At 46.8% G+C, this 121,896-nt stretch overlaps 1 protein-coding gene across 2 annotated transcripts; it reads left to right on the top strand.

The window, feature by feature from the left end:
* The first annotated feature begins 1,254 nt into the window (after positions 1-1,254).
* SRCAP (Snf2 related CREBBP activator protein) lies at positions 1,255-52,860 on the top strand. Of its 2 annotated transcripts, none has more exons than XM_073649046.1 (33): positions 1,255-1,497; positions 22,056-22,212; positions 22,544-22,744; positions 22,832-23,017; positions 23,614-23,754; positions 23,999-24,218; positions 24,514-24,725; positions 25,707-25,797; positions 28,754-28,843; positions 33,606-33,710; positions 33,789-33,976; positions 34,091-34,268; positions 34,341-34,477; positions 34,581-34,750; positions 34,879-35,071; positions 35,148-35,284; positions 35,371-35,557; positions 35,653-35,822; positions 35,899-36,062; positions 36,135-36,287; positions 36,367-36,531; positions 36,906-37,139; positions 37,228-37,398; positions 39,036-41,956; positions 42,037-42,251; positions 42,324-42,526; positions 42,649-42,818; positions 42,904-43,100; positions 43,177-43,291; positions 49,495-49,620; positions 49,958-50,119; positions 50,204-50,287; positions 50,379-52,860. In XM_073649046.1, the coding sequence occupies exons 2-33, from the start codon at positions 22,183-22,185 to the stop codon at positions 52,440-52,442; spliced, it is 9,780 nt and encodes a 3,259-aa protein (XP_073505147.1). In that variant the 5' UTR covers positions 1,255-1,497; positions 22,056-22,182; the 3' UTR covers positions 52,443-52,860. The 2 variants fall into 2 exon arrangements, with proteins under 2 accessions (XP_073505147.1, XP_073505146.1); XM_073649045.1 differs by having other exon boundaries at positions 24,511-24,725.
* Positions 52,861-121,896: the final 69,036 nt, after the last annotated feature.

The following is a 121,896-nucleotide window of genomic DNA, read 5'->3' as shown; positions in this document are numbered from 1 at the left end:
CACACGGAGGGAGCAGGGTGGAGGGTGTTATACACGGGTCACACACGGAGGGAGCGGGGTGGAGGGTGTTATACACGGTCACACACGGAGGGAGCAGGGTGGAGGGTGTTATACACGGTCACACACGGAGGGAGCAGGGTGGGGGTGTTATACACGGTCACACACGGAGGGAGCAGGGTGGAGGGTGTTATACACGGTCACACACGGAGGGAGCGGGGTGGAGGGTGTTATACACGGTCACACACGGAGGGAGCAGGGTGGGGGTGTTATACACGGTCACACACGGAGGGAGCGGGGTGGAGGGTGTTATACACGGTCACACACGGAGGGAGCGGGGTGGAGGGTGTTATACACGGTCACACACGGAGGGAGCAGGGTGGAGGGTGTTATATACGGGTCACACACGGAGGGAGCGGGGTGGAGGGTGTTATACACGGGTCACACACGGAGGGAGCGGGGTGGAGGGTGTTATACACGGGTCACACACGGAGGGAGCAGGGTGGGGGTGTTATACACGGTCACACACGGAGGGAGCAGGGTGGAGGGTGTTATACACGGGTCACACACGGAGGGAGCAGGGTGGGGGTGTTATACACGGTCACACACGGAGGGAGCAGGGTGGAGGGTGTTATACACGGTCACACACGGAGGGAGCGGGGTGGAGGGTGTTATACACGGTCACACACGGAGGGAGCAGGGTGGGGGTGTTATACACGGTCACACACGGAGGGAGCGGGGTGGAGGGTGTTATACACGGTCACACACGGAGGGAGCGGGGTGGAGGGTGTTATACACGGTCACACACGGAGGGAGCGGGGTGGAGGGTGTTATACACGGTCACACACGGAGGGAGCAGGGTGGAGGGTGTTATACACGGGTCACACACGGAGGGTGTTATACACGGGTCACACACGGAGGGTGTTATACACGGGTCACACACGGAGGGTGTTATACACGGGTCACACACGGAGGGTGTTATACACGGGTCACACACGGAGGATGTTATACACGGGTCACACACAGAGGGAGCGGGGTGGAGGGTGTTATACACGGGTCACACACGGAGGGGGTGGGGGGTGTTATACACGGGTCACACACGGAGGGAGAGGGGTGGGGTCCGTGTTACACATGGGGGCGCGCGCAGTACATTGCCTGTTTCTCTTGTATTCTCCCGCTCTTTTCCTCACGGAAGAAGCAGTGGAAACCACGCCCACGTTTCCCATCGTGCTCTACGGTTCGTGACGTTCCAATCCCCGCCCTACCTGAAAAGCCGAGAGTCTCCGCCCACGTCGCCATTTTGCGCACTGAGCGCCGGCTCAGTCCCGTTGACAAGAAAGTCGTTTGTCGGCCGAGGACAGCGGCCACATCCGGGTGATCACCCGCTCCAGAGCCGCCCGCACCCCGCCCACCTATCGCAGCGCACAGTCACCCCCGGCCCACGCGGATGGAGACGGATTGTGCCCGCTGAGCGGAACCGGGAGACAGCAGAAAGCGCAGGTGAGGAGCGGACAAGATGGCGGCCGAGGGAGAGAGGCCGCGGTGTGTGAGGGGAAGAGACACTGAGGACGAGTGTGTGTGCACTGTGCAGAGGTGTGATAGATATATATACATACATACATGGAGCACACAGTGTGTGACATAGAGTGTGAGGACGTGTGTGTATATGTATACAGAGGATAATGGGTATATATAGATGGAGGATGTGTGTATATATGTATACAGAGGATAATGGGTATATATAGATGGAGGATATGTGTGTATATATGTATACAGAGGATAATGGGTATATATAGATGGAGGATGTGTGTGTATATATATATGTAGTATGCAGAGGATAATGGGTATATATAGATGGAGGATGTGTGTGTATATATGTATGCAGAGGATAATGGGTATATATAGATGGAGGGTGTGTGTATATATATATATATATATGTAGTATACAGAGGATAATGGGTATATATAGATGGAGGATGTGTGTGTATATATATATATATGTAGTATGCAGAGGATAATGGGTATATATAGATGGAGGATGTGTGTGTATATATAGATGGAAGATGTGTGTGTATATATGTAGTATACAGAGGATAATGGGTATATATAGATGGAGGAGGTGTGTGTTTATATGTAGTATACAGAGGATAATGGGTATATATAGATGGAGGATGTGTGTGTATATATGTAGTATACAGAGGATAATGGGTATATATAGATGGAGGATGTGTGTGTATATATGTAGTATACAGAGGATAATGGGTATATATAGATGGAGGAGGTGTGTGTTTATATGTAGTATACAGAGGATAATGGGTATATATAGATGGAGGATGTGTGTGTATATATGTAGTATACAGAGGATAATGGGTATATATAGATGGAGGATATGTGTGTATATATGTAGTATGCAGAGGACAATGGGTATATATAGTGGAGGATATGTGTGTATATATGTAGTATGCAGAGGATAATGGATATATATAGATGGAGGATATGTGTGTGTATATATGTAGTATGCAGAGGATAATGGGTATATATAGATGGAGGATGTGTGTGTATATATGTATACAGAGGATAATGGGTATATATAGATGGAGGATGTGTGTATATATGTATACAGAGGATAATGGGTATATATAGATGGAGGATATGTGTGTATATATGTAGTATACAGAGGATAATGGGTATATATAGATGGAGTATGTGTGTGTGTGTATATATGTAGTATACAGAGGATAATGGATATATATAGATGGAGGATGTGTGTGTATATATGTAGTATGCAGAGGATAATGGGTATATAGATGGAGGATTTGTGTGTGTATATATGTAGTATACAGAGGATAATGGGTATATATAGATGGAGGATGTGTGTATATATATGTAGTATACAGAGGATAATGGGTATATATAGATGGAGGATGTGTGTGTATATACAGTGGTGGCCAAAAGTATTGGCAACCCTGCAATTCTGTCAGATAATACTCCGTTAATTTCTGAAAATGATTGCAATCACAAATTCTTTGGTATTATTATCTTCATTTAATTTTCTTGCAAGGAAAAACACAAAAGAGAATGAAGCAAAAATCAAATCATTGATCATTTCACACAAAACTCCAAAAAAGGGCCGGACAAAAGTATTGGCACCCTCAGCCTAATACTTGGTTGCACAACCTTTAGCCAAAATAACTGCGAACAACCGCTTCCGGTAACCGTCATTGAGTTTCTTACAATGCTCTGCTGGAATTGTAGACCATTCTTCTTTGGCAAACTGCTCCAGGTCCCTGATATTTGAAGGGCGCCTTCTCCAAACTGCCATTTTGAGATCTCTCCACAGGTGTTCTATGGGATTCAGGTCTGGACTCATTGCTGGCCACCTTAGAAGTCTCCAGTGCTTTCTCTAAAACCATTTTATAGTGCTTTTGGAAGTGTGTTTTGGGTCATTGTCCTGCTGGAAGACCCATGACCTCTGAGGGAGACCCAGCTTTCTCACACTAGGCCCTACATTATGCTGCAAAATTTGTTGGTAGTCTTCAGACTTCATAATGCCATGCACACGGTCAAGCAGTCCAGTGCCAGAGGCAGCAAAGCAACCCCAAAAGATCAGGGAACCTCCGCCATGTTTGACTGTAGGGACCGTGTTCTTTTCTTTGAATGCCTCTTTTTTTTTTCCTGTACACTCTATGTTGATGCTTTTTCCCAAAAAGCTCTACTTTTGTCTCATCTGACCAGAGAACATTCTTCCAAAACTTTTTAGGCTTTCTCAGGTAAGTTTTGGCAAACTCCAGCCTGGCTTTTTTATGTCTCGGGGTAAGAAGTGGGGTCTTCCTGGGTATGTTACCATACAGTCCCTTTTCATTCAGACACCGACGGATAGTACGGGTTGACACTGTTGTACCCTCGGACTGCAGGGCAGCTTGAACTTGTTTGGATGTTAGTCGAGGTTCTTTATCCACCATCCGCACAATCTTGCGTTGAAATCTCTCGTCAATTTTTCTTTTCCGTCCACATCTAGGGAGGTTAGCCACAGTGCCATGGGCTTTAAACTTCTTGATGACACTGCTGACGGAAGACACAGGAACATTCAGGTCTTTGGAGATGGACTTGTAGCCTTGAGATTGCTCATGCTTCCTCACAATTTGGTTTCTCAAGTCCTCAGACAGTTCTTTGGTCTTTCTTTTCTCCATGCTCAATGTGGTATACACAAGGACACAGGACACAGGACAGAGGTTGAGTCAACTTTAATCCATGCTAACTGGCTGCAAGTGTGAATTAGTTATTGCCAACACCTGTTAGGTGCCACAGGTAAGTTACAGGTGCTGTTAATTACGCGAATTAGAGAAGCATCACATGATTTTTCAAAGGGTGCCAATACTTTTGTCCACCCCCTTTTTTAGGTTTGGTGTGGAATTATATCCAATTTGGCTGTAGGACAATTCTTTTTGTGTTTTTTTCATTTAAGACAAATTACATGAAGAGAATAAGACCAAAGAATTTGTGATTGCAATCATTTTCAGGAAGAAACGGGAGTATTATCTGACAGAATTGCAGGGGTGCCAATACTTTTGGCCAGCACTGTATGTAGTATACAGAGTATAATGGGTATATATAGATGGAGGATGTGTGTGTATATATGTATACAGAGGATAATGGGTATATATAGATGGAGGATGTGTGTGTATATATGTATACAGAGGATAATGGATATATATAGATGGAGGATATGTGTGTGTATATATGTAGTATGCAGAGGATAATGGGTATATATAGATGGAGGATATGTGTGTGTATATATGTAGTATGCAGAGGATAATGGGTATATATAGATGGAGGATGTGTGTGTATATATGTAGTATACAGAGGATAATGGGTATATATAGATGGAGGATGTGTGTGTATATATGTAGTATACAGAGGATAATGGGTATATATAGATGGAGGATGTGTGTGTATATATGTAGTATACAGAGGATAATGGGTATATATAGATGGAGGATGTGTGTGTATATATGTAGTATACAGAGGATAATGGGTATATATAGATGGAGGATGTGTGTATATATGTATACAGAGGATAATGGGTATATATAGATGGAGGATGTGTGTGTATATATGTATACAGAGGATAATGGGTATATATAGATGGAGGATGTGTGTGTGTGTATATATAGATGGAGGATGTGTGTGTGTATATATGTAGTATACAGAGGATAATGGGTATATATAGATGGAGGATGTGTGTGTATATATGTAGTATACAGAGGATAATGGGTATATATAGATGGAGGATGTGTGTGTATATATGTAGTATACAGAGGATAATGGGTATATATAGATGGAGGATGTGTGTGTATATATGTAGTATACAGAGGATAACTGGTATATAAAGATGGAGGATGTGTGTGTATATATGTAGTATGCAGAGGATAATGGGTATATATAGATGGAGGGTGTGTATATATGTAGTATGCAGAGGATAATGGGTATATATAGATGGAGGAGGTGTGTGTATATATGTAGTATACAGAGGATAATGGGGATATATAGATGGAGGATGTGTGTGTATATATGTAGTATACAGAGGATAATGGTATATATAGATGGAGGATGTGTGTGTATACAGTTATATGAAAAAGTTTGGGCACCCCTATTAATCTTAAGCTTAATGTTTTATATAAATTGGTGTTTTTGCAGCAGCTATTTCAGTTTGATATATGTAATAACTGTTGGACACAGTAATGTTTCTGCCTTGAAATGAGGTTTATTGTACGAACAGAAAATGTGCAATCTGCATTTAAGCAAAATTTGACAGGTGCATAAGTATGGGCACCCTTATCATTTTCTTGTTTTAAATACTCCTACCTACTTTTTACTGACTTGCTAAAGCACTTCTTTTGGTTTTGTAACCTCATTGAGCTTTGAACTTCATAGCCAGGTGTATGCAATCATGAGAAAAGCTACTTAAAGTGGCCACTTGCAAGTTGTTCTCCTGTTTGAATCTCCTCTGATGAGTGGCATCATGGGCTCCTCAAAACAACTGTCAAATGATCTGAAAACAAAGATTATGCAACATAGTTGTTCAGGGGAAGGATACAAAAAGCTGTCTCAGAGATTTTACCTGTCAGTTTCCACTGTGAGGAACATAGAAAGGAAATGGAAGAACACAGGGACAGTTCTTGTTAAGGCCAGAAGTGGCAGGCCAAGAAATACATCAGAAAGGCAGAGAAGAAGAATGGTGAGATCAGTCAAGGACAATCCTCAGACCACCTCCAGAGAGCTGCAGCATCAACTTGCTGCAGATGGGGTCACTGTGCATCGGTCAACTATACAACGCACTTTGCACAAGGAGAAGCTGTATGGGAGAGTGATGCAAAAGAAGCCGTTTCTGCAAGCACGCCACAAACAGAGTCGGCTGAAGTATGCAAAAGCACATTTGGAGAAGCCAATTTCTTTTTGGAAAAGGTCCTGTGGACTGATGAAACCAAGATTGAGTTGTTTGGTCATACAAAAAGGCGCTATGCATGGCGGAAAAAAAACACAGCATTCCAATAAAAACATTTGCTACCCACAGTAAAATTTGGTGGAGGTTCCATCATGCTTTGGGGCTGTGTGGCCAATGCCGGCACCGGGAATCTTGTTAAAGTTGAGGGATGCATGGATTCCACTCAGTATCAGCAGATTCTTGACAATAATGTTCAAGAATCAGTGACAAAGTTGAAGTTACGCAGGGGATGGATCTTTCAGCAAGACAATGATCCAAAACACCGCTCCAAATCTACTCAGGCATTCATGCAGAGGAACAATTACAATGTTCTGGAATGGCCATCCCAGTCCCCAGACCTGAATATCATTGAACATCTGTGGGATCATTTGAAGAGGGCTGTCCATGCTCGGCGACCATCAAACTTAACTGAACTGGAATTGTTTTGTAAAGAGGAATGGTCAAAATACCTTCATCCAGGATATCATTAAAAGCTACAGGAAGCGACTAGAGGCTGTTATTTTTGCAAAAGGAGGATCTACTAAATATTAATGTCACTTTTCTGGTGAGGTGCCCATACTTATGCACCTGTCAAATTTTGTTTGAATGCAGATTGCACATTTTCTGTTAGTACAATAAACCTCATTTCAAGGCAGAAACATTACGGTGTCCAACAGTTATTACATATATCAAACTGAAATAGCTGTTGCAAAAACACCAATTTTTATAAAACATTAAGCTTAAGATTAATAGGGGTGCCCAAACTTTTTCATATAACTGTATATGTAGTATGCAGAGGATAATGGGTATATATAGATGGAGGATATGTGTGTATATATGTAGTATGCAGAGGATAATGGGTATATATAGATAGAGGATATGTGTGTATATATGTAGTATACAGAGGATAACGGTATATATAGATGGAGGAGGTGTGTGTATATATGTAGTATACAGAGGATAATGGGTATATATAGATGGAGGATATGTGTGTATATATGTAGTATACAGAGGATAATGGGTATATATAGATGGAGGATGTGTGTGTATATATGTAGTATACAGAGGATAATGGGTATATATAGATGGAGGATATGTGTGTATATATGTAGTATGCAGAGGATAATGGGTATATATAGATGGAGGATGTGTGTGTATATATGTAGTATGCAGAGGATAATGGGTATATATAGATAGAGGATGTGTGTGTATATATGTATACAGAGGATAATGGGTATATATAGATGGAGGATGTGTGTGTATATATGTAGTATGCAGAGGATAATGGGTATATATAGATGGAGGATGTGTGTGTGTATATATGTAGTATGCAGAGGATAATGGGTATATATAGATGGAGGGTGTGTGTGTATATATGTAGTATGCAGAGGATAATGGGTATATATAGATGGAGGGTGTGTGTGTATATATGTAGTATACAGAGGATAATGGGTATATATAGATGGAGGATATGTGTGTATATGTGTAGTATACAGAGGATAATGGGTATATATAGATGGAGGATGTGTGTGTTTATATGTAGTATACAGAGGATAATGGGTATATATAGATGGAGGATGTGTGTGTATATATGTAGTATACAGAGGATAATGGGTATATATAGATGGAGGATGTGTGTGTATATGTGTAGTATACAGAGGATAATGGGTATATATAGATGGAGGGTGTGTGTGTATATATGTAGTATGCAGAGGATAATGGGTATATATAGATGGAGGATGTGTGTGTATATATGTAGTATACAGAGGATAATGGGTATATATAGATGGAGGATGTGTGTGTATATATGTAGTATACAGAGGATAATGGGTATATATAGATGAAGGATATGTGTGTATATATGTAGTATGCAGAGGATAATGGGTATATATAGATGGAGGGTGTGTGTATATATGTAGTATACAGAGGATAATGGGTATATATAGATGGAGGATGTGTGTGTATATATGTAGTATGCAGAGGATAATGGGTATATATAGATGGAGGATGTGTGTGTGTATATATGTAGTATACAGAGGATAATGGGTATATATAGATGGAGGATGTGTGTGTGTATATATGTAGTATACAGAGGATAATGGGTATATATAGATGGAGGATGTGTGTGTATATATGTAGTATACAGAGGATAATGGGTATATATACAGTACAGACCAAAAGTTTGGACACACCTTCTCATTTAAAGATTTTTCCGTATTTTCATGACTTTGAAAATTGTACATTCACACTGAAGGCATCAAAACTATGAATTAATACATGTGGAATTATATACTTAACAAAAAAGTGTGAAACAACTGAAAATATGTCTTATATTCTAGGTTCTTGAAAGTAGCCACCTTTTGCTTTGATGACTGCTTTGCACACTCTTGGCATTCTCTTGATGAGCTTCAAGAGGTAGTCACCGGAAATGGTTTTCACTTCACAGGTGAGCCCGGTCAGGTTTAATAAGTGGGATTTCTTGCCTTATAAATGGGGTTGAGACCATCAGTTGTGTTGTGCAGAAGTCTGGTGGATACACAGCTGATAGTCCTACTGAATAGACTGTTAGCTGCTTTTTTCTTGCCATAATACAAATTCTAAGTAAAGAAAAACGAGTGGCCATCATTACTTTAAGAAATGAAGGTCAGTCAGTCCGAAAAATTGGGCAAACTTTGAAAGTGTCCCCAAGTGCAGTTGCAAAAACCGTCAAGCGCTACAAAGAAACTGGCTCACATGAGGACCGCCCCAGGAAAGGAAGACCAAGAGTCACCTCTGCTTCTGAGGATAAGTTTATCCGAGTCACCAGCCTCAGAAATCGCAGGTTAACAGCAGCTCAGATTAGAGACCAGGTCAATGCCACACAGAGTTCTAGCAGCAGACATATCTCTTCAACAACTGTTAAGAGGAGACTTTGTGCAGCAGGCCTTCATGGTAAAATAGCTGCTAGGAAACCACTGCTAAGGACAGGCAACAAGCAGAAGAGACTTGTTTGGGCTAAAGAACACAAGGAATGGACATTAGACCATTGGAAATCTGTGCTTTGGTCTGATGAGTCCAAATTTCAGATCTTTGGTTCCAACCACCGTGTCTTTGTGAGACGCAGAAAAGGTGAATGGATGGACTCTACATGCCTGGTTCCCACCGTGAAGCATGGAGGAGGAGGTGTGATGGTGTGGGGGTGCTTTGCTGGTGACACTGTTGGTGATTTATTCAAAATTGAAGGCATACTGAACCAGCATGGCTACCACAGCATGTTGCAGCAGCATGCTATTCCATCCGGTTTGCGTTTAGCTGGACCATCATTTATATTTCAACAGGACAATGACCCTAAACACACCTCCAGGCTGTGTAAGGGCTATTTGACAAAGGAGGAGAGTGATGGGGTGCTACGCCAGATGACCTGGCCTCCACAGTCACCAGACCTGAACCCAATCAAAATGGTTTGGGGTGAGCTGGACCGCAGAGTGAAGGCAAAAGGGCCAACAAGTGCTAAGCATCTCTGGGAACTCCTTCAAGATTGTTGGAAGACCATTTCCGGTGACTACCTCTTGAAGCTCATCAAGAGAATGCCAAGAGTGTGCAAAGCAGTCATCAAAGCAAAAGGTGGCTACTTTGAAGAACCTAGAATATAAGACATATTTTCAGTTGTTTCACACTTTTTTGTTAAGTATATAATTCCACATGTGTTAATTCATAGTTTTGATGCCTTCAATGTGAATGTACAATTTTCATAGTCATGAAAATACAGAAAAATCTTTAAATGAGAAGGTGTGTCCAAACTTTTGGTCTGTACTGTAGATAGAGGATGTGAGTGTATATATGTAGTATGCAGAGGATAATGGGTATATATAGATGGAGGATATGTGTATATATGTAGTATACAGAGGATAATGGGTATATATAGATGAAGGATGTGTGTATATATGTAGTATGCAGAGGATAATGGGTATATATAGATGGAGGATGTGTGTGTATATATGTATACAGAGGATAATGGGTATATATAGATGGAGGGTGTGTGTGTATATATATGTAGTATACAGAGGATAATGGGTATATATAGATGGAGGATATGTGTGTATATATGTAGTATACAGAGGATAATGGGTATATATAGATGGAGGATGTGTGTGTATATATGTAGTATACAGAGGTTAATGGGTATATATAGATGGAGGATGTGTGTGTGTATATATGTAGTATGCAGAGGATAATGGGTATATATAGATGGAGGATATGTGTGTATATATGTATACAGAGGATAACGGGTATATATAGATGGAGGATGTGTGTATATATGTATGCAGAGGATAATGGGTATATATAGATGGAGGATGTGTGTGTATATATGTAGTATACAGAGTATAATGGGTATATATAGATGGAAGATGTGTGTGTATATATGTAGTATACAGAGTATAATGGGTATATATAGATGGAGGATGTGTGTGTATATATGTAGTATACAGAGGATAATGGGTATATATAGATGGAGGGTGTGTGTGTATATATGTAGTATACAGAGGATAATGGGTATATATAGATGGAGGATGTGTGTGTGTATATATGTAGTATACAGAGGATAATGGGTATATATAGATGGAGGATGTGTGTATATATGTAGTATGCAGAGGATAATGGGTATATATAGATGGAGGATGTGTGTATATATGTAGTATGCAGAGGATAATGGGTATATATAGATGGAGGATGTGTGTGTATATATGTAGTATACAGAGGATAATGGGTATATATAGATGGAGGATGTGTGTATATATGTAGTATGCAGAGGATAATGGGTATATATAGATGGAGGATGTGTGTGTATATATGTAGTATACAGAGGATAATGGGTATATATAGATGGAGGATGTGTGTGTATATATGTATATAGAGGATAATGGGTATATATAGATGGAGGATATGTGTTTATATATGTAGTATGCAGAGGATAATGGGTATATATAGATGGAGGATATGTGTGTATATATGTAGTATACAGAGGATAATGGGTATATATAGATGGAGGATGTGTGTGTATATATGTAGTATGCAGAGGATAATGGGTATATATAGATGGAGGATGTGTGTATATATGTATGCAGAGGATAATGGGTATATATAGATGGAGGATATGTGTGTATATATGTAGTATACAGAGGATAACGGGTATATATAGATGGAGGATGTGTGTGTATATATGTAGTATACAGAGGATAATGGGTATATATAGATGGAGGGTGTGTGTGTATATATGTAGTATACAGAGGATAACGGGTATATATAGATGGAGGATGTGTGTGTATATATGTAGTATACAGAGGATAATGGGTATATATAGATGGAGGATGTGTGTGTATATATGTAGTATACAGAGGATAATGGGTATATATAGATGGAGGATGTGTGTGTATATATGTAGTATACAGAGGATAATGTGTATATATAGATGGAGGATGTGTGTATATATGTAGTATACAGAGGATAACTGGTATATATAGATGGAGGATGTGTGTGTATATATGTAGTATACAGAGGATAATGGGTATATATAGATGGAGGAGGTGTGTGTATATATGTAGTATACAGAGGATAATGGGTATATATAGATGGAGGGTGTGTGTGTATATGTGTAGTATACAGAGGATAATGGGTATATATAGATGGAGGGTGTGTGTGTATATATAGTATACGGAGGATAATGAGTATATATAGATGGAGGAGGTGTGTGTATATATGTAGTATACAGAGGATAATGGGTATATATAGATGGAGGATGTGTGTGTATATATGTATATAGAGGATAATGGGTATATATAGATGGAGGATATGTGTGTATATATGTAGTATGCAGAGGATAATGGGTATATATAGATGGAGGATATGTGTGTATATAGGTAGTATACAGAGGATAATGGGTATATATAGATGGAGGGTGTGTGTGTATATATGTAGTATGCAGAGGTTAATGGGTATATATAGATGGAGGATGTGTGTGTATATGTATACAGAGGATAATGGGTATATATAGATGGAGGATATGTGTGTGTATATGTAGTATGCAGAGGATAATGGGTATATATAGATGGAGGATGTGTGTGTATATATGTAGTATACAGAGGATAATGGGTATATATAGATGGAGGATGTGTGTGTATATATGTATGCAGAGGATAATGGGTATATATAGATGGAGGATGTGTGTGTATATATGTAGTATGCAGAGGATAATGGGTATATATAGATGGACGATGTGTGTGTATATATATGTAGTATGCAGAGGATAATGGGTATATATAGATGGAGGATGTGTGTATATATGTATACAGAGGATAATGGGTATATATAGATGGAGGATATGTGTGTATATATGTAGTATGCAGAGGATAATGGGTATATATAAATGGAGGATATATGTAGTATACAGAGGATAATGGGTATATATAGATGGAGGATGTGTGTATATATGTAGTATGCAGAGGATAATGGGTATATATAGATGGAGGATGTGTGTGTATATATGTAGTATGCAGAGGATAATGGGTATATATAGATGGAGGGTGTGTGTGTATATATATGTATACAGAGGATAATGGGTATATATAGATGGAGGAGGTGTGTGTATATATGTAGTATACAGAGGATAATGGGTATATATAGATGGAGGATGTGTGTGTATATATATATGTAGTATGCAGAGGATAATGGGTATATATAGATGGAGGATGTGTGTATATATGTATACAGAGGATAATGGGTATATATAGATGGAGGATATGTGTGTATATGTAGTATGCAGAGGATAATGGGTATATATAGATGGAGGATATATGTAGTATACAAAGGATAATGGGTATATATAGATGGAGGATGTGTGTATATATGTAGTATGCAGAGGATAATGAGCATATATAGATGGAGGATGTGTGTGTATATATGTAGTATACAGAGGATAACTGGTATATATAGATGGAGGATGTGTGTGTATATATGTAGTATACAGAGGATAATGGGTATATATAGATGGAGGAGGTGTGTGTATATATGTAGTATACAGAGGATAATGGGTATATATAGATGGAGGGTGTGTGTGTATATGTGTAGTATACAGAGGATAATGGGTATATATAGATGGAGGGTGTGTGTGTATATATAGTATACGGAGGATAATGAGTATATATAGATGGAGGAGGTGTGTGTATATATGTAGTATACAGAGGATAATGGGTATATATAGATGGAGGATGTGTGTGTATATAGAGGATAATGGGTATATATAGATGGAGGATATGTGTGTATATATGTAGTATGCAGAGGATAATGGGTATATATAGATGGAGGATATGTGTGTATATAGGTAGTATACAGAGGATAATGGGTATATATAGATGGAGGATATGTGTGTATATATGTAGTATGCAGAGGATAATGGGTATATATAGATGGAGGATATGTGTGTATATAGGTAGTATACAGAGGATAATGGGTATATATAGATGGAGGGTGTGTGTGTATATATGTAGTATACAGAGGATAATGGGTATATATAGATGGAGGGTGTGTGTGTATATGTGTAGTATACAGAGGATAATGGGTATATATAGATGGAGGGTGTGTGTGTATATATGTAGTATACAGAGGATAATGGGTATATATAGATGGAGGATGTGTGTGTATATATGTAGTATGCAGAGGATAATGGGTAGATATAGATGGAGGATGTGTGTATATATGTATACAGAGGATAATGGGTATATATAGATGGAGGATATGTGTGTATATATGTAGTATGCAGAGGATAATGGGTATATATAGATGGAGGATGTGTGTGTATATGTATACAGAGGATAATGGGTATATATAGATGGAGGATATGTGTGTATATATGTAGTATGCAGAGGATAATGGGTATATATAGATGGAGGATGTGTGTGTATATATGTAGTATACAGAGGATAATGGGTATATATAGATGGAGGATGTGTGTGTATATATGTATGCAGAGGATAATGGGTATATATAGATGGAGGATGTGTGTGTATATATGTAGTATGCAGAGGATAATGGGTATATATAGATGGAGGATGTGTGTGTATATATGTAGTATACAGAGGATAATGGGTATATATAGATGGAGGATGTGTGTGTATATATGTAGTATACAGAGGATAATGGGTATATATAGATGGAGGATGTGTGTATATATGTAGTATGCAGAGGATAATGGGTATATATAGATGGAGGATGTGTGTGTATATATGTAGTATGCAGAGGATAATGGGTATATATAGATGGAGGATATATGTAGTATACAGAGGATAATGGGTATATATAGATGGAGGAGGTGTGTGTATATATGAAGTATGCAGAGGATAATGGGTATATATAGATGGAGGATGTGTGTGTATATATGTAGTATGCAGAGGATAATGGGTATATATAGATGGAGGATGTGTGTGTGTATATGTAGTATGCAGAGGATAATGGGTATATATAGATGGAGGATGTGTGTGTATATATGTAGTATGCAGAGGATAATGGGTATATATGGATAGAGAATGTGTGTGTGTATATATGTATACAGAGGATATTGGGTATATATAGATGGAGTATGTGTGTGTATATATGTATATAGAGGATAATGGGTATATATAGATGGAGGATGTGTGTATATATGTAGTATGCAGAGGATAATGGGTATATATAGATGGAGGATGTGTGTGTATATATGTAGTATGCAGAGGATAATGGGTATATATAGATGGAGGGTGTGTGTTTATATATGTAGTATACAGAACATAATGGGTATATATAGATGGAGGATATGTGTGTATGTATGTAGTATACAGAGGATAATGGGTATATATAGATGGAGGAGGTGTGTGTATATATGAAGTATGCAGAGGATAATGGCTATATATAGATGGAGGATGTGTGTGTATATATGTAGTATACAGAGGATAATGGGTATATATAGATGGAGGATGTGTGTGTGTATATATGTAGTATACAGAGGATAATGGGTATATATAGATGGAGGATGTGTGTGTATATATGTAGTATACAGTGGATAATGGGTATATATAGATGGAGGATGTGTGTGTATATGTATGCAGAGGATAATGGGTATATATAGATGGAGGGTGTGTGTATATATGTAGTATACAGAGGATAATGGGTATATATAGATGGAGGATGTGTGTGTATATATGTATGCAGAGGATAATGGGTATATATAGATGGAGGATGTGTGTGTGTATATGTAGTATACAGAGGATAATGGGTATATATAGATGGAGGTTTTGTGTGTATATATGTAGTATGCAGAGGATAATGGGTATATATAGATGGAGGATGTGTGTGTATATATGTATACAGAGGATAATGGGTATATATAGATGGAGGATGTGTGTGTGTGTATATATGTATACAGAGGATAATGGGTATATATAGATGGAGGATGTGTGTGTATATATGTAGTATACAGAGGATAATGGGTATATATAGATGGAGGATATGTGTGTATATATGTAGTATGCAGAGGATAATGGGTATATATAGATGGAGGATGTGTGTGTGTATATGTAGTATACAGAGGATAATGGGTATATATAGATGGAGGATTTGTGTGTATATATGTAGTATGCAGAGGATAATGGGTATATATAGATGGAGGATGTGTGTGTATATATGTATACAGAGGATAATGGGTATATATAGATGGAGGGTGTGTGTGTTTATATGTAGTATACAGAGGATAATGGGTATATATAGATGGAGGATGTGTGTATATATGTAGTATGCAGAGGATAATGGGTATATATAGATGGAGGATGTGTGTGTATATATGTAGTATGCAGAGGATAATGGGTATATATAGATGGAGGATGTGTGTGTATATATGTATACAGAGGATAATGGGTATATATAGATGGAGTGTGTGTGTGTGTTTGTATGTAGTATACAGAGGATAATGGGTATATATAGATGGAGGATGTGTGTGTATATATGTAGTATGCAGAGGATAATGGGTATATATAGATAGAGGATGTGTGTGTATATATGTATACAGAGGATAATGGGTATATATAGATGGAGGATATGTATATATGTAGTATACAGAACATAATGGGTATATATAGATGGAGGATGTGTGTGTATATATGTAGTATGCAGAGGATAATGGGTATATATAGATGGAGGATGTGTGTGTATATATGTATACAGAGGATAATGGGTATATATAGATGGAGCGTGTGTGTGTGTATATGTAGTATACAGAGGATAATGGGTATATATAGATGGAGGATGTGTGTGTATATATGTAGTATACAGAGGATAATGGGTATATATAGATGGAGGATGTGTGTATATATGTAGTATACAGAGGATAACTGGTATATATAGATGGAGGATGTGTGTGTATATATGTAGTATACAGAGGATAATGGGTATATATAGATGGAGGAGGTGTGTGTATATATGTAGTATACAGAGGATAATGGGTATATATAGATGGAGGGTGTGTGTGTATATGTGTAGTATACAGAGGATAATGGGTATATATAGATGGAGGGTGTGTGTGTATATATGTAGTATACAGAGGATAATGGGTATATATAGATGGAGGATGTGTGTGTATATATGTAGTATGCAGAGGATAATGGGTAGATATAGATGGAGGATGTGTGTATATATGTATACAGAGGATAATGGGTATATATAGATGGAGGATATGTGTGTATATATGTAGTATGCAGAGGATAATGGGTATATATAGATGGAGGATGTGTGTGTATATGTATACAGAGGATAATGGGTATATATAGATGGAGGATATGTGTGTATATATGTAGTATGCAGAGGATAATGGGTATATATAGATGGAGGATGTGTGTGTATATATGTAGTATACAGAGGATAATGGGTATATATAGATGGAGGATGTGTGTGTATATATGTATGCAGAGGATAATGGGTATATATAGATGGAGGATGTGTGTGTATATATGTAGTATGCAGAGGATAATGGGTATATATAGATGGAGGATGTGTGTGTATATATGTAGTATACAGAGGATAATGGGTATATATAGATGGAGGATGTGTGTGTATATATGTAGTATACAGAGGATAATGGGTATATATAGATGGAGGATGTGTGTATATATGTAGTATGCAGAGGATAATGGGTATATATAGATGGAGGATGTGTGTGTATATATGTAGTATGCAGAGGATAATGGGTATATATAGATGGAGGATATATGTAGTATACAGAGGATAATGGGTATATATAGATGGAGGAGGTGTGTGTATATATGAAGTATGCAGAGGATAATGGGTATATATAGATGGAGGATGTGTGTGTATATATGTAGTATGCAGAGGATAATGGGTATATATAGATGGAGGATGTGTGTGTATATATGTAGTATGCAGAGGATAATGGGTATATATAGATGGAGGATGTGTGTGTATATATGTAGTATGCAGAGGATAATGGGTATATATGGATAGAGAATGTGTGTGTGTATATATGTATACAGAGGATATTGGGTATATATAGATGGAGTATGTGTGTGTATATATGTATATAGAGGATAATGGGTATATATAGATGGAGGATGTGTGTATATATGTAGTATGCAGAGGATAATGGGTATATATAGATGGAGGATGTGTGTGTATATATGTAGTATGCAGAGGATAATGGGTATATATAGATGGAGGGTGTGTGTGTATATATGAAGTATGCAGAGGATAATGGCTATATATAGATGGAGGATGTGTGTGTATATATGTAGTATACAGAGGATAATGGGTATATATAGATGGAGGATGTGTGTGTATATATGTAGTATACAGAGGATAATGGGTATATATAGATGGAGGAGGAGTGTGTATATAAAGTATGCAGAGGATAATGGGTATATATAGATGGAGGATGTGTGTGTGTATATATGTAGTATACAGAGGATAATGGGTATATATAGATGGAGGATGTGTGTGTATATATGTAGTATACAGTGGATAATGGGTATGTATAGATGGAGGATGTGTGTGTATATGTATGCAGAGGATAATGGGTATATATAGATGGAGGGTGTGTGTATATATGTAGTATACAGAGGATAATGGGTATATATAGATGGAGGATGTGTGTGTATATATGTATGCAGAGGATAATGGGTATATATAGATGGAGGATGTGTGTGTGTATATGTAGTATACAGAGGATAATGGGTATATATAGATGGAGGTTTTGTGTGTATATATGTAGTATGCAGAGGATAATGGGTATATATAGATGGAGGATGTGTGTGTATATATGTATACAGAGGATAATGGGTATATATAGATGGAGGATGTGTGTGTATATATGTATACAGAGGATAATGGGTATATATAGATGGAGGATGTGTGTGTATATATGTAGTATACAGAGGATAATGGGTATATATAGATGGAGGATGTGTGTGTATATATGTAGTATACAGAGGATAATGGGTATATATAGATAGAGGATATGTGTGTATATATGTAGTATGCAGAGGATAATGGGTATATATAGATGGAGGATATGTGTGTATATATGTAGTATGCAGAGGATAATGGGTATATATAGATGGAGGATGTGTGTATATGTAGTATACAGAGGATAATGGGTATATATAGATGGAGGATTTGTGTGTATATATGTAGTATGCAGAGGATAATGGGTATATGTAGATGGAGGATGTGTGTATATATGTAGTATACAGAGGATAATGGGTATATATAGATGGAGGATGTGTGTGTATATATGTATACAGAGGATAATGGGTATATATAGATGGAGGATGTGTGTGTATATATGTATACAGAGGATAATGGGTATATATAGATGGAGGGTGTGTGTGTTTATATGTAGTATACAGAGGATAATGGGTATATATAGATGGAGGATGTGTGTGTATATATATAGTATACAGAGGATAATGGGTATATATAGATGGAGGATGTGTGTGTATATATGTAGTATGCAGAGGATAATGGGTATATATAGATAGAGGATGTGTGTGTATATATGTATACAGGGGATAATGGGTATATATAGATGGAGGATATGTATATATGTAGTATACAGAACATAATGGGTATATATAGATGGAGGATGTGTGTGTATATATGTAGTATGCAGAGGATAATGGGTATATATAGATGGAGGATGTGTGTGTGTATATGTAGTATACAGAGGATAATGGGTATATATAGATGGAGGATGTGTGTGTATATATGTATACCGAAGATAATGGGTATATATAGATGGAATATGTGTGTGTATATATGTATACAGAGGATAATGGGTATATATAGATAGAGGATGTGTGTGTGTATATATGTAGTATACAGAGGATAATGGGTATATATAGATGGAGGGTGTGTGTGTATATATGTATACAGAGGATAATGGGTATATATAGATGAAGGATGTGTGTATATATGTAGTATGCAGAGGATAATGGGTATATATAGATGGAGGGTGTGTGTGTATATATGTAGTATACAGAGGATAATGGGTATATATAGATGGAGGATGTGTGTGTATATATGTAGTATGCAGAGGATAATGGGTATATATAGATGGAGGGTGTGTGTGTATATATGTATACAGAGGATAATGGGTACATATAGATTGAGGGTGTATATATGTGTAGTATACAGAGGATAATGGATATATATAGATGGAGGATGTGTGTGTATATATGTAGTATGCAGAGGATAATGGGTATATATAGATGGAGGGTGTGTGTGTATATATGTATACAGAGGTTAATGGGTATATATAGATGGAGGATGTGTGTGTATATATGTATACCGAAGATAATGGGTATATATAGATGGAATATGTGTGTGTATATATGTATACAGAGGATAATGGGTATATATAGATAGAGGATGTGTGTGTGTATATATGTAGTATACAGAGGATAATGGGTATATATAGATGGAGGGTGTGTGTGTATATATGTATACAGAGGATAATGGGTATATATAGATGTAGGATGTGTGTGTATATATGTAGTATACAGAGGATAATGGGTATATATAGATGGAGGATGTGTGTGTATATATGTATGCAGAGGATAATGGGTATATATAGATGGAGGATATGTGTGTATATATGTAGTATGCAGAGGATAATGGGTATATATAGATGGAGGGTGTGTGTGTATATATATGTAGTATGCAGAGGATAATGGGTATATATAGATGGAGGATATGTGTGTATATATGTAGTATACAGAGGATAACGGGTATATATAGATGGAGGATGTGTGTGTATATATGTATACAGAGGATAATGGGTATATATAGATGGAGGATGTGTGTGTGTGTGTATATATGTAGTATGCAGAGGATAATGGGTATATATAGATGGAGGATGTGTGTGTATATATGAAGTATGCAGAGGATAATGGGTATATATAGATGGAGGATGTGTGTATATATGTATACAGAGGATAATGGGTATATATAGATGGAGGATGTGTGTGTATATATGTAGTATACAGAGGATAATGGGTATATATAGATGGAGGATGTGTGTGTATATATGTAGTATGCAGAGGATAATGGGTATATATAGATGGAGGATGTGTGTATATATGTATACAGAGGATAATGGGTATATAATAGATGGAGGATGTGTGTGTATATATGTAGTATACCGAGGATAATGGGTATATATAGATGGAGGATGTGTGTGTATATATGTAGTATACAGAGGATAATGGGTATATATAGATGGAGGATGTGTGTGTATATATGTATACAGAGGATAATGGGTATATATAGATGGAGGATGTGTGTGTATATATGTAGTATACAGAGGATAATGGATATATACAGGTGTGTGTATGTATATAATGTATGTAGTATACAGGGAATAATGGGTATATATAAATGTGTAATATATAGATAGATTTTAGTCTAAGTGGTTTTTAGCAGATGGTTTTCAGTGGGGGCGTGTACTTCTTCCCCTGTATGACGGTGACCAATTATAAGCAGGCTGGAACAGAGAGAGAGAGACGGGGGAGGCGACGGGCGCTCGCCAGAGAGAGGGAGAGACGGGGGAGGCGACGGGCGCTCGCCAGAGAGAGGGAGAGACGGGGGAGGCGACGGGCGCTCGCCAGAGAGAGGGAGAGACGGGGGAGGCGACGGGCGCTTGCCGGAGAGACGGGGGAGGCGACAGGCGCTTGCCGGAGAGACGGGGGAGGCGACAGGCGCTTGCCGGAGAGACGGGGGAGGCGACGGGCGCTTGCCGGAGAGACGGGGGAGGCGACGGGCGCTCGCCAGAGAGAGGGGGAGGCGACGGGATTTACATTTTATGTCTTCACTCTTTGCAGTTTGGTAATTAATGGTCTCTTGCCCCTTCGGTGTGTGACTCTTCTGACTGCAGCAGTTTCCGCAGCTGCCTGTGACGTCTGCACAGTGCTGTCTGTGGACTGGTTGAAGGGGAATGTGCGTGGCTCTCAGATGTGCCTCCTCCATGTTTCCGGGTCATCTCATCTCATTTTTCTTCTTGTAGCCCTTTGCACGAGTGGAGGCTGGAGAGTCCGGCCCAGGATGAGGCGGCATCCCAGCATGCACTGCAGCAAGTCACTATCCCCTTACTGGAGTATCGAGAGAAAGAAGAGTCTGCCAGACGCCCCACAATGGAGCCCTGTCCTCGGAGGCACATGCCGGTGGGTCAGGAGCCATGTATGATGGTGGCGTCACCTTCTCACTAGTGGAGGTTTGGGGGCGCTTGTCAACCTCGTAACGACATGATTTACATTTTTACATAATTATTCCTTAAAAAATATTTCCTGCTTGTATCCGAGGGAGGCTATGAGGATGCCCCTGCACTTTACATCTGAGTACCATCTCTCTATTGGGTGTCTGGCGTCTGACTTGGACCATCTGCACTGATATGATTGGGGGGCGACACATCAGGACAGACCCCTTATCGGACGCTCATGCACCCACTGTAGGAGACGTTTGTGACTGCCCATTACTGACCACTTTGTCTTACAGGCATCGGACATATTGACCAGCGCCGTGCCCCCCATGTCTCCAGACTCCAGCGGGGAGCTGTCGCCCTTTGACCTCTCGGGTGACATAGGGGATGTATGCCCTGGCTCCCCCACAGATGATGGACTGGATGGAAACCAACAAGACAGTTCAGCAGGACAGAAATGGGACAACCATACAGAGATCGCAGAGCAGGCCAAACATGTGAGTGACCATGTCGGCCTGCCCGCGTCCCTGCCGTCACCCGCTAGCACGCTCTCTGCTCATTTTGTTTCTCCATTTCTTGAGCAGGAAGCAGAGATAGAGAATAGAATCGCAGAGCTGCGGAAGGAGGGCTTCTGGACCCCGCGCCGTCTGTCAAAGTTTCCTGAACCCGCTCGTCCCAAAGTCCATTGGGACTATTTGTGTGAGGAGATGCAGTGGCTATCTGCTGATTTTGGCCAAGAGCGACGCTGGAAAAGAGGCGTGGCCAGGAAGGTGAGCGCTAAGACTTGTAATGCGCCTCCTTGTGGCTGGTAGAGAACTGCGTCCTGGGGCGTTGTCAGCACACTGATAAAACAGGTCCCCGTCTGGCTCTGTAGCCTCCAGTCTGGTAGCTGGTGCCATAGAAAGCTCTCTGTGACCCTGAGACACACGGAGAGAGAGACATGTGCTCCATTAGAGAGAGGAAGCAGACGTACGGAGAGGGACAAGGGACATGTGGAAGAAGCACACGTACCAGCATACGTACCATGATGGGAGGAGGGCTGACCGGTGCCCACTACTCATTATATTTCCAGTGTAAGGTCCAGGATTTCCTACTGTATTTTCCAAGGTGTTGGATGTGCAGCGTGTCGAACAGGCCCGATGGCTTCCCCTGTCTTGTGCTTGATGCAGCAGAGCCTTTCGTGTGTTGTCACGTGTGAGGGGTCCCGGCTTTGCTATTCCTATGAGCAGTCTGCCAGCCCCTCTCTCGCACAATATTAGAAGGGTGCACTCTTATGCATTATAGCGTTTCCTCCGCTGTAGGTGACTCCCCATTTGGGATAGGTTTTATTCTGGTCTGTAACGTCTCTTCCGCTCTTGTCCTGCAGGTTGTGAGGATGGTGGTCCGTCATCATGAGGAGCTAAAGCAGAAAGAGGAGAGAGCTCGGAGAGAAGAGCAGGCCAAGCTGAGGCGCATCGCTACCTCAATTGCTAAAGAAGTGCGTCAGTTCTGGAGCAACGTGGAGAAGGTGGGCTTCTGCCTCATGGGTTTTCGGGTCTGTGCCGCCTCCGCTCTCCTGGGTTTTTTGCTGTCTTCACCCCCGCCAGGGTCTGCGCCACCATCAGACCCTCCCCCGCTATGGTCTGCGCCGCCGTCAGCCCCTCTCTATCCCCCTCCCGCCAGGGTCTGGGCCCCCACCTGCCCCTTTCCCCCCCACCAGGGTCTGCGCCCCTTGCCTATGGTGTGTGCCGTGACTGTCCTCGATGTTTCAGGTGGTGCAATTTAAGCAGCAGTCTCGTCTAGAGGAGAAAAGGAAGAAGGCCCTGGACCTGCAGCTGGACTTTATTGTTGGCCAGACCGAAAAGTATTCTGACCTCCTGAGCCAGAGTCTAAGTGAAACTCTACCTGTCAGCAAAACCAGCTCCTCGTGTGTTGGATCATCTCAGGGGGGCTCGCTGAGGACCAGCCCAACCCCGTCCATCTGTCAGAAAGGTGAGCAGAGGGACGAACAAAGTAATCCCTGCTGCAGGGAGGCGCACTGATAAAACAGGTCCCTGCCTGGCTTTGTAGGCTCGGATTTGGTAGCTGGTGCCATAGAAAGCTCTCTACTGTGGTTAAGTGTCATCTTGGTGACACCAAAACACATGGAGAGGAACATGAGCTCCAATGGGGAGAGGAATGGAGTCACAAGGAGAGAGGGACACGTGGCCGGGGTGACCCTATAGCATAATGGGTGTATTACTGGGGGATTGACTGGGATAACTCTATGCCCTCTTCCTTCTAGCAGCAGATGGTGATGGCGACTTTCTCCCTCTTGAGGTGGAAGCTGAAGAGGAGGACGATGAGGAGACCATAGAAATGGAGGAGCAGCAGGAGGGGAATGATGCTGAGGCTCATCGTCTAGAGCTGGAGCTTCTCAGACAGGAGAGTGAGCTTCCCCTGGATGAGCTGCTGCAGAACCTCCCTCCAGAGATACTGCAGGATGGCTCCCCTGTGCAGGTAACTGCTCTCGTTAGAAAGATGATGGACTGCCCCTGTCTTTAAAAAAGATTGTGTCACAGTAGAAATCTCTAAATGGGGTCTTTGCTTTCTCACCCCAACACCAATTGTTGAGTCAAATGTGAGTGCTCCTGTATGATGAAGTTCTGGCTTCTTAAAAACATCAACCCCTCTTCTCCATCGTCATCCTTCTCTTCTTGCTCGCCTGTGTCGGCCGCCTCCTCTCGCTCGCCCCCAGCTCGCCTGTGTCGGCCGCCTCCTCTCGCTCGCCCCCAGCTCGCCTGTGTCGGCCGCCTCCTCTCGCTCGCCCCCAGCTCGCCTGTGTCGGCCGCCTCCTCTCGCTCGCCCCCAGCTCGCCTGTGTCGGCCGCCTCCTCTCGCTCGCCCCCAGCTCGCCTGTGTCGGCCGCCTCCTCTCGCTCGCCCCCAGCTCGCCTGTGTCGGCCGCCTCCTCTCGCTCGCCCCCAGCTCGCCTGTGTCGGCCGCCTCCTCTCGCTCGCCCCCAGCTCGCCTGTGTCGGCCGCCTCCTCTCGCTCGCCCCCAGCTCGCCTGTGTCGGCCGCCTCCTCTCGCTCGCCCCCAGCTCGCCTGTGTCGGCCGCCTCCTCTCGCTCGCCCCCAGCTCGCCTGTGTCGGCCGCCTCCTCTCGCTCGCCCCCAGCTCGCCTGTGTCGGCCGCCTCCTCTCGCTCGCCCCCAGCTCGCCTGTGTCGGCCGCCTCCTCTCGCTCGCCCCCAGCTCGCCTGTGTCGGCCGCCTCCTCTCGCTCGCCCCCAGCTCGCCTGTGTCGGCCGCCTCCTCTCGCTCGCCCCCAGCTCGCCTGTGTCGGCCGCCTCCTCTCGCTCGCCCCCAGCTCGCCTGTGTCGGCCGCCTCCTCTCGCTCGCCCCCAGCTCGCCTGTGTCGGCCGCCTCCTCTCGCTCGCCCCCTGGCAGTGTAGTCTAGGACATCATAGGATTGGCTGGAGATTAATTGGTTTCTTCTTTTTAGGGTCTTGTTTCCAGTGATGAAGACACTGATGAGGAGGAAGAACAAGGGAAAGAGAAGGAGGACGACGAGTTCACCGCAAACGAGGATGACGGTGAGTACAGCATTTTACTTCTTACTTGTGTGTGCCCTGGTCACCCATTCTCCTCTGTAGACAGGACCCCTGCTAGTCATCATTACAAGGATTGGCTGTGTACGGCCAGAGTTAGTGGCATTGGCAGACACTGGACGGCAGGTGCCTGCCCGGCCACGCCACCTCCTGGTGGGCCCGGCCACGCCACCTCCTGGTGGGCTGTGGCTAGATGACGTAGTTATTGGTATAATGTGATTGGGCGTCTGCGTCGCCTAGCTGCAGCCTGCTGACGCCGGCGAGTGTGGTCGCCTAGCTGCAGCCTGCTGACGCCGGCGAGTGTGGTCGCCTAGCTGCAGCCTGCTGACGCCGGCGAGTGTGGTCGCCTAGCCGCAGCCTGCTGACGCCGGCGAGTGTGGTCGCCTAGCCGCATCCCGCTGACGCCGGCGAGTGTGGTCGCCTAGCCGCATCCCGCTGACGCCGGCGAGTGTGGTCGCCTAGCCGCATCCCGCTGACGCCGGCGAGTGTGGTCGCCTAGCCGCATCCCGCTGACGCCGGCGAGTGTGGTCGCCTAGCCGCAGCCCGCTGACGCCGGCGAGTGTGGTCGCCTAGCCGCAGCCCGCTGACGCCGGCGAGTGTGGTCGCCTAGCCGCAGCCCGCTGACGCCGGCGAGTGTGGTTGCCTAGCCGCAGCCCGCTGACATAATAGATCCAACTTCAGACCATGCAGTAGATGCTTTTTTTCTTTATTTAGTCAACGCGTTTTGAACTACCACAGACTTCATCAGGATAAGAAAAGCCCTGTCCTTTTCTTCCTAGTGTTACTGAGGCAGGCATAAGTCAGGGATGTCAAACTTAAGCACAGAGGGCCAAAATGAAAAACTTGGACAAAGTAATGTATCACTGGAGCCAGGAGAGATTCTCTAACACTATGTCGACACGTTGCGTTTTTGCTGCTTTTTTTCCTGCAGGCAAACCTGCTCTCTTGGCAATAAAGAAGCTGCTTAGAAAAAACACAGCTTTTGCTGAGTGTTTGCTGTTTTTATGCTGCGTTTTTTTTTTTTAGCTTCATTTGTCCCTTGTGCATGCTGAAAAAGTTAAAACGTGTTTCTTTTTTTTTTTTTTTTAGTGCATTAACCTGATACCTGCGTTTTTTGCTGCTTTTTTGCACTTACTCATTGCTTTTTATGGGTGAAAAAAATGCTGACAGAAGTGACAAATTTTGCAAAAATGCAGCAATTTTTCAAGTCAATCAGGAAAACAAAACCATGTGTGTGCATGAGAATTCTGAAATCTCATAGCCTTTGCTGGTACTGTAAACTGCAGCTTAAAATTACATAGAAAAAATGCAGCAAACACACAATGGGTCCACACAAGGGTCTGTTGGCCTTCAAAACGACAGTTGGCAAATGGATGGAGTCTGCTGTTTTGGAAGCCTATAAGTAAGACTAGTCGTCGCCACATAACGTGAGACGTTGTGCCTGCTCCACGTTAAACTGTAAAATTCAAATACGTGCACGGAAGAACCACGTCTGATTTTATGGATCTCTACCTTCCAGTTTCCTTTCTTCCTTATCTCAAAGTCTCTTTAAACAAAGACCTTCCTCAAACCTTCTTATCTGACCACAGACTTCTTTTTGCAAAGTACATGGACAAAATACACATGCTAGCTCGAGCTCCATTGTGGTAAGCAGAAGATACACCTACAAAAAATCAAGATGGAGTCAGGATAGATAAAGTATAACTCCTGCTCTCACAGACTAAAGGCAAATGTCCGCCCTTAAGGCCCCGTCACACTAAGCGATGCAGCAGCGATCCCGACAACGATACGACCTGTCAGGGATCGTTGCTGCATCGCTAATACATCGCTGGTGAGCTGTCAGGCAGGCAGGATCACCAGCGATGAGGGGAGCAGCGATATCGTGGAAAGAATCGTTCCACGATGTCTTGCTCCAGTTACCAGCCTGCTGCAAGCAGGAGCAGGCTGGTAACTATGGTAAACATCGGGTTACTAAGTGCGCGTGTGCCCCTAGTAACCCGCTGTTTACCATGGATACCACTCTGCTACGGTGCGCGGGAGCCTCCGAGCACCGTAGCAGAGTGGTATCCATGGTAAACGGGTTACTAAGTGCGCGCGTGCCCCTAGTAACACGCTGTTTACCATAGTTACCAGCCAGATCGTTGGTCCCGCTGGTCACACACAGCGATGTGTGCTGGCCAGCGGGAGGCCAACGACCAAAAAATGGTCCAGGACACTTTGCAACGATCAGCGACCTCACAGCAGGGGCCGCTGCAAAGTGTCACACATATCGACATCGCTGGTGAGGTCGCTGGTGAGTCACCAAAACCGTGACACCGCAGCGATCTCGCTATGTGAGACGGGGGCTTTACAGGTCACTGTTCATTCCTCATGGGCATCCAAGCCTCTGCTGCCCAGGGCTGTACGGCTGTCACCATCCACACCCATCGTACATTTGTACAAAATCCACCCTGGCTTCTGCCAATGCCTGGTTGTGACGTAAAGTCTGTCTGCTAGGTGGTCCACTGTCGGCTTTTGTTCTTTTCCCACCCATTGGGATTTCTTTATGATGTCACATGGTCTTGTATTCCCCAGGTTTAAGAGAATATTGGATTTTTCTACTTAGTGTAAAATGTTTTTCTCATTTATGTATTGGGAACACTGTTCCCACCCTATTTCCTGGTGGGCCTACCCGGGGATCAGTTTTTGTTGGGTCTGCGGAGAGTGAAGTCCACCATGTGGAGCCAACACTTTCACTGGCTGCCGGGCATGTACTTGTGGTCCTGTGCCCCCAAGGTGTTCAGAGAGAGGGTTATTACAGTAAGCACACAATCAGTGGCTCCTGTGGCCAGCGCCTCCTGCACCCCGTGTCATACAGTAGGTGATGGGCTATGCATTTTGGGGGTCTCTTGCTTTTTCTGTGCCTTAAATATGCTCATTGTACATTGTGTGCTTTTTGCAGCTGAGGACGAGGAGGACACAATTGCAGCAGAGGAGGAGATGGCAGGAAAGCAGGATCATGCCGAGGAGCTCTCCCAACTGGCTAGAGAAGGTAGGTGCTAGCCATAACATCCATAGTCCTATGTCTGCGTGTACCGTGGTGGTCCGAAGCCGCAGTGATCGTAACCGGCTGTACAGCGGTGGTCCGAAGCCTCAGTAATTGTAATGTGGTCCGAAGCCACCATGATCGTAACGGGCTGTACAGCGGTGGTCCTAAGCCGCAGTGATCGTAACGGGCTGTACAGCGGTGGTCCGAAGCCTCAGTAATTGTAATGTGGTCCGAAGCTGCAGTGATCGGAACTGGCTGTACAATAGTGGTCCGAAGCCGCAGTGATCGTAACGGGCTGTACAGCGGTGGTCCGAAGCCTCAGTAATCGTAATGTGGACCGAAGCCGCAGTGATCATAACACGTTATACAGTGGTGGTCCGAAGCAGCAGTGATCGTAATGTGGTCCGAAGCCGGTGTGATCGTAACGGGCTGTACAGCGGTGGCCCGAAGCCGCAGTGATCGTAACGGGCTGTACAATAGTGGTCCGAAGCCGCAGTGATCGTAACGGGCTGTACAGCGGTGATCCAAAGCCGCAGTGATTGTAATGTGATCCTAAGCTGCAGTGATCGTAACAGGCTGTACAATAGTGGTCCGAAGCCGCAGTAATCGTAATGTGATCCGAAACCGCAGTGATCGTAACAGGCTGTACAATAGTGGTCCGAAGCCGCAGTAATCGTAATGTGATCCGAAACCGCAGTGATCGTAACAGGCTGTACAATAGTGGTCCGAAGCCGCAGTGATCGTAACGGGCTGTACAATAGTGGTCCGAAGCCGCAGTGATCGTAACGGGCTGTACAGCGGTGATCCAAAGCCGCAGTGATTGTAATGTGATCCTAAGCTGCAGTGATCGGAACTGGCTGTACAGCGGTGGTCCGAAGCCTCAGTAATCGTAATGTGGTCCGAAGCCGCAGTGATCGTAACAGGCTGTACAGTGGTGGTCCGAAGCCGCAGTGATCGTAATGTGGTCTGAAGCCGCAGGGATCGTAACGGGCTGTACAGCAGTGCTCCGAGGCCGCAGGCGGCGCGGCGCTGCGATGCCTCTCTGATTTAAGGGCATAACAATTCAAAGTTTGAAATTTGCCAAATTTTCATCAAATTTCCGTTTTTTTCACAAATAAACACAAGTGATATCGAAGAAATGTTACCACTATCATGAAGTACAATATGTCACGAAAAAACAGTCTCAGAATCAGGGGGATCCGGTGAAGCTCCAGAGTTATTACCTCATAAAGGGGCAGTGGTCAGAGTTGTGAAATTAGGCCTGGTCATTAAGGTCAAAATAGGCTGTCACTAAGGAGTTAAACACATCCAGTTGTGGAGTTTATTATTACAATAACTATTGATTAAAATGAACTTTTGTTCACACCTTTAAGTCGGACGAGTGAGATACAGATTCTGGTTTCCGACGCTGCAGCCTTTATGGTCTATCTCAAGGTAATCTTCCTAGAAATGACAACCTCATGACTAGTTGGCCGTATGTTACATCATGTACAAAATATCTTCCAAGAGATATAATATAAGGCACGGGATTCTAGAAAAAGATTCAAAGCGAGATCTGAGCATGTCCCTCTCCACAAAGACACATTGGAGGAAGAGATTTGCTCCTGAACGGTTACTGAGAGAAAAGGAAAAAAAGGTGGTTGTGGTCAGAGTGGAGTTAGGGTTATACACTGAGCAGAGCCAGAAGAAGACTTCAAGTGTAGGAGAGTTAGTAGCTGTGATAAGAGATTAGATAAAGATAGGGAGAGCGGATTATCAACCGGGATGGTAAAGTCCCCCATGAAGAAGAGTCGGAATGCCACTGGTCAAAGTGTGGAAACCATGTGGCAAAAAGATCAAGGAGCTGGTGGGATTGGCCTGGAGGGCGATACACAACCGCCACTCGTGGGGAGAAGGGTTTGAAGCGTCTAATGATGTGGACTTCAAAGGGTGAAAACATGAGCAAATGTACTGAGGGGATAACCTGGGAAGCACATAGTGATGAAACGAGCAGGCCACCACCTTCACCTCGTCTGCTCTCAGGCCTGGGAGTGTATGAGAATTTTAGCCCACCGTACAAGAGAGCCGCAGCAGCAGTTGTGTCTGACTGCTGGATCCAGGGTTCACAAAGAGCCAGAAGGTTAAGGGACCTGGAAAGAACGAAGTTGTGACCTTTGGGGAGTTTGTTACATGCGGACTAGGAGATCCAGAGGGCACATTTACAGTTAATGGCTGCACTGAATGGTGGTAAAATTGGCTGGGTTTCTATGTGCAGCTGGAAGAGTGTTATATATACTATTGTAAACTGGGCCAGGGGAGATGTCTCCAGCGACGAGGAGAATAAAGAGAGATTAGGTGGTTCAGTGATTTGTGCAAGCGTTTCGTCCACTGTTTGGTGGTAGTGGATGGTTTAGAGTGTTCGAGAAATGTGAGTAGAGTATGAGAGCTGTACATGAGCGAGGGGCTGATGTGGAGACAGTGCGCCAAATGTGTAAAAGGGCAGTAGATGTGCAACAAAACAGCAGCCACGACATAGATGAGGCAAAGAGATATGGAAAATACATTATGTAGCACAACTGAGCAAAAAGCATATTTTTTTTTGGATGTCTTGCGTGTCTACTGACCTGTCGCCTCCCCAGCTCCCATGCTTACCTGCATGAACTTGGACAGTGTTTGGATGAATTTCATTTTACCCATAAACCAGTGACTTTCATCGGCGTAAAAGCCACTAGAATAAAGATGGCCCCTCACTGGAGAAAGTCTGAAGTCCTGACATTTGTGGAAGCCATTTATGGCTGTTCTCCTTTCTTGTTGCTCTTGTTCATTTCCGTCAGTCTTCGCAGTCACAGATTTCTTATGTAAATGGAGCTTTTGTGTCGATTCACCATCCTTGGCATCTCGCATGTATGATGGCTTACCATGAAGGGGGCCTTATACCACCGCCCGGTGTGAGGGAAGAGCTTGGACCACTGTGTGAGAGGGGGCCTTATACCACCGCCCGGTGTGAGGGAAGAGCTTGGACACCTGTGGTGAAGGGGGCTTTATACCACGGCCCGGTGTGAGGGAAGAGCTTGGACACCTGTGGTGAAGGGGGCTTTATACCGCCGCCCGGTGTGAGGGAAGAGCTTGGACCACCGTGTGAGGGGGGCAGTATACCACCGCCCGGTGTGAGGGAAGAGCTTGGACACCTGTGGTGAAGGGGGCTTTATACCACCGCCCGGTGTGAGGGAAGAGCTTGGACACCTGTGGTGAAGGGGGCTTTATACCACCGCCCGGTGTGAGGGAAGAGCTTGGACCACTGTGTGAGGGGGGCCTTATACCACCGCCCGGTGTGAGGGAAGAGCTTGGACCACCGTGTGAGGGGGGCCTTATACCACCGCCCGGTGTGAGGGAAGAGCATGGACCACCGTGTGAGGGGGGCAGTATACCACCGCCCGGTGTGAGGGAAGAGCTTGGACCACCGTGTGAGAGGGGCAGTATACCACCGCCCGGTGTGAGGGAAGAGCTTGGACCTCCGTGTGAGGGGGGCAGTATACCACCGCCCGGTGTGAGGGAAGAGCTTGGACCACTGTGTGAGAGGGGGCATTATACCACCGCCCGGTGTGAGGGAAGAGCTTGGACACCTGTGGTGAAGGGGGCTTTATACCACTGCCCGGTGTGAGGGAAGAGCTTGGACCACTGTGTGAGAGGGGGCCTTATACCACCGCCCGGTGTGAGGGAAGAGCTTGGACCACCGTGTGAGGGGGGCAGTATACCACCGCCCGGTGTGAGGGAAGAGCTTGGACCACCGTGTGAGGGGGGCAGTATACCACCGCCCGGTGTGAGGGAAGAGCTTGGACACCTGTGGTGAAGGGGGCTTTATACCACCGCCCGGTGTGAGGGGGGCCTTATACCACCGCCCGGTGTGAGGGAAGAGCTTGGACCACCGTGTGAGGGGGGCCTTATACCACCGCCCGGTGTGAGGGAAGAGCTTGGACACCTGTGGTGAAGGGGGCTTAATACCACAGCCCATGGTGAGGGGAGAGCTTAGACCACCGTGTACAGGACAGCTCTGACTGCTGTGTCGGGGGGGCTCGTACCACTGCCTTGTGTTAGGTACTGCCTTGTACCCCATCACCTGGTGTAAGGTGAGAGCTTGGCCCACCATGTGAGGGAGAGGTCGGACCGTCATGCATAGGGGGACCTCATACTGCCAACCCCCTGTAGTCTGTAGGACTTTATTCTAAATTGTATTCTTGATATTTGTTATATCTATAAAAATCAGTAAAAACCTTATGAACGTCCCATGCCGTCCTCGCGTGGAAATGAGCCACCGCAAAAGTGATGGCGGTCATGAAGCGGAGTCAGGCGCGCCTCCCCCCCGGTAGTTTGACCGAGCTGTGATTAGAGCTGACTGACCATGGTCGACGCGGTGTGAGATCCTGGGAGGAGGTGACTGCGGGCAGAACCGCAGCGGCCGCCACGTGCTCGCCGGTGACTGCGGGCAGAACCACAACGGCCGCCGTGTGCTCGCCGATCAGCAGCCACAAGCCAAGCCGGGCTGAATACATGTGTGATTAACCCCTTCCTTGTGCCTCCCACCTCTCTGGACGGGGCTCCACTGTAGACAGGGTATCGGGGTGGTGGAGCGCGTTCACACGCGTGAGTAGATGAATGAATGGGGCAATGCAGAGACGCGGCATTTAAGTCCCAGCACAGCAGTAATGATGGCGGTGATGAATGATGGTTGTTTGCTTAGACAAAATGATCACGTCCTTCTTTTAACCCTTGTAACTAATCTTCACAGGAGAGATGTCATTAGAGGAGCTGCTGCTGAAATACTCTGTGCTGCCATCAGATCAAGATAGCACTAGTCTGAGCGAGCGTGAGAGTGTGGAAAATGAGGACTATGGTGAGTGGGTGCACGGCAGGACTCGGAGGGTCGGCTGGTCAGTCAAGGATGAGGTTCATACGTCTCGTTACCTTCCAGACTCTTCTGATTGCCACCCATCGGACTGTGAATCTGAAGGAGTGGAGTTTCTTGTCAAACAGGATGAGGACGACCCTGGAAGAGACCACTCAACCCATGATCCTCCCGAGCCCAAGAAAGAAATCACAGATATTGCTGCTACAGCTGAGTCTCTGCAACCCAAGGGGTACACGCTGGCCACTACTCAGGTACCCCAGCTGAGCATGCGGTGCTGACGTGGGCCATCTTCTCCGGCTCTGATATGGGGGCAGAGGAGCGCCCTCTCCTTAGCGGACTGTGACCTGCGCTGCCTCTTCTTCCAGGTGAAGACGGCGGTTCCTTTCCTGCTGCGCGGGGAGCTCCGGGAATACCAGCACATTGGTCTGGAGTGGCTCGTGACCATGTACGAAAAGAAACTTAATGGCATCCTGGCCGATGAGATGGGGCTCGGGAAAACCATTCAGACCATCTCCCTGCTGGCGCACCTGGCCTGTGAACGAGGTGAGTGTGGCGGAGCTCTGTCCTGCGGTGCCTTTTCCCGCAGGTGCTACATATCTCCATTGTGTTTTCCAGGTAATTGGGGACCTCATCTCATCATTGTTCCCACCAGTGTCATTTTGAACTGGGAAATGGAGCTGAAACGCTGGTGTCCCAGCTTTAAAATATTGACGTATTATGGCTCCCAGAAAGAGCGTAAGCTGAAAAGACAGGTGGGTGGATGGCAGATAGCCCTTCATTATGAGTGGTGGTGGGCTTTATGGGGGGCTCTGGGTGGTTCTACTGATGGGCCTAATTTCTCTTTTCCATTGGCAGGGATGGACGAAAGCCAACGCTTTCCACGTGTGCATCACCTCTTACAAGCTGGTCCTACAGGATCACCAGGCCTTCCGTAGAAAGAACTGGAAGTATCTGATCCTGGATGAGGCACAAAACATCAAGAACTTTAAGTCCCAGCGGTGGCAGAGTCTCCTCAACTTCAACAGGTGAGAGCGAGTGGGTGCTGCTGGGAGCCCCCTTCCTAGCATCGGCCCCATCCGGCAGCTGCTTGTGAAGGGGGCAGGCGGAAGGCCTACTCGGGGGGGCCTCATTCTGACCCTGCTGTCTTCCCCAGTCAGAGGCGGCTGCTGCTCACCGGGACGCCACTTCAGAACTCTCTGATGGAGCTGTGGTCACTAATGCATTTCCTGATGCCTCACGTCTTCCAGTCTCACCGGGAGTTTAAGGAATGGTTTTCTAACCCCCTGACCGGAATGATAGAAGGAAGTCAGGAGTACAACGAGGGGCTCGTGCGCCGCCTGCACAAGGTGGGAAAGCCGACGCCGCTTACACAGTTTCTTGACTGCGGCTGGGCTCGCTGATTATTCTCCGTGTTATCCACAGGTGCTGCGACCATTCCTCCTCCGCAGGATTAAGCTGGATGTGGAAAAGCAGATGCCCAAAAAATATGAGCATGTTGTCTACTGCCGTCTGTCCAAGCGCCAGCGCTTCTTGTATGATGACTTCATGTCCCAAGCAGCGTAAGTCCTGGCGATCTGTAGCGAGGTCTCATTTCCTCCGTTCGCACCTTCCTGTGATCTTCTATGTCTTGCTTCTTTCTCCACAGGACCCGGGAGACTCTGGCCAGCGGCCATTTCATGAGTGTCATTAACATCCTGATGCAGCTCCGCAAGGTGTGCAATCATCCCAACCTGTTTGATCCGCGTCCAATCCATTCGCCCTTCATAACCAGCGGCGTATGCTACACGGTCCCTTCCTTGGTTCTTTATGCTCTACAGCGCCACCCGCTCGAGGCAGGTACAGGGCCCACAGGGGGTGCGGACTGCGGATGTCACTGCTTACCTGGGGTTTTGAGGGCTACAATGGTGTCTTCTTCCTGTGTCCCCAGCATATGGACATGTCTTTGTTTGACTTCATTAACATGGAAGGACGGGTGAGCCGATACGAGCGGGACGTTTTCCTGCCCCAGTACAAGCAGTCACGTTCCCTGATCCAAGAGATTGCAGAATCCCCGGAGCCGCCTCCTAGACCTCGGACGCTCAAGATGAAGGTGAACAGGTGTGTTTAGCTGATGGGCGTCACTTCATCCGTATGTCCTGTCCTCGGTGGTCTTCTGACGCTGCTCTTCTTTCAGGATGCTCCAGCCTGTGAAGGCCGACCCACGCTCGGTAGTGGTAGTGAACAATTCTCGTCTGGCTGCGAAGACTCCGGACGTGCTCCCCTCTCCCGTCCCCCAGCCAGCGGCTCCTCTGTCGTTGGCATCCAGTAGCTGTACTCCTCTGCCGCCTGCCCTGAAGGGTGAGTTGTGTGCCCACAGCCTGGGGCTCGTTGCTTTGTATTAATAACCATCTTGTCATTTGCTGTTTGCAGCTCCTCTCCCTGTCCAGTCCTGTCCAGCTATCACATCCGTAAATCCAGTGTCCATTGGGACCGTTAAGTCTGCTCCGGTGCAGACCGCTCAGTCTGTGTGCGCTGCTCCCCAGAGGCTCATACTGACCCCTGAAATGCAAGCACGCCTGCCTTGTAAGTAGCAGTAATGCCTGCGCAGTACATGAGCGCGCTCATCCCCTTCCTATTCACTGACTTGTTGTCTGTTTCCTAGCTGGTGAAGTCATCAGCCTGGCACAATTGGCATCTCTTGGGGGACGTCCCATCCAAAGTCAGTCCCTCACAAAACCACTCACACTGCAGCTGCAGGGTGCCAAACTGACGTTAAGTGGTGCTCCAGTGCGGCCCCTCGGAGTGGGGCAGCCTCGGCCGCTGCAGGGTAAGATCATCGTTTATTATAGCGTCCTTAATTCCAGGGCACAAAAAGCAGAACTGAACATATCTAAGAAAGTGACAGGCACAAAGGGAGAGAGGACCCTGGCTGCGAGGCTTAGTGGGGAGCCATGAGAGAGAGGACCCTGGCCGCGAAGCTTAGGGGGGAGCCATGAGAGAGAGGACCCTGGCCGCAAAGCTCAGTGGGGAGCCATGAGAGAGAGGCACCTGGCCGCGAAGCTTAGTGAGAGGACATGTGGTCTCTGGCTTCATTTGAAGGTGGGTCGTTTGGGTCAGGAGAGGAGCACAGGTGAAGGGATATGGATGTCCACGCTGTGCCCAATGTTACCCTGTAGGGAACTGTCTTCATTTGTGTCACAGGTAACGTGCTTCACCTCGTCTCTTCTGGTGGACAGCATCATCTGCTCAGCCAGCCAACACAGCTGGCTCTCATCCAGGCCTTGGCACAGCAGGCAGCATCACCGGCAGCACCTGTGCCTCAGTTGGTACAGAATACCAGTCAGGCGCAGATTGGGGTTCAGGCCATGTCGGTGCAGTCCCTGCAGCACACTCTTGTGAACAGCGCCAGTCTTCCCGCAGCTTCTCCGGGGCAGGGTGAGTTCTGGTGCTTAGCTGGTGGCTCCCATACAATTTCTCTCTTCAGACGGGATTATGGCCTCACTTTTGCCCTTTGTTTTGTTAGCACCGTCCCCAGGGGTGGTGAAAATTGTGGTAAGACAGTCTACCAGAGACATTCCTGCATCTCCTCTGCACCATCCTGTGGCCCCACCGGTGCGACCTCTTCTCAGAGTTGTTCCTGGCCCATCTGCAGAGCAGTCTACAGCCCGAGAAGGACCTGGTGACCAGCGAGCAGGTATCGCCTCGGCTCTCACACATTCTTACAGTAGTATTCAAAATAATAGCCGTCCAATATGACTGACCGGATGAATCACTGTTTCTGGTATAAATTCTATCACCACGTCACACAATTCACCAGTCTGTGCCGTAGATTGTAAGAAGACCCCCAGACTCCGCATTCATCATCTGCAGGTTTCTCACTCTGTGTATGTGAATAATTAATTGTATGGGGGGTGTGCAATATAATATCAGTGTGGAGGTCAATCATTATGTGAGGAAACAGGTGTGAATCAGGTGGCCCTTATATAAGGGTGAAGCAGCATATGTTGGACATGCATTTCTCCTTAGGGTTATATGGGGCGTTCTAGACATTAATCAAAGTCCGCTGTTCTTCTGAACAAAGAGTTGATTGTAGAAGGTAAAACTTATAAAGAAGTGCAGACAATGATCGGCTGTTCAGCTAAAATGATCTCCAATGCTTTACAATGGAAAGCAAAACCAGAGAGACGTGGAAGAAAACGGAAGACTACCATCCGAATGGATGGAAGAATAGCCAGAATGGCAAAGGCTCAGCCGATGATCAGCTCCAGGATGATCACAGACAGTCTCCAGTTACCTGTGAGGACTGTGACAGTTAGAAGACGCCTGTGTGAAGCTAATCTCTTATCAAGAAGTCCCTGCAAAGTCCCACTGTTAATAGACATGTACTGAAGCGGAGTCAGTTTGCCAAAGATCACATCAACTGGCCTAAAGAGAAATGGAGAAATATTTTGTGGACTGATGAAAGTAAAATTGTTCTTTTTGGGTCCAAGAGCAGCAGACCGTTCATCAGGCGACCCCCAAACTCTGCATTCAGCCACAGTACACCCTGCAGACAGTGAAGCATGGTGGAAGCATCATGATATGGGCATGTGTCTCTTACTATGGTGCTGGACCTATTTACCGCATACCAGGGATCATGGACCGGTTTGCATATATTAAAATACTTGAAGAGGTCATGTTGCCTTACGCTGAAGAGGAGATGCCCTTGAAATGGGGGTTTACACAAGACAACGACCCTAAACACACCAGTAAACCAGCAAAATCTTGGGTCCAGTCCCACAAAATTGAGGTTATGGAGTGGCCAGCCCAATCCCTGGACCTTAATCCAATAGGACACTTGTGGGGGGACATCAAAAATACCGTTTCTGAGGCAAAGCAACAAATGCCAAAAAACTGTGGGATGTAGTGAAATCATCCTGGGCTGAATAACAGTGACAGGGGCCAGAAGATGGTTGACTCTATGCAACATAGATGTGACGCAGTTCTAAAAAAGTGTGGGTAACAACTAAATATTAGGGTAGTGATTCACAGGAATGATAAATCCTCAAAAAAAGAAAAGAAGAGACATATTGTAAAGACAAATTCAGACACTATTTTTTAGAACAGAACAATGGTCATTTTTTGTTATTTTCTGTAAAGTAGTTAAAAATTTCTCTTCATGTTGTGAATTAGAAAACAGTCTGCAATGTTCCCAATGCTGGAAATAACAACTAGGAGAAGGATTCTGTGCTTCACTCAGGTTTCTGAACACACTGCTATTACTGTGAACACTACTGTATGTCCTATCCAGATGTGTCTGACTGACTAGGGTTTGTGTTTTTTTTTATGCAGCTCCAGTTGTTTCCACCTCCACCTTGACTCTGGCGACAAGTCCTCTGCTTATGATGTCCAGCCCGACGCTGTCCACAAGGCTCCCTTCTCCTAATCCTGCTCAGCCTTATCTAGAAGAGTCCTCTGTGCCCCCTGTGTCTGGTGTAGCCCTACGGCTTCTGACAACTTCTGCAGCGGTGCAGCTGACAAACCACCACTCCTCTCCTCCTCGACACACTCAGAGTCCGTCTCTTCCCAACTGCTGTCCTGCCCCCATCCAGAACCCTAACATCTCCAACTGTACCCCTACACACACTGTGTTTCCAGATGCTACTCCCTGTCCTTCCCGTGTTGGCGCCCTGGACCCTCAGTCTGTACAGAATGGTAATGGTTTGTCTGTCCAGGTGTCGCAGCCTATCACAACCCCCACCAACTCTTCAGACAGTGCCCTGTATGTTAATCTCATCCCAAATCCTCCATCTCCTCCATCTTCCAGCATCTCCAAAATGACCCCTGCCACCCCGACATACAACCTGAGTTTAGTGCCTGCTCTTTTAGCAAACTCGGGTCCCAGTACAGTGTCCAGCTCTTACCCTATCCCTGCTCGTTTTCTAACTAGTCCAGTATCTCTACTAGCGCTCTCTCCTCTACCTACTAGCAGCAGTGGGGCCACACCGGTCCTGTACACTGCACCCGGTGCCACCACCTTTCCTGCAGCCTCAGTGTCTGCCTCTCTGCCTTTACTCGCAGCACCTGTGTCATTTACAGCTCCTCTGCCCGTGTCCTCCTCCATCCAGAGTTCATTGTCTGCTTCTCTGTCTGTTGCGACTCCATCTCCGCAATCACTTACAGTTGTATCTTCTCCATCCCCTATAATGCCATTATCAGCAGCTGGAAATCCTCCTGCTACAACAGGCTCCTCCCGCTCTCTGCAGTCTGCTCCTCCTCCGGCCACCGCCCCTCTGCCCCTGATGTCTGCCTCAGCTTCCATCTCCCTGCCTCTGCAATCTGTCCCGCCTCTGACTACCGCCCCCCTGCCTCTGCAGTCTGTCCCGCCTCTGACTATCACCTCCCTGCCTCTGCAGTCTGCCCCGCCTCTGACTATCACCTCCCTGCCTCTGCAGTCTGCCCCGCTTCTGACTACTGCCCCCTTTCCTTTGCGGTCAGCACCACCTCCGGTTACTGCCCCTCTGCTGTCTTCCCCTCCTCCTGTTGCCACTGCCCACCTCCCTATGTCTGCTCCGCCTCATGGCCCTTTGCCTCTGTCCTTTCAGTCTCCTCGTGCTGCCACTCCCCTCCCTCTGCTTTCTGCTCAGGCTGCCACCCCTTTTCCTCTGCTGTCTACCCCACCTCCAGCTGCTATTGCCACCCTCCCTATGTCTCCCCTGTCTGCTCCGCCTCCTGGGGCTGCTACACCCCTCCCTCTGCTTTCTGCCCCGCCTTCTGGTGCCGTTAATCCCCTCCCTCTGCTTTCTGCCCCGCCTCCGGGTGCCGCTACTCCCCTCCCTCTGCTTTCTGCCCCGCCTCCGGGTGCTGCCACTCCTCTCCCTATGCTGTCTGCACCGGCCCTCCCGCTGCGGTGTGCCCTGCCCCCAGCTTCTATCCTGGAGGCTGCTAGTAGCCAGCCTCTTCTACTGTCCTCTGATTCTACCTCTGTGCCTCTGCGAGAAGCCTTTGCCTCTGATTCGTTGTCGCCTCTGGTTCTTAACACGTCTCTGAAGTTGCCCTCTGCAGCACCATCCTCTGTGCCTTTGTTGTCCGCCTCTGGCACAGTCCCTCTCCTTGCAGCAGCTACTGCGAAGGTGCCCATCCCCATGGTTAACGCCACCTCTGCTCCTTCCACAGCAGGGCTGCAGCCATCACGCCTGCTCTCTGCCCCTCAGACAGCGCCCCTTCCTCTACTGGCGGGTGCTGGGCCGTCCTGTGTGCCCGGTGACCCGCTCTCCTCACATTCCATACTGATACCTGCTCCTATAGCCCTGGCATCAATGAGGCATTCTGCCCCTGGCTCTTGTCCTGCATCATCCACCCCTGTGCCTGCTGTGATGACAAAGATGATGACGCTGCCCTCTGTCCCCGCTGAGGCGCAGACCCCACTGCCCGCTGAAGCCCAGATTACATTGCCTCCTGCTTTGGAGGCAGCTGGTGTGTCGTCTGTGCAGCCGGTCATTTCTGGCTTCTCTCAGTCCACTCTGCCCTGCCTGTCTCTCAGGATCTCTGCTCCGCAGCCCTCTATGCCAGTGTCCACACAGCCGCCTTCAATGCCAGCGTCTGCCCCAGCACCCATGCCCTCAATGCCGGCCTCCACCCCTGTTCCTTCACCCCTTTTGTCAGCCTCCTTGCCGGCGTCGTCCTTAGATCCAGCCTCGTTGTTACTGGTGCCCTCTCCAGCCCCTGATTTGTCATCCTCGGTTTCTGCTTGTGCCCAGCCTGCAGACTCTCCCTCCGCCTCACTGCTGCCGCCTCCTGCGGCCCCCCATCCCCTGGTGATCTCGTTTTCTGCTCCCCTGACTTTGGCTGCTTCCTCCCCTTCATTAGGAGTGTCTGCTCATTCTCACATTCCTGTACTCACTGCTCCGGTGCTCCCTCCCCAATCACCATCAGTTGCCCTGCATCCGAAGCCAGTCCCATCCCGTCCAGGGCCCGTCGCGGCAGCAGACAGTAGTGTATTCCCCGCTGCCTCCTCCTCAATCACCATGTCTTCTCCCACACCAGACGCACAGTCCACACTACCGGTCAATAGCCTTCTGCCCCCCAGTGTCCAGGAGCCATCTCTGTCCCTGTCTGTAGCTGACCCTCCAACAGTCAGCGTGACACTTGGCTCAGCTGCGGAGTCTGACGGCACAATGGAAGACAACCGGCCATTGCACAGTGCCATGGCATCAGCGGGTGCGCGACCCCGACGTCAGCTGCCGCCCCCACCTCGGTCTCCTTTCTATTTGGTAAGTGAACCTTTGGTGAGGAGATGCTGGCTGTACTGATGTACGAGACGACATGTCAATTCTGAGTCTTCTCTTGATAGGAGCCACTAGAGGAACGACGGAGAAGACAGAAATTGGAGCGGCTGGACAGGATTTTTCATCTGAACGAGAGGAGAAGCAGCCTGGCTCCAATCTATGGGACGGAGGTGCTACAGGCCTGCGCCGTACACTTCTCCAGCCAGCAGACGGATGCTTTACGTAGATGCACCTTCACTGCAGAGCAGCGCCTGGAGCAGCTGGCCCCCATCATCGAGAGGTGGGTGGGTAGGTCCCTCACGGGAGCACTGGAGCTTTCTGGCAGTCTTCCTCATCTATATTGTCCTTCTAGGTTTATATTTGCTATGCCTCCTGTGGAGGCCCCACAGATTACTCTCCACACCTCACACCCGCCACCCTCCCTGGTCCTACAAGAGTCTGTCTTCAGAGATACCCTGTCCCAGGGGCTGACCCCACACACCCGCTGCCTTCATGGCATCATCTCCAATATGAGGACCCAGTTCCCCGACCTGCGCCTCATCCAGTATGACTGCGGTAAGCTTACAAGGACCGCTCCCCTGCTAGTCCTGAGACTTCTTCTTGGGATATGGGCGCTGTCATGGATGCATTTCTCAGCTGTGTTGAGACATAATCACTCTGAATCTTCTTGTATTCAGGAAAGCTGCAGACCATGGATCGCTTGCTGCGTCAGCTGAAATCTGGCGGCCATCGGGTGCTCATATTCACGCAGATGACACGGATGTTAGATGTCCTGGAGCAGTTTCTAAATTATCACGGACACATCTATCTGCGCCTAGACGGATCGACGCGTGTGGAGCAGAGACAGGTAACATGGTGTCGGGTGCTTGGCTCGTGGCGGAGCGAGGGGGTGAGCAGCGCCATGGTGTCATTCTATTCTCGCTCATTTCCAGGCGCTGATGGAACGGTTCAACATGGACAGGCGCATCTTCTGCTTCATTCTTTCTACACGCAGTGGAGGGGTCGGAGTGAACCTAACGGGGGCAGATACTGTTATTTTTTATGACAGTGACTGGAATCCCACAATGGATGCACAAGCTCAGGACCGCTGTCACCGCATTGGGCAGACGCGGGACGTGCACATATACAGGTAAGTCATGCAGTTGTCTCATGTGGGGCCGCCTGTCCTATGATCTCTGCTACATTTGCCCCTGTCCTCTTTGCAGGCTGGTCAGTGAGCGAACAGTGGAAGAAAACATTCTGAAGAAAGCCCAGCAGAAGCGTTTGCTGGGAGACATGGCCATTGAGGGTGGAAACTTCACTACGGCTTACTTCAAACAGGTAAGACGTGCTCCTTGGAACACTCCTGACAAGCCAGGCTGCCCTCTGACAGATCGAAGCCTGCTTTCCAGGGGTCTCGGGACTGTTTTAGTTTTATACTTGGCCACTTGGTGTAGAATCTGTTGGCACTTTTGTGCGAAAACACAAGGGTCTCCTGTGGGCATACTACTACTCAAACAACACGGGGTCAGGGTAACATTGTGGCAATACTTTGTTGTACTTTGTTGAACCACTAAACATACAATAAACACACAGAGCAGTCCCAGCAAATACCCAAAATGGTGCAAATTACAGAGTGTCATCCTTCCGCTAGCTCGCCGGGATTAAAGCCGCTGCAACTTTGGGGTTTCCAGGGCCAACTACCACACTAGTGACACCCCGCTTTTGGCATGCACCCACAGAGAGGAGATAACGACAAGCTTAGGAAGCTGACAGTACATTGAGATAGGTGACCGGAGGGTCCCAAACTAGCTTCTCCGAATGTATCCAGGTGTGATCAGAGGGTTCCGACCTGGCTACCACAAACCCCTCCGTGGGACCAGGTGACCAGAGGGTCCCAACCTGGTTTCCCCAAATGTATCCCTGGGGGTCAGGTGACCGGAGGATCACAATCTTAGCTTCACCAAACGTTTCCATGAGTTCAGTGATATTCAATGAAGCAGATCTGTGTTCTTCCAGCTGGGGCCGTGATTCCCTAAGCTGACATCCTTTGGTCGGTGTCCCTCCTGATGGAGCCATGTTGTCCTAGCTCTTGCTCTTGCAGTTCACTCTGATATCTTGCAGAACTATAGAAATGTCTTTTTATATTCACATCTGTGGCTCAGGTCATCATCCGGGGGGTGGGATGAGTTTAACTCTAAATCCTCAAACATTGAATCTATCCGCTTAGTTCGTCCTTCTCTGTTTTGCGGGTCAACAAGCCACAGGGCCCACACAATGGTCAATTATGTTTCCCGTCATGCTTCAAACATGCCTCAATCACACCCATCCTCAAACAACTCTCTCTTGACCGATCCTTTCTGACTAGCTATCGCCCCATATCACTTCTCCCCTATGCCTCAAAACTACTGGAACAGCACGTGCACTGGGCAGCACGGTGGCTCAATGGTTAGCACTGCAGCGTTGGGGTCCTGGGTTCAAATCCCACCAAGGACAGGATCTGCAAGGAATTTGTATGTTCTCCCTGTGTATGCGTGGGTTTACTCCGGGTTCTCCGGTTTCCTCCCACACTCCAAAGACATAGTGATAGAGAATGCAGATTGTGAGCCCCATTGGGGACAGTGATGCTCATGTCTGTAAAAGCGCGGTGGAATTAATGGCGCTATGTAAGTGAGTAAAATAAATTTAAAAAATGTTGAACGGTCCTCCCACCTCTCCTCCTGCTCCCTCTTTGATCGCTTACAATCTGGCTTCCGACCGCACCATTCTACTGAAACTGCCCTGACCAAAGTCACCAATGACCTACTAACCGCCAAATCCAAGCGACACTACTCTGTCCTCCTCCTCCTCCTCCTTCCTCTTCTTTCTTCTTCCTCTTCCTTCTTCTTCCGACACAGTGGACCATTCCCTCTTCCTACAGACTCTCTCATCTCTCGGCATCACAGACTTGGTCCTAGCTTGGATCTCTTCGTACCTAACAGACCAGACATTCAGTGTCTCCCACTCACAGACCACCTCCTCATCTCGCCCCCTATCTGTCGGTGTCCCCCAAGGTTCAGTCCTAGAGCCCCTGCTCTTCTCCATCTACACCTTTGGCCTGGGAAAGCTCATAGTCTCACGGCTTCCCACAATGTCTGTCCGCTATCTCATCCTCCTTCTCTGCTGGATTTGTAAAACTTAACACAGATAAAACTAAATTCATCATCTTTCCCCCATCTGACCTATCCATCAAAGTTAATGGCTGTCCACTCTCCCCAGTCCCTCAAGCTCGCTGCCTTGGGGTAACCCTGGACTCTGATCTCTCCTTCACACCTCATATCCAAGCCCTTTCCGCTTCTTGCCGACTCCAACTCAAAAATATCTCCCGGATCCGTGCATTACTCAACCACAAATCTGCAAAAACACTAGTGCACGCCCTCATCATCTCCTGCCTCAACTACTGCAACCTCCTGCTCTGTGGCCTCCCTTCTAACACTCTCGCACCCCTCCAATCTATCCTAAACTCTGCTGCTCGACTAATCCACCTGTCCCCCTGCTATTCCCCGGCCTCTCCTCTCTGTCAATCTCTTCACTGGCTCCCCATTGCCCAGAGACTCCAGTTCATAACCCTAACCATGACATACAAAGCCATCCACAACCTGTCTCCTCCATACATCTGTGACCTAGTCTTCCAGTACATACCTGCACGCAACCTCCGATCCTCACAAGATCTCCTTCTCTACTCCCCTCTTATCTCCTCCCACAATCGCATACAAGATTTCTTCCGTGCATCCCCCCTACTCTGGAACTCTACCCCAACACATCAGGCTCTCACCTACCATGGAAGCCTTCAAAAGAAACCTGAAGATCCACCTCTTCCGACAAGCCTACAACCTGCAGTAACCACCGCTCCACCATACCGCTGCACGACCAGCTCTGCCCTCACCTACTGTAACCTCACCCATCCCTTGTAGATTGTGAGTCCTTGCAGGCAGCGTCCTCGCCCCACCATACCGCTGCACAACCAGCTCTACCCTCACCTACTGTATCCTCACCCATTCCTTGTAGACTGTGAGCCCTCGCGGGCAGGGTCCTCGCTCCACCATACCGCTGCACGACCAGCTCTACCCTCACCTACTGTATCCTCATCCATCCCTTGTAGACTGTGAGCCCTCGCAGGCAGGGTCCTCGCTCCACCATACCGCTGCACGACCAGCTCTACCCTCACCTACTGTATCCTCACCCATCCCCTGTAGACTGTGAGCCCTCGCGGGCAGGGTCCTCGCTCCACCATACCGCTGCACGACCAGCTCTACCCTCACCTACTGTATCCTCACCCATTCCTTGTAGATTGTGAGTCCTCGCAGGCAGGGTCCTCGCCCCACCATACCGCTGCACGACCAGCTCTACCCTCACCTACTGTATCCTCACCCATCTCTTGTAGACTGTGAGCCCTCGCGGGCAGGGTCCTCGCTCCACCATACCGCTGCACGACCAGCTCTACCCTCACCTACTGTATCCTCACCCATCCCTTGTAGACTGTGAGCCCTCGCGGGCAGGGTCCTCGCTCCACCATACCGCTGCACGACCAGCTCTACCCTCACCTACTGTAACCTCACCCATCCCCTATAGACTGTGAGCCCTCGCGGGCAGGGTCCTCGCTCCACCATACCGCTGCACGACCAGCTCTACCCTCACCTACTGTATCCTCACCCATCCCCTGTAGATTGTGAGCCCTCGCGGGCAGGGTCCTCGCTCCACCATACCACTGCACGGGCAGCTCTACCCTCACCTACTGTATCCTCACCCATCCCCTGTAGATTGTGAGCCCTCGCGGGCAGGGTCCTCGCTCCACCATACCACTGCACGGGCAGCTCTACCCTCACCTACTGTATCCTCACCCATCCCCTGTAGATTGTGAGCCCTTGCGGGCAGGGTCCTCGCTCCACCATACCACTGCACGGGCAGCTCTACCCTCACCTACTGTATCCTCACCCATCCCCTGTAGATTGTGAGCCCTCGCAGGCAGGGTCCTCGCTCCACCATACCGCTGCACGACCAGCTCTACCCTCACCTACTGTATCCTCACCCATCCGTTGTAGACTGTGAGCCCTCGCAGGCAGGGTCCTCGCTCCACCATACCGCTGCACGACCAGCTCTACCCTCACCTACTGTAACCTCACCCATCCCTTGTAGATTGTGAGCCCTCGCGGGCAGGGTCCTCGCTCCACCATACCGCTGCACGACCAGCTCTACCCTCACCTACTGTATCCTCACCCATCCCTTGTAGACTGTGAGCCCTCGCGGGCAGGGTCCTCGCCCCACCATACCGCTGCACGATCAGCTCTACCCTCACCTACTGTATCCTCACCCATCCCCTGTAGACTGTGAGCCCTCACGGGCAGGGTCCTCGCTCCACCATACCGCTGCGCAACCAGCTCTTCCCTCACCTACTGTATCCTCATCCATCCCTTGTAGACTGTGAGCCCTCACGGTCAGGGTCCTCGCTCCACCATACCGCTGCACGACCAGCTCTACCCTCACCTACTGTATCCTCACCCATCCCCTGTAGACTGTGAGCCCTCGCGGGCAGGGTCCTCGCTCCACCATACCGCTGCACGACCAGCTCTACCCTCACCTACTGTATCCTCACCCATTCCTTGTAGACTGTGAGCCCTCGCGGGCAGGGTCCTCGCTCCACCATACCGCTGCGCAACCAGCTCTTCCCTCACCTACTGTATTGTAAAACGAGAGGAAAAACCGAACCTAGGGTCCTACGAATCAAATACCACATGTATCTAGATAATTAAAAGACCTTTATTACATGTTGGGTTAGAGTGGTGCTACAAACAGAAGTGCTCTCACAATATGCAATGGACAAATCAACAAAAAATGAAAACTAACCGGACCATGCGCAGGAAATGGAACTGCATGTCAAGAATACAAAACATGTAGGAGCCGCACTATATAAATATAGCATACATGTTTGAGCTTGAGTACATAGCTAGTCCACCCTGAACCATGATTGGCTTGGCATAATACCGATGTGTGTGTGTCTACTAGAAAGAAGTCCATGGACAGTATGTCCTCACCTGAATCGGGGGCATATACAATAGTCAGCAGGCATGGATGTGCAAGAGGTATAAGGCAACAAACATATATGCTATGTAAAATGTGTCGCCATGGGCGCAATTAGAGAACTGTAAAAAGGAGTCTAATGAAATATAGCATATAAGTATATAGTAATCCATACAGTCTGTAATCACTACATGGAACATGTGGGTTACGTGGGTGGTCCACAATTGCTCGACGCATTCCCCAACTCGCGTTTGGGACCACAGTCCTTCATCAGGTGGTAGCATCCATGGAACCAGGATGTTTAAAAGGGATGGTGTGGCCAATCAAAGAGCGGGAGGAGGAACATGCTGTAATGTTACAGGTGTGTGGCCGGAAGAATGTGATTAGAACGCCAAATGTTCCGTTCCAAGGGCCGGAAGGGGCAGGAATATGGTGTTACAGGATCGCATCTATAATACAAAGTGGAAGAATAGGGTTGAGGGCTAAAACTGTGCTGACATTATATTATTGGTACGTGGCTGGAAATGTGCTAATTTCCAACCATTGGCTCTTAATCCACGGACTAGATCTGTCTTTACTCATCTGCGTTATTTCAGTGTGCATTTTTTCCTTACCTACTGTATCCTCACCCGTCCCCTGTAGATTGTGAGCCCTCGCGGGCAGGGTCCTCGCTCCTCCTGTACCAGTCGGTGACTCATTTTGTTCAAGATTATTGTAAGTGTATTTGCTATGTATGCCCCCTTTTTCACATGTAAAGCGTCATGGAATAAATGGCGCTATAATGAATATTAATAATAATATATTTGTCAAACATCCATTGTTTAATGACCCTGCGTCCCTGTCTTGCGAAGTTAGCAGCAGTGCTGTGGAGTTGGAGTCAGTGTCCCTTTTGGTGGAATCGGAGTCTGTATAAAATGGACCGACTCCAACTCCTGAAATATATAATAAATTGGGTGCAGTAGTTCAATGTAGTTTGTGGGGAATATTTATTTCATAAGAATTTGGGAAACTTATGAGATGTCCTATAAATGTCTGTCCTGTTCCTGATCTCAGGGTCTGGACTTTTATCTGAGATGAATCTGTGCTGCAGTAAATTTATCTCTTACACATCAGCCGTGTACGAGGGAGTCGTGGAGTCGGAGGTTTGGCTTACCGACTCCACAGCCCTGGTTAGCAGACATTAAGTTGCAGTAAATATCAACTCAAGTGTCAACATTCAGGCTTATACAAATAATAGTCTGTTTCTGGACCAACCAACAAAACAACACATAAATTCAAAAGTCAACTTAAAGATAATAGTGTATGTCTCCTGGACTACTGAATTTACGTCTGGATAATTAAGATTAAACTCTGTGTCGTCACAACTTGTTATGGCTGCCTTCTGTTTCCTATACATAATGTAAGAAAGAGATCAACAGAAAGGCTCCACCGCTTTGTCTGAAGCTCGGGTTGATGATGACTGATATATCTTATTTATTTTATTTTAGCACACGATCAGGGAACTGTTTGATATGGAAGACACATCTCGCAAGGAGGTCGAGGCTCGTAATGCATCCCCAGACCATAGTACGGAGGAGGGGGCAACATCTCGACAGGAGCATATATTGGAGCAGGTAAGTCCTGCAACCACTGACGGGCGCTCAGCGGTCATCGGGTATTTCACCAGGGGCGTTATTGTAGGTCACTCCGCTGACTGTAAGACTTGTCCTGACTGTCTGTAGGGTGAGGTGGGACCTGTTTTGACACCACACGCCTGTACTTAGCCCCCTTTATCATGCAGGGCACGGGATATGCTACAACAATGAACTTGGCTTTCTTGTCCATCATGGCTAAACATGGTGCAGTGTAAATAATGTATCTGAGCATCGGTGGTTTTAGAAGCCATTGAATCTGCCTGGTGTCCAATGGTAGCATTGCACTCACTACCCACCGTCTCTTTGCCTTGTGCAGGCGCTGTGTGGTGCCGAGGACGAGGAGGATACTCTTGCTGCCTCTCTGGTTCGAGCCGAGCAAGTTGCAGACCTTGCAGAGTTTAATGAAAATGTTCCTTTGGAGCCAGAAGAAGAAGAGCAGAGCCGCGCGGAGCAGGAGATATCTGCTTTGGTGGAACAGGTAATGCCAGAAATGACAGCATGGAAATGATGACTTTGTGATAGCAGTAATGATCAGTAATGCATGGATTTGTCACCTCCCCAGCTGACGCCGATCGAGAGATACGCTATGTACTATCTGGAAGCTTCATTGGAGGAAGTCAGTAAAGAGGAGCTGAAGCAGGCAGAGGTGAGTAACTGCGACTCGTCTCCACTGCACGGACTGGTGGTCTCCTGATCTCATTAACAATCTAATCGGGCTTTCCCTCATTCCTATCCAGGAGCAGGTTGAGGCTGCACGCAAAGACCTGTTCCTTGCTAAAGATGAGGTAGGACTGATGACGGAAGAGAAATGGGATGAAGAAAACAAAAGAAATCGTAAAGTGAAGACTCCAGTGCCCAACAAACCTACAGAACGTGTTGGGGTTCGCATGAGTGAACGGCTAAGAGGAAGCAGACCAATTGAAAGTTTGGACCACACAGAGAACCTGACCATTCCAGACACTGCACCCCAATCCAAGGAAGACGAAGTGGTCCATGACAGTCCATCCCCCACCTGGAGCAATCAAGCCACTCCAGATCCAGATGCTTCCAGTCCAAGTGCAGAGACCACAGCCACCCAGGTTCTTACAATGGACCCACTGTCCACTACATTGCCCCCTACTGGTCTCCCTGAGGAGGAAACTGTTCCTGAAGACAAGGAAAGTGCTGAGGTGGTTGTGATGGAAAACGTAGCAGATACGAGCGCGGTGCCAGGCAGCCCCGGGAGCGCGGTGCCAGGCAGCCCCGGGAGCGCGGTGCCTGGCAGCCCCGGGAGCGCAGTGCCAGACAGCCCCATTCCACCCCGCACACCTCGCAGGAAAGTCTATGCAGATTCTGAGATTACGCTTGCTGGGGCTACAGAAGACTCGCCCACTGCTAAAGTGCTTAGACGGCTGCCAGGGCGTCTCATTACTATAGTACAAGAATGGCTTCCCACTCCTCGTCGCCAAAATAGAGGGAGGGGATCCCAAATGGTCACCGGGAATGACGATCAGAGTTCTACTATCCCTGGTTCTCGTAGCCCTCCTCATGATCGATTATCTGAAGAGACTTCTGAAACAAGCAGTCCTCCACCAAAGCGAAAGAGAGGAAGGCCCCCCAAAACAAGAGGAGACATGTCACCAACTTGTGTCCCTATTGTTGTGCCCCCTGTGGACTCCTCGCCCCACACTTCTCTAGATCTTGGCACTGCTCCTCAAAGACCCACAATAGACTTGGTGACTTCTTCTGGGGTAGTGCAGACTCCTGGTTGTCTAAATAGTTCCTTTAAGGTGGGTTCTGAAATTGAAAATGGATCACCTATTGAGAAAAGAAAAAGAGGGCGACCTCCTAAAAGTTGTGCCACCCCTATGTTACCCCAAAAACTTGACGCAACTCCTTGTGTTGCTTCACTGGCATCCTCCAAACTGCTCGGAGAGCTCTCATTTCCATCATTACTCTCCCCCAAGAAACGTGAAGATTCAGTGGGGGAGCCTATCCTCGCATCACCATGGTCTCCTCACAGCGACTCCACATCCGAGGTCCATGACAGAAAGACCACTCAAGTAACTTGCCCTTCAGTGTCTGCCCACAGTAAATCTGATGGACAGAAGGAGTTGTCATTGTTGTCTGCTCAGTCTACTGATTCCATCATTCCCAATGTATCTTCCAACATTCCCACAGTTCCAGTTGAGGGTACAAGCAGCAGTGGTGTTGAGGAGCCCATGTCCCCTCCAAAGCGTAAACGTGGTCGCCCACCCAAGGTTCGTCCTGTGCTCCAAATCAACTCTAGTCCCATGTTATCCATAACTGACAGTTCTCCAGAAAGATCTCCCCGTCCCCTAGTGATAAGGACTTTTCTACAGCGAAAATGCAAACCACTTAAGATGGAAGCCGTGGATCCAAGGGAGCAGAACTCCTACCTTGCTGACACTGATGATTCTTCTGACGAGGAGTTCACTGTGAGCGCCCCACTGACGCGTAGTGCCAGGACTAGACTACAGAGCACAAGCCAGACACCTCCTGTAGTCCTTCTGAACTCTGCTGTATCTTCCAAATCTCCCTGTGGACGTTCTCCACACGCAACTCCTGTCCAGGAGAAACTTCCCACCAAAAAAAGGAAGCCTGAGAGCGTGCGTTCTCCCAGCCCATCCTCCTCCTCTCCACACGGCAGCTCCAGCGAGAGCAGGAAGCGTCCCTGTCCCCCCGCAGAGCGGGTCCTGCGCAGCTCCCTTACCGCCAACCCCGCCAGTAACACTCGATCGTCACGTTCCCCTCTCCTTAATTCTCCAAGTAGCCACAGAGGCAGAAAGGCCAAAACGTGACTTACTGCCATGAGCAGCGACCAATGTTTTTCTTGGGAAAGGCGACTTTATCAAATTACTTAAGAGCAGGAAAAAGGGTCCCGTTGTTTGTCCACAGATTTGTTTTGGGGATTGGACAAGTGTTGGTTGTAAATCTGCAGCCCTGGTACTGAGAATCACAATCTATGCAAGAGGATGGGACGGACTCCGGTGGTGGCAGGGGATCTGGCGCTACCTTCTCTATGGAGGATGGGACGGACTCCAGTGGTGGCAGGGGATCTGGCGCTACCTTCTCGGTCTTCTGGGTTGGCAGGCCCTGTAGTATTAGGTGTCAGCGGGGGCTGGGCATGTCATGGGCACGCGCAGCCTCAATGCTTTAGACTTGTTTCTACAGAAGTTCCTGTATTTCTGTCATGAAAATAAAGTGTTGAGTAAAGTACGCTGTGTGTGAACAGGCCCCTCTGTGCGGGTGAGTGGCGGCGGAGTTATCTGTATGTTGCTGTAGGGAATCTCTCATGAACTGTATTGTTTCACTATATTAGCACAGTCCGCGCGGATTCCTAGAACTAGCAATGCACATGAAATTCTCTATTTTTGTCTGTTGTATCATTGGAATAAAGTTGTTGATGGTGTCGCCTTCCTCTCCCTAATGTCCCAGCTGGCTTCTTGGCGCTGAACTTTTCATTAGGGGCTACGTGAAGTGACTGGTATTGGTCCTGCCGTCCCTGACTATAGGGCATTGAACGCAAGATGGAGTAAAGGATTGGAATATTAAGCACAAGCGTGAAATACCCCTCATATGTAGATGGACATGGAGCATCATGGGTGGTGAGCGTAGGACTAGCTCCTAGGAAAGAGGAGTCTCCGGGATCACGGACGAGCATTGCACTCTGCATTCCCTTCATGATCACGTTCTTCTGGTCTTTATTGTGCAGCTGATCTCTGCATTGTTAGGAGGTAGGCCGGGTTTACACGCCCATAATCCATTTGCATTTATCTGAATTCTGGCCTCAGTCTTTTTCATAGTTTTATTTAGGTCACCACAGTATTTTCGACTGAGCAGTGAGGTCATAGTGCATGTAGCCGATCAGGCAGTGGCCGATGAGGTCACGGCAGCGAGGTTCTAGTGTGTATGAGGCTGGAGAGAAGTTACCACTTGGCCTAGTCTAATGTCAGAGCAGTGAGGTCATAGTGCATGTAGCCGATCAGGCAGTGGCCGATGAGGTCACGGCAGCGAGGTTCTAGTGTGTATGAGGCTGGAGAGAAGTTACCACTTGGCCTAGTCTAATGTCAGAGCAGTGAGGTCATAGTGCATGTAGCCGATCAGGCAGTGGCTGATGAGGTCACGGCAGCGAGGTTCTAGTGTGTATAAGGCTGGAGAGAAGTTACCACTTGGCCTAGTCTAATGTCAGAGCAGTGAGGTCATAGTGCATGTAGCCGATCAGGCAATGGCCGATGAGGTCACGGCAGCGAGGTTCTAGTGTGTATAAGGCTGGAGAGAAGTTACCACTTGGCCTAGTCTAATGTCAGAGCAGTGATGTCATAGTGCATGTAGCAGATCAGGCAGTGGCTGATGAGGTCACGGCAGCGAGGTTCTAGTGTGTATAAGGGTGGAGAGAAGTTACCACTTGGCCTAGTCTAATGTCAGGCGTAATGTTCTTAGAGCACAAAGTGACTGTAAATACTCACCCATAATTATCTTGTCTTATACTGTAGTCACATCCAGAGCTGCAGTAACTTATCATCTATCAGACAGAAGTTTAGGTTTGCTTTGCTTCTGAAGAAATTGAGTTGTTAGGTGACATGGTCAGAACTCCGGTTATAGATCTACCAGGTGCTGGTATAACTCTTGATTGTAGCAGGTATCCAAGTGGCCGCATGATGTTTTTGACTTTCAGACAGTCATTTACTATTTAGATCTGTCCACTCCGGAAAGCAGATCCTTCTGGGCTACAAAGAGATAACTACAGTTTGCCGCCATTCGATTTTTCTTGATGTTCGCCATCCTTATCAGCAATGTAAAGAGGGAAAAATGGAACATGAATATATTGGTCTATGGAACTGACACTGTTCACTGCCTAAGTGTGATGTAGCAACATTTGGAGACTTTACCATTCTGTTTTGTGCCCTTTTCGATCTCTGGCAGTCCCATCTTGAATGTAATATGATCATTGAGGTCTTGATGGAGAGACCATTTTCCAGGATGGACCAAGTTCTTTTTCAACCTGCTGTGATAGTTGGAGTGCCTTATATGTTTACTGCCGAGATTTTTCTCAACTATGCTTCAGTCTTCCCCCTCGGGAAACAAAAAAAAATCTGATTGCACTCATTAATATGGTAAACCTTTGGCCGATGGATGGACTTGGCCATAAATGAAGCAGATGTGGCTATGAATTATAGAGAGCTAGTTACAGCCCTTATAATAGATTCAAGGACAGCGCCCCTCTAGAGTAAACCATTTGAGTCCAGAAGTTCTGTACAATGGCACCCCAATCTTAGTTGGAAGCATTCGTAGTGCGAGTAATAAGATATTAGTTCATCAGATATATCCCCATAGACAACCATCACCTGACATAACATTTGGTGATGGATAATCTCTTCGGGCCAAGGACAGGATTTTTGTCCCAAGATAAAAGATGTTTGACTCGAGAAACTTAGTGGGATCCTGACGAAGGAGGGATTTCTGCAGCGGACGTTGGAGAATTCAGAATTCATCACCATCCTTATAGTCACAAGGTTGTTGGTTATTACATACTGAACACTCGTCAATACCTTGTGTATCCTGCCATCTGCGAGACTGAAACCTTTTTAAAAGTTACTTACATTTCCGTATTGGGAATAAGTTGAGCCTTTTCTTAATTGATAAAGCTGTGACTGGTCAGAATGGGTAACCTAGTCTGGAGATGGGATAGAAGCTCTTGTTCTGCATAGACCTTAAACAGTTGGTTAATTATGGGATGACAAACATTCCCCGGCCATCTATGTTAGCAGTCACATTCTTTAACATTCTAGGAGTCACGGAAATCCCAAAGGGATGCAGAGCTAAAAATGACGTTCCTGAAGGTCAATCGTGATTGCCACTCTGATAAACCTTGTGAGCTGGATAAAGAGAGATATATAAAAATATAGATGTCTTGGAGGTGTAGAGTTGCCATAAATTCCCTGTTGAAGCATGGAAGTTACTGATCTGATAGTTTCCATCTTGTATTCAGGTAAGAAAGATCGATTACGAGACACCATTTTCTTCTGGGTTTGGGTAACTTGTAATCTCTGCAGGATACTCCTAACTAACTTGGTGAGAAACTGGTTGAAGACCTTTTTTGAGAAGAAATACCTTCAATCATTTGCACACTGCTGGATTATGGGAGTTCAGGAGAAATCTGTCTAGTGAAAAGTTTTTTGGGTAACAGAGTAGCATTACTATTATGAAGGAGACCCAACAATCTGAAGCGGTGTTGGACTACACTGGAAAAAAAAACCTCAACGTTCCTCCAACTAGAGGCAACGAGGCTTTCGACATAAGTCCGTATACTTCCCGGCCTTTGCTTTGAACTGTCTCATAGCCTTATGTCAAATCTTGGCAAAGCTTTTCAGCTGAAGAAAGAACTTGAATGATGATTTCCTGATTTGTGAAGAGGATACACTCTTGCTTCTTCTCAGCGATTTCGAGAACTCTTCTGGGTTAGTAGACGGCAAAACTAGTTCTTTGACATGGTGTCACCTGACCACCATTTTAAACCTAACACACTTGCTATATTGGATTCAAGAGATTTAGAAGAAAACTCCACAATGTCCATTAGAGCATTGCCAGCTAAAGCGGAGGAAGAGTTGAGAGAGGCAGGTTTTCCCGGATGTGCTCTCGAGTAGCACCATCTTGTAAGTCCTACTGTTGACAATTGAAGCAGAGGATGCATTATATCCTTCTAAGCAACTAATCCACCTTATGTTCTATATAATTTAATAAAGTGGCCTCTTCAAATGGGAAGTTGACTCTTGGACACCCTTGTGACTGACAAATCCGCTCTAGGAAGAACTACAAATTGAGAATAAAGGTAAAATAGCACCTTAAACATTGATCACATTTTTTCTTAGGAGGGAAATTGAAAAGGTGCTGTTTTAGGCTTTGTCTGGCTTTTTGTTAGACTACAGCATTATTGACCTCATCAAAAAGGAAGACACTTATTCATTATGTAACCAACACATGTCATCAAAGTCTTAGGAGAAACTGGCCAGTGTTATGCGCTGTTCAGAGGGACTCGGCAAGACTGACGTCAAACCAGCAAAAGCGCAGCCACAGACTTGGTACAAGCTGCCCAGCTAGGCGAGCCCTTGAGGGCCAGGAATACTCTTCACCCAACTACCAGTAAATGGAAGGAGGACTTTGGAAAAGATAGCAAGACTACTGCTAGCACCACTCACCACCAAGCACATAGGGAACTGCTAAGGACTGAGCAGGATTATATAGCCTGTCTAATGATCAGTGTGGATTACCTTCCAGTCATCCCCAGACAGCCACTGCCTGCTAGCGTCAACAGCAGACTGGACAACATCCCCCCACTACATAGTAACTCCGCCTCCAGGGTCAAGACAATGGGGGCACTTGCAACCGGAGTAGCGTAGCACCGGACATGCTCCATTCCCAGGTGGGAGCACAGAACCACAATTTGTAACAGTACCCCTCTCCCTAGGAGCGACCTTCAGGCTCTCAATATTCACCTTGTCCATAAACCTCTTATGGAACTCTGCAATGAGACGATTGTCCTGTACAGGTGCTTCTCACAAAATTAGAATATCATCATAAAGTTAATTTATTTTATTTCTTCAATACAAAACGTGAAACTCATATTATATAGTACTTGTCAGGAAAGCTTGGTCAGACCTTGCAGCTCTCTGGCGCCCCCTTCTCCTGCTGGTCAAACACGGCATTGACAGAGGATAAGCTCTCATTTATGTCTACTATTGTGGCACGTGATGTGTCAGGACGTATATATACCACCAGTTCCTTCCAGGAACGTATATATACCTAAAACCAGCCACCCTCACACCACAATATCACATAAATACTGGTACGCTGCCACCACCGATCTCTTAACAGGGGGATCGGGTACCCGTTGGGTAACGTGAATTAGCGGGTGAGGAACGTGTTTGCTCGACATAGTTACATAGTTTATAAGGCCGAAAAAAGACAAGCGTCCATCTAGTTCAGCCTATTGACATAGGACAAGAAGAACGAAGCTGGTGAATAATAAAAATTTATTCCCGAAAGTTGGCAGTGTTTACAAAAGATATATAAGATATTATAAAAGAGACTATTTACATATATGCATAAAACAGTTATTAAAATAAAAGGGATAAGTAATAGCAAAACCTGAGCCACGAGGTGATGGTCTCAGATTCTGTGGGGGGACAGCTCCCCGGAAATTAGGTGTGATTCCTCCACGCAGCGAGGAGTGCTTGCGTCTGACGTCCCTGGGTTGGAATGAGCCAACATGGCCATTCTGGTTTTTAGTAAGGAGGCAAAACACTAGGACACACCCATGTTTACCTCACACAGGGGCTCGGTTTTGTGAACCCACCCAGCTGCACAAGACATAAAAATCCTTCATCTTCCATATCTTGGTATGGGGGGGCCCATACCAAGATATTGCCGTCCCCAATATTCACGGAGATTGATATCAAATATGATATTTCTATGATTTTCAGAAGCGCAGAACCCATTTCCTAGGTTTCTGGTGGTTTCCCAGTTATGAAAGATATACCATCATAACTGGAAAAGGGTGAACATCCGAAAAATGTGGTCCACGTGTTTGTGACAATCATGTGCGTTATTAAACTCTACATTAAAAGTTTGTACAGTTACACAATAGGGCTTTGGAGGGGAAATCCAGTGTAGACTAGTACGCTTACTCTTGGCTGCGGTTTATGGCCGTTATAAAAATTCCTTGTTTGGGGGAAGCAAGAGTAGAGTTCTATGGAGGTCTCTTCCAAGTGAACAGGGGGCAGAGATTTAAGACCTCTCTGGCTGTCCTTTCAACATTTTTAAAACTAGGACCACAATACATTTTGCCTGACACCTCCCCCTTTTTAGACTGCGCTATGGAGGTAGGACCTTCTGGTACTCCTCCAGGCGTATCTCTGCAGGCTCCCCCTCGCCGGGACAACCCATCGGCATTGCCATGCTCACTGCCTTTGCGGTGTTGAACGGTAAAGTCGTACTGCTGGAGGTTGAGGCTCCAGCGTAACAACCTTCCGTTGGCACCGGACATGGTGTGCAGCCAACTCGGGGTTGTGGTCAATCACGACAGTGAAGGGGCGCCCGTACAAGTAAGGCTGTAAGTGGTGCAGGGCCCATACAATGGCCAGGCACTCCTCTATGGTGGAATAGGCCACTTCCCTCGGCAGCAGTTTCCGGCTTAGTTACAACACAGGGTGTTCTTGGGTCCCCGAGTCGACCTGGCTGAGTACAGCACCGAGGCAAAACTCACTGGCGTCTGTACGAAGAATGGCCGTGTGCCGTCGACCGCCTTTAGCACAGGGGAGCTGCTCAGGGCTGCCTTCAAAGCCCGAAAGGCCACCTCGCATTCATCTGTCCATTTGACTGGATGGGGTAGGCTCTTCCTGGTGAGGTCTGTCAAGGGCTTCGCAAGGCTACTATAGTCTTGTACAAAGCGTCTATAGTACCCTGCGGTGCCCAAGAAGGACTGCACCTGCTTCTTGGTCCTGGGGGTGGGCCAGGACATGAAAGCGTACACCTTCCCAGGCTCTGGCTTCAGAGTACCCCCACCTACCCGGTGCCCCAGGTAGTGGACCTCGTTCATGCCCATCTGGCACTTTCCTGGCTTGATGGTCAAGCCCGCCTGGTGAATGCGCCTGAGCACCTGCCGCAGATGCTCGAGGTGTTCCTCTCAGGTGGGACTGAAGACGGCAATGTCATCCAGGTACGCCACTGCGTACCTCTCCAGTCCCTGGATCAGGTGGTTGACCATTCGCTGGAAAGTGGCAGGGGCATTTTTCATGCCAAAAGGCATGACCGTGGATTCATACAATTCAAAGGGGGGTGATAAAGGCGGACTTCTCCTGGGCCTTGGGGCTCAAGTGAATCTGCCAATATCCCCGACTCAGATCCATAATGGAGAGATAGCTCGCGCTGGCTAACCGCTCAAGCAGCTCCTCAATGTTTGGCATTGGTTGTGCATCAGAGACTGTGATAGCGTTGAGCCCCCTGTAGTCCACACAGAATCGGATGATCCGGTCCTTCTTTGGCACCAGGACTACAGGTGAGGCCCACGCGCTCTTGGTTTTGCTGACCCCCAAGTGTCCATCAAGTGGAATGTCTTGGGCGATCCACAACAACTCATCACTGAATTGGTAGGTGACGACCAGCTGTCTTTCCCTCAGCCTCTCCTGTTGGGGTGTACAGGGAACTTTCTCCCGGTACAACCTCCCTCGGTCCCAGAATACCCTCTCCTTATCTGACTCGGAGGTGGGTTTCTCAGCGAGGCTTCGTAACGTCTCTAGGCTAGCATCTGAGTGCAGAGCTGCCTGAAACTCCTGGCTGGAGGAAGCCAGAAGTGAGGTTAAGGCCACGTCCTCATTGGGACCCTCTGGGACCGGCTCTGGGTCCGTAACTGATTCCGTTATTCCTCTGTCTGAGGAGGGTCCAGAAGGCAGGGCGTTACTTGTGTTCTGGGCACTCTGACTGCGGGTAACAGCGGCTATATAGGCCGTCTCCCCGGGGAATAACACCGTCCCATCAGCCTGTGCGGCTATGAGAATTACTTCCCCATCCTCCTCCATTACCTCAGGCACAGTGCTACTTATGGGGCAGCTACCATAAGCCAGATAACCGTCTGTTGTGACACTGGTCGCTGGCACAGCACCACCTGCTTCATGGTCCCCGTGCTTCTCCCCATTACCCTTAGCACTGACACTTGCTCCTGCTAGGGGATCCTCAGCAATATCACCCCGCAGCGTGACATGGCTGAGTTCTCCTGTACCTTCCAATACATCATCATCATCATCATCAGGTAAAGCATTGACATTCCCATTATCAGCATTAATCTTACCAACCGTATCAGATCGGGGAGGGGTGTCAGGGACATAATAAGCAAACATTCTCCCCAAATCAGTTCCCAACAAAACATTTGCAGGTAGGTTTTCAGATACTCCCACTTCCTTCACCCCACTCCCCGCACCCCAATCAATAAAAACCCGGGCCATGGGCAAGGGGCATCGGACGCCCCCAATCCCGGTGACAGTCAGGGTCTTTCTCGGAATAAGCTCTTCAGCAGACACCAGTTCGTGTCAGATGAGGGTTTGTTCGGCCCCAGTGTCCTTGAGGCCTACAGTGACAGTGTCCCCCACCATGAGACTGCAAGTTTTCACAGGCCCTCCCAACCGGCCCACCCACCAAAAGAACTGATGCATTAGGCCCTGGGGCCTTGGATGGGGGGGGTTCTACCTCTGCTTCTCTGGGCAAGTGGTGCTGAGATGACCAGTCTGGTTGCAGAAATAACACTTGCGGGCATCAGATGCAGGCCGAGCGTTGGTAACGGGGACAAGGCCTCCGGAAGGTCGGCTGGCAGGGACAGGGATGGTGGTTGATGGCTTACCCCCTTTCCAGCTGATGACGACCGGCTTCCGCACCTCCGGTTGGCCTCGTAGGTGTCTGCGATCTGCGCTGCTTTATTGGCATTTGGTGGCTCCCGATCTATCACGAACTGCCGTACCTCAGTCGGACACAGATGCAGGAACTGGTCTTTCACCATCAGGTCCTTTAGCTGCTCAAAGGTGGTCGCTGACAGTCCTTGGATCCACTGGAACCTCTGGATTAGGGCCTGCTTAATGGCATCATAGTTCCCATCGAGACTCTGAGGAAGAGCCACAAACACATCCAGAGCTTTGCCTCGCAGCCCTGCAGTTAAATATCACGCCCACTGTTCTTCAGGCAGCTGGTACTGTCTGCAGGTCTTTTCAAAACCCCTCAGAAAGGTGTCGAGGTCGCCGTCCTTTTCCATCACAGGAAAATGCTCTGGACGGGGCTTAAACAGGGTCGCATTGTTGGTCTCACCGTTCCGTGAGGTGGATGGTGAGATCCCGAGTCGGGCCATCTGTAGTTCATGGGACCTCTGGGCTTGGGCCTCCGCTCGCCGCTCGGCAGCCTCCTGGTGCTGCTGAATTACTTTCAGCCGTCCTTCATGATCCTCTGCAGGAAGTTGCTGTAGAGCCATCTGCAGATAGGGGTCCAGGCTGCCCTGGTCGCTGAAGCGGCGTGCGTCTACACGTGAGACTCTGCAGCAGTACTGTCCATATCTTGGCTGGCCCCTGACCCTGCTGAGGTCTGGAGAAGGGCTTGCTCTGCCTCCAGTTGTGCCAGTGCAGCAGCCATTTGTTCTCTGTTTTTGCCGAGGGTGTCAATGCCTTTGGTTATACATATTCCAATAAGAGTGTCCTTTTTCTGCTGGCTGTACCAGAGCTCCCCAACTCTGACCATGCGTCTGACGTCCCTGGGTTAGAATGAGCCAACATGGACGTTCTGGTTTTTAGTAAGGAGGCCAAACACTAGGAGACACCCATGTTGTTTACCTCACACGGGGGCTCGGTTTTGTGAACCCACCCAGCTGCAAAAGACAAAATCCTTCATCTTCCATATCTTGGTATGGGGGCACCCCACATCCAAGATGGATACATCATGTTTGCCGTCACCAATATTCACGGAGATTGATATCAAATAGGATATTTCTATGATGTTCAGAAGCTCAGAACCCATTTCCTAGGTTTCTGGTGGTTTCCCAGTTATGAAAGATACACCATCATAACTGGAAAAGGGTGAACATCCCAAAAATGTGGTCCATGTGTTTGTGACAGTCATGTGCGTTATTAAACTCGACATTAAAAGTTTGTACAGTTACACAATAGGGCTTTGCGGGGGAAATCCAGTGTAGACCAGTATGCTTGCTCTTGGCTGCGGTTTATAAAAATAAAAATTCTTTGCTTGGGGGAAGCAAGAGTAGAGTTCTATGGAGGTCCCTTCCAAGTGAACAAGGGGTGGAGATTTAAGACATCTCTGGCTGTCGTTTCAACATTTTTAAAACTAGGACAAAAATGTATTTTGCCTGACAATAGTCATTACAAACAGTGATCTATTTCACGTGTTTTTTTCTGTTAATGTTGATGATTATGGCTTACAGTCAATGAAAACAAAAGTCATTATCTCAGTAAATTAGAATACTTTATAACAGCTTGAAAAATGATTTTAAAATCCGAAATGTTGTCCTACTGAAATATATGTTCAGTGAATGCCCTCAATACTTGGTCGGACTCCTTCTGCATCAATTCCTGCATCAATGCGGCAATGTGGCATGGAGGGATCAGCCTGTGGCATGGAGGCGATCAGCCTGTGGCTGCTGAGGGGTTATGGAAGCCCAGGTGGCTGTGATAGCAGCCTTCAGCTCGTCTGCATTGTTGGGTCTGGGGTCTCTCATCTTCCTCTTGACAATACCCCATAGATTCTCTATAATAGATTCTCTATGGGGTTAAGGTCAGGCGAGTTTGCTGACAATCAAGCACAGTGATACTGTTGTGTGTAAACCAGGTATTGGTACTTTTGGCCGTGTGGACAGGGGTCAAGTCCTGCTGGAGAATGACATTTCCATCTCCATAAAGCTCGTCGGCAGCGGGAAGCATGAAGTGCTGTAAAATGTCCTGGTAGACGGCGGCACTGACTTTGGTCTTGATAAAACCCAGTGGACCTCCACCAGCAGATGACATGGCCCCCCAAACCATCACTGATTGTGGAGACCTCACACTACAGTCCCTGGAAGAAGTTATGTCGCTTATCCATGTTATGTAAATAAAAGCTTATAACCTGACGTTAAATTCATCCATTGGTTTTATAAATTACTCTTTTGAAAGCTGAAACCCTCCCAAATTTGGTTTAGGTTAAGAAAATAAATTGGCATCAATGCTGAAATATTGATCATTTAATGAACACAGAATGGTCAGATTTTGGCAAGACAAAAGTTTTGTCGCCCACAGAAAGTAATGTGATATTCAAAGAAATAATTATCTTAAAATGCAATTATATGTGGCATAACATTGGTGAATGGAGTTGTGGTGTTATTAGAGTCATATTTAATATTTTGTGTGACTTCCATGACCTTGAAGGACGGCATCCATGCGGCTCAACAATGATTCATACAGTTTATTAATGAAGTCATCAGGAATAGCAATGAATGCCGTCTTACATGCCTCCCAGAGGTCATCTAGATTCTTTGGTTTGATCTTCCAAGCTTCCGCTTTCATCCTACCCCAAACATGCTGAATGATGTTCATGTCTGGTGACTGGGCTGGCCAGTCCTTCAGCACCTTGATCTTTTTTGCCTGTAGAGATGGATGTATGAGATGGAGCACCATCCTGCTGCAGAATTTGACTCCTTTTATGATTTGGAATGTAAGAGGTAGCTAATACTTCTTGATATTTTAGGCTATTGATATTGCCTTCCACCTTGCAAAGGTTTCGCACACCCCCATACTGAATGCAACCCCAGACCATGATCATTCCACCACCAAATGTAACTGTTTTCTGGGTGCATTTTGGATCCATACGGGCTCCAGTAGGTCTCCTGTAGTATTTGCGGCGGCTGTGGTGTAATTCTACTGAAAATTCATCAGAGAAATCCACCACCTGCCACTTTTCCAGCGTCCATCTGTTTAGCAGGGTGTGGGACTTTGCAAATGCCACACGTTTTTTTATTTGCCTTTTGTTTAGTGCTGGCTTCTGGGCACTGATTCCACCATGGAGGCCATTTCGAGACAGAGTCCTTCAAATTGTTCTAGTTGACACAGGGACTTGAGGCGACCAGGCCTGTTGGAGCTCTACTGCAGTGGAAGAGGGGCTTGCTTTGGATTTTCTAACCAACAAGCGTTCCTCCTGAGCAGTTGTGCTGCAGGGTCTGCCGGACCTGGGCTTGTCAAACACATCTCCAGTCTCTTCTAATCTTTTTTTAATTCTTTGTACTCGACGCTGAGACACATTAAAAGGTGCCAGCCACCGCTGCAGTGGATCTGGTCTTCAGCCTCTTGATAATCAAGGCTTTGGTCTCAGGGTGGATTTTTGGCATGTTGTCAGAGCTCAAGTTGCAGTTCAAGTGAAGGTCTGGGGTGCTGGGTTTCTTTTTACACACACCCACTAATTAACTGATCATTTACTGAGCACTGGTGAGGATGTAAACCAGGATTGGGTGCATTATATCACCAGGCGGCAAAACTTTTGTCTTGCCAAAATCTGACCATTCTGTGTTCATTAAATGAACAATATTTCAGCATTGATGCCAATTTATTTTCTTAACCTAAATCAAATTTGGGAGGGTTTCAGCTTTCAAAAGAGTAATTTATAAAACCAATGGATGAATTTAACGTCAGGTTATAAGCTTTTACTTACATCACATGGATAAGCGACATAACTTCTGTCAGGGAGTGTAGACCTCCAGCAGCTTGGATTGTGGCCTCTCCACTCTTCCTCCAGACTCTGGATCCTTGATTTCCAAATGAAATGCAAAATTTACTTTCATCTGAAAACAACACCTTTGACCACTGAGAACAGTCCTGGTCTTTTTCTCCTTGGCCCAGGTAAGACGCTTCTGGCGTTGTCTATTGGTCATGAATGGCTTGACACAAGGCATTCGACCCTTGTAGCCCATGTCCTGGATACGTCTGTGTGTGGTGGCTCTTGAAGCAATGACTCAAGCAGCAGTCCACTCCTTGTGAATCTCCCCCAAATGTTTGGCCTTTTCTTAACAATCCTTTCAAGGCTGCGGATATTTTCTATCACACTTTTTCCTTCCTCTCAACTTTCCATTAACCTGCTTGGATACAGCACTCTGTGAACAGCCAGCTTCTTTAGCAATGACCTTTTGTGGCTTACCCTCCTTGTGGAGTGTGTCAATGACTGCCTTCTGGACATCTGTCAAGTCAGCAGTCTTCTCCATGATTGTGGAGCCTACTGAAACAGACTAAGGGACCTTTTTAAATGCGTTGGAAGCCATTGCAGGAGTTTTTTTTTTTTGTTAATCTAATTTGCTGAGATAATGAAGTTTTCGTTCGCTGAAAGCCGTAATAATCAACATTAACAGAAATAAACACGTGAAATAGATCCCTCTGTGTGTAATGACTCTATATAATAGATCACTGTGTGTAATGACTCTATATAATAGATCCCTCTGCGTGTAATGACTCTATATAATAGATCCCTCTGTGTGTAATGACTCTATATAATAGATCACTGTGTGTAATGACTCTATATAATAGATCCCTCTGCGTGTAATGACTCTATATAATAGATCCCTCTGTGTGTAATGGGTGGTGGTGGGAGACTCACTACTGAGAGGAACAGAAGCAGCTATCTGCAGACCGGACATAACTGCAAGAGAAGTATGCTGCCTCCCAGGGGCGAAGATCAAGGATGTTACCGATAGGATACCGAAGCTCATCAGTTCCAAGGATGTCCACCCATTTCTTCTGATACATGTTGGCACCAATGACACGGCAAAGAAGGACCTACCGACAATCTGCAAGGACTTTGAAGCATTGGGGAAGAAAGTAAAAGAACTGGATGCGCAGGTAGTTTTTTCTTCTATCCTTCCAGTAGACGGGCATGGCGTCAGGAGATGGAACAGGATCCTTGATGTGAACAACTGGCTGAGACGATGGTGCAGACAACAAGGATTTGGATTCCTGGACCACGGTGTGAATTACCTCTATGACGGACTCCTTGCCAGAGACGGACTACACCTCAACAAACCCGGGAAACACACATTCGCCAGGAGACTCGCAACACTCATCAGGAGGGCGTTAAACTAGAAGAAGAGGGGATGGGAAGAAAAACGCTGGACACGAACATGCAACCAGAGAACATACTAATGAAAGATATGAAGTGCGACAAAGAAGGTCCAAGACAAGATACTTGGAAGGAAGGTAAGAAAATGTCTAATACAATCCACAGGGAGAAGATTGGAACAAAACAAAATCGTGTAAACTGCGTGCTAGCAAATGCCAGGAGCCTGACAAACAAGATGGATGAACTGGAAGCAGAAATATCTACAGGTAACTATGACATAGTGGGAATAACCGAGACATGGTTAGATGAAAGCTATGACTGGGCAGTTAACTTACAGGGTTACAGTCTGTTTAGAAGGGATCGAATAAGTCGGAAAGGGGGTGGAGTCTGTCTATATGTAAAGACGTGTCTAGAGCCTACAATACGGGAGGATGTATGGGAGGGAAATGAGGAGGTCGAGTCCTTATGGGTGGAGATACATGGGGCAAAAAACAAGAATAAAATTATCATAGGAGTCTGTTATAAACCACCAAATATAGCAGAAGCCACGGAAAGTCTATTAATGAGACAAATAGACGAAGTAGCAAAAAATAACGAGGTGATTATTATGGGGGACTTCAACTACCCCGATATAGACTGGGAAACCGAAAGCTGTAGATCTCAGAAAGGAAACAGGTTTCTGTCAATTATCAAAGACAATTATTTGTCACAACTTGTGCAGGAACCAACTAGAGGGACGGCCCTTTTAGACTTAATATTAACTAACAGGCCAGACAGAATAACTGAGGTGCAGGTCGGGGGGCACCTGGGAAATAGTGACCCCAACATTATACAATTCCACATGTGCTTCAGTAGGTGCCCAGCAAGGGAGTCACAAAAACACTGAACTTCAGCTAAGAGATGCCCTTCACCTTATAGACTGGGATAGGATCTTCAGTAATAGGAGCACGGATAGAAAATGGGACATTTTCAAAACAGTCCTACATAGTCACTGTAGAAGGTACATACCTTATGGGAATAAAAGGGCGAGGAATAGGAGGAAGCCAATGTGGCTAAATAAGGACGTCAAGAGGGCAATGAAAAACAAAAAAAGGGCTTTCTGTAAACTTAAACAAGAAGGCAGCGAGGAAGCGCTAATATCTTATAGGGAAAAAAACAAAATCTGTAAGAAACAAATAAGAATAGCAAAAGAGGAGACAGAGAGACTAATTGCCAAGGAAAGTAAAACCAATCCCAAACTGTTCTTTAACTATATAAACAGTAAAAGGATTAAAACTGATGGAGTTGGCCCATTGAAAAATAACCTGGGTAAAATCCTAGAGGGCGATGAGGGTAAAGCGAACCTACTCAATAGCTTCTTCTCCACTGTTTTCACAAAAGAAAACAATTTATCGGAGGAAATGCAGAGTGATAAAGTAAACCCTCCGCTAAATATCACCCACCTAACCCAGGAGGAAGTTCAGAAACGCCTAAATAATATCAAAATAGACAAGTCACCAGGCCCAGATGGCATACACCCCCGGGTACTAAAAGAATTAAGTAATGCGATAGACCGCTGTATCTTATATTCAAGCACTCTTTATGGACAGGGACTGTCCCACTAGACTGGCGCCAAGCAAATGTGGTACCAATATTCAAAAAGGGGTCTAAAAGTGACCCTGGGAACTATAGACCAGTCAGCTTAACGTCTGTTGTGGGTAAATTGTTTGAAGGATTTCTTAGAGATGCTATTGTAGAATATCTTAATGATAATAACTGTCTAGCTCCATATCCGCATGGATTCATGAGGGATCGCTCCTGATGACCTTCTACGAGGAGGTGAGCTCACAGCTGGACCGGGGAGAGTCAGTGGATGTTGTAGACCTTGACTTCTCCAAAGCGTTTGATACCGTGCCACACAAAAGGTTGGTATATAAAATGAGAATGCTTAGTCTGGGGGATAATGTGTGCAAGTGGGTAAATAGCTGGCTGAGTGATAGAAAGCAGAGGGTGGTTATCAATGGAGTAAGCTCAGGGGGTGTCAGGGTTACTAGCGGGGGGCCTCAAGGGTCTGTCTTGGGCCCTATATTATTTAATATATTTATTAATGATCTAGTGGAAGGGTTGCATAGTAAAATAGCAATATTTGCAGATGATACTAAACTTTGTAAAGTAGTTAATACAGATGAGGATAGGGCACAGCTACAGGAGGATTTAGATAAATTGGGGAGTTGGGCCAAAAAATGGCAAATGGGGTTCAATGCCAATAAATGTAAGGTCATGCACATGGGAAAGAAAAACAGCAGTCACCCATACATATTAAATGGGAAACCGTTGGGGAAATCTGACATGGAGAAGGACCTGGGCGTCTTTGTTAACAGCAAATTAAATTGGAGTGCCCAGTGTCAGGCAGCAGCTGCGAAGGCAGATAGAGTCATGGCATGCATCAGAAGAGGAATAGGGGCATATGATGAGAACATTGTTCTTCCTCTGTATAAAGCGCTGGTAAGGCCGCACTTAGAATATTGTGCACAGTTCTGGGCTCCGGTGCTCAGGGAAGACATATTGGAGCTAGAGAGGGTACAAAGGAGGGCGACTAAGGTAATAAAGGGAATGGAGGGACTAGAATACCCAGAGAGGTTGTCAAAATTAGGCCTATTTACATTGGAAAAGAGAAGGCTTAGGGGAGACCTCATAAACATGTATAAATACATCAGGGGGCAGTACAGAGATCTCTCCCATGACCTGTTTATACCAAGGATGGTGACAAAGACGAGGGGGCACACTATGCGTCTGGAGGAAAGGAGGTTCCTGCACCAGCATAGAAAGGGATTCTTTACGGTCAGAGCCGTGAGACTCTGGAACTCTCTGGGAGAGAAAGTGGTGATGTCCAACTCACTTAATGAGTTCAAGAGAGGCCTGGACGCCTTTCTGGAGAACAATAAAATTACATCTTATGCTTAGTTAATTAATCCAGGGATTTAATCTGACTGCCAGATTGGTGTCGGGAAGTGAATTTTTCCTCAGTGATGTAAATTGGCCTATACCACATGGTTTTTTGTTGCCTTCCCCTGGATCAACGCTGCGGAATAGCTGCAGTGCACAAGAAATAGGCTGAACTGGATGGACGCTTGTCTTTTTTCGGCCTTATAAACTATGTAACTATGTAATGACTCTATATAATAGATCCCTCTGTGTGTAATGACTCTATATAATAGATCCCTCTGCGTGTAATGACTCTATATAATAGATCCCTCTGTGTGTAATGACTCTATATAATAGATCCCTCTGTGTGTAATGACTCTATATAATAGATCCCTCTGTGTGTAATGACTCTATATAATAGATCCCTTTGTGTGTAATGACTCTATATAATAGATCCCTCTGTGTGTAATGACTCTATATAATAGATCCCTCTGCGTGTAATGACTCTATATAATAGATCACTCTGCGTGTAATGACTCTATATAATAGATCGCTCTGTGTGTAGTGACTCTATATAATAGATTGCTCTGCGTGTAATGACTCTATATAATAGATCACTCTGTGTGTAATGACTCTATATAATAGATCCCTCTGTGTGTAATGACTCTATATAATAGATCCCTCTGCATGTAATGACTCTATATAATAGATCACTTTGCGTGTAATGACTATATAATAGATCACTCTGCGTGTAATGACTCTATATAATAGATCCCTCTGTGTGTAATGACTCTATATAATAGATCCCTCTGTGTGTAATGACTCTATATAATAGATCCCTCTGTGTGTAATGACTCTATATAATAGATCCTTCTGTGTGTAATGACTCTATATAATAGATCCCTCTGTGTGTAATGACTCTATATAATAGATCCCTCTGTGTGTAATGACTCTATATAATAGATCCCTCTGCGTGTAATGACTCTATATAATAGATCCCTCTGTGTGTAATGACTCTATATAATAGATCCCTCTGTGTGTAATGACTCTATATAATAGATCCCTCTGTGTGTAATGACTCTATATAATAGATCCCTTTGTGTGTAATGACTCTATATAATAGATCCCTCTGTGTGTAATGACTCTATATAATAGATCCCTCTGCGTGTAATGACTCTATATAATAGATCACTCTGCGTGTAATGACTCTATATAATAGATCGCTCTGTGTGTAGTGTCTCTATATAATAGATCCCTCTGTGTGTAATGACTCTATATAATAGATCCCTCTGCGTGTAATGACTCTATATAATAGATCACTTTGCGTGTAATGACTATATAATAGATCGCTCTGCGTGTAATGACTCTATATAATAGATCACTCTGTGTGTAATGACTCTATATAATAGATCCCTCTGTGTGTAATGACTCTATATAATAGATCCCTCTGCGTGTAATGACTCTATATAATAGATCACTTTGCGTGTAATGACTATATAATAGATCACTCTGCGTGTAATGACTCTATATAATAGATCCCTCTGTGTGTAATGACTCTATATAATAGATCCCTCTGTGTGTAATGACTCTATATAATAGATCGCTCTGCGTGTAATGACTCTATATAATAGATTGCTCTGTGTGTAATGACTCTATATAATAGATCCCTCTGTGTGTAATGACTCTATATAATAGATCCCTCTGCGTGTAATGACTATATAATAGATCACTCTGCGTGTAATGACTCTATATAATAGATCCCTCTGTGTGTAATGACTCTATATAATAGATCCCTCTGTGTGTAATGACTCTATATAATAGATCCCTCTGTGTGTAATGACTCTATATAATAGATCCCTCTGTGTGTAATGACTCTATATAATAGATCGCTCTGCGTGTAATGACTCTATATAATAGATCGCTCTGCGTGTAATGACTCTATATAATAGATCCCTCTGTGTGTAATGACTCTATATAATAGATCCCTCTGTGTGTAATGACTCTATATAATAGATCGCTCTGCGTGTAATGACTCTATATAATAGATCACTCTGCGTGTAATGACTCTATATAATAGATCCCTCTGTGTAATGACTCTATATAATAGATCCCTCTGTGTGTAATGACTCTATATAATAGATCCCTCTGTGTGTAATGACTCTATATAATAGATCGCTCTGCGTGTAATGACTCTATATAATAGATCGCTCTGCGTGTAATGACTCTATATAATAGATCCCTCTGTGTGTAATGACTCTATATAATAGATCCCTCTGCGTGTAATGACTCTATATAATAGATCCCTCTGTGTGTAATGACTCTATATAATAGATCCCTCTGTGTGTAATGACTCTATATAATAGATCGCTCTGCGTGTAATGACTCTATATAATAGATCGCTCTGCGTGTAATGACTCTATATAATAGATCGCTCTGCGTGTAATGACTCTATATAATAGATCCCTCTGCGTGTAATGACTCTATATAATAGATCCCTCTGTGTGTAATGACTCTATATAATAGATCCCTCTGTGTGTAATGACTCTATATAATAGATCCCTCTGTGTGTAATGACTCTATATAATAGATCCCTCTGTGTGTAATGACTCTATATAATAGATCGCTCTGCGTGTAATGACTCTATATAATAGATCGCTCTGCGTGTAATGACTCTATATAATAGATCGCTCTGCGTGTAATGACTCTATATAATAGATCCCTCTGCGTGTAATGACTCTATATAATAGATCCCTCTGTGTGTAATGACTCTATATAATAGATCCCTCTGTGTGTAATGACTCTATATAATAGATCCCTCTGCGTGTAATGACTCTATATAATAGATCCCTCTGTGTGTAATGACTCTATATAATAGATCCCTCTGTGTGTAATGACTCTATATAATAGATCGCTCTGCGTGTAATGACTCTATATAATAGATCGCTCTGCGTGTAATGACTCTATATAATAGATCGCTCTGCGTGTAATGACTCTATATAATAGATCCCTCTGCGTGTAATGACTCTATATAATAGATCCCTCTGCGTGTAATGACTCTATATAATAGATCACTCTGCGTGTAATGACTCTATATAATAGATCCCTCTGTGTAATGACTCTAATAGATCCCTCTGCGTGTAATGACTATATAATAGATCCCTCTGCCTGTAATGACTCTATATGATAGATCCCTCTGTGTGTAATGACTCTATATAATAGATCGCTCTGTGTGTAATGACTATATATAATAGATCCCTCTGTGTGTAATGACTCTATATAATATAGGAGTTTCACTCTTTGTATTGAAGAACTGAAATTAACTTTTTGATGATATTCTAATTTTGTGAAAAACACCTGTATATTACCTCTTGAGACCTAGAACCTCTTCTTAGTACTATACCCCGTCAAATGAATCAAATACTGATTAGAGTTCTGAACTCTGCGAGAGTCCACAATACTTTCTATCAAATTCTTCAGTATTATCAACCAGAATAGGAGGAGGATGATCCTGGGTCACAAGCGGAGTAACCACCTTCTTTAATAATGTCTTGTGAAAAACATTGGGAACCCGCATAGAGGAAAGCAGACCTACCAGAAAAGCCACTTTATTGACTACCTTGATAATGGGAAATGGGCCTATGAACCTGGGTGCGAGCTTAGGAGAAGGTACCTTAATCTTGAGATTCTTAGTAGACACCCAACCTCTGTTCCCCCTCTGAGTTTGCAGCTTTGCGGGAAGCTCATTGGCTTTCCTCTTCATGCTCTCCACTGCTTTCTTGAGATAGATACAGGCTTCCCCCAAAACCTTCTGGAGGCGGTGGATAGAAGCAGAGAGCGCCAGAAGGACATAGTCCCCTCCCTCAAAACAAATGGACCTAGGGTGGAATCCCAGATTACAGAAGAAAGGAGACCCCCCCCCCCCCCCCCAAAACCCTCGTGATGTCGTCTATTGTTTAGGGCAAACTCTGCCAAGGCTAAGTATGATCCCCAATCATGGTGTCGGAGCAAAAATCTCTTAGATAAGACTCAAGACACTGGTTGGCTCGCTCCGTTTGCCCATTAGTTTGAGGATGGTATGCTGATGAAAATGAGAGTTCCGAGGCGTTTAGGCTATGTTCACACATCTTGGGTTTTTGCTGCAGTTTGTTATGCAAATTTTCAGCTGGGTTTTGCAGTACCAGCAAAGTCTGAGAAACCAGAATTCTCTGTTCACACATCTTTTTTTTTTTTTTTGCGTATTTTGTGCCTTGGTTGGGTTTTTGGAAAATCGAGCATGTCACTACTTTCAGCGCGGGTTTTTTTAGCGTTTCTTCAGCTTTTTTCACCCATTGGAAGTAATAGGTAGTGGAAAAAGGCTGAAAAAAGCATGATGTGTGAACATAGCTATCAGGTTTTGCTGCGTTTTTAGTGAAATTAAGCAAGTATAGCAGTATGTGAAACTCATTTATTTTTGTCATTTTACCATCATGTCTTGGTCAGTGAGATAGTTTGTATTAGGAGAGTTTATTAAATTAGTGATGTGTACAGTTTAAACATTAGCTGAGCTACGTGAGATTGAACAATACCTGAGGCCCAGTGAGGTGTGAGATTGAACAATACCTGAGGCCCAGTGAGGTGTGAAATTGAACAATGTCCTCAGCAACTGAATGTCAGACCCCATAGTGTGAAAGTAAATGGTGTCATACAAACTCAATGAGTTTGCCAGTGTCTAAACTATTCCTGAACAATTCACCTCCTCCACTATGCCAAAACCAGAATGAGATTTTTTTTTTCACAGAACTTTATGTACATGCAAAAATAGACAGAATGACAATTAAAAAAACGCAGCAAAACCTGCATTTTTGACAGCTGATTTCCTGCCAGAGTTGGGATTTGCTGCACATTTGTGATGCTGAAAAAACCCAATGTGTGTGAACATAGCCTTACAGAAAGCCTTCCAGAATCTGGAGATAAATTGGGACCCACAATTGGAGACAATATTCATAGGAACCCCATGTAATCTTATCACCTAAACAAGGAGCAAATCTACCAAGTCCTGCGCACTGGGCAACTGAGGCAAAGGATCTAAATGGCATTTTTTAATATATCGGTCCACAATAAACCACACGGTAATCCTACCATTGGAGTCGGGGAGATCCGTAATGAAGTCCATGGATATGTGGGACCAAGGACTCACAGGAATGGGCAAATGGAGAAGTTTCCCTGCCGGGGCGACGCAAGGCACCTTGTTCCTGGCAGATCTTGAACGCCTTTAGATAAGCTTCAACATCCTTACTCAGGGACGGCCACCAATACTTTCTGCTCAACAGGTGACAGGTCCTCTTAATGCCCAGGTGGCCCGCTGTGACCGAGCTATGACACTCTGAGTAAGCCCAACCATAACTGCTTCGGGACAAATAGTTTATCATGAGGTGTGCTGGAGGGAGCCATCCCCTGAGCCTTAACCTCCTCCAAAGCTAAATTAACAGAAGAGTCTACAGTGCCCTTTGGAAGAATGAAATCCGGTTACGTTATTTCAGACTCACTAGGACAAAGACTCCGAGAGAGAGTATCTGCCCGAACTTTCTTGGTCCCAGGGAGGTAAGAGATCGAAAAATGTAATCTGGTAAAAAACAAGGCCCATCGAGCTTGTCTCCAGTTCAGCCACTTAGCATTCTCAAAAAAAACACAGATTCTAATGGTCTGTAACCACTGTGAATGGGTGCTTAGCTCCCTCAAGGAGATGCCTCCACTCCTCCAGAGCTAACTTTTATGGCAAGAAGTTCACGATTGCCAATATAATTGAGCTCGGGAGGAGGGATTTTCTAGAACAAAATGCACAAGGCCTCAGATGCGTTAGAGTGGTGGAACCGTATTAGAGCACCGCTCCGACCCCTACTTCAGAGGCATCCATTTCCACTACAAAAGACTTATCAACATCAGGTTGGACCAAAACGAGTTGAGTAAAAAGCCTTCTTAAGTGTATTAAAGGCCTTAATGGTCTCCAGTCCCCAATCAGACACGTCTGCCCCCTTGGGTAAGATCGGCGAGAGGTTTCACCACCTTGGAAAAACCCTTCATAAATCTCCGGTAATGGCAAAACCCCAAAACGCGCAATCCCTTTCGGTTAACTGGTTTTGCCCACTCCAACACTGCCCTCACTTTCTCGGGGTCCATCTGAAACCCCGTGGGGGACAGAATGACAGAATGAGTCCCAGGAACCCCCAACTCCTGCACTTTGAAAATTTTTTTCTTTTTTGACATAAAGAAAATGATCCTCCAATCTTTTCAGGAGAGTGCGCACATGGTCCTTATGTGCAGCCAGGTCCCTGGAAAAGATGAGGATATCATTGATGTAAATAATAACAAAAATACCCAAAAGATCACAGAAAATATCATTTACAAGAGTTTGAAACACAGCTGGAACATTAGAGCCCAAAGGGCCTGACACATTACTCATAATGACCCTCGGAGGTATTGAAGGTCATTTTCCACTTTTCCCCCTCCTTGATGTGAACAAGATTATAAGTCCCCCGGGAATCCAGCTTGGTAAACCAATTTGCCCCCACGAGTTGGTTAAGGGGGTCAGGGATGAGTGGGAGAGGGTACTGATTACGTAGTTATGCAATTCAGCGCACGATAGTCATTACACTGTCTCAAGCCGCCATCCTTTTTGGCCACAAAATAAAACCCTGCTCCAACTAGGGATTTAGAAGGGCGGATAAACCCATTTTTCAAATTTTCCTGAATATATTCCCTCATGGCTTGCCTCTTGGGTTCTGACAAGTTAAAAATTCTGCCCTTAGGTAACTTTGCCCCCTCAATGAGCTGGATGGAACAGTCAAACAGCTACAGTGCTGGCCAAAAGTATTGGCACCCCTGCAATTCTGTCAGATAATACTCAGTTTCTTCCTGAAAATGATTGCAATCACAAACTCTTTGGTCTTATTATCTTCATTTAATTTGCTTGCAAGGAAAAAAACACAAAAGAGAATGAAGCAAAAATCAAATCATTGATCATTTCACACAAAACTCCAAAAATGGGCCGGACAAAAGTATTGGCACCCTCAGCCTAATACTTGGTTGCACAACCTTTAGCCAAAATAACTGCGAAGAACCGCTTCCGGTAACCATCAATGAGTTTCTTACAATGCTCTGCTGGAATTGTAGACCATTATTCTTTGGCAAACTGCTCCAGGTCCCTGATATTTGAAGGGTGCCTTCTCCAAACTGCCATTTTGAGATCTCTCCACATGTGTTCTATGGGATTCAGGTCTGGACTCATTGCTGGCCACTTTAGAAGTCTCCAGTGCTTTCTCTCAAACCATTTTATAGTGCTTTTGGAAGTGTGTTTTGGGTCATTGTCCTGCTGGAAGACCCATGACCTCTGAGGGAGACCCAGCTTTCTCACACTGGGCCCTACATTATGCTGCAAAATTTGTTGGTAGTCTTCAGACTTCATAATGCCATGCACACGGTCAAGCAGTCCAGTGCCAGAGGCAGCAAAGCAACCCCATAACATCAGGGAACCTCCGCCATGTTTGACTGTAGGGACCGTGTTCTTTTCTTTGAATGCCTCTTTTTTTCCTGTACACTCTATGTTGATGCTTTTTCCCAAAAAGCTCTACTTTTGTCTCATCTGACCAGAGAACATTCTTCCAAAACGTTTTAGGCTTTCTCAGGTAAGTTTTGGCAAACTCCAGCCTGGCTTTTTTATGTCTCGGGGTAAGAAGTGGGGTCTTCCTGGGTATCCTACCATACAGTCCCTTTTCATTCAGACACCGACGGATAGTACGGGTTGACACTGTTGTACCCTCGGACTGCAGGGCAGCTTGAACTTGTTTGGATGTTAGTCGAGGTTCTTTATCCACCATCCGCACAATCTTGCGTTGAAATCTCTCGTCAATTTTTCTTTTCCGTCCACATCTAGGGAGGTTAGCCACAGTGCTATGGGTTTTACACTTCTTGATGACACTGCGCACGGAAGACACAGGAACATTCAGGTCTTTGGAGATGGACTTGTAGCCTTGAGATTGCTCATGCTTCCTCACAATTTGGATTCTCAAGTCCTCAGACAGTTCTTTGAGCATGGAGAAAAGAAAGAAGACCAATGTGGTACACACAAGGACACAAGACAGAGGTTGAGTCAACTTTAATCCATGTTAACTGGCTGCAAGTGTGATTTAGTTATTGCCAACACCTGTAAGTTACAGGTGCTGTTAATTACGCGAATTAGAGAAGCATCACATGATTTTTCAAAGGGTGCCAATACTTTTGTCCACCCCCTTTTTTAGGTTTGGTGTGGAATTATATCCAATTTGGCTTTAGGACAATTCTTTTTGTGTTTTTTTTTTTCATTGAAGACAAATTACATGAAGATAATAAGACCAAAGAATTTGTGATTGCAATCATTTTCAGGAAGAAACTGAGTATTATCTGACAGAATTGCAGGGGCGCCAATACTTTTGGCCAGCACTGTATGTGGAGGTAACTTCTCGGAGGCCTCTTCAGAAAACACCTGTAGGATCTCTGCCACATACCATGGGACCTGGAAGGTGGAACCTTCTACCTTAGGAGGCTTGATAATACTAAGGGATTTACAGTTGGAGGACCACTTAACAATATCCCCCCCTTTGCCAGTCAATAATAGAGTTATGAATGTGAAGCCAAGGGAGATCTAACACCACAGCAGTAGGAAGATCCTGTAAAATAAAAAAGCATGGCCCTTCCTTATGCAGACCATCTGTGGTGATGCATACCGATTCAGTAGTGCAAGGGGAGAATTATCAAGAGAAGATAATGTTATAGAAGCATCCAAGGTAATAAGAGGAACCTCCAACTCCTTGGCCATGGCAGCAATTAAAAACCTTATGTCAACTTCGAAATCAACAAAAGCATAACCCTCCACACTGTTACCGCTAAATGTGATAACAATGTGTAAAAGTAATTTCTTTACTAGGGGTACCTGAGCGCCTAACTGGGGAACCCCTGAACCCAGTTAGGCACGGTCATTTCCTGCCGGCTTCAGACATGGGCATCCACGAACAAGATGGCGCAAGGAACTGCATAAAAGACGCTGTCATCTACGCCATCTTTGCTGCCTTGACTCCTGAGAGGTACCAACTTCACGAAGTTGCATGGGTTCTCCCTCAGCCTCAAGGCCGGCAGAGGGTATGGATGAACTCCGCTCAAGGGACAATTTTTCCCGATAGCTCTCCCATCTTCTCCGATCAAGTCGCACACGTAAAGTCATGGCGGCGTCCAATGACCAGGGAGGAGAGTGGTGCACTAGCTTATCTTTAATATGTTCATTAAGTCCAGAAACGAAAGTACTGCGAAGAGCGGTATCGTTCTACCCAGTCTCTATGGCCCACCTACGAACCTGGGAGCAGTAGTCCTCCGCAGTGAGGTCCCGCTGACACAATGCCTTAAGATGGGATTTACCTAAAGCCACCCGGTCCGGTTCATCATAAATCTGCCACATAGCCTTAAAAAATTCATCCACTGACGAGAGTATGGGTGAACCTGAGGGTAATGAAGATGCACAAGACTGGGTATCCCCTCTAAGAAGGGAAATGTCAGAAGCCACCCGAGTACCTTCATTCCCGGAGGAAACAGGGTGATGTTGGAAATATAATTTACAACCCTGCTGAAAATTATTGAACTTTTTCCGATCTCCCCCAACAAAATCAGGAAGGGGGCACCTTAAGTTCTGGAATGACCCTGCTGCAGGACTGGGGTTAGAACTTGCCTGTGTTGAGGGGACCCCCTGAGCCAGGTGTGAAGACCCGGGGTCTTCCGTGCGCATAACGCTACTCAGACAACACAGGGTGAGGGTAAAACAGCGTGGCAATACTTTACTGACCCACAAAGCGGACAATAAACACACAGAACAGTCCCAGCTAATACCCAAGATGGCACAACATTACAGTCTCACCCTTCCTTCTCCGCCCGCCTGGGATAGTACAGCCTCGACTTTGGAGACTTCCAGGGCCGACTACCTCAACTAGTGGCCCCCCCGCTTCTGGCGGGCCCCCACAGAGAGAAGGTAGCGACAAGCTTAGGAAGCTAGCAGTCCATCAAGGTTCAAGACTAGGAGACCCAAGGGTCCAAATCTGGCCTCTCCGAGAGTTTCCATGGGGCCAGGCGACCAGTGGGTCCCTCCTGGCAACTCCAAATGTCTCCATGGGTTCTAGGTGACTGGTGGGTCCATCCTAGCAACCCCGAAACAACATATCCATGGGGCTAGGTGACTTCTTTGTCCTCTCCTGGACTCCCCAAAATGTATCCATGTCTCTCTGATGGTTAATGGAGCAGATCCGAATCTTTCCAGTCAGGGCCGGTACCCTTAGACTAGAATCATGTAGAATAGAAATCTGTGTCTCTTTAGATGCCATGCAATCCATATCCTTCCCTGAAGGACGTCTCCCATTCTCCTTCCAAAGTCCTTCTGACTCTGTCTCGTCTCATTCTGTCTCCAGCACTACAGACATCCCTGTTTATATTCACATCTGTGTGAGGTCATCAGGCACAGGTAAGAGGTAAAGGTGCAGGGCTCCGTTATTATTGAGCTAATCTATTTACATAGTTGGTATCACAGGGGCTGTTGTAAATAGTTGGCTTTTAATACAATTAACATATTGGCAAACAACATTGTTTCCAAGAAGAGACCGCAATCAGGGTTAGACAAATACTGGTCTGACCTTTAGAAATACACAAACATGTACAAGACAATTTAAACACAATAATGTAATTTAAACACAATAGTGTATTCTCTTAACAAATCTAAACGTCTGGCTTATTAAGATTTTACTCTGTATCGTCACACCAGGGTCTTGCTATGCTGTATACCTAAAGACTTAGGTATACTAATATATCATAGACTGAACATGAGTCAACAGTGTGATGCAGCAGCAAAAAAGGCAAATACAATTCTGGGATGTATTAACAGAAGCATACAGTCTAGATCACGTGAAGTCATTATCGGTCTTTACTCCTCTTTGGTCAGACCTCATCTGGAATACTGTGTACAGTTTTGGGCACCACATTTTAAAAAAGACATAGACAAACTGGAGCAAGTTCAGAGAAGAGCGACCAGAATGGTGACTGGTCTGCAAACCATGTCCTATGAGGAACGGTTGCAGGATTTGGGAATGTTTAGCTTGCAAAAAAGAAGACTGAGAGGAGACTTAATAGCTGTCTACAAATATGTCAAGGGCTGTCACATTGTAGAAGGATCATCTTTATTCTCATTTGCACAAGGAAAGACTAGAAGCAATGGGATGAAACTAAATGGGAGGAGACACAGATTAGATATTAGAAAAAACTTTTTGACAGTTAGGGTGATTAATGAGTGGAACAGGCTGCCACGAGAGGTGGTGAGTTCCCCTTCAATGGACGTCTTCAAACAGAGGCTGGACAGACATCTGTCTGAGATGATTTAGTGAATCCTGCTTTGAGCAGGGGGTTGGACCAGATGACCCAGGAGGTCCCTTCCAACTCTACCATTCTATGATTCTATGGTTCATGGTGCCTGCCAAATCCTGGAACAGGAACATTCCCAAAAGACCCTGCATTTGGTCAGTAAACTGCTTGACTGGATCCATTTTTTATATAGATATGGCTGTTTATTCTGTTATGCGCTGTGCAGAGGGACCTAGCAAGACTGACACCAAACCAGCAAAGGCGCCGGGAATACTCTTCACCCAGCTCCCAGTAAATAGAAGGGGAACTTTGGCAGAGCCCTTCCCAGGCCCATTGTCACCGGACAACTGGCATCTGGTGCCTAGTTAAGAACCAGGTGAGTACCTCTGGCAAGAACCCGAGGAAGTGAAACCAGAAGAGAAAACCCTTGAAAAGATAGCAAGACTAATGCTAGCACCATGCACCACCAAGCACATAGGAAACTGCAATAAATGTCAAAGGACTGAGCACGGAGCAGGATTATATAGTTCGCCTAATGATCAGGTGTTGATTACCTCCCAATCATCCCCAGACAGCCACTCCCTGCTAGCATCAACAGCAGACTGGACAACATCCCACCACTGCATAGCACCAGACAAAGCAGCATCCTGCGTTCTCACACATCCCACAGTTTCCCTGCACACGTAGTAACTCCGTCTCCAGGGTCAGGACAATGGCAGCGCTTGCAACCGGAGTAGCGTAGCATCGGACCTGCTCCATTTGTAACAGCCAGACTGGTGTAAATCACTGGAACTGATAACCTAACAAGTAACATCATTTTTGCACATTTTAGGCTTTATTGGAAGTTGATCTCGATCAAAGGGTCTGATAGTGTCACCTTAGTCCAGTTTAAAAAAAAAAGCATTAGCTTACAGAGAAGTGGGCAAATCTGGATGAAAATAGTTGGAACAAGTAGCTATCACACAATCCTCAAGAAGTGGCTTGTCTTTTTTTTTATTTTATAGGAGACTGCTTGTGGCTTGATTTTTTTATTTTTTTAACTCTTCTGCCTGGACATTTGTGAACAAGAGGCACAAAACAATCAGCGTGACAAACTGATTATGCAGAAAAGTGCCACCATGCCCCAGGAGAGAGAATTCCTTATACAACCGAGATAGGAAAGCTAGCATAAGCCAGCCAGCACTTTAGAAGGACTGCCCTACACAGAGTGGTGCACCCTGTATACGCAGAAATGCCAGAACCAACTCGTGCACCCCCTAAGTGCAGCCAAACCTGATGCAATGGTGCATGAGTGGAAGGAGAGGACCATGTCTACTTCCAAGACCACACTGATCACGAAAGAGAAGGCAAACAACACAGAACAAAAGTAATACAAACCATAAAGAGTGGTGCACCCTGCATACGCAGAAATGCCAGAACCAACTCGTGCACCCCCTAAGTGCAGCCAAACCTGATGCAATTGTGCATGAGTGGAAGGAGAGGACCATGTCTACTTCCAAGACTGCACTGATCACGAAAGAGTAGGCAAAGAACACAGAGCAAAGAAGTAATACAAACCATAAAGAGTGGTGCACCCTGTATACGCAGAAATGCCAGAACCAACTCGTGCACCTCCTAAGTGCAGCCAAACCTGATGCAATTGTGCATGAGTGGAAGGAGAGGACCATGTCTACTTGCAAGACCACACTGATCACGAAAGCGAAGGCAAACAGCACAGAACAAAGAAGTAATAGAAACCATAAAGAGTGGTGCACCCTGCATACGCAGAAATGCCAGAACCAACTCGTGTACCCCCTAAGTGCAGCCAAACCTGATGCAATGGTGCATGAGTGGAAGGAGAGGACCATGCTTACTTCCAAGACCGCACTGATCACGAAATAGAAGGCAAACAGCACAGAACAAAGAAGTAATAGAAACCATAAAGTATACTTATAATGTGTCACCTCAGGGTATCGTAGCCGGCATTTGTACAAGACTCGTGATGAATAAACAGCAGATCCACAAACCAAATACCCAAGGGCTATGGAAACGCTCCCAATACATAGAGAGATCTGAGAGGCACAGGTCCACCTGATGTCTACAGAAATCATCTAGCCAGAGCTATTGACATCCCATTATCACAAACACCACTTGCTTGTGACCCGCGTATCTCGGACGCTACTGTGAAAAGCGACTCCGCTTTCCACACTCGCTCACCCACTCAACTATTGCAATAGGCTGACAATGAGCTGCGCGCACCCCACAGCCACGTCCCGCAGCCACGTCCCGCAGCCACGTCCCACAGCCACGTCCCACAGCCACGTCCCGCAGCCACGTCACACATCCACACTTTTTTCTCCAACCACTTGCTGTTTTGATCGGCCAGGGAAACCCTTGCACTGTCACCCAGTAGCACGCACTACCCAGCTTTACTGAGCACCTGATGGGTACTTTTCTTGCACTCTGGCATACACAAGGTAACACATCCCAGCTATTCTCTCCTCGGGATTTGTCTACACGAAGAGCAACGAATTACAAACATTACATTTTAGGCTTAAAGGGAACCAGTCAAGTAACAAAAAAAAAAAAAGATTAATTTGCAGATGTGTGAGAACTTTATTCCTCCCGGCAACCTCCACCAGCTTTCAGTCGTAGTAGAGGTGCGGCTTCAGACACTACTGAGAAGCTAGTCAGGGGCGGCTGTAACCAGGCTGACTGACAGCCGGCTCTGCACTGATACACTGCTGAACCCGCTGTCAGTTCCGGGGCGCGCTTACAACCACCGATAACTATGTACTGAGCAGTGACGGCAGCTGGGCCTCTATGACTGAAAGCCGGCGGCTGCTGGGAGGAATACAGTTCATTTCCTCCCAGTGGCCGCCTCATGGCTTTAGAACCCAACTAACCTGCAGATTAATTCCATATCTGCAGGTTTTATAGCTTTTTTTGATATGACAGGTTGTCTTTTAATATACAAAAAGAGGTATAGCACCTATGAAAGATTACAAAATACATAAATACAGGCAAAAACAGTATAAAACTAAAGGGATATACAGATACCAAAGACAACTGTTTAACAGGCAATGCTGCCGTCTCTGGTGTATGGCATTGCCTGTTAAGCAGTTGTCTTTGTATGGCATTGCCTGTTGAGCAGTATGTGTACAGGTATAAGAGAGAACCAGGGGATAGTTAGCTTATCGCATCACCTCACTAATCTATTTTAAGTAAATGTTTCTTTAGGATACACTTGAAACTGTTGATAGTGGGAATTAACCAGATTGTCTGGGGTAGTGCATTCCAGAAAACTGGCGCAGCACGAAAAACGTCCCGGAGATGGAAGTGTGAGTTTTAGATTATAGAGATTGTAAGTCTTGGGTCATTAGCAGAACGGAGAACTTGGGTAGGGTGATAGAAATGGGGCTGTGGAGGGGATGGGTTGGGTGGTAGAGAGATGTGGCGCCCCTGAGGGTTCAGTCGCCACAGAGGTACTACATCTCACCCAGAGGTGTGGTATCTCACCCTCAGGTAAGGAAGGAGGACAGCTCAGGACCCTAACACCTGCATCCAACACATACCCGCAGCGGGGGCAGGGCGAGATTGCTCCTAAGGGAGAGCACAGTCCCAGGTTCCCTAGCTGGCGGGAGGGGACTATGTAGTGGGTGTGGGTGGAGAAGGTAGCTTAGGGAAGCACATGACAGAGAGAGTATAAATAGGAAACCATCTTAGATCAGTGTTCAGTCAGAGGAGTAGTGATAGGAGCAGAGGCTCTGTATGACCTCTGCTCCAGAGGCGGGCCTAGCCACTGAGGCCCAGGACTGAAGGAGAGAGGAGAGCAAGGAAGGCTCCAGAAGGGATCCTAGGGGTATGGGAAGTGCTGGAGGCCACCCCTACGCCCGAATCTGCAAGAACGTGGAAGGATTAAGCCGCAGAGGGGACTGGCCCCTTAACTAGTAGAGGAGGAATTCAAGTCTCAGCTAGCAACCGGAGGCGTCTGTACTTTCAGGGTGCAGTTGCCCACTACCACAGTTAACAATCGCCGAAAAGGTGGCCACATAGGGCCCAGGGGACTGCAGGTCGCCCGCCAAGACCCGAGGCCACTGGCTTGGGACAGTGTAAGGCGCAGGGCAGGAGGGTGAGAGCCAGCGCAGGAAGACGACTGAGGAAGGTACACAGAACGGGGTTCTGGTAAATACTCTGGAAATACCTGAGGTTGGACTGAGCCCCTCACTGAGTAAGTGCAGCACGCCGAGGGAAGTTGCACTGGTACCTGTAACTTGAACTGCAATAAAAGTGAGTAAAGACCCTGGGACTGCACTATCTTGTCTCTGTGTTCCTTGCTGCGCCATCCCTCACTGCACTACAACGCCCAGCACAACCACCAACATCCACACACTGCCCTGAGGCTAACGCTTCCTGTGGGGAGTAATAATACCCTTGCTGCAATACCACCAGCTTCAGAGGACTGTTCAGCAGTGGCGGCCCCCCTTTAGCCGCACTCCACAGGTGGCGTAGTCAGACTCTTTATAAATCCCAATAAACAATTCCCCTTGGATTGACCGCCCTGGGTCACGGACCGGGTCACCGCCACAGTGACTACAACCCCCAGCATCTACCGGCCCAGCACCGGGTACCCCACGGCCCAGGGGGCGCGTCGGAGAGATGAGTTATAGGGTGGTGCAGCACTGTGGAGCGCTTTGTGGGTAAGAGCAATGAGTTTATATTGTATTCTTTAGCGGATGGGCAACCAGTGCAATGACTGGCATATTGTGGAAGCATCGGTGTAGAGGCTGGACAGAAATACAACCCTGGCTGCCACAATCGGGATGGATTGGAGAGGGGAGAGTTTAGTAAGAGGGAGATTGATTAGTAGAGAGTTGCAGTAGTCCAGACGAGGATGAGTAAGAGCCACAGTGAAAGTTTTTGAAAAGTCAAAGATTGGATTCTAGAGATGTTTTTTTGATGTGCAGGTGACATTAATGGGTGATCGGATAAAGGGAGTGAAGGAACGATCTGAGTCACATATAGGACTCCAAGACAGCGAGCGTGCTGCTGAGGAGTAATGGTAAAACAACATACGGAAATTGCAATATTGCGTTTAGGATGGAAGAAATAGGAGTTCAGTTTTTGATATTCAGTTTTAGATAAAGTGAGGACATGATGTTAGAGACAACTGTCGGGCAATCACTGGTATTTTTAGTAATGGAGGGTAATGGATGGCAGGAGACGATGTGTATAATTGGGTGTTATCTGCCTTGAGATGGGACTGGGAACCAAATCTGCTGATGGTTTGGTTTGATGTTTGGAGAAAAGGAGGGGACCTAGAACTGAACCCCGAGGAACCAAAATAGTAAAAGTAGGAGACCTGGGACTGAACCCAGAGGAACCTGTACTGTAAGGGGAAGAGAGGTGGGAGGAGAACCTGGAGAAACCAGGATCCTTGAGGCGGATAGAGCGGAGCATAGTGAGGAGAAGCTGCTGATCTGCGGTCTCAGATGCTGCAAAGATCCCGGAGAATCATCAGTGACCATTTAGATTTAGATGTTAGTAGATTATTAGACACTTCAGTACGGGCAGTTACAGTGTAAAGAGCGTTATCTGAGAGATGGCGGATGAGACGAGAGTGGACCAGGAGTTCCAGGAGTTTAGAAATGAGGGGGTAGATTAGAGACCGGTCTGCAGTTCGTGCAGTTCTGGTTGACGGATGGCTATTTTAGTAAAGGATTAAGATGACGTGTTTGAATGAGGAGCATTAATGTAGCTATTGGTGTGGGGTCGCCCCAGGACCTGCACTCAGAGGGGCCCACACTGAGCTGATACCCTCAACTATATTTACATGCGCAGCACACGATCCCCCTGTACTACCGCTCCTGTTCTGTAGACTGCAGTTTGCTTTATGCCTGCAATCTACAGAATGGCAAGAAGATACACACAGGACGTCTGAGTCCTGGCACGGTGGTGTCATCTCGTCGGGACTCTGATGTCCAGTGCATGTGCCGGCGTGATGACACCAACACCAGTGGACTCATCAGGATCCTGGATTAGGTGAGTATATGATGTTTTTGTTCTTTAATTAAAACTTATGGTGTGACTTTGGGGGCATAATAAAGTATAGAGCCCTCATACAGTAGGGTCTTCATACATTGTAGGGGCTACTGTGGGGACATGCTAACCGCATGGGGCCATTATACAGTTTGGGGACTACTATGAGAGTAATCGTGTAGGGCTATTTAGTTTGAGAGCCAATGTGAGGGCCATTATACAGTTTGGGGCTAATGCAGGGACCATAATACACTGTGGGAGCTAATGTGGGGGCCATTATACAATGTAGGGACTATTATGGGGGGGCTCTCAAAGTGTGGGGACTACTGAGGGGTTAATCACACGGTGTTGGGTCCAGGGCTTTGGAGTCGGTGTCCATTTTGTTGGAGTCAGTATGAAATGGACCGACTCCTAAAATGTATAATAAATTGGGTGCAGTCGTTCAATGCAGGATGTGCTGGAATTTTTTTCATAAGAATTTGGGAAAGTTATGAAATGTCCTATAAATGTCTGTCCTGTTCCTGATCTCAGGGTCTCTGCTTTTATTTGAGAGAAATCTGTGCTGTACTTTATGTACATGCTCAGTAATGAGGTAGGGCTGTGGAGTCGCAAGTCAGGAAAATTGAGGAGTCAGTGGTTTGGCTTACCGACTCCACAGCCCTGGTTGGGACAATTGAGGGTTCCCTTATTCAGTGTGGAAACTACTGTGGGGGACCCTCATACAGTGTGGGGGACTATTGAGTGGTCTATCATACAGTGTGGAGACTACTATAAGAGGCCCTTGACGCGCCCCCTGGGCTGTGGGGTACCCGGTGCCGGGCCGGTAGATGCTGGGGGTTGTAGTCACAGTGGCGGTGACCCGGTCCGTGACCCAGGGCGGTCAATCCATGGGAAATTATATGTATAGGTTTTATTAAAGAGTCCGACTACGCCACCTGTGGAATGCGGCTAAAGGGGGGAGCCATCGCTGCGGAACAGTCCTCTGAAGCTGGTGGTATTGCAGCAAGGATGTTATGACTCCCCACCGGAAGAGTTAGCTTCAGGGCAGGGTGTGGATGTTGGTGGTTGTGCAGGGTGTCGTAGTGCAGTAATAACCACAGAGTCAATATAGTGCAGTCCCAGGGTCTTTACTGATGACAATTAGACAAGCCTGGATTGGGGTACTGGCTAGAGGTAAGAGTCCGGTCAGCCTGGAAGCAAACATTGAGTCCTCCTTGCCAGGTGAAGTTGTAGGCCTCTCCTTCTCATTATACTCTTTGGCTTTACTGCTTGTAGCTGTGTTGTAGCCCACGTCCCTGAGTGTAACGTTCTGTGCTCACCCGTATGGCAGGCAGCTCGGGCCTTACTCATGCGTTGCTCCCTCGTAGCGGTGCTGGTCCCTCTGTGCTGCTGAGACTCCGGGCGTCTCATGGGGCCAGGAGACCTTCAATATCCTGCCCTATGGTATCTGCTGCTGGACCTTCAGTGCCCCACAGCCTCGGACTCCGGTGTCCGGTCCTCTGTGTTTCTCTAGCTAGGACGAGCTACCTCAGCTCCAGTCCCTAGCTCTTGTCTCCTCAATGTCCTAAACTCAACTCCCCACACTAAGACTAACTAACCCCGCCCCCAGATCCCAGTTGCCAAGGGGAGGGGACTCCCCTTGCTGGTCTGGAGCCAGGAAAGTGTTGCATGTTTAGTATCCCTGACTAGGGGATCCCTGCTTGCTTCCAGGCATGGCATTACCTCTTTTTTAGGGAGGCAAAGCCACTGTGGCAACCGGACCCCTGGGGTGCCACATTCCCCCCTAGTTAATTTCAGTACTCCCAGACTGAGAATATTTTTCAAAAGTAACAAATAACAATAACAAGGCACACAGAAAATTATTAACATTACAGTGTTTAACAGGTTACAGTATAATCTGCAACCAGGTGTCCATTCCACTGAGCAAGGTGCAATTTGAACATGAGGGACCCGTCCGAAAACCCCCAACGTAGGCCCTGGGCGTGGCTGCAGGGCATAGATGATCCAGGTGTTGGACCACGTCTTCGGCCACGCCAAACGGGTTTTTGTTCTGAGGTAATTTGTTATAATCATAAAACCAATAGGGGGCACTCTAATAAGTGCAACTATTTACAATGGAAAGTTCTTTGGTTATTCACCGTCCATAACCTACAAGTCTTTATACCCTTACCTGGTAACTAAATGCACACATGACCAACTTTTGCAATTCACTTCGAAAACACAACTTTTCTGCTTTACCCTTCCGGTAACTATATACAGTATACATTTTAGTTTCTCCAACGGGCAGGGAGCGGACCTTTAGTACCCCGGGTCGATCTACGTAGTACACTGGTGGTCACTGCTCTACCCTGGTCCCTTGTGTCTACCCCTGGTGCGGTGGGTTCAGTGTGAGCTACACTACGGGTAGTCTGAGGTAACACTGGTAGGCTGGGTAATCTCCTACGAATTCTTTGGCTCACCATGGGTACGACAGGTTCACTGCTAGCAGAGGGTAGATTCTCCTGGTCTGCTGATGATGAAACTTCTGTCTCTGGGGCCGACTGGTCTTCCAGCTGTTCTGGGACTTCTGCAGCTTCCGGTGAGGTCGCTTGGAGAAAGGTAATGACCGGTACTACAATTGCATTGTTTACCTGTGTCCACGACCGGGGAAATTCTCAGAGTACTGTTTGGACCACTTCCTCCACTTCTTCTGTGGGCTGAGGGATGTCTTGATTTTCTTTAGTGTGTTTTAACTGCTCAGGACATATCTTCAAGTGGTCTCTTGAGACTGCCGCTGAAGTTTCTCCTCCATCTTTGCTGATGAGGCACACTTTGGTGTTATCGTAACTCGAGGGTAGGATGGTGTACGGCTCTACCTCCCACTGATCATCTAGTTTGTGGAGTCGTCTTTCTCTTAAGGACTTGTTCTCTAGGTAACAAGGGGACAACAGGTGTGTGTTGATTATAAGTTTTCTCTTGCTTTTGTCTTGCCTGGGACAAGCTTCTTTCAACACTCTCTTGCACTTTGCGGTATTGTTGCTGCCGCTCGGTATCCCAATCCACATCTGGTGATATTGTCTCTGGTGTTAGGACTCCCATGTCCAAGTCGATGGGCAGCTTACCAGGTCTTGCCCTCATCAGGTAAGCGGGTGTACAATTGGTGGAGTTCACCGGGATGTGATTATATAGATCCACCAGATCTGGCAACTTCTCTGGCCACAGGCTGCGTTCTTCAAGGGGCAATGTCTTCAACAGGTCTATCACCACCTGGTTCATCTTCTCACACAACCCGTTGGTTTGGCGGTGGTACGGCGTTGTCCTGATTTTCTTGCAGCCGTACAGGTTGCAGAATTCCTGGAACACCTCTGCTTCGAAGGCTGGACCTTGGTCAGGGTCAGGGTAACCGTGCGGGCGACAGAAGTGCTGTTGAAATGCCTTGGCTGCCGTCTGAGCCGTCTGGTCTTTCACTGGCACTACTTCCAGGAACTGGGAGTAGTGGTCTACGATGGTGAGAGCGTAGACATAGCCTGACCTGCTTGGGGCTAGCTTCACGTGGTCCAAGGCTACCAGTTCGAGTGGCTGTTTGGCGATGATGGGCTGCAGGGGAGCCCTCTGGCTGTCAAGGTCTTTTCGTCTCAGGTTGCATGGTCCGCATTCTCTACACCATCTCTCGATTGCTTTTCTCATGCCAGCCCAGTAGAATCGCTCACGTAGCAGGACTTCCAACTTCTTCCACCCGAAGTGTCCTACTCCATCGTGGTATGCTTCTAAGACCATCGACACATCCCGCCTCGGGACTACCACCTGCCAGACCAGTTCATGTGTCTGGGAGTTGATGCTTCTTCGACACAGCTTTCCTTCGTAGATGAACAGTTTGCCCTTCTCCTTCCACAGCTGTTTGGTCTTCTGTGGAGCATCTGGATCAGGGTACGAGTCAGCCTGTGTCAGCAACTCCTTTACCAGGCGGACAGCCGGGTCGCTATCCTGTGTCTCTGCCCATCCATGGTGGGGCAATGGGTTGAACGTGACCTCTCTATTGGCGTAGCACCTGTTCTTCACACAATGGGAGCACTGGGTCACCCCATGACAATGGAAAGCGGGGATCTCTATCTCTTCCAGCTATTCCAGGTCTTCTCTCCCATCTGGCAAGTTGGGCATCCTGGACAGCGCGTCAGCATTTGCATTTTTGTGCCCAGCCCGATACTTGATGGTGAACTCGTAGTTAGATAGTCGGGCCATCCATTGTTGTTCCAGGGCACCAAGCTTCGCAGTTTCCAGGTGCGTCAGCGGGTTATTGTCCGTGAAAACCGTAAATTTGGAGGAGGCGAGATAGTGCTTGAAGTGCTCTGTCACAGCCCAGACTACGGCGAGGAACTCCAACTTGAAGGAACTGTAGTTATCGGGGTTCCTTTCCGTGAGCCGGAGCTTGCTGCTGGCATAGGCAATTACTCTCTCTGCCCTGCTGTATCTGGGATAGCACTGCTCCTAACCCCACGTTGCTTGCGTCCGTATGGAGTACGAAGGGTTGGCCATAGTCGGGGTAGGCCAGGACTTCGTCTCCCGTGAGGGCCGTCTTCAGTCGGGTGAAGGATTCGTCTTCTGGCTTATCCCATTTGAACGGAGGCTTCGGGGTTTTGGCCTTTCTGGACTGGCCTACTAGGAGGTCCTGCATGGGTGCCGCTATCTTGGTGAAGCCTTTGATAAACCTTCGGTAGTAGCCTACCAACCCGAGGAACTTCCGCACTTCCTTAATAGTGGAGGGTCTTGGCCAGTCCTTGATTACGGTGACCTTTTCAGGGTCTGGTGCTACACCTTTGGCGCTTACCACATGACCTAGGTACTGTACCTTGGGCTTCAACAGGTGGCATTTGGACGGCTTCACCTTCAGGCCAAACTCAGCTAGGGCTTCAAACACCTCTGCCAGGTGCTTCAGGTGGTCTTCATAAGACTTGGAGTAGACAATGACGTCATCCAGGTACAGCAGGACTGTCTCGAAGTTCTTGTGTCCTAGGCAGCACTCCATCAACCGCTGGAAGGTTCCTGGGGCGTTGCAGAGCCCGAATGGCATGCATTTGAACTCCCTGAGGCCCATTGGTGTTGTAAATGCAGTCTTTTCTTTGTCCGCCTCTGCTACAGGAACCTGTCAATACCCACTGGTGAGATCCAAAGTAGAGAAATAATTAGCAGATCTTAATGAAGCTAGTGACTCCTCAATCCTGGGTAATGGGTATGCATCTTTATGTGTAATGCGGTTAATTTGCCTGTAGTCAACACACATCCTCATTGTACCATCCTTTTTCCTGACGAGAACTAATGGAGCTGCCCAGGGACTACAACTATCTCTGATCACCCCAGCCTCCTTCATCTCCCATAACATCCCTTTGGCACACTGATAGTGAGCTGGGGGTACAGGCCGGTACCGCTCTTTAATGGGCTGATGATCTCCCGTGGGGAATATGGTGTTGCACCCCTTTTACCTGCCCAAAATCTACTGGGTGTTTGCTGAAGACTCGCTCATATTCTTGGACCACCCGGTATACTCCATGCTTTTGGTGCTGAGGGGTGGAGTCAGTGCCCACATGCAGCTTCTGACACCAGTCCTCCATCTGTCCCTTAGAGCCATTATCCTCCGCCGGTTTGGATGGAGGCAAGGGTTCCACTGTTTTTATAGAGTTGTTACTAACTGTGAATAATTTAGCAAGGGTGGCATACCGGGGTAAATCAACCTCTTCCTCCCCACAATTCAGGATGCGTATCGGTACTCTCCCATTGCGGACATCAACCACCCCCCTGGCTGTCAAAATGGTGGGCCTACTATCAGAGTACACGGGTTCTACCAGGACCTGGTAATCTCGACCCCTGAGACCGATTGCTGTCCGACACCATATTATCATTTCACTCCTAGGGGGTATTGCAATGGGGAATGGATCACTCATCCTGACACTGCCGACTGCTCCACCAGACAGCTCTACCTGTTGTCTCCTCATCAGGGCTCTGATCTCCTTCTGCAGAACTCGCTGCTGACTGGAACTGGCGGTCTCTGCAACCTGCTGCAACAAGACAATAATTTCCCCAAGACAATTCTCTATCACATTGGTGCCTAAGGTTATCATCGGATGACTTTCTCGGCGATCAATATCAACAATTATCATTCCTTGCGATGGCAACTCTACTTTGCCGACTTTTATGGTCCCCTCTTTATACCCCACCTGAGGCAAGGGCTGACCATTGCTGGCATAGATGCTGAGATGTTCATCTGGACGGCGAGTAATGTCTGAATCAGTCCATTATTGCTTATAAAGGATATATGGCATGGTGGTCACCTGGGACCCGCGTTCATTTGGATGCCATCAAGCACGACAGGTAGGACTGGTCGTCCTCCCACGTACTTGTCTCGCCAGCTTTGTGGGCCTGGTGGTCTTACAGCTGAGGGTTGGCCCTCTGCCCCAGGTGTTGCTCGTTTAAATTGCAGAATCTTGCGTAGTGCCCCGCCTTTTGACAGCGGCGGCAGATGGGTTGTCAGTCCTGGTCGTAGCGATCGCTGTTCCTCCCTCTGATCGGTGGAATTCTTTTCTGTCGTCGCCACGGGACGTTATCTGGACTGGAAGCCAGCTGGATCTTTTCCTGGGGAGACACTTGCAGGGCCGGCACGGTTTTGGTTAGTGTAGTCACACTTTTGGTCAGCTCTTGGACCTGAAGACGCAGGTCTGCAGATGGGTCATTGTCCTGCGTCTGCACGTCAACCTCCACAGGTGCTGGGGGAAAGGACGCCACCTCCTGGTGGTAGGTGATAGCTGGACGCCGGAGGGATACAGTGCCGCCTGGGGTTGGTTCCCGCAGCACCCGGATGGCTCGGGCTTTAAATTGCGCAAAGTCCAGATCAGGGTTTTGCAGAGCCATAATGCGCAGCTGTGTCCGGTGAGCGCTGGACAGGAGCCCCTCAATAAACTGCTCAGTCAGCAATCTGTTCTCATCATGCACACTGTCAGGGTCTACCTGTTTGATGGCCCGCAGCGCCTCCTGCAGGTTTAGAGCATAGTCCCATACACTGTCCTGCACCCTTTGTTTGCACCCGTAGAACTTCATTTTAATCTCTGCTGCGGTGCGGGTGTCAAAGGTGTCCTTCAACCGGGCCAGTATTTCCTTCACAGTGCCTTTGTCCCTGCCCGGCCAGGACTTCACCTCTCTGGGCTGCACCGATTAGCTGGCCTATGAGGATGCTGACCTTTTGCTCCTCAGACAGGGGGTACACTTTAAACAAACTGCGCAGTCTCTCCTCAAAGTCATTCAGGGTGTGCGACTCTCCTGAGTACTGGGGCAACCACGCCGCCCCTGGTATATACGGCATTGATAACGGCATTACAGTGGCAGCGGCCGCGCCTGCAGCTGAACACTCTTCCGTGTTGGGCATCTTCCTCCCCCCTAGTGAACTGCGGCCTACCTTCCTGCTTGTTGAGCCGGCTGCGGTCCCTCGGACGGGAAGAGGAGAACTGCTCGACTAGCAGTTCCCGGTGCAGGACCTGGCGTCCCCTTGCGTCTGACATCAGGGCGTACGCTTCCTGGCACGACGGCCTCCTTCCAGGACCTGACGCTGCGTCAGTGCGTGAGGCGGGGCTTGGGCTTCGCGCGCTTCCAGCGGTTACGCCCCTCTTCTTCCCGCGCGGCGACTCAGAAATGGCGGGAAACAGCGGCAATTGGCGCGAAACTTCACCACGGTATGCGACACAGTCTGTGAAGGCGCACAGTACCCGGTGGCAACGGGCACGAAATCCTGCCGACTACGCCAAAGTAGACGCGCCCCCTGGGCTGTGGGGTACCTGTGCCGGGCCGGTAGATGCTGGGGGTTGTAGTCACAGTGGCGGTGACCCGGTCCGTGACCCAGGGCGGTTAATCCAAGGGAAATTATATGTATAGGTTTTATTAAAGAGTCCGACTACGCCACCTGTGGAATGCGGCTTAAGGGGGGAGCCGCCGCTGCGGAACAGTCCTCTGAAGCTGGTGGTATTGCAGCAAGGATGTTATGACTCCCCACCGGAAGAGTTAGCTTCAGGGCAGGGTGTGGATGTTGGTGGTTGTGCAGGGTGTCGTAGTGCAGTAATAACCACAGAGTCAATATAGTGCAGTCCCAGGGTCTTTACTGATGACAATTAGACAAGCCTGGATTGGGGTACTGGCTAGAGGTAAGAGTCCGGTCAGCCTGGAAGTAAACATTGAGTCCTCCTTGCCAGGTGAAGTTGTAGGCCTCTCCTTCTCATTATACTCTTTGGCTTTGCTGCTTGTAGCTGTGCTATAGCCCTCGTCCCTGAGTGTAATGTTCTGTGCTCACCCGTATGGCTTGCAGCTCGGGCCTTGCTGGCGCGTCGCTCCAACGTGGCGGTGCTGGTCCCTCTGCGCCGTTGAGTCTCCGGGCATCTGATGGGGCCAGGAGACCTTCAATCTCCTGCCCTACAGTATCTGCTGCTGGGCCTTCAGTGCCCCACAACCTCGGACTCCGGTGTCCGGTCCTCTGTGTTTCTCTAGCTAGGACGAGCTACCTCAGCTCCAGTCCCTAGCTCTGGTCTCCTCGACGTCCTAAACTCAACTCCCCACACTAAGACTAACTAACCCCGCCCCCAGATACCAGTTGCCAAGGGGAGGTGCTCCCCTTGCTGGTCTGGAGCCAGGAGAATGTTGCATGTTTAGTATCCCTGACTAGGGGACCCCTGCTTGCTTCCAGGCATGGCATTACCTCTTTTTTTAGGGAGGCAAAGCCACTGTGGCAACCGGACCCCTGGGGTGCCACACCCTCCTAATGTGGGGGGCCATAATATAGTATGGGGACTACTGAGGGGTTTATCATACATTTGTGGGGACTTTTGAGGGTTCCATCATACAGTGTGGGAGCTAATGTGGGGACCATTATACAGTTTGGAGGCTACTGTAGTTGCTATCAGTGTGGGAACTACTGTGAGGGCAAATATACAGTGTGTGACCACTGTGGGGGTCATTATACTGTGTTTTGAGGAAGCAGTGAAGACATCATATGGTGTATAGGGGAGCTATGGGCCCATTATCCTGTGTATAAGGGAGCTGTGGGCCCATCGTACTGTGTGTAGGGGAGCTGTACATGAGGGGACTTGGGACATTAAATGTTGAATGGGCACTTAAGCACAATTTTTATGTTTTCTCTCAGATAACGCTCTTCTTCACGCTCCCTTTACAATACGATTTCCGCTCTTCATACTGTAAAAGGTTACATTTTTTTTTGCACAGTGAATTTATATTTTCTAGGGGGCAATTTTACCATCTATAGGCCACAAAGGAGGCATTTTAGTTTGTGAGGGGCTCAGTGGTGGGCATTATTATGTGGGGCTGTAAGAGGAGTGCTGTTTTTGTACCACACAGCAGGTGCAGTAATAGGGACACATACAGCGGCGGCGGCTCAGTATTGGGGTATCAGCAGGAAGAGGAGTTTGTACACCTTGGGAATAGATGGGGACGGGGCTGGAAATGTGAAGTCAGATGTCTTTGTTGTAATCTCTGCAGAAGAGACATGGCTGGAAGAAGTTGTCATGTTGGTCTGGGCCAGATGGAAAAGTGGACGATTCCATCAGAAAGAACGTCAGCTGTAGCCCACTATATATAACTGAGCTTTGATCTCTTACATGTTCAGCAGGACTAATATCTACTACTATAATGCACCATAGAGATGCCTCATGCAGGCTGGGCCCCATATAATGCCCTATGCCTCCTGGGCTTCATATAATACCCCATGCCTCCTGGGCCCCATATAATGCCCCATGCCTCCTGGGCTCCATATAATGCCTTATGCCTCCTGGGCTCCATATAATGCCCCATGCCTCCTGCCCCCATGCTAACACACGTAGAAGATGAGGCCAGGAAAGGAAGAGGAAGACTCCAACTTTTCCACGGAGCATGGATGAAGATTACCAACAGCCCATGGATTCTCCAATCTATCGCACAGAGCTACAAGATAGAAGTCGGACAGATCCCGCAGGAAAGGTTTCACCTGACAACAACCCAATCCGCCCAGGTCTCCAAAAGACTGCTAACAGACGTGAGAAAACTGATAAACTCAGGAGCAGTGATACCAGTACCAGAAGCAGAACAGTTCCTGGGCTTTTACTCGGGTCTTTTTTCAATAAAGAAACCCGGGGGAGATTATCGCACCATAATAAATCTGAAGTCTCTAAACAAATCAGTCGTTTACAAAAAATTCAAAATGGAATCTGTAGCATCAGCGTCTCTGCCCCCTGACAGGCAGAGACGCCGTCCCCCTTACCGCCGCGCTCCGGGCCCGGCGTCCTTCGGTCCTCCTGCTGCTGCTGCCGGCACGCGCAGCTTCCCGAGCACTGTGCTTAGGGCGCGCTCCCTCCCTCTTAAAGGGGCCGCGCGCGCCGTCCTAAGGAGTCCCCGGCCAATGGCCGGAGGACCTCTCATGTAAAAGGCACCTCCTCCAAAATGGAGGTGCTCGTGCAAGGTTGTAGCTCTGTGTTCTAAACTCTGCTTCAGCCCTCAGGTCCCTCTGCTAGCCTGACTACCAGTCCAGTCCGCCAGCCTGACTACCAGTCCAGTCCGCCAGCCTGACTACCAGTCCAGTCCGCTAGCCTGTCTACCTGTGTCCGCCTGCCAAGTACACTCTCCAGCCCGACGGTCTGCCTACGGTCCTAACCCGCCAGTCTGTTTATGGGCCAGGCTTGCCTGCCTACCCGGAGTACGTACCAGTTACCTGCCGTGCCTACCAGCCAGCCTACCTAAAGGCTCCTGCCCTTTACCCGTGGTGCCTGCTAGTCTGTCTTCCCGGATCACCTGTAAGCCTGCCTGCCATGCTCATTTGCTATACCGGTCAGTCCCTGCCTTCTGACCCGTGGTAGTCACCTGCTCTCATACAAGGACTGGTCCAGAGTAGCACCTGGTCCCTCTGCTCGGTCCTTCCCTGGTTCACGGAGTCGATTGAGCCGCCGTGCAACCTTGGTCAGTCCGAGTTGATACCTAGTTACGCCCCTCTGGTCCCTCCTTGCACCGCAGCACAGAGGTCCATAACAGAATCAATCAGGTCGACAATTCCCTTAATCGGAGTCAACATGGTGATGAGTACAAAGAGGACTATTATCATGTCCCAATTCACCGTCACAGTCAAAAAATTTCTACGGTTCGCACTAAAAGGAGACACCATTCTACATTACCAGTTCACTTTTCTTCCGTTTGGCCTATCTTCAGCTCCACGTATCTTTACCAAACTGATGGCCGAAGTTATGGCGTTCCTCAGGGAACAAGGAATATTAATCATTCAATATCTAGACTACTTCCTGGTATTGGCAGACACAGCAGCTAAAAACCAACCTAACATCAACCATCCTGACCCTAAAAAATTTAGGATGGTTTATAAACTGGGAAAAATCACATCTTGTTCCAGAAAGAAGAAAGATTTTTTTGGGAATCCTTCTAGACTCAGAACAACAAATGTCTTTTCTGCCGGAAAAGAAACAGACAGAGCTCAGGGTCAAGATCAAGAAATTCAGGAGGAGGACAAAAGTTACCATTCGAGAATGTATGAAAATCCTGGGTCTCATGACAGCTTCCATACCGTGAGTCAGGTGGAGCCAATTCCATTCGAGACCATTGCAGCAACAAATTCTATCAACCTGGAATTGGAAAATGGTCGATCTGGACAAAAGGGTTTCCTTATCAAAGGTAACCAAAAGATCATTGACTTGGTGGACCTTCAAGGCCAACCTACAGGAAGGAGTCATGTGGAAATTAACCCCATTCGTGACTCTCACTACCGATGCGAGCAGCAGAGGCTGGAGGGCTCACGTAAACGGTCAATACCTACAAGGTACCTGGCGGATGCTGGATCGTCCCAGATCAACAAATCTGAGAGAGCTTTAGGCCGTCTGGGAGGCGTTGAAAAGGTGTCAAAAACATCTAAAAGGTCAACATGTCAGAGTATTAACAGACAACATGACATCAGTGGCTTTCCTCAAACATCAGGGAGGTCCACGTCACCACCTTCTACAATCTTTGGCGGGGAAAATCTTCCAGTGGGCAGAAAGATCAGTCCTTTCAATATCTGCAGTGCATCTAAAAGGTTCTCACAATAAAGTAGCAGACTTCCTCAGTCGAGAAACTGTTCTACAGTCAGAATAGGAGTTGAACTGGGAGGTGTTTCGTCAGGTAACACATCGATGGGGCATTCCCCAATGGGATCTCTTCGCCACACGGAAAAACGCAAAGGCAGAAAAATTCTTCTTCCTCAATCCAGAAGACAGACCAGAAGGCATAGATGCTTTATCTCAAAGATGGAACATGAATCTAGCATATGCATTCCCTCCTTTACCTTTGATACCGTGGGTACTAAAGAAGATTTAAGAAGACCGAGCCTGGGTGATAATAATCCTACCTTTCTGGCCTAAGAGAAGTTGGTTCCCCTTAGTGAAGAAAATGTCCCTGGAGGATCCAATAATCCTTCCGGAGAGGCAGGACTTGCTGTTTCAGGGCCCGATATTCCATCCCGATGTGAAGTTTCTCCAGCTTTCGGCATGGACCCTGAAAGGCAGATCCTGAGATCTAGGGGCCTATCAGACGCAGTAATCTCAACCATGCAAAATAGTAGGAAACCTGTAACATCGGCCATCTATACAAAAATCTGGAAGAGATTCTGTTCGCAGTATCAACCAGCATCTGAGAGATCCGTTCCAGACTTCCCTAAAATATTAGAATTCCTGCAGACAGGGTTTGAAGACCCAGCACATTAAAAGTACAGATCGCTGCATTGAGCGCTTTCATGGATTATCCGCTAGCTCACCATCCATGGGTAGAAAGATTTGTTAAGGCTACAACAAGGTTAAGACCAACAATTAAATCCCACATCCCACCATGGGACTTGAATATGGTCCTAAAGAGCCTATGCAACAAGCCCTTCGAGCCTCTCATAGAATCAAACCTAAAGTTCCTCTCACTTAAGACAGTGTTCCTAGTCGCAATAACCACAGCAAGGAGGATAGGGGAGATTCAAGCATTCTCGATCAGAGACCCATACCTGAAAGGCCTAGACGATTGTATTATCCTCAGGTTAGACCCAGCTTTTTTACCAAAAGTAGTTACCCCTTTCCATATGAATCAGGAGGTGGTCCTACCATCTTTTTGTCAGGACTATAAGAATGATCAGGAACTAGCCTTCCACTCACGTGATGTCAGGAGAGTAGTTCTACAATACTTAGAGGTCACGAAGGACTGGCGCATAGATTCCAACCTATTCATACAGTTTGGGGGAAAAATAAGGGGAAAAAAGCAACAAAATCTACATTAGCGAGATGGGTCAGATCAGTAATTAGTCTAGCCTATTTAGCCGAGGGGAAGTCCAAGTATTGAGGCATTTACTGAACAGACATCTCGGATTTTAAAAACATTTTTCAAGCTGTTGTTATAAAGTATTCTAATTTACTGAGATAATGACTTTTGTGTTTTCATTGGCTGCAAGCCGTAATCACCAACAGTAACAGAAATAAACCCGTGGAATAGAAATAGAATGAGTAGAATATAGGAGCTTCACTTTTTGTATTGAAGAACTGAAATAAATTAACTTTTTGGTGATATTCTAATTTTGCGAGAAGAACCTGTAAATCAAATCACATACAATGTGTGTAATGTTACATACAATTAAATAAATTACATGTGAGCTCTTACAATTGATGTACTCCTTAATATTAAAAATTTGTGAGTGATGATGGTTATAGAGATTGCGTGTGACATGTGAATGTGTACACGTACATGTGCGGCATTTGTTATGTCCTCATCTGAAAATACCTGGATAATGCCGCCATGTTTTATGTTTTTTTATTTGAACTAAAATATGATGGTGATCTAATGTTACCTCTGGTAAGACCTCTACCAGCCACCACTGAACAATTGGCCTGTAATCGGGAAGGTTCCCTGTCCTCATACAAAATGGGAATATGCTTATAAACAATAGATTTTATTGCATTGTACTGGGGACTATATTGCAGAGACAATACTAGTTTATTCGATTTTATATCGGGACTCTCGATTTGTTCTTGATTAGGGCATCCCGATTTTTTCTTTTTCCTATCTGATTGTCTCTGTTCAATGTCCACTTGGGATTGCCCCGCTTCCTTCATTTACAATGCGATTGGGCCGATTCAGATGATAACTTAACACTGTCATTGCAATTCCTGGTAATACGGGTAAATTCCCCTATTGGTATTGCTTTGTGTGTAATGGATGACTACTATCCGCATGCAGGGTAGTGTTACCTGACGGAGGTTTACAGTAAGTACAGGTGGATATGGGTTGATTCTGTATTCCACTTAAATTCAGATCTAAAAATGAAATAGAAGAAATATTAGAAACATGAGTGAAAGTAAGATTACAGTGATTGATATTGAGGTATTCAACAAATTCTGGTATGGCAGATACTGTACATCGCCCTACCAAATAAAAAGTAGGTCGTCGATGTATCTGCCATACCAGAACAAATGACGGATATATGGATTGTGTTCAGTATATTGATAATTCTCCTCTCAAAAAGCCATCACCAGATTGGCCAGAGATGGAGAGTGCTTCGCACCCATCGACACCCCTCTGCATTGGCCAAAAAATTGATCATCAAAAGAAAAATAATTACAAGTTATAAAAAAAAATGCATGACTTGAACAAGAAACAAAGATCATCAGAGTAATTACTATATTTAAAAAGATGATATTGTAAAGCTCCTAAGGCAATTTCTGGTGGAATCGAAGTATATAGAGGAACCGCATCACAGCTCACCCAAGAAAAATTGTCTTTCCAGATAATGTTTGAAAATTGATCCAAAACATCCCTTGAATCTTTAAAAAAAACAGGTGTTCTCTGGGAGAGTAGTTGCAGAAAGGAATCAACCTATTCACTGAGATGTTCCGATATAGAGCCCATGCCGGATATAATGGGTCTCATTGGTGGTGGATTAGTACCCTAATGAGCCTTGGATAGAGCATGAATAATAGGTGGTATGGGACAGTCCACTATAAGATAGTCCTTCTGAGTCTTGGTCAACACTCCTAGTGCAAAACCATCTTCCACGATTTTAACAATGTCCTGTTTGATATTAACAACTGGGTCTCTTGTAAGCTTACGATATGTAGTAGCATCTTCCAATAAAGACGTAATATGAGACCTGTAGGTGTCCGTATCAAGGATAACAATTATCCCACCTTTATCCGCCATGCGTATAGTAACATTAGACATACTTTTCAAGTCCTGCCAGGCCTTGTATTGTGTGGGGGATAGGTTATGGTGGTGCTTAGTCTTTTTGGTGCTTATGTCAGGGTAAAAAAGAATATATATTTCTCTACTTTTATACTTTTATATTTTTATACGCTTTGCTTATGTACTAACCACCATTTTGTGTCTTATAACAATAAGCTTTCCTTGCTACGTGTTACTTAGATCGAAACTTATGCTAAGATGGCGCCGGTATCAGCTAGCACCTGTTTCAGAGAAATGAAACCAAAACATCAACTGACGGTTGTCTGCCCAGAGACTGAGTTAAGGAGACATGGACCAATCAGGAGTGGCCGGATACTAGACATATATGGCTTACCCCGCCCCGAACAATCCATTTATGGCTTACCCCGCCCCGAACAACCCCTTTCCCCTCCCCATTACGTAGTGTATTTAAGTTTGTGCATGTGGAAATAAAGGCAGAACATTGCTGAGATCGTGGCTTGCCAGTAGCCTTCTGAGCATGCTCTGAGTTTGAACCAGCTTGTTGTCTGACTCATTCTTTGAATGGTTGACCCATGCTCATAGCCTTAATTTGGAGTGACTGGAGGACGAGTGGAATGTCGCTACGACCCCGACAAATGGCGCCCAACGTGGGGCGTGGCTAGCGGTACGCCGCCCTCCCGGACCCATATTGTTGACTTCCCTGGTGGTGACCGCGGCGGCTGAATCTGAGGCCTGATCAACCTCCATTGAACACGGTAAGTTGAGATATATTTTATATGTCTCACTTGCCTGTGTGTCAGCCGCAGCGGTTCCTGTGGGGTTGTCAGGTTGGATCTGGGTGGGTGACCGGTCGAGTGGTGAGACCTCGGGCGTCCCGCGCCACGTCCCGTACCAGCAACTGTGAGACCGAGTGACGTCGCATGCCTGCGCGTGCTCGTGTTCACACCACCTCCTCCTCCCCCGGTCACTGTACTTTTCTTAGATAGTTGCCTCCCGTGACTGATAGTCGATTCCAAGCCATCCCTGAATTGTAGTGTAAAGAAGAAAGAATCTGTGACGAATTGAGGAGTGCTCTTCGTCTACCACAGAGACTGCTGTAAAGTCAAGGTTAGGAAAGGAGATAGATTGAGGTGTCTCTCTATCTCACCAGTGTATTGAGGAGTGCTCTACACTGACGGGTGGTGACCTGTAATCAGGGTGCCGTGGTGAGTCGCACTGTAAAGTCGCCATTCAAGGTTAGGGAAGGGGATAGATTGAGGTGTCTCTCTATCTCACCAGTGTATTGAGGAGTGCTCTACACTGACCGGTGGCGACCTGTGGACTGCACCAGTGATCTGAGTCGCGACAGATCATTGCATTCTATAAGAAAATGTTGCGTATGTTCAAATCTGAAAGACTTCACAAGTTGCCGGATGGTGCAGTGGGAGTCATCCAGCTAGTAGAGTCACGGGAAGGCAAGGAGGCTGTTAAGAATGTTAGGAATCTGTAATAAATGATAAGTCTACCCAGTACGGGCAGACTTCAGCCTTCAGTGTAGAAGGAATGCGTTACACAAAAAAAAAAAAAAAAAAAAAAAAAAGGGAAGTTGAGTGATTAAGGACTCCTGCACCAGGCTAAGGCACATCTTAGAGTAGCGAATGATTTAAAGGTTGAGGGCTGCAAAGAAGTAGATGGTGCAGGGGGAACAGAGAATGCCGAGCCTTTGTTCGGATACATAAAAGCTGCAGAATGTGATTTGTTATGTGACCCTAAATTGGCCGTAACCCCGTTGATGCCTGTTACTACACCGAGCCCTCAGCCACCACCCTATAATGGCGCCGACGCTAAATCATCGGAAGGATGGACGTGTCGTATGTGCTGAGAGCAGAACCCGCCCTGGGCGAAGTTCTGCTGTGTCTGTGGGGCGGGCCGCCCATGGCACGATGCCCAGCCTGCCCCCAAGAACAATCCCACTCCCACTCCAACTCTTCCCCCCTCCTCCCTCCAACGGCCATCTTACTACACCTTGTACTTGTTGTGGGAGGCCCGGGAAGCCCCAATCCGGCCTATATCCACTATTAGATCCGTCCGGTGCTTATTACCAGCCGCCAGCACGGGTGGAAAAGCCCGCAGTCCCAGAGTACCCATCTGAAACTAATGTGATACCCTCTGCTCCAGTCCACGATGCTGAGGCGCTCCCTCTGTTCCCCATGGGGGTCGCCCATAACTCTGGGGATATCCTCCTCAACTCCCCAGAATTTCAGGCCAGACTGCTCTCCCTCCGCCAACATACTGTTACTCAAGACGATACGGAGCCAGATGAGGGATGGGCTCAAGATACTCCAGCGCCCCCCCCCCCTTTACCCCATACGTCTCCTATGGCATCCTCCACCCCACATTCATTACCCATACTCCGGCCCTTGCTCCAAGCAACTGCTGAAAGAGCACCACCCCCCAGCCCCTCAGAAGTCTGGGACCCCTGCCGCTCCCGGAACCTAGTAGACCCATCAGGACGCCCTGTCACTCTGTCAATAGGCTATGGTGACATCCTTTACACATCGGGTGGGGGCCATAGTCAACCCTGCAAATACCCGTATGAGCCATGCTGGAGGATTGGCTCGTAAAATTGCCCTTGCTGCTGGTTCTACTCTGGCTGCAGAATGCCAGGCTCACTTAGCCGAAAACGGAGAGCTTTCAAAAGGCCATGGATTCCACAAAAGCAGGATCCCTTAGTACGTATGAATCCGGCCTAGAATACATGAAACAGTTAAAAGCCTGGGCTCAGGATCGCTTGTCAGATCAAGCTGGGTCTGTACAAGATGTTCAACAAGACCCTGATGAATCTGTGGAAAGATATGCTGCAAGACAGCATGCATTTTGAGGATCTCGGATACAGTCCTCACGTCAAGACGCAGGCCGCCCTGTTGGTTCAGGCCCTAGTAGATGGCCTACAAGACGCCCTCAGAGATGAGGTTCTGAGGGTACGCCCCGAGATCCGTTCTTCTTCTTTTAACGACGCGGTGGACATTGTCAAAGCTTTCCAAAAAGCCATGCTAAAAATGGAAAAGGATACTAAGCCAAAGAAGAAAGCTGCTCCTGCCATGGTATATCAAGCTCAAGAAAGCTACCCACCCCCTGGCAACCAACATGGAATCAAGTGGGTAATGGTTAAAGGCACAGGTGATGATACTCCTCCCACATATAGAAAACAAGACAGAAGAAATGACAGGGGGCCACCTAGAGACGAGAGACAATCTCGTGATTCTGAAGGACGCATACTGTGTTGGGAATGTGGTAGCCCTAATCACAGCCTCAGAGACTGTCCAACCCGCAGACAGTACCATGACCGCTCGTTTCATGACGGTCCACACAACCATGGACCTTCCCGTGAACCATCTCACCCACGCCAATGACGGCCCGGTCAACCAGTGTCCACTTTCCCGGCTACGCACCCCACGGCCGCCTGTGGGACTGTCACTTTACAGGTGGACCATCAACCATTGAAGTTCCTGGTGGACACTGGGGCGGCCACATCTGTCATTTCTTCCACACAGCTCCCTCCCTCGGTATCCCTATCACCGGATACCCTCACCTGTGTTGGGGTGGAAGGCCAACATATTTCCTCTCCACTCACAGTCCCTGTGTCTGCAGGACCATTCACTGGAGTACTCACAAGATTCTTGGTCTCAGAAACTTGCCCCGTTAATTTGTTGGGAGCCGATCTCTTAGAGCGGATGAAGGCAACTATTACCTTCGGAAACCATGGCATGGAGCTTCTTCTGCGAGATCCTCATTCCGAACAAGGGACTGAAGACCGCTGCGTTCTCAAAGCCTTCCCTCTCATGATGATGACCATACAATCTCACACTCTTCTTGATACCTCACAGTTCCCTCACTCTCTGTGTTCCAGCGGGCCAGAGGACGTTGGCCTCCTGCAGGTTCCCCCGGTCCAAGTACATCTCAAGCCTGGACACAGGTACCCACGGTTGCCACAATACCCCCTCAAGGCGGCACAAGAACAAAGCTTGGGTACCCAAATCGCTTCCCTCCTGGAGTCAGGAGTCCTTGTCAGATGTGTATCTCCATGCAATACACCCCTCTTTCCTGTAAAAAAGAAAACCGCTCCGGGAGAGCCTCCAAGATACCGGTTGGTTCAGGATCTCAGAGCCGTCAATGCAGCTACCATTTTAGAAACTCCAGTGGTACCCAACCCAAACACCCTCTTGTCTCAGGTGCCTCCAACGGCCACCTTGTTTACGGTGTTAGATCTGGCCAACGCCTTCTTCAGTATACCCTTGCATGAAGATTCGTGGTTTCTTTTTGCCTTTACCTTTCAAGGAGCACAGCTTACATGGACCAGGACTCCACAAGGAGCCCAGAACTCTCCTAACCAATTCATTCATTCTATGAAGTCTATTCTGGAGCCATGGGTTCAAGAGAACCCTCAGGTCACTCTTCTACAATATGTGGATGATCTTTTACTCTGCGGCACTGAAGAAAATTTGCCAGAGATGTCAGCATCCCTTCTCTGGTTTCTTCACTCAGCTAACTGTAAAGTCTCGAAAGGCAAAGTCCAATGGTGTCTGCCCAAGGTCATTTTCCTCGGACATTGTATATCACAAGGTGCTAGACATCTGACTGAAGAAAGAAAACAAGCCATCATGGATATCACCTTCCCAACCACCTACTCTGCTATGCAGACTTTCCTTGGTCTCATCACTTACTGCAGGCAATGGATCCCGGATGCCTCAAAGCTTATGCAACCCCTGTATGACTGTCTTAAGGACGAAGGCTCCGTCTGGTTTCATGCTGAAGATCCACGTGTCTCTCACCAACGCAGACTATGTTTTGACAGCCTTAAACAGGCTGTTGTCTCTGCCTCGGCCTTGGGCTTACCAGACTATACTCAGCCATTTCACCTCTTTGTCTCTGAATCGGAAGGTCATGCCTCTGGAGTTCTAGCACAACGCTATGATCATAAGTATCGGCCTTTAGGCTACTACTCAGCCCGCCTGGACCCTGTCGACCAAACTGCCCCCACGTGCCTTAAGGCGGTCCACGCTGCTCACATCCTCCTTGACAAGTCAGCTGATATCGTCCTTGGACATGATCTAGTTATACAGGCTGGCCATGATCTCTCGGCTGTTCTGCAACAAACCTCTCCGAAACATCTAACCAACCAAAGACACCTGCGGCTGCAGTGTTCCCTATTGTTGCCCTCCAATATAACATTTACCAGATGTCTGACTATCAACCCTGCCACTTTGCTTCCACCTTCTAGGGGGGAAGACGAACAGGGTGAAGGTCCATTGGTGGAACCTCATGATTGTATAAAAATTTTGCAGGAAGAGACTTCTGCTCCAGAGAATATGGTGGCACATCCGCTCGCACACCCTGCCTTGCACCTATGGACTGATGGATCCCGTTTCGCAGACCCTCAAGGGAAGTTCCACACGGGATATGCTGTCACAACAGACCTAAAAGTCCTCAAGGCTGAAGCTCTACCACCATACATGTCTGCACAAGAAGCTGAACTTGTAGCTCTCACAGAAGCCTCCCACCTGGCAGCTGGAACAACGGCAAACATATATACCGATTCTAGGTATGGACATGGAATTTGCAATGATTTTGGACTCTTGTGGAAGTCTAGAGGATTCATCACAGCTGCAGGTACACCAGTGAAACATGCCTCATGGATTAAGGCCCTAATGAAGGCCCTGGAACTACCCATTCAGGTTGCTGTTATCAAGGTCAAGGCTCATGGAAGACTAGATTCCAGGGAAGCCAGGGGCAACCACCTAGCTGACCAAGCAGCCAAGACTGCGGCAGTGGAGAATGTGTCATCAAAGTGGCAGGAAAAGGAAGAAGAGATGGGGGAGACCCTGCAAACCGTAGCTGTGGCGCTCACTAGAGCAAGAGCCAAAGAACAGCCGGCGGAAGACCATACAAGTCCAGCGGAGACACGAGTGGAATCCAGGGGGGTCAGGATGCCTGAAGAAAAATTGTGTGAAGAACAAAGGAAGACCCCCACTGAAGAAGTCAAGCAATGGAAAGCGGCGGGAGCCGTGCTGGCAGGTCGTAAAGATTTAAAGGTCGACTCAGCTCTTTATCAAGTGGACGGAAAACCTTGCTTGCTCAGGCGCATGTACTCAGCCGTGGCAGCATGGGCTCACGGGCCTACACACAGAGGAAAGAATCAAGCCTTGGCATGTATCAAGAAACTGTACTTTGCACCCGGAATCTCTTCCACTGTGACTGCATACTCAAAATCCTGCTCTGTCTGCGCTACCTGCAACCCAACGTGTATGGCACGGGTCCCTCTCCAACACCTGGCTAAACCAGACTACCCTTGGCAGAGAATACAAGTCGACCATATCCAAATGCCTAAAGCAGGAAAATATGAGTACGTTTTGGTAGCCGTGGATATGTTCTCAGCCTGGCTCGAGGCCTACCCGGTTGTCAACATGACTACTAAAGTCACAGCCAAGAAACTGATCACTGAAATTGCCTGCAGATTTGGAGTTCCCCAAGTCATAGAATCGGATCAAGGACCAGCTTTCACAGCAAATATCTACAAAGAACTTTGGAATATGTTGGGAACAGATTTGGGCCTCCACATTCCATACCATCCTGCCAGTTCAGGCAAAGTGGAGAGAATGAATTCCACACTCAAGACCCAGCTCTTGAAAATGACCTAAGATCATCCTCTCCCCTGGACCGACCTACTCCCTATAGTATTGTATCATATCAGACACACCCCACAAGCTAAACATGGGCTAACTCCCTATGAAATTTTGTTCGGGACCCCACCTAAAATAGGAAAAATTAGGCCCCAAGAGTTGTCTGAAACACAAGATAGAGTAGTAAAATTTGTGATTGCTCTGTCTAAAGAATTGACTAACACCCGCTCTACAGTATCTGCTTCTCTCCCAGAATCCACAGGTGATGCGGTACATGATTTCACCCCAGGCGACCTGGTGTACGTAAAGAAGTTTGTCCGGAAAGACTGTCTCCAACCCAGATTTGCGGGCCCCTACACTGTGATCCTGACTACTCCTACAGCTCTGAAGCTTGAGGGCAGGAGCACCTGGATTCACGCCTCCCACTGCAAGAGAGACAGAACGAGCCTATAAAAGATGACTACCTTCTTCTATATCCTTTCCATATGCTTACTGTCTGTCCCAGGGTGGACAGCTACCACATTCTGGGTAGATACTCACGCAAAAATCCAGACTTATCGATTTGATTACTGTGACATAGTGAATTGCGCAGGAATGACATGGTATGCTGCATAGTCCCCTCATATAGGAAAGCTATAAACAATGCTGTTCCAACCCCCCATGACAGAGTCCAATTGAGAGATCTAGTTTAGGGTCAGTTGGGAGAACTCCATGTGTTATTTAGGGTAGGGCTCAATTGTTTGGGGGCGTCCCATAAGGGGGCAGCTTCTAAGATGATTGGGTGAAGAAATCCACCTCCCCTCTCCCCACACATGGACAGTCTCAAAGGCCCCGAAGCAAAGGAAAGCTTAGTGTTTAGGGGGGAATGTCAGGGTCAGAAAGAATATATTTTTTTCTCCACTTTTATACTTTTATACGCTTTGCTTATGTACTAACCACCATTTTGTGTCTTATAACAATAAGCTTTCCTTGCTACGTGTTACTTAGATCGAAACTTATGCTAAGATGGCGCCGGTATCAGCCAGCACCTGTTTCAGAGAAATGAAACCAAAACATCAACTGACGGTTGTCTGCCCAGAGACTGAGTTAAGGAGACGTGGACCAATCAGGAGTGGCTGGATACTAGACATTTATGGCTTACCCCGCCCCGAACAATCCATTTATGGCTTACCCCGCCCCGAACAATCCATTTATGGCTTACCCCGCCCCGAACACTCCCTTTCCCCTCCCCATTACGTAGTGTATTTAAGTTTGTGCATGCGGAAATAAAGACAGAACATTGCTGAGATCGTGGCTTGCCAGTAGCCTTCTGAGCATGCTCTGAGTTTGAACCAGCTTGTTGTCTGACTCATTCTTTGAATGGTTGACCCATGCTCATAGCCTTAATTTGGAGTGACTGGAGGACAAGTGGAATGTCGCTACGACCCCGACACTTACGAGGGGCGTTCATTAAGGATTTCCCCTGACCCACTTCTATTTATCACAAGACGCTGAAACTTCACATGTATAATGATATAAGTCTCTGTAGGTTTTGTGCCAATTTGCAACTCAGAACTGATAACGGTCTTGATTTTACAGGTGCTGAAGTGGTGTGAGGTTTGATAATGGACCCAGTGGAATACAGAGCAGTCATCAAGTTGCTTTACTTGAAAGGCCGCACACCAAAGGAGACGTTCGATGAGATGAAAGGTTTATGGGGATGATTCCCCATCATATGATGTAGTCCAGAACTGGTGTCATCAATTGAAATGTGGTCGGACTTCGGTGCAAACAGCTCTAATTCCAGGACGACCCCACTCTGCTATTGATGAACACACCATCCAGCAAGTGGAGGTCGCCATTTTGGAAAATCACCATGTAACCATTTGCCACCTAGCCCAAAATGTCAAGATTAGTGTGGGGTCCGTGGAAAAAATCATCCAAGACCATCTTCACATGCATAAGGTATCCGCTCGTTGGGTTCCCCGGCTGCTCACACCTTTCCATAAGCAGGGACGAGTCGAATGCTCTCAGGCTGTATTGACGATGTGCCATGGAAACCAGGAGGACTTTTTCAACAGACTGATCACACAGGATGAAAGCTGGGTACATCACTATGATCGTGAGACTAAAGTCAAGTCGATGCAATGGAAGCATCATGACTCACCACCTCCAAAGAAGGCACGTGCCCAAACCTCAGCAGGTAAGGTCATGCTCACAGTATTTTGAGACCAGCATGGAGTAGTATTGATGGATTTCCTAGCAAAGGGTGACATGATCACTGGGGCATACTATGCTTCACTGCTGCGGAAATTGTGGGAGGCCATCAAAACCAAGAGACACGGCATGCTCACCAATGGTGTCCGCCTTCTGCAAGACAATGCACCAGTTCACAGCTCACATGTTGCCCAAATGGAAGCATGATCCTGTGGCTCTGAAATTCTACCGCATCCCCCTTATTCACACAACCTTGCACCATCGGACTTCCGCCTCTTTCCAAAAATAAAGTTATTTTTGAAGGGCAAGCATTTTCCAGATGATGAGACTCTGATTTCCGAAGTCACAACGTGGCTTTTGGAGCAACCTGGCGACTTCTACAAGCGAGGTGTTTACAGTTGCTTGAAGAGATGGGAGAAGTGTGCGTCCCTAGGTGGCACCTACGTAGAGAAGGACTAATAACTGTGCCAAGTTTCATCGCTCTCAGTCCACAGGAAGTGGGTCAGGGGAAATCTTTAATGAACGCCTCTCGTATGGCCAATAATTTTAGTTCTCTCTCCATGGTTTCTTGAAAACGTTCCATGCAATCAACCCTAGATTGTAATGGATAAAAGAAGGTTTTTTTGTCATGAATGAAGTGGCATTGGAAATATTCCTTAAGGACGATTCAGATGTGTCCTGTAGATCCTGTAAATGCAAGATGGACATTTGCTCTTTGAATGATTGAAATTGAAATTCATTGACAATAGGTGTTACGTGGGGATCCACATTATCTTCAACAGCGGTCAAAAAATGTTTCTTGACGGTGAGATTATGCATGAAGCGGTTAATATCCGAAAGGGTGGAAAATATATCAAAATCTTTGTCCAGTACAAAATTCAAACCCTAAGATTAAGCTTCATTTTGTTCCTTAGTCAGTACATGTTGTGATAAGTTCAAAACATTTGAGAAATGTTGTTGTGTCATCAATTCCTCTTGCTGCGGGTGGTCTTGCCTGTTGTGTTCGGCATGTTTCCGTCCATCGCGGCTTTTGTGTTTTTTGGCTGATTGCGATTTTTAGATTTACGATAGTAGATGAGATTTTCTAAAGAATTAGTATCAGTGGAGTTGCCATCAGTTGACTCCTGATCTGAGGAGCAGAAAACATGTAATTCAGAAGACGAGTGAGTGTATGGGCCGGCCAGAATTGTGTAAAGGCAAAGTAATCGTAGTGGATGGAAACTTCTTACTCTGCAGTAAGTGATAAAAATGCCTTAAACCTTCTCTCTCTCATTATTCCGGCATTGGGCGAATATTAAACATTATGGTAAAATCCTAATTGACCTAAAACGGGAAAGGTTTATTCTGATCTCATGTCAGATATTGAGAAAAACATGGAGGAGATGTGTCTTTATGTAGTGGATGGAAACTTCTGGTGTCAACTGTACATATCACAAAGTCGTTCTATTTGCGGATGACAATATCCTCGCCCTTAAGAACCTGGCAAGTCTCCGACCGGCCATGGAGGTACTGGAGGTCCTCAGTCTGATTTCTGCTCAGTCTCTGTATCACTTAGAGTCAGGGCTTCATTATGCATGAACCTAACTACTATAATGCACTTAACCCACTTTACCCCTTCCTGTGGGACAACAGCAATATTGTGAATCTTTGTATAAGACCACGACCCCACTATCAGTATTCGGTCAGTATTTTTTCTCAGGAATTGGAGCCAAAACCAGGTGAGGAACAATCAGGTAGAATAGAAACAAGTCACCAATTCTGCATTTATCACCCACTCCTGAGAAAAAATACTGACCAAATACTGATAGTGTGGCCATGTCCTTACACTGACATCCCCATCATATATACAGCTCTGGCAAAAATTAAGAGGCCATTGCAAAATTGTCATTTTCTCTGATTTTTCTCTTTCTAGGTAGATTTTTGAGTAAAATGTACATTGTTGTTTTATTCTATAAACTACTGACAACGTCTCCGAAATTCAAAGCTAAAAATGTTGTATTTATTTGCAGCAAATGAGAAATCGTCAAAATAATAAAAAGAACCAGAGAAGCCGAGAAACCGAGAGCCAGAGCTTTCAGACCTCAAATAATGCAAAGAAAACAAGTTCTTATTCATTTAGAAAGAACAATCCTCATGTTTTAACTCAGGAAGAGTTCAGAAATCAATATTTGGTGGAATAACCATGATTGTTAATCCCAGCTTTCATGCGTCTTGGCTGCTTTCCACCAGTCTTTCACACGGCTTTTGGGTGACCTTATGCCGCTCCTGCAGTTCTTCTTTCTTTGATGGCTTGTCACCATCCATCTCCCTCTTGATTACATTCCAGAGGTTTTCCATGGGGTTCAGGTCTGGAGATTGGGCGGCCATGACAGGGTCTTGATGTGGTGCTCCTTCATCCACACATTGATTGACCTAGCTGTGTGGCATGGGGCATTGTCCTCAGAGTTGGGGAACATAGCCTGAGCAGAAGGAAGCAAGTGTTTTTCAAGGATAACCTTGTCTGCGGCTTGATTCATACGTCCTTCGCAAAGATTAACCTGCCCAATTCCAGCCTTGGTGAAGCATCCCCAGATCATCACCGATCCTCCACCAAATTTCACAGCGGGTGCAGACACTGTGGCTTGTATGCCTCTCCAGGTCTCCGTCTAACCATTAGACGACCAGGTGTTGAGCAAAGCTGAAAATTATACTCATCAGAGAAGATTACCTTACTCCAGTCCTCTATGGTCCAATCCTTATGGTCTTTGGCCATCTTCAGCCTGGCTCTCCTTTGCTTCTCATTGATGAAAGGCTTTTTTCTAGCTTTACATGACTTGAGGCCTCTTGGAGCCGGTTACCAACTGTTCTTCCCGTGCTCTTCACCCCAGCTGCCATTTGCCATTCCTTTTGTAGGTCACTTGATGTCATCCTGCTGTTGCTGAGTGACATTGGAATAAGATGACGGTCATCCCGGTCAGTGGAGAGTCGCTTTCGCCCTCTGCCGGTCTGTCGCTTTGTTGTCCCCAATGTCTGCTGCTTGACTTTATTGTAATGGACTGCCGACTTCGAAATTTTAAGGATGGAGGCAACATGACGCTCACTGTATCCCTCCGCTAGTAAAGCCAGAATTGAGCCCTTCTTTTCCTCACTCAACACTTTTCTTTTCACCTCCTTTGGTTACAAGTTATTTTTTCATTCCAATTACTTTTGGGCCGCTCCTAGCACTTGTTTTGCCGTCCAGCTCGTCCTATTGCAGGAGGATTGTGAAGACCACCGCAGGGTTTTTTATACTTTCCCTCATTACATAAGATTTGGATCAGGTGATGATCACCTAATCAGAAGCACATGAAGTAGAAGGAGGTGGACGGTGGTTGGAATTCAGCTGACACTGGAAGGAATGGCTGAAGACATGGAGAGAAAACTGGGCAGTGGTCTCTTCATTTTTGCCAGAGCTTTATATATTAAAAACTAATTATGATGAATGAATAAAAACAATTAAGAGCGATCTCCAGGCGACATCTCCCGACTGGAACGAATGGCTGCCATTAAAATGATGGTCATTCTACTAATATTACACATATAGAAATTTATCCATTAACTTTCCCATGAAATGTCTAAAAGCTTCAATCTGTTATATTCAGGTGTGTGGGATAAGAAAACCAGAGACCATGAAGAGATCGTGTGCCTTGTCCTGGGAAGGACAGAGCTGCCCACATCGTACATTACTATAGGGTGTGCAGGAGGACCTGCACCTTGTGGTAGATCGGCTCACTTGGTTGCACATAGTGGTATGCAGGAACCTTTTAAATCTTCTGTGGTTTATTAAGAGCACTGCATAAACTACAGCAATGTTAGCAAAAACAAACACGGCTTTCCCGGCCTAACAGGAAAAACAAAACATAACCATAACATATGGCACAGTCCTTGTTGCAACAAGTAACTGCCCGATTCAGGTACAAACAATCCCAGGTTTGTCTTTCCTTCATATGACAACACAGCTCCAGAGCTTGTGCCTCCAGGCCCTCCCCACACCAAATGCTCTAAAAGGCTGGGAATTTATCCTCGGAGTTCCTCCCTCTCTATAGGTGTTGAATCATCCTAGCACTTAAGATGGCTGATTAACCCCTTTCTATGCTTCGTGTGCTGAAACCTTTTTCCTATGTATAATTACTGCAGCTATTAATCTTTGCTACATATCTCCCCCCCAGTACTTTGCCGGTGACTTTGTCACATATCCCCCCTTCCTCTGCCCAAAGCCGTAGGTTTTGACACCTTCAGTCACCAAACAGGGGAGTCTAAATTGGCATCTGCGTTACCGTGCAGCTTCCCAGGCCTGTGTTCACATGACAGATGAAGTCCTGTAGCCTTGAGTTTCCACTCTTGGAATGCCATCTCTGCTTCAAGAGACCATTCGGCCATTGACATCTTTGTGCCCTTAAGAAGGTCGCCAGGGGTGCAGCTATCATGGCGACGATATTTAGGATACACTGCTGTTAGTATCCCACCATTCCCAGAAATCCCTGAAGCTGTTCCTTGGAGACTGGTTTCAGCCAACTTTGGACTCCCTCCACCTTACTCACTTCCGGCTTTACTTTGCTTCTTCCGACAATGTAGCCCAGGTATTTTCCCTTCTTTTTCCCGATGGCGTACTTCTTTGGGTTTATGGTAAGCCCCCTTTCCTCAGCGCATCCAGCACGGCCTGGACTTTCTGCAGATGACTTCCCCAATCCGGGCTGAATATCACAATATCATCGAGGTAAGTTGCGGTGTACTTTTTGTGAGGGGCTAAGATCCGGTCTATGGCCCTCCGGAAGGTAGCTGTGTCTCTTTGCTGCCCGAATGGGCTTCTGGTATACTGGAAGCAACCATCAGGTATAAAAGAGGTCATCTTCTTCTTGGCACTTTGAGAGAAGAGGATTGTCACACAAAGGGAAGCTGGAAAGGAAGCCCAGACTCTAGGGAAAGGGGGGGGGGAGTGGAGACCTCCTAGGGGAGACAGGGTGACACGAGATCAACCTAACGTCCCTGTATTGGCTCTTCACCAATCACTGCACGCGTACCTCGCCCTGTCTTTCCCTGGTGCTTGGCTCAGTCTAGGGAAGGGAGGAGATGAGCACTAGTCGATCTCCACTAAACACTATAGACAACAAGGAAGGACAAACAGGGGGAAATTGCTTAGCTTTAGACGATTCCAGACAAATGTGCCCATGTCCTAAAGCTCCAGAGAGGACAAAGTACTGCTCTTGCTAAAGCCTTCACCAGTAGTAATGAATATCGCTGGCACCTCCCTCTAGAACACACCAGGTATTTATACACCCAGGCCAGGAAGATAATTAGCAGGAGGAAGGTAGTCGATGGGTCCTAGAGACAGCCTCTAAGATGTCTGCAATGGCAAACGTATAGATCTCCTGCAACCAACTGCAGGGCGACTGTCTGTCACTTCTGACACACCCGTGACAAGGATTTGCCAGTAACCTTTCGTTAGGTCCAGGGAGGTGATGTATCTGGCTGACCCTAGCTTCGATATGAGTTCGTTGCTGGGTATCGGGTATGCGTAATTTTTAGCCCCTTCCTTTGAAATCACCTTGATGCGGACTTCGGGGATTCTATACGGCTTTTGGTTCACCTGCACATGCAGTTTCGTCAGGATTCCTTGTTCATCAACCTGCGTACATCTTGGTAACCCTGAAAACAGGTCACGGTTCTGCTGAAGAAGTTCTCAGCACTGTTGTTTCTGGGCTGGTGACAGTGTCTCTGCCACAGGTACACCCTTAGTTTCACCTTCTGGTCTGACCAGGCCACATGGAGTTTCAACTTGGTTTCTCTGTTGCCCACCCTTGACTGATAACGGCATGAGAGGATTTTGTAATAGAGAGGTGGTAGCGGTTAACTGGCAGGTGGGACAGGACTTGCAATATTTTAGGATTTCACTGTGACATCTGGGCCAATGATACGTCTGCATGACCAGTTTCAGTTTTGTCCACCCCCAGATGGCCACCTAAGAAATGTGAATGAGCCCTGTCCAACACCCTTTGTCTATAGGGTCCTGGAACCAATAATTGTTCCACTATCTCCTCCCTTACCTTAGTGACCCAGTACAATAAGTCCCCACTCAACATGAAATAGGGAAACTTGGTTTCAGCTCCCGACTCCAATGCTATGCCGTTTGACTGTTACCTTACTGAATGCCTCTTTTAGAGTTAGGTCCCTATGTTGGGTTAACCTAAAATTTTCTTTGGTTACTTCTCTCACAGTAATGTCTGCCTCAGGGGATACTACCTTATCCTCTTCACCCATTACACAGAAGGGAAATTCATCAGACTTTGAGGTTGGTGTGACTATTTTAGGGCTAACCCATTTCTTACCCAAGCAATTGAGGTATCCTCCCCTCCCCCACAAGTCCGAAAACAACACACAGTCCCGACCTAGGATAATTGGGTGCAACAAATCCTGGACCACGCCAACCTCATAGGCCTCAGTACCTCGGGCCGTCTCAATAGCCACTGTGGCCACTGGATAGTCTTTAGCATCCCCATTAATGCAGCGGATGCTAATCTTCTTCCCAAGGATCAATTAGAGAGGGAGTATGTCCCTCATAAGGGTCACCAAACTCCGAGTCTAGTAGTCCAGTCATTTGCAGGCCATTCACCTGTACAGGACAAGCTTGGAGCCCCTTGCTGGGTGGAAAGTCCATGCTGCAAGCTGAATAAGCGTAGAAGGAACACCGATGTCCCATGCTACATTCCATTTGCTAGGTGGTCAGGGAACAATGGGCAGCTATATGACCTTGGCCATGACATCTTCAACAAATTAAATCACCCAATGAGGGCCCTGGAATGACATCTGCCTCCCCCTTGGATTTTGGATGCCCCACACCCTTTTCAACCTTCGTCCCCCAATATGGAATGGGTTGCCTCCCCACGGACCCGTCGACCCCCTGATACCTTTCGACCAGTCCGACCAAGTCATCGGCGTTCCTGGGATCTCCCTGGACAACCCAAGTCTGTATTGGGCTCGGAAGGGAGTGCATGAACCGGTCCATTACAACTCGGTCCACCGGCTGCGCTGGGGTAGAGGACTCCAGATGTAACCACTTTTGGACAAGCTGCAGCAGGTCAAACATTGGGGAGCATGGGGGTTTGTCCCGGTGATATGCTCAGCGGTGGACCCGTTGTGCCCTGACAGACATGGTTACCCCTATGAGCCAAAATTTCTGTTTTCAATTTTTCATATTCTTTGGCGTCCTCTAAGACCAAATCAGAGTAGGCCTTTTGTGGCTCTCCTGTTAAGTATGGCGCCAGGACATCCGCCCAAGGCTCTGGCGGGAGTTTCTCTCTATCGTCGACCCTCTCAAAAATGGTTAAAAAGGCCACTATGTCATCACCCGGAGTCATTTTCTGCAAGGCTCCCCTCACCGCCTTCTGGACAGAGAAACCATCAGCTGACATTGGAGTCAGAGCCGCTGCCGTGCCACGAACCGCCTCTGTAAGTAAATAAATCTGTTGCTGCTGCAGCTGTTGCATTAGCAGCTTACTTGTTTCCTGTTGTGCCAGCTGTTGCATCCGATGCTGCTGCAGCTGTTGCATCCAATGCTGCTGCAGCTGTTGCTGATGTTGGCTTTGGTCCAGGTGCTTGATCAGCTCCTCCATTTTGTCTGACCGCTGTCCCATGCTCACTGCCGCCTTCACCCAGGACATGCAGTCTGCCCACAGTCGTCACACTTGCTTCCTGGGGATCTTGTGAGCACTTCTAACACCAACTGTGGTAGATCGACTCACTTGGTTAAACATAGAGGTACTTAGGAACACTGTCTGTTTAAATCTTCTGCTGAATTTATTAAGAGCACTGAACAAATTACAGCAATGTTAGCAAAAATAAACACGGCCTTCCCGGCCTAACAGGAAAAAGAAAACATAACCATAACGCACAGTCCTTGTTGCTACAGGTAACCGCCCGCTTCAGGAACAAAACTACCCAAGGTTTAGCTTTCTTTAACATGCACACCACAGCTCAGTTTGTGCCTCAAGGCACCCCCCACAACCAAATGCTCTGAAAGACTGTACACTTTATCTTCTGACCTCCTCTCTTTCTACAGGTGTTGAATCATTCTAGCACTAAAGATGGCTGATTAACCCACTTGTGTGCTGGAACCTTTTTCCTATGTATAATTACTGCAGCTATTAATCTCAGTGCTACATATCTCCCCTCCAGTACTTTGCCAGTGACTTTGTCACAACCTTCTTTGGAGGGACAAACAGTCCAAACACTGGGTGTCAGTGGGAGCAGCATTATGGGGGGATGCACCTCTATATAATCTTATTAATTCCTTTACACGAGGGAAATTTTCAATTAAACTTCTATGGATGCAGTATGTGATTTACCATTGTCCTACTGAAATATACATGGCCTTCCCTGAAATAGACATTGTGTAGAGGGAGCAGATGTCATTCTATCACCTCTATACAATGTTCAGCATTGATGGCGCTGCTCATGTGTGCGCTGCCCCTGCCATAGGCACTAATGCCCCTCATACATTAGAGAAGTGAACTGTGCGCTGATAACAAGCTGGATGGTCCCTTTCTTTTATAACAAGCTGGATGGTCCCTCTCCTCCATAACAAGCTGGATGGTCCCTCTCCTCCATGACAAGTTGGATGGTCCCTCTCCTCCATAACAAGCAGGATGCTCCATCTCCTTCTGAGCCCACAGGACACAACGTCCATTTGTCACGCAAGGTGTGGGAAAGACTAAGTGCAACAAAAAGGGAAAAGGGGAAGGGAGCCCAGACTCTAGGGAAAGGGGGAGGTGGAGGCCTTCTAGGCTGATCTGATATCACCCTGTGCCCCCTACCGTCCCTATATTGGTTATTCACCAATTACCGCACAGGAAGCTATCCCTGTATTTCCTTAGCGCTTGGCCCTGGATAAGGAAGAGGGGATGAGTACTAGTTGATCCCCACTAACAACTAAAGACAACAAGGTAGACAGATACGGGGGAAAAATAACTTAGTTTGAGTCGACTTCAGAGAGATAACACACCTGTCCACTTAGCACCAGAGAGGAAGTAAACAGACTGCACTCGCTCCAAGCTTTCACAAGGAACCATGTGAATATCACCGGCACCGCCCTGTAGCAAAGTGAAACTATTTAAACACCCAGACAAGGGTGTCAATTAGAGCAGCAGGGAGGTAGCCGATGGGTCCTAGAGTGGAACAGCTAAGAAGGTGTCTGTAATACCAAACGAAGAGATCTACTGCAATCAATTGCAGGGCGACTGGCACATCTGCCACACCCGTGACAGTAGCCCCCCCTTTACGAGTGGCCTCCGGACACTCAGGATCGGGTTTCTCAGGATAAGAGGTGTGGAATGAACGAACCAACCTGGGAGCGTTCACCTCTGATGCTGAAACCCACATCCTCTCCTCTGGACCATAACCTACCCAATACACCAAGTATTGTAGAGAACGACGCTGGAGACGAGAATCTACAATCCTCGAAATCTGAAACTCCAGATCACCATCAACCATTACTGGGGGCAGCGGTAGAGGTGAGGGCTCAAGAGGTTCCACATATTTCTTGAGTAAGGACCTGTGGAAAACATTATGGACCTTAAGGGCATGATGAAGCTCAAGACGAAACACTGCTGGGTTAATGACGGTGGTTATTTTATAGGGACCAATAAACCTAGGTCCCAGCTTCCAGGAAGGAACCTTCAACTTAATATTCCTGGTAGACAATCACACAAAGTCATTCACATTCAGGTCCGGACCTGGCAAGCGTTTTCTGTCAGCAATGCATTTATACCTGTCTCCCATGATCTTTAAATTACTCAGCACCCCCCGCCACACCGAGGACAGCGACGAAACAAACCGTTCCTCCTCAGGAACTCCCGAAGCTCTTTCCCCACTAAAGGTACCAAACTGTGGATGGAAACCGTATGCACCAGAGAACGGTGACCTGCCAGTAGATTCTTGACGATGATTATTAATGGCGAATACCGCCAGTGGTAAGTAGGATGGCCAATCCTCCTGATTTTAGGAGACAAAACACCTAAGGTAAGGTCTCCAAATTCTGATTGACACGCTCGGTTTGTCCATTCGACTGAGGGTGGAAGGCAGAGGAAACAGACAGCTGCACCCCCAGTCGAGAACAGAACGCTTTCTAGAACTTGGAAACAAACTGGGTCCCCCGATCTGACACCACATCGGAGGGAACACCGTGAAGCTTCATGATCTCATTTATAAACACCTGAGTAAGTGTCTTGGCATTTGGAAGTGCAGGTAAAGCGACGAAGTGAACCATTTTACTGAACCTATCTACAACCACCAAAACCACCATTTTGCCTGCAGAAACCGGTAGGTCAGTAATAAAATCCATGGACAAGTGTGTCCATGGCCTACTAGGGATAGGTAGCGGAAAAAGAGTACCAGATGGATGGGTATGAGAAACCTTAGAACGTGCAAACACTACAAGCAGATATGTGTTCAATCACATCCCGATGTAACCTCCGGCCACCAATAACGAAAAGAGAGGAGCTCCGCGGTTGCCTTACCCCCTGGATGACCAGCAAGCACAGAGTTATGATGTTCCTTAATTACTTTGCGTCGCAGATTAGATGGTACAAATAACCTTCCTGAAGGGAAGGAGGCAGGGGCGTCCCCCTGAGCCTCCAACACCTCATCCTCCAGTTCAGGGTACAATGCCGAAATGACTACCCCCTTCTGTAATATCGGGGCAGGGTTCTCATGGTCACCACCACCAGGGAAGCTCCGGGACAAAGCTTCAGCCTTCACATTTTTAACCCCTGGACGAAAAGTGACTACAAAATGGTCCCTGTTTTTTACTAGGTTCAATCTGGCTTGCCTAGGGTTGAGACGTTTAGCTGACTGGAGATATGACAGGTTCTTATGGTCAGTAATAACAGTAATAGGATGGAGAGCCCCCTCCAACCAATGTCGCCAATCTTCGAGCGCCAATTTGATCGCCAAAAGTTCCCTATTACCCACGTCATAATTTCTCTCAGCCAAAGACAATTTTTTAGAAAAGAAGGCACATGGACACAATTTACCAGGGGACGGATCCTGAGACAACACAGCGCCAACCCCGACATCCGATGCATCAACCTCCACAATAAAGGGTTGGGAAACATCGGGTTGACTGAGTATATAGTGAAGGAAATAATTATTTGACCCCTTGCAGTTTTTGTAAGTTCGCCCACTGACAAAGACATGAACAGTCTATAATTTTAAGGGCAGGTTAATTTTAACATTGAGA

The sequence above is a fragment of the Phyllobates terribilis genome, unplaced genomic scaffold (genome assembly GCF_046119375.1).
Source record: "Phyllobates terribilis strain yellow unplaced genomic scaffold, ASM4611937v1 Scaffold_9__5_contigs__length_417890890, whole genome shotgun sequence".
Taxonomy (NCBI): domain Eukaryota; kingdom Metazoa; phylum Chordata; class Amphibia; order Anura; family Dendrobatidae; genus Phyllobates; species Phyllobates terribilis.
This window is presented reverse-complemented; position numbering and strand designations above follow the sequence as displayed.

Bases quoted from the DNA above. Each gene is read 5' to 3' on its own strand.
- SRCAP (XM_073649045.1), top strand. From the start codon at position 22,183: ATGGAGCCCTGTCCTCGGAGGCACATGCCG. The intron at 34,269-34,340 runs GTGAGTGTGGCG...TGTGTTTTCCAG, and splicing joins GCACCTGGCCTGTGAACGAG to GTAATTGGGGACCTCATCTC. The intron at 35,072-35,147 runs GTGGGAAAGCCG...TGTTATCCACAG, and splicing joins TCGTGCGCCGCCTGCACAAG to GTGCTGCGACCATTCCTCCT.